The 144,179-nt window shown below is 40.0% G+C and overlaps 3 long non-coding RNA genes and 1 pseudogene across 7 annotated transcripts; 2 read left to right on the forward strand and 2 right to left on the reverse strand.

Moving 5' to 3' along the window:
• Window positions 1-41,835: 41,835 nt before the first annotated feature.
• LOC100685044 lies at window positions 41,836-42,576 on the reverse strand (annotated as a pseudogene).
• An 8,675-nt stretch (window positions 42,577-51,251) lies between these two features.
• On the reverse strand, window positions 51,252-62,150 carry LOC102151245. 4 transcript variants are annotated; one of them, XR_005380606.1, is made up of 5 exons: window positions 62,034-62,119; window positions 60,931-61,041; window positions 53,838-54,032; window positions 52,641-52,800; window positions 51,252-52,322 (listed from the first exon to the last, which is right to left on the reverse strand). It is a non-coding gene; the product is annotated as an uncharacterized LOC102151245 (long non-coding RNA). The 4 variants fall into 4 exon arrangements; XR_005380608.1 differs by lacking the exon at window positions 60,931-61,041 and having other exon boundaries at window positions 53,838-53,981; window positions 62,034-62,134; XR_005380607.1 differs by lacking the exon at window positions 60,931-61,041 and having other exon boundaries at window positions 53,838-54,053; window positions 62,034-62,114.
• A 2,833-nt stretch (window positions 62,151-64,983) lies between these two features.
• Window positions 64,984-104,812, forward strand: LOC111093040. Of its 2 annotated transcripts, XR_005380610.1 has the most exons (7): window positions 64,984-65,128; window positions 82,574-82,718; window positions 87,949-88,090; window positions 88,465-88,558; window positions 88,641-88,762; window positions 102,808-102,843; window positions 104,312-104,812. It is a non-coding gene; the product is annotated as an uncharacterized LOC111093040 (long non-coding RNA). The 2 variants fall into 2 exon arrangements; XR_005380609.1 differs by lacking the exons at window positions 87,949-88,090; window positions 88,465-88,558.
• A 7,880-nt stretch (window positions 104,813-112,692) lies between these two features.
• Window positions 112,693-117,653, forward strand: LOC111093013. The gene is made up of 5 exons (XR_005380612.1): window positions 112,693-114,787; window positions 115,110-115,203; window positions 115,320-115,408; window positions 116,957-117,090; window positions 117,517-117,653. It is a non-coding gene; the product is annotated as an uncharacterized LOC111093013 (long non-coding RNA).
• The last annotated feature ends 26,526 nt before the right edge of the window (window positions 117,654-144,179 follow it).

Genomic DNA, 144,179 nt, shown 5'->3' on the forward strand with positions numbered 1-144,179 from the left:
ATTCCCAGCCACGTTAATCATTAATGAAGAAAACAATTGGCATACAGATGAAATATTGGAGCACCCACAAAAGTTCATGCATTTCCAAGTTTGCCCTTAATGCTGGGCAAAACAGTAATAGTAAATGTACCTTTTGTGTAGTTTTTGTGAAGCACGGCAAAGAGACAGTGGAGCCTGGGTGAATTTAAGTCCCTGCTATTTACTATCTGAGTGACCTTGGGCAAATTCTTTAGCCTTTCTTGGGCCTGATATATAACAAAAGGATATTAGCAGTGGCTCACATTTATGGGGCACTTTACCAACTGTCAGACTGTGCTTCAAGCTCTTTGTATTTATTAACTTAATAATTCTTCCAATAGCACTGGAAGTAGGTGTTATTGTGTCCACCCCCATTTTATTAAAGGGAAAACTCAGTTACAAAGCAGCTCACTAAAAAAACAAAACAAAACAAAACAAAAACAACAACCCCCCCCAAAAAAAACAAAAACAAAAATAAAAAAAAACAAAAACAAAAAAAAACCCCACAAAGCAGCTCACTGAGTTGTTGAATGTCACAGAGCTGGGGAGTAGTGGGGCAGCCATCTGGGGCTAGGAGGTCTGATGTCATCATGCTGCATTGTGATAATTGTAATAATAACACTCCTCACTGGGTTGTTGAGAAGAGTAAAGGGTGCTTGAATTTGTAAAGCATCTATGACTGACTGGGACAGGATATGAGCTTGATGAATGCTAACTGGTGTCATTAAACCTTAGAGGATTCAAACTCCTGGAAGATCACCAGGTGTTGCCTAAATTTGAACTTGAACTTTTGAACATGAGATTCAGTTCAAATGGTTCTGGTTATTCCAGTGATTTCTATCATTTTGAAAAGAAATTATGGAGCAGAACCAGAGGTACCTACTGTAATCCCAACACCAAGGCAACTGTTATAAATGAGAATAGCATGATTATTTAAGGATTAGCTAGTGAGCAATGGTCAGCTTCTGGTCCACTTTGTGACTTTGAGAAAGTGGACTTGAGTGTCATGTCCCTGATCTTTGAACTGCCCACCCCACTTTGTCCACCTTATCTTGATGACCTTACTTGTTTATTCTTGGAGTTGGCTAAATGTGCATAGAATTCTGAGAATCCCATTTCGTTTCATTTGTCCTCCTCTGGTGCTCTGATTATAGTGGAGCGCTGTGATCCCAGAAGAGAGTGAGAATTTATCTGTTGTTATTAACAAAGTCAAATCATATGTAAATGAATTTTCTAAAGAGCTCTTTAATTGGGAGATATTTGTTTCCCCCCATTAGGTGATTCCCAAATGGAGACCCCAGAAACACGTCAGTCCTTTACAAAGGCCCCAAATGTCAGATTTCAGAAGGTGTCTATTTTGGAATGAGAATGGTAACCTGAGTCCAGCATAATCCTTGTGGGTGAGATTTTTTTGACAGCAATAGAAGGTGAGAGATGAAGGGACCTCTGGGGTCAACTCCCTTATGTGGCAGAAAAGGAAACTGAGGCTTATGTTTTCTAAGAAGATTCCTGAATAATGTTGGCTTCTGACCTGCTTGGCCTCAAGGAAATTATTTAAGGGTTTAGGAGCTTGTAACTTGATGCGGTTTGCTGCCTTCATTTCTTGTGTGTCTGTGTGTGTTGTGGGTATTTCAGTATGGGTCCTTCATGAATTTGTTATTTACCTAACATGGACCCAAAATATTATTGCAGAGCCCCTATTAGGAGACACTTGCTTTCATCTGCTAGTGCTCCTGGCTCTCACTTCCTCTACTATTCCTCTCACCCCTGTACCACTCATTGTTCTGCCATTGAATCTACATCATCCCCACAAGACTTATCATCTTCTGGGCTGGTTGCATCCAAGTTTATTGATCTATTGGTAGACATGACTCAAGTTAAGCCAAAAGGTATTTCCTTGAGATTTTTGGTGTTAAGATCAGAAAGATCAACAAAGAAGTATCTCTGGTAATTGAAGTTATATGGTAAAAAGTCTGGGTGCTGTTGGCTGCCATGTGTTCCATCATGTGTAAGTGGCTAGTCTAGTCTGAGGGAGAGAGAACAAGTGGCAGAGAGAGAAGCAGAACGGAGAGGTGTCATGAGGATTCTGAGCCTGACTTTGAACTGCCTTAGGTTCTGGCAGCATCCCTGTCCTTCCCTCTTCTAGTTCACTCTGTCCTCGAACTCCTTGGGGCCACCAATTCCCCTTTTTTGCTAATTAAATTGAATTCATGTCACTTGTGACCAAAATAATCCTAATATACTCAGAGAAGCAGGGAGAGTGTCTTTTATCCAAGGTACCCCAACTAGGCCAGATCTGGAGGAAGAAGATTGAGAGGACAGGAAACATCTTCCAGAAGGATTGGCATCTGAATCATGTAGGATAGGAATTCAGGCAGCTCAGCATGGAAGGCATCCTAATGCATGCTCAAGGAGAAGAGTTATAGACCTACCAACCCTACTAGTGCAGAGCAGAGGGCCTTCATTCAAAGGCATGTCCAGTAACATGTGATGCCTCTGGATATGTGGGCACAGTTCTTTACAATAAACCTTTATTTAATCTTGTAAAGTTCCAAAGGAAAGCTTTCAGGTATTGTTCACGGGAATTGTCCACACTGGATAGGCCACCTGTTATTTGCAACCACTCTCTGGATGCCTACATTAGGTCAACTGCATAAGTATGCATGCATACCAAAATACTGTGCCTGAATAAGGCTACTGAATGTCTGAAAGAGTACTGCAACATAGCTCTGTACAATGCAAAAATTGATTTTAAGCCCCACATGTTCATCTGCAGGCTTTCAAGACCTATAGATCCAGTGCATAGCACAAGTCATGAAATGAGATGTCAGACTACTGTGGGATTTAAGATTTTTTCCTCTAAAGCAACTTCACTGCAACTCTTCCACTGAATTCTCTCCACCCAAGCTGGCAGTGGACACTTACTTGTTATTTCAGTTCCTGACCCTCCTTATGGATGTATATGGATATAGGAGATCAGAGGAGCCTCTGATCATGGTCAGTTCACTGTTGATTTCCTTATTGCCCCATCTTGCCTGGTTCCCGGAGGCCAAAAGCTTTCAACTTCCACACCAAGACCAGGGCACAGGATGCTATGCTAATGCTGACTATCTAGGTTCCTCAGACAGGTTACATAACCATCTCCCTCAGAGGGCTTACTAAGCCCACTGGGGAGCATTTTTTGGGGGAAGGGCTTGCTGCTCTTTGGATCCCTGTCCTCTGCCTACTTCTCAGTCTCTTGCGGATTTTACAAAAGATGAGACCCACTCTTCTTCAGTGGATTTTACAAAACAGGAACAAATGACTTCCAGCATCTTTTATCCTTTTCTCAGGAAAACAAAACAAAAACAAAAACCCTTCCAGAAAGATTGGAAAAAGACTTAATGACTGGCTTGAAATATGGGGTGGAGCACAGTAAGAGACGTTAGGAGGACCAACAGTAATTCGTATCTTACATAAACTGTCCAACCATACATGTCTGCCACATAAATAAGCGTCAGAGATAGCACATCAGCCCTAAGTTAAAAGCTATTGAGTGTTGGAATTTATTCTGGTAAGTTGGTAAGTTACTTGGTAAGTTATGTGTGGATCAGTTTGATGTTTACAGGTTTTGCTTTTAAGCTTTCTTAAAGTAGGTCCTGAGTAGTCTTTAGGGCTCAGTTAGTCTCAATACTAAAGTTTGATAAAGGATGTCCAATCTGTGCAATCACACATAATAGTCAAAGACTGAATGCTTTCTCTTTGAATTTAACAGTTAAGAAAAGAGTGTGCACTCTCCCCATATGTATTCAGCATTATGTTAGAGGTCCTAGTCAGTAACACAAATTAAGACAGAGGACTGAGGTCATACATATTGGAAAGGAATAAGTAAAACTGCTGCTTTTTTTCTTCCGTGGTTATCTGTATAGAAAATCAAGGGAGTTTGCCAAAAAAGAAAAGAGAAAGAAAGAAAAAAAGAAAGAAAGAAAAGAAAGAAAGAAAGAAAGAAAGAAAAGAAAGAAAGAAAGAAAGAAAGCGAAAAGAAGCACTACCAGACTAGTTTAGCAAAGTCACAGATACAAAGTCAATTTAAAAAAAAAATCAACTCTAGGGCAGCCCCGGTGGTTCAGCCGTTTGGTGCTGCCTTCAGCCCAGGGTGTGATCCTGGAGACCCAGGATCAAGTCCCGCATCAGGCTCCCTGCATGGAGCCTGCTTCTCCCTCTGCCTGTCTCTGTCTCTCTGTCTCTCTCTCTGTGACTCTCATGAATAAATAAATATAAAATCTTTAAAAAAATCAACTCTATATATTCTAACAATGAACAATTGGAAATTAAAATTCAAAAACAGCAAAATTTGCAAATCATCAGAAATACGACATACTTAGAGAAAAATGTTTTAAAATGCATAAAAATAGTTTGCTGACAACTATAAACTATTACTGACAAAAATTTAAGATGACCTAAGAAAATCTGGAGATGTTTGCGTGTGTGCTGGAAATATCAATATTGTTAAGGTGTCATCTTTATTAAATTGATACACAGACTCAACATAGTCACAATCTAAATATCAACAGGTGTTTTTCTATGTGGAAATTAACAGGCTGATTCTAAAATAAATGGAAGCTCAAAGGACTTAGAATAGACAAAATAATTTTTAAATAGAACAAGGTTGCAAGACATACATTACCAGATTGTAGGACTCAAATTAAGCCACAGCAAACAAGTCAGTGGAAAAAGAACAGATAGGTGACATACAGATCAACAGAGGGGAATCCAGTTATTGACCCCCAACAATAAATCAAAGGTGTCAATGATACTCAATAAGCGAAAGACCAGTCTTGCAACAAATAGTGTGGAAATAATTGGATATTCACATGGAAGAAAAGAGTATCAACCCTTATCTCCATCACATACAAATTGAAGACAACTTGTATTATAAATCTCATAGAAAAGGCAGAAATCAGAAAATTTTAAGAAGAAAATTTTCATTGCTTTGGATTAGGCAAATATTTTCTACATATGATATGTAAAGAATGAGCTACAATGATAAATTTGATTTCATCAAAACTAAAAGCTGATGATTTTTTAGAAAACTTTTTAAAAAATGAAAATTCAAGCCATAGACTGAAAATATTTGCAAAACATACCTCAGAGAAAGTGTTTGTATATGGAATATATAAAGAACTTTTACAACTCAATAATAAAAAGAAAAACAATTCGATTACAATGGGAAAAATATTTGAACAGACATTTCCTCCAAAGACTCTATATGAATGTCCAATAAATACATAGAAAGATGTTTAACACCATTAGTCATTGGGGAAAAATAAATTACATCTATGATGAAGTACTACTCCACACTCACCAGGAAGGCTACCATTTTAAAAGACTGATGATACCAAATGTTGGCTATCATTTGGAACAAATGGAACTTTCACATACTAATGGTGCTTTTACAAAATGATACAGCCACCTTGGGAAAGAGATTGGTAGTTTTTATATAGTTAAACATACCCATTTATCATATGATCTGACAATCCCATGCCTTGTATTTACCCAAGAAGTAATAACATATGTTCACACAAAAACTTTCTCAGATGCTCATAGCATAATAAAAAAAAATCTAAGAAAACCAACATATCCATCAACGGATAAATGGATATATAGATTGTGGCATACCCATATAGTAAAATACAATTTAACATTAAAATAGAACAAACTACTTATACATTCAACAACATAAATGTTTCTTAGAAGATAATTATAAGTGAAAAAATCCAGAAACAAAGACTACACATTTCATGATTCTATTTATATGAATGTCTATTAAAGGCAAAACTATGACAGTAAAAAGCTGGTCAGTGGTCTAGGGTGACTGAGAAGATTGGCTGGTTCTGAAAAGAGCTTCTTTTGGTGAAGGAAATGTTCTTGAATTCAATTATGGTGCTGGTTTCACAACTCTAGACAATCCTCCAAATCCATCAAACTGTTGTTTGAAATTGTGAATTTTATTTTAAGTAAAGTATCTCAGCAAACCTGATTAAAAATAATTACTGAAGTGGCCTAAGTGTTATGTGGATTGGGTCCTCTATTGGCACTACTACCTTTTGACCTTTCCTCATCTCAGTTTTGTTCCAATTCTTAGGCTTACGTTCATGGAGACCTCCTTGATATGTAGAATAAAGTATTTAGGAGTGTAAGATTCTGGGGATGGGGGATGGGGGGTTGGGGGCTATGGGAACAAAGCCCAGAGTGAATTTAAGAATGTTCTCATACATTTTAAAATGTTTATTAAAATCAGTGCTAACAACTGTACACCAAAGAGCATATCAATGAAATTTTACATATACCGAATAGCTAATTACTTTCTCTTTATTATCATCACTTGCTTATTAGGAACATTTCAAGATCTTCTTCTCTTATAATTTTGACAAGATACTTATATATTTATTTTACTGTTACAGAAAACATCCATTTTATGCGATTTTTAGGAGTCTGGTTCTGTGTGAAAGTCTAGTGCTTTTGGATTTTATGATTTGGATTCATTAATTCTGGCCTCTTAGAAGCTCTTCCTAGAGTTCATCAAGGGGCTATGAGGACAGAGTGACATGGATTCTTGAGACAAAAAGCTTTGGTTATTTCCCTTTGGTTATTTTTCTAGCTGTTTCCAAACTCAAGGTTATCTTGCCTTGGTTTTTCCCAGTCATGTATTCACCCATCCATTCACTCTTCCTAAAAATATCAAGTGCCTATCATCTGTGAGGCACTGAGCTAGGACTATAATAGTGAGCAAACCCAGTGAGGACCCTGGTTTCATGGAAGTCATGCTGTAACAGGGAAAGCAGACCTGAAACAGCTCCCTTTGAAATTAATGAAATGTAGCAAGAGTGACACAACAGAAGCACAAGGTGCTGTGAGATCACACCACAGGAACCAGATCCGGTCAGGGAGTGCCATGGGAGTCAGACACAGGACATTGGAGTTGGTTGGGATATGAAGTGGAAGAAAGGACATTTGGGAGCATTCCAGGTGGAAGAAGCAGCAAGTTCAAGGGCCTGAAGGCTGATGGGAACCCAGTAGATTGCAAAGACTGAAGGAAGGCTAGTGGAGGGGGAGTGGAGAGCTGGGGGAAGAGGTGGTAGGGGCTGTGTTGGATGTTGCCTTGTAGGCTATCTCATGGCACCCTGCTTTTGCACCAAAGCAGCGGAAGTCCTTGAAGGATTTTATTCAGGAGTGGTTGTGGGTTCGCATTTGCTTTTTAGAAATATCATATTGTTTACTATTTGGGAAAAAGACCAGAGAGAAGAAAGGATGGAAACAGGGAAGTAGTCTTTAGGCAGTTCACTGAACCAACCAAACCTCAGTATTTTCTTTATTTGTTTTGTTTTCAGAATGAAAATGCATCTGATACAATATTCATCTGCTCAGAGTCCCTTGCAGATAAGGATGACCATGTGACACAGATCAGACCGACGAGACATATGCTGAATTCTGCTAACAATTTCTGGTCTAGTTTTGGCTCTCCTGGTGTGGATGCCATCTGTTACTTCCCCATGTCCCTCTTCTTTCTGCCTAAGACACCTTTTGAGGGCACCTAGGCCATTGATAAATTTGTACATGCTGCCCCTCCTACATATCCTACCTCTAGACTCTCTGAGTAGGAGACTGAGAAATAGAGACTATTTGGTTAAGCCCCATAGTTGGGATTCTGTGGCAAGCAGCCACATATAGGTTAAATGTAAGTTAAAGTGGTTTGGGTGAGACAAAATGGTAGCTTAGAGCAAGCAGTATAGCAGCTGTGGTGATGGGGAGAAACAGAGACACTCAAGAGCTATATAGGAAGCAAAATTCATGGGACAGCCACATAGGAAGACCTTCCCCTGGAGAGGTTGCTGGTAAACCCCACTCTCCCCACCCTGTTTCATTTCTTTCAAGTCTTATTGGACAAGCCCCTACACCTGCTGTACTTCATCCACTTTGGCTTTTCCCAGACCCGAAGTTCCTCTTTTTCTAAATATCACCATAGTGGATCCATATCTAAACATCTCCATATTGGATAAATATCTGGGGGTTCAGACAGACTCAGGTTTAAATAATTTTCATGCTACTCACATTGTGGGTGAATAATTTTGGACACATCTCATACTACTGAGATATTAGTTTTTTCCCAGTAAAATGGAGCTCAGGGTACTTAACTTGTTGGGTTTTATGGACTGAAAGAGATGGTAACATTTGTCATGATGCCCAGGCACACCCAGATTGATTCAGTCATGTTCTCTGATGTGAGACCCAGGCATGGGTGTTATTAAAGCTCCTGGGTAATTCCCACATGCAGCCAGATTGAGACACACTGATTCATGAGAGTTTACTTCATGACAGACTGTGTTAAGCATCATTATACATATTATTATCACTCATTTTTGACTGGCAGTTCATGTAGCCTGAAACCAAAATGCTGTGAAATTGTTCACAAGTGAAACCTCATGTGCCTAAACTTCCTTTGCCAGGGAAGAAACTACTAGACCTCTAGGTGAGCAAGGGAGATGTGAAATCCACTGGGTTTGCCCAGGCTGAGAAGATGGCTGCTGGAGTCCTTGGGAGCCCTTCTGGCATCCTTATAACCTCCTTTGCCTCTCCCAGAGCCTGTGGAGACCTTCCACAGAGGTTCCCACAATTACATGGGCCTCCTGGGGACTTCCCTCACTCAAAGCCAAGACCTAAGGGCCGCTCCACCCAGAAGCACACCAACAGTGGGCATTAGCTGACCGCAGCCCTGCCCTTGGGGCTCCTGCTTGGTCTCCCTGTTGGTCATCATGTTCCTAGAGCAAATATTTTCTTAGCTGCAGTCCCAGAGACTGACCTTTCCCATATCACAGGACATCTTCATAAAAGAGATGAGATGAGAGATTTGGATATTTGACATCAATGGAAATGAGTAAAGAAGGGGTATTGACTTGTTTCCTTTTTGCCAGGTCCTCTGTTTTGTTTTATTTTGTTTTATAAGAGAGACACTTCTAAAACTTACCCTAATGATGTTCAGCCTCTTCTCATGGCCTTTCCTGATCATTCTTGGCAGGAGTCCCCTTGCTGGCAGACACACAAGGCAGTGGAAGGCCATAATGTGTGGTCTGGGACCATTAGCATCAGAATTACCGGACCTGGAGGAGGCTTGTTAAAAGTGCAGGCTCTTGAGGTCCACTCCAGACTTACAGATACAGAAGAACTTTTGTGAGTGGCGCTTGAGAGTCTGCATTTTTAACCAGCACCCTGAGTGAGGCTGAAGTGCCATAAAGCTTGAGAACCACTGGTTTAGAACTCAATATTCGTATGTGAATGTGGAATGCTAGCACTTGGTTTTATTTTCTCTCTCATCTTTTTTCCTTTGGAGAAAGTTTTTCCATGCACAAGGTAATATGTATATAAGTTTCTCGAGCACTTGTATACCCCATTGCACCCAGCTCAGCACCAACCCATGGAAGATGCTTACTTGGTGTAAACTGGCCTGGATTGATTATAGTTGCAGACCAGAAAAAGAGCACAGTTAGTGCCAATTTCCATTTGATGCCCTAGTGCTTGGAAAGTGCTGGACTGAGGCCAGGTCAAGAGACTGGCACACTCTAATGATGCCAAGAACAAAGTTTCCTTTTTAAAGGAGATTTTTTAAAAAACAGATTAAGTACAGCAGGTATATTGGACCTGGGGTTTCAGCCAAAGCCAGCTTAGCCCCATTTGAGCTGAAATGGTTGAATTACTTCTCATAATTTCTGATACATTTGAAAAAATGAATTCTAATAAGGGTGCCTCTTTCTTCCTCCACTTTTTATGGTTGCCTTTGAATTCAAATGACTGAATAAAAATAACTTCAGTCACCATGAGATGGAAAATGAAATCTATTTGCTCAGCAGATTTTCTTGGTATTAGTTACTGACCGTGATAAGTTAGTTAATAATCAAGGCAAAGTTCTAGTTCTGGGCTTGTCAGCTAGATCAATATGGGTTGATTTAATGGAACAGAGAACTGTCTTGCATCGCTGTTGTGAACTGCTGCCTGCTTCATTCACCTGATTCTGCTCTGGGATTGCCCAGGGTGCAAGGGGCAAAGGGCCTTGTTTTTCCTGAATCTTCACCTGATTTTTTGCATACTGCCTTTTCTTGTCAGCTGTAAGTAGGCCCTGCAGCTGGGCCCACTGAAGGCTGAGCCCTGATTCTCCAAAGACTGTTTAATATCTGAGCCTCTGTTTTTTCAGATGCAGTACATCTCAAAAGATTTCCATAGTTTTTTTTTTTTTTTTTTGAGTGTGGTTCCTTTGGCTTAGCACAACGAATCTGAGATTCATCTGCGTTGTATGTATCACCACTTCATTCCTTTTTACTGCAGAGTAGTATTCTCTGGTAAGGATGTAATAAGGATTGTTTTTTCCATTTACTAGCTGAGAATACTGGATTGTTTCCATTTTTTCATTGTCAAATATTTGCCAGAAATATTTGTGTGGACTTCATTTTCATTTGAGAGCATGATTCTTGAGGGACGTTTGCAAAGGTGATTTATTTGTGGAGAAGTCTGTGCTGAGTGCTTCTTGCTTTATCCTAAGTCTAAGAGTGGGGCTGCAGCAGGACCATCGGGAGAGCTTGGTATGTGATGTCTCTGCAATTATGGGAATATTCCGAGTTGGTGTTTGGTGTGAACAGATGGCTAAGAAAGGCCATGAAAGGGTTTCTTGCTCATTAGTGTTTTTTAGCAGGCCACCACTCTCTTTCTGTGTTCAGAAGGAGTTCTGGTTCACATGGCAAGTGTGGCTCTGAGGACTGCCAGCACCCTGCCAACTCTATCTTGGCTATAATGTGCTTACCTTAGATTCCCTTCGAAGCTTGCTAAACTCTCATGTATCCTGGGTCCACTTGGATTCTGTGCTCATGGGGCATTGGGACACTATATGCATGGCAAGAAAGGGTGGGCATATATGTGGTGCACATCCTCTGCTCGTTCTCAAGCTCCCTGGTCCCAGTGGATGAAGGAAACTGTGTATTTCCAACTACGGAGATTATAAATGCTGAAATGCGACCAAGTGGCTTCTGTGGTTGTTCGGTTTTGAAGAAATGAATCAGGTGCATGTCCATGCTCAGCCTGTGCTCACTATCATTTTTTCTTTCATCTTCCTTTTATAGTTTTTCTAAAAGATTTGACTTGTTCCTAGAAGGTGTGGAACAGAGCATCCTCTTGGTTTCTTGGGATAGAAATATTTCTGGCTGAGACTTGGTATGGAAAGCCCAAGGCCTTGGTTCAATATTGCTCACGCTGTACCATTTCAGGCAGGTCGCTTCTGTCTGAGTCTCAATTTCTCCTTTTCAAATAGGAGAATTAACTGATATTTACACATAGGGCAATTGGGAGCATTCACACAAATCAGATGAACCTGGCACAGGGGAAACACTGTGACTATTCCAACCCTGAGGAATTGTACATGGTGCATGCCTCACATCTGCTTCCTTCTGCTTTCCCCTGCTGGACTCATTGCTCCTCCTCTCCACGGGGTCCTGCAGACCTGGTACATAGCAGTCCCTCAGTGCCTCTGCCTCTACAGAGAAGGGGCTTTGCAGATGTAATCTGCTCAAAAGCACTAGAGATGGGTGTGTGAAGGTCTTAATGTGGCAGTATGCAGCGCACTTCATCTACATTTAAATCCTTTGTGGGGGATCCCTGGGTGGTGCAGCGGTTTGGCGCCTGCCTTTGGCCCAGGGCGCGATCCTGGAGACCCGGGATCGAATCCCACGTCGGGCTCCCGGTGCATGGAGTCTGCTTCTCCCTCTGCCTATGTCTCTGCCTCTCTCTCTCTCTCTGTGACTATCATAAATAAATAAAAATTAAAAAAAAAATAAATCCTTTGTGTAGGTCAAAGACGTGTTGACAGATATTATTTGGTGAGCCGAAGACCTACTCCCCAGCCCATGCTCCTTTGCTGCTGCTTCTGCTGCCATCTCTGCAAAAGCACTGTGCTAGGAGTCGGGAGACCCAATTCTGCTCTATCTTTGCACTTCTTGTTTTGTGTCTTTGAACCAGTCATGTTGTTTCTTTGAACTTCAGTTTCCTTGTCTGTAAAATGGATAAAGAGTGCATCTTCTATCTACTCCCCTGGGAATTTGGAAGCTATAACATGCTGTGTCAACAAAAAACCATTATTACTATTATTACTACTGTTATTTAACACTTTATATAATCTTAGTTTAATGTTCTGCTTGCCCAAGATTGACAATTTCTCCCCCCAACCCCCACATCTGCCATCTTTTAAAATTGGACTAGAGAATGTATATCCAAAGGAGTGAATTTCTAATTTCTAGTGAAATTTCTATTGCTTTGGTCCTAAGATGGTCCAGCTCTCTGGGATTAGGGAGAACTTCTTAATCTTGGAGAACTTGGATTCCCTAAGAGAGTGTCATTTAGGCAGTTGATTATTTTGCTTGCATCTCAGGCTGCCTCTGAATCATATGCCTGGAGGCTCACTTCAGGCCTGTGGGTGGCTTAGAGATTTGTTTTAGAAACAAGGTTTATGTGTCGATTGCACTTCCTCTGTGGTTCTCTCATTGTCTATTTCTGACAATATTTGCATGAAACCAGAGATTTGATTTCAAGAACATCTGTTCTTACGATTCATTTCCCACCTGAATCAACGCTCTTCCTCCTGGACTGAAAGAGCTTCTCTGCTCAGCAAATTTCGGGGTGCGGGCAGCAGGGAGAGGGGAGAAACGTGGTGTGGATGTTTATGAATACAAACAAGTTTATAGGGCATCCAGCCTCAGAGGAAGATGTGATGAGTGTGGAAGTCTTGTGGGATTCGTGCTGGTCAGCCCAATTTTTCCAACGGGTGCTTATTCTTCTAAATATCAGGACTTAAAATAATTTAGCCGCTTTGGTTAGAAATCTTCCTCAAATGTGAAGCTCTTCCTAACCGCCCAAATTACAGCATGTGAAATTTATTGAGCACCTGTTGCGTGCAGGATTTTTGATCTCAAAATCAAAAGCATGGAGGCTGATACTAAACATGAACACTTGCACTATATTATACTGTTTGAGGAATCTTTGGGTTTACAAAGGTCAAGGACCTCTAGTCTTGTACTAAAATGGCCTCAAGGTCCAGTGCCAGAGGAACAGGTCATGGAGGAGTGGCTGGAAAAGGAGCACTGTGGCTGGGCTAGCAAGGCGGGGGATGTGTGATGTGAGCTGGATGATAGATAGGTAGGGGCCACTCCCCGCCCCCCACCCCAGGGCTCCCTGCCCTGACCTGGACTCCTCAAAGCAAAGGGCAATTACTATGAGTTTTAAGCAAGGGTATGAGTGATCAGACTTCTATATTTGAAAGGCCATTCAGGGGTGCCTGGGCGGCTCAGTTGGTTAAGTATCTGACTCTTGATCTCAGCTCAGGTCTTACTCTCAGGGTCCTGTTGGGCTCCCGCACTGGGTATGGAGTCTACTGAGAAAAAGGAAAGCCCCTCTGACTGCAGTTGAGGAATAGAGGGGACGAGTGCAGAGCAGGCTCCTGCCTGTGGTGGTCCAGGCAGGGGAAATGCTCAAACATTCTTTTTTTTTTTTTTTTTTTTAAGATTTTATTTATTTATTCATGAGAGACACAGAGTTTCCTGCCCTTGGTTCAGCATCCTCAGGGCAGGGCAGCTCACCTCCTACAGGCCTGGTCCGGGTTAGCATTTCCATAATGAAAGAAAGAGAGGCAGAGACACAGGCAGAGGGAGAAGCAGGCTCCATGCAGGGAGCCCAACATGGGACTCGATCCCGGGTCTCCAGGATCACACCCCGGGCCGATGGCGGCACCAAACCACTGAGCCACCTGGGCTGCCCCCAAACATTCTTGTGATCTTGTATCTGCCCTGTCTGTATTTCAGAACTGCTCTTTTTGCTCTCTCCCTCTTGACTGATGCCAGCATCCTGCCCTCTGCTTTCTGCTCAGAGCTTTAAGTCAGATTCTATTCCTACCCTATTTCCACACAGAAACCCTTCTGCTGTGACTAGGCTCTTTCCCTCATCTGCCCTGAGTCAGGGTCAGGTGTTCATAATCCTACCTTCCCAGTGGATTCTCATTTCCTCAGGGGGCAGGGCACAGTCTCACTCAGCTTTGCATTTTCCATGGCAGCCAGCTCAAGTGCATGGACTTGTTAGAGTACATGTTGTTCTGCAGATGTTAAGTCATATTTGAAAATACAGAAGTCACTGGGTAAATTTGTTGTTGAAAAATGAAAGAATGATAAACAAAGCGGTAGAGCAGGTGAGGGAACTGGTGTGAGCTGGTTCTTGAAAAGATCGTAGAAGCCAGATCCTCAAGTTAGTATTGTGTGTAAACTTGGAGTTAATTGTTTAGATGTAAATTCCTTGTGCTCTGGGATACTGGGTTTGTGATTTCCATTTATTTGTCTATCCTGAAGACTTTTTGGTTTATTTCTTGGTTCTGAGCTATGTGCTTGGTGGATGAAACTGTTAGAGAACTGAGTGCATCTATTTTGGAGGTAGAGTGGTGAGATTTTGAAAGACACCTGGTATTAGGTTAGTGCCAGGACTGCTCTTGCATGCTGAGCTAGAGAAAGTAGTCACTTGCATGATGTAGTTTCAGGGACATCTGGAAGGACCCATATCTTTTCCCTAAAATAATTCTTCCATCTATTTCATTAATGCCCTTTTCAGGGTCTACAGTGTTAAAGGTACAAATGACTGGCAGCAAATCCCTTCTTGAGAGAATCAGTGTCCCACGTGAGGGCAGGAGAGCATAAAGGGAAAGAAGAGGAGCTTGAGGAGTGTGTACAAGTTTCTCAGATGCATCATCCCTCTTGGCTTCCCAGTTTGAAAAGTCTAGGTCAGGAGTCAGTGAACGTTTTCTGTAAAGGGCAAAACAGTGAATATTTTAGGCTTTGTGGACCATGTGGTGTCTCTCACAACTACCTAGTGTGTAAAAGCATCCAAGGGCAGTACATAAATGAATGGGTGTGGCTGTGCTCCAATAGAACTATTTACAAAACAGGTTGTTGGCTAAGTTTGGCTTGCCAGAGGTAGTCTGTTGACCCTGGTCGAGAGTATTCTTGATCCCAAGAAAAACTACCCTCAAACAAACAAACGACATATCTCATGCATTAACACATGAAAGGATTATTTCTGGCTTATACTGAATGTCTAGTGTAGGTCAAAATAATAACTCTGCTCTCATGGTCACTCAGGAACTCAGGCTGAAGGCGGCTTCATCTTGATAGAGTTTCTACAATCAATCACTTTGGCAAAGAGAAGAGAGGTAGTTGAACTGCACATGGCTCTTGAGGTTGGCACCTGGAAGAGACACACGTCACTTCTACTCACTGTTCAATGGGCAATGCAAATCACGTGGTCACATCTAATCCCAAGGAATAGGGAAGTTCAATCATAATGAGCACAAAGGGAGAACCAGAATTTTGGGGTGGGTGATTTGTACTAACGAGCACAACAGATGGGGAAACCAGAGTTCAAAAGACACCCTAATCTCTTCAAGCAGGGAAGTTGTTTCCTGCCCTTGGTTCAGCATCCTCAGGGCAGGGCAGCTCACCTCCTACAGGCCTGGTCTGTGTTAGCATTTCCATAACATTCCCACTGCCTTCAGGATGCTTATGGTGGTACCCTGACTTGGACCTCTCCCAGGTAAGGACCTTACCTCCTTCCTATTAGAATTAGAGGATGAATTACCCCACAGCTGAATGGGCTCCCTTGCTCAAGCCTTCACTTTCCAATTTCCTGACGGTTACTCTTAATTCAAGTTCTCAAATTCTAGAATCCCAGGAAGGACTAGGACTGAGCAATTTTTTTGGTTGGGTAGGATGCTCTTTTAGTAGTTCTCCAAGGAAGTATAAAAATAAAAATCATATATAATATACACATAGGGTCTACTTGCTATATATATATGATTCTATATATATATATTCCATCATATTGCCCACTTATGCAATATATATATATATATATGCAATGTTTATAATATAATGTTTATAATAATATATGCAATGTTTAGGCAACTTTTTATTACCTGAGACCAAATTTTCTCTCCTGGTTCATTTCCTACTACTTCCTATCCTTCACTGTGCTCTTGAGCCAAGCCACGCTCTGAAAGCAACAACTAGTTATGTGTCTTTATGTCATTGTCTTCACTCATGCTGTTCCCTACGCCTGAAGAGCTAAGCCTCTGTTGATCACAAGACCTAGGTCAGTTATCTTAGCAATGCTCCAGGTCTTGGGTGGGTGGTGGATTCACTACTGTTCATTATGTTTTTAAAATTTATCAATAATTCAAATACAAGAAACCTATCAGCAACCAACGGTGATAGCATGTCATGAATGATTTTGATTAATCCAAGCCTAGGAACCCAGGGATAGATAGCTAGCTAGATAGCTAACTAACTAGAATCCTATATAGTAGAGGTTGGAAAACTATGGCTCAAGGGCCAAATATGACCCACCACCTGCTTTGTAAATAAAGTTTTATTGGAACACAGCTACATTCATTTGTGTATGGTCCATGGCAGTTTTGCACCTCTATGGCAAGGCTGAGTCAATGTGATAGAGACCAAGTGGCCTAGATAGCCTACAATATTTACTCTCTGGACTTTGGCAGAAAGAGTTTGCCCACTTATGCTATAGTGTATGAGTACAGTGAGCACCGGATCCTAATCATGGGTCAACACAAGAAAACATTAACACTGAATGTATTGGAGTTGAAGAGATGATTCTAGTGGGAAAGGGTTACTTAAAAATTTCCTGAGGAGAGGTCACCTTGAGTTCTGTTTTTCTCTGGTGTTTTATTTACTAGCAACAGAATCCCAAACCACACTAGCTCAAGCCAATAAACTGGGGTGGGCAGGTGGAGATTTATTGGCAAATGCAACCAAATTTCAGAGAAGGCAGAGGTAGAGCTGGTTTGAGGTTGATTTTCTTCCTAAAGTTGGATGCAGTGAGCCTCTAGCTTACTAGTTTTCATGTCTATCCTTCTCTATGGATTGTTTCACCTTCTGTTGCAAATGGACTTGTACTATAAGAAAGGGAAGATGACACTGGGTAGCTATGAACTCACATCTTCCAGATTTGGGCCAAGAGGAAATGAGATGCTTCCAGCTTCCAATTTAAAAAATCATAGGGCAAGATTCTAACTGGCTGAGTTTGGACTCTGCTCACTCCTTGGACCAACTCCTGGGGCCCAGCCTGAGAGATGCTGATTAGCCTAATATTGCTTTTATGTCTACTCAGTAATGTGAGGAATTGCTGTTTTATCAGAAGATGTGACCACTGGGGAAATGGTTAGAAGAGGCTTCTCCACCATGTCTTTACTGCAGCAAGGGATTCGTGGACTTGATGGACAGACCCCAGTGGAGCAAAGCATGGCAGATATAGTGTTTGCAAATTAGCAGATAGTAGAGTCAGAAACTTGAAACAGTATCTATTGATTTTGAGACTTTTTGAAGTGTGTAATCAATTGATTTTTAGTAAGTTTACAGTTATGCAACCATCACCACAGTTCAATTCTTGAACATTTCTGCCACCTGAAAAGATCCCTTTTACCCATTTGTTCCCACCTCTAGCCTTAGCAATCACAATTCTACTCTCTTTTTTCTATGGATTTGCCTTTTCTGGACATTTCTATGAATGGAACCATAAACCATGTGGTCTTTTGCTCCTGGCTTTAATGTGATTGAGGTCCATATTGTAGCATGTGTCAGTATTTTATTTCTTTCCATTACTGAATAATATTCCATCATATTGACATAATACATTTTTTTAAAATTCCTTCATCAATTGGTGGACATTTGAATTATTTCCAGTCCTTGGATATTCTGAATAATGCTGTTGTGAACATTTGCCTGCAAACTGCTGTGTGGACAGTTGTTTTTATTTCTTTTGGGTAGATACCCCTGAGACTTTTTAAATTCTCTTTTTTCCCCCTTTTAGTAGTTTTTTTTTTTTCCTATTTAGTAGTTTTAGAAAACATATAGGTTCAGTTTCAATTTGAGCTGGTTCACTGGTTTTAAAAAACTTTCAATTCAATTAGAAAGTTAATATTTGGATTCGCTGTGGGATTTAGCAAATGAGTATATTCATTCCAGTTTCTGGTTCATGTTCCACTTTAGTTCCTGTCCCTGATGGCAATTTAGAAGTCTATAACAGGTTCTCTGCTAGAAATGAAGACAGATTAGTGTACATGAAATGATAGGCTCATGGAGGAAGAAAACTCATCTCTATATTAAACCCAAGCCTTGCAGTTAAATTACCCTCTTCTGTTCACCCTACACTCCACAGCCCACACATCCTTGGGTACAGGATTTTATTCATTTCATAAACCTCCTGCAGCCATTGCTGTTAGAAGGTCACTGGAGGCCACTAGGGGCAGGCTCTCAGTGTGTGTGAGCCAGGGTATCAAGCTTCAGGAGAGTAATGCTGTCTGGCAATAAGAGCAGGGGTATCTCCTCTAGGAGTGTGGCTGTACCACTGGGAAAAAAGAGCTAGCAAGGTCAGGACTGGTCCTTCCTCTCTTTGACCTGCTGCCTTCAGTCATTGATCTTACTTTGTTGCAAGCTCTAGCATTTAAGGGTAATTTCCTATACTCAGAAAAATGTATGTGCAGGTAAAAGAAGTATGATTATAAAAAATCCCAACTATATCTGGTACTTTTTGGTTTTCAGCCCCAGAGATACCCACTATGACCAGTCTTTCAAGTAATTGCCAACTCTTTTGGGGTTCTGGGATAACTTAAGCTAGAGTTGGCAAATGATGTAAGAAGTGACTATTGCATTAGCTATGAGAGCTCACTGGTGTGCTGGTTCAAGCCTGACACATAAAACACTGAGAGTCACTCTCTCAGCTAATTTTCCCCATTGTCCTAAATTTCTACCACCTCCTTGCATATCACCAGAAGGCAGGATGGGAGAGAGAGGAGAGCAGAGAGAGAATTAATGGGAGAGATGGATCTTTGCATTTGCTTTGCATTTGACCTTTGGCATTTGACCTGGCAGTTCCCTGCCCACCTTCTTCTATGAACTCCTGGCATTGTCAGTATCTGATCATAAACACCAAGGAATTTGGGTTTACCAGACATCTTTGCTTATAAGCTGCTTCTTTTCCATAATTAATATTTCAGCCCGCAGACATCCAAGGTTACCCAACATCTGCCTATCAGCTAGGGGACAGGTGTAGAATAAATCGGTAACAATCCAGGGGTTCTGTTTATTAAATAGGGAAATGCAAGTCACCATGTTATAGGATTGCTTAATCCAGAGCAGGGGTGTGGGGGGAGACAATCCCTGAACCTGAATCCCAGAGCCCTTCCCATTTTCCCTAAAGCCACCCTCATGATAATGTCTTCCTCTTCTTCACCTCCTGTGGGTGAGACAGGACACAGAGCACTTCCCAGATCTTAAGAAGATGAAACTGACATTTAGCCATGCAAAGTGACTGAGACCCATGTGAACTGACTCTTTGGTTCAACATTCTTTCCTCCTTTCTGAACTTTGCTTGTCCATTATCCCAAATGATGTTTTTATTTTTGTTTCTAAAGTTTGGGTGGGGGCAGGGAGATGGACAAAGAGAGCATTCGAATTGATTCCAGCCTGCTACTGGAGCTTTCCCACCGGCCCTAAGGTCCTAAGAAGTGATGGACATTAGTCTATTTGCCTCCAATGCCCCGAGAAGGCCTACTGTTGGTTTTGACACTGTGGGAGAGGGCAGTTGAGGGCTTTTATCTTCCTATTCATTTGCTTCTATCAAGTGTCTACTTATACTACCAGAAAGAGCATCCTCATTTTCCTGTGGGGAATAGGAACATTCCACCCTGACTCTATATCCATGTGATATAGAGTCTGCGTTGATTCTGCTTCTAGCTCTACAAATGATGATATGGCTCAGGGCTGATGATGATTCTGCTTCTAGCTCTACAAATGATGATATGGCTCAGGGCTGGCCAATCAGCTTCTCACTTCCCTCTGGATCAAGTTAATGGCATAGGAAATGGGCATATGACCCAATTTTTACCAGTGAGAATCAGTGCAGAAACTCTGCTTTAACTACGAAAGAAGGAAAGATCTCTGTTTTCTGTTGTATTGCCGGCTAGCATTTCCACAGAATGGGAGAGTCTGTCTGAAAATAGAGCTGAGAAAGCACAGTTGAAAGATGGTAAAACATTAAATCCTCATTCTTTCTCCTTGTTACCATTATTATTGTTTTACTTTTTTATTGAAATTTAACACAAATATAATAGAATGCACTAATCTTAAGAGGCCAACTCAATATATCTGTACTGCATATTGGTAAATATTTATGCATTTGTGTTACCACCACCCGATCAAAACATAGACTATTTCAAGCACCCCAGATGGTTGTCTCATGATCCTTCCCAGTTAATAACTTTCCAGAGGGACTGCTAATCCATGTATTCTCAATGGGATGACACCAACCAAGAGGATGAGAATTGGTTCTTAGGGAAGGGAGGCAAAAACCCCTTTGCTATTACAGTGGTTTGTGTCCCGCCAAATGGCCACAGTATATAAGCAGATATAAAACATCCCTGTGATGCTAAAATTTCATGGGGGAAGTGTTTGGGATAAAAAAGTAAAAGTCTTCTTGCTAGGGTGGGAGGGGGAGGGATGAAGGAAAAGAAAATTCTAAGAAACACTGCACTAAATCTGATGCCATAACTTGATTTAATTTGCCTGTGCTTAGACTTCATGAAATGTAATCATATAGTATGTGGCTAGAGTTTGGGCCCATTTATGGCTGTATTCTTTTGTTCAGCATATTATTGTGAGCTTCATCTCCGTAATTTATGCATCAGTTTTTTTTTTAACTGTTGAATTATTCTATCGCATAGATAGATGGCAGTTTGTTTATTTGTTCATCTCTTGATAGATTTTGGATTGTTTCCAGTTTTTGACTATTGTGGATGTAGCTGCCATAAACATTCTGGTACATGTATTCTGGTGGACATACATTTTCTCTTATGTAAATACCTAGAAACTGAATCAAACAGTAAGCATATGTCAAACTTTTACCATTTTCCACAGGGGTAGTACCAAATTCCAGCAGCAGTATAGGAGAGAATTTCAATTCCAGATATCCCTAACACTTGATATTTCCAGTCTCTTTAATTTGAATCATTTGGTAGGGTGTGTATTGGCAGTCTTGTAGTTTAAATTTGCCTTTTCTTGATGTTGAGCACCATCTCATAGGTCTATCAGCTATTTGGGTATATCCCGTTTATGAAATGTCTTTTCAAGGCTTCCTCCTGTTTCATGTGGGTTGCCTGTCTTTTTTTTTTTATAAGATGGTCAAATACATACATGAGAATATCTTCTTTCAATCTATGGTTTACTTTTAATTCCATTTAGAGTTACTTTTGCTGAATAAAATTCCTTAATTTATTAAAGTCCAATTTTGTCATATTGTTTAAGAACTCTTTGCCTACTCTAAGGTAATAAAGGTTTCTCTTATATCTTTTCTAGAAGTTCTATATATTTGACTTTTCCATTTAGGCCTATTCTTGAACTGATATTTGTATATGGCATGAATAGGGACAAAGGTTAAAGATTTTTCCTAGATGGATACCTAGCTGCTCAAGTACTATCCACTCAATATAAAAGACTAACCATTCCCCCACTAAACTGAAATTACGTCTTTATTGTAAATCAAGTGACTATATATGTATGATCTGTTTCTGGATTCTCTATTCTATTTCATTGATCCATTTGTCTATCCATGCAACGATAGCACATTAATAAAATAGCATTTTTAAGAAGTCTTGCAATTAGGTAGTATAAGTCTCCCAGATTTCTTCTTCTTCAAAGTCTTGTTTAGGTTATTTTAGATTTTATATGTTTTTATATAAACCTCATAATAAGCTTGTCAATTTCCACAAAAAAACTTGGAGATTTTGACTGGAACTAAATAGATGTATTTGGGAAGAATTAACCTCTTAGTAATATTGACTCTTGCGGTTCATAAGAGCAGTATATTTATCTGTTTTTTTAGGTTTTCTTTAATTTTTCTTGGCAATATTTTATTGGTTTCAGTGTAGAGAGCTATACATATTTCTTTATTCTTAGGTATTTGGTATTTTAAATGCTAATATAGATGATATTTTCTTAAAGATTTCATTTTGCAAATATTTCTTATTAATATATGTCCATACAATTGATTTTCATATATTGACCTATGTCATACAATATTACTAAATTTACTTATTAATTCTAATGACATGTGTGTAGATTCTGTGGGTACATTTAAATACCCAGTCATGTCATTTGCGTAAAATGATACTTATACATCTTTCATTCCAATTTTTGTACCTTTTATGTCTTTTTTTTTTTTTTTTGTATTGGTCTAGCTAGGATTTCTAGTACAACCCTGAATACACCAGGTGATGTCCTTATCTTGTTTCTGATATTGGGGGAATTTTTTTCATACTTCATCCTTAAATATGATATTAGATGAAAAATGTAAACTTTAGCTGAGATATAATTTACCCACAATAAACTGCATCCATTTGAAGTATACAATTCAGTGAATCTGACCATTGTGTACACTGTGAAACCACCTCTATAATTGAGATAATGGCCATTTCCATCACTTCCAAAAATTTGTTGGTGAGGAGAATTCTAAGAATGATCTCTAGTGGAACTCATCCTTATAATACCCTGCCTTTGAGTGTGGATGGAACTTGTGAATATTATGTCACTCTGATGGTTATATATGTTATACAGCAAAAGAGAGACTATTCAGCTTGGCCTAACTTAATCACACAAACCCTTTAAAAGAAGAGAGATTTAAAGCATGGAAGGACTCCAGTACCCTTTCCTAGTTTGAAGATGGAGGAGGCCACATGAGAAGGAAATGTAGGTAGTCTTATGAAGCTTAGAGTGATCTCTGGCTGACAGCCAGCAAGGAATCAGATACCTCAGTGCTACAAACATAAGGGCATTCCGACAACCTGAAGGAGCCTGGAAACAGATTCTTCCACAAGATTCCTGGAGAAAAGCCCAATGTGGCCTTAATTTTGGTCTTGGGAAACCCTCAGCAGATGACCTAGTTGAGCCTCCTTGGGCTTTGGACCTAAAGAACTCAGAGGTATTAAGAAGATGTTTTAAATCTGTTTTAAATGGCTATGTTTGTGGAAATCTTTTAGATACAATAACAAACTAATACACATTTTGATACCTGGAAGCAGGTAAGGCCAAGACAAATACCTAAAATGTGGGAGTGGCTTTGGAATCAAGGACATTTTGGAAGACTTCCAAAGAACTAAATAGAAAATGTCCAGGTCACCTTGAAAAGACTTTTAGTAGAAATATTATATATATTGAGAACACCAAGTGCTTTGAACAAAGTGAGGAACATAATTTTGGAAACTAGAGGAAGATAGATCCTGTTATATGGTGGCAGAAGCTTTGCAGACTTACTCTCACAGTTATGTAGAAAGAAAAATATGTAAATGATTATCTATTTTTAAATTCTCTTAATCTGTTAATATGTTGAATTCTATCAGTTGAGTTTTGAATGTTAAATCAAGGTTGCATTCATGAGATTAATTCTACTTCATCGTGATATATTATCCTATTGATATATTACTAGATTCAAATTGCTTAAATTTCATTAAAGACTTTGCATCTATGTTTATGGGGATATTGGTCTGTAGTTTTATTTTCTTGTCATATTTTCATCTGTTTGGTATCAGAAAAGCATGCATAATTGAGTGCTGAATTATTGAATGTTCATAGTGATGTCATAAGGGATTTTTTCTTGTAGTATTGGCATTGTGTTCCAGACAGCATCGTAGAGTAGGTGGCTTCAGTTGAAACTGCATCAGAATAGTCTTCAAAGAGAGTCCTTTGGAAGGACAAGTCCTACCTACTTTCTTTAGCTAAATGGTGATCATGGACTGCAAGTGGATAACCCTGGTGATTGCATTCTTGACTCTTGTATACAACATTCTAATCCCAGAATTTAGCACAGTGCTTGTTTAGAGTGGCAGCTCAATGCACTAGACTAGTGATTCTCAACTAGCAGCGATTTTGCTTCCTAGAGGACATTAGGCTTATTGCAAGTGGGAGTAGAAGAGGGGAAGTGGCTACTGGAATTTAGCAGGGAGGAGCAGGGATGCTGCTAAACCTCTTACAGCGTCCTTGGCAAAACTGGCTATCTACATGTAGCTTTCAGAGTGGTGTATTTCCCTCAAATGTCTTTGGGGCTGCTGTTACAAAACGGATGTGCCAGTTTCTGTGGTGCATCTCAGGGATTTATCAGGGACTAAAACCTGTCCCCAACAAACTGCTGGCCACCTGGAAAAGGCCTCACCAGGATAATAGTGCAGCAAGAACTCAGGGGCAGGAAGGCTGAGCTCTAGGAATATCTCAGGGATGGGCCTCCCTGTGAAAAGACTGCAAAATGCCAGAGGCATCCATGCACGTAGGGCAGCCTTTCAGAAACTCTGCTCCTTGAGTGCTGTTCATCTTTTAGTTTCTTCTTTGATAAAGTTCACTGGCCTCTACTAATATGTCAGATTTCTCACTGTTCTTGTTCTTTGAAGATCAAAGATATAAAAAATTAGGAGAGAAAAAAGCACTTAACAAATTTGAACAAGTGTCAGACCTTGCTTGCATATACTTTATTGATTTATAAAAATGGCAGATGTCAACTATAAAAGATTCAAGCAATGCAGGCAAAGGAAAAAAGGCTACAAATCTCCTCAAACCCCACCACCCAGAGACAACCAATGAGCATCAAGTCAATTGAAGCCTTCTGATTCCATGTGGACAGAGGATATGAGCAAGAGAGAGATGGACTGTAACAGACAGAAGGGTAAGAAAATGGTTGGGTAAGGACAGAGAAATGAAGGAACTGGTCACTCTAGCTCCAGTCACCATGGGATTCAATCCCAAGATAATGGCTAATTGAAAAAAAAAGGAAAATTATGATGACTCCCATTGAGACATAAAATAAACATTTTATTTAAATCTTTGCTAATGAGGAAACTGGTAAGATTTCATAAGACATTCAAAGAAAAATCCCAACAACAGACATCTTGACAGCAGGATGATGTGGGGGCAGAGGAATGAGACTTGTTCCTCTACCAGATAAAAATTCAATTGGCTGTCTATAGAAAAAATTCTTTTGCATTACTTTCAATTATCTACAACTTAGAGAATTGTAAAGTTGCTCAAAGGCAATGAAAGATGAGAATCAGATCCTCCTGAGGGGTATGAGCAAAACAATGCATAATTTTCCTTTGGAGACACCCAGTAATCTATTTGGCTAACTTCAAATTTCCTTATACCCAGATGTTCCTATATGAAGCCCAGGGCCCTTTTCTTCATCATGCTGTCATCTTCTGAGATATCTAGTTCTTACTCTTGCCAGAAGGAGTCTGTGAGCACTACAGGGACAACTTTAAGGGTCAGAAAGGACGAAAAGATATTTTTGAGATTTTATTACATTTTTTAAAATTTTTATTTAAAAAAAATCATATGCCTTCTTCCGAGTGAAAAAATATCCAAAGATATATAAATAAAATATAATCATTTATACTCTCTTGCCCTTGCTCCTCCCATGTCCCTTGCTTCTGGGGCTGAAGCAATATGGTTTATTATATACCTCTCTATACTCTCACATTGCAACAATCATACACAAATATTTACATACATATATAGGAATTTGGGTTGTGAGAGTTGACATGAGTGGAAACATGCTGTGGAAACATCATTGCATCTCATTGAAACAAATACACTGGGGCTCTCTCAGATGCACAGCTACTGATGGAATGCATTCATGCAAGTAGCTCCAGGACATGCTGTGATATGAATATCATTCTCCCAGCCTCTGATACTTGCAACTGAGTGTGGAAGAAATGCAAACAGTTGGGGATTAGGAGTGGGGTCCTCCTTGCAGTAGGCATGGCAAGGAGTGGGGAAGGAGCACAGGCTTTGTCATTTGAATTGGGTCACAGTGAGGGCACAGAGAGACATCTTTGCCCAGATAGCATGCACCTTGGCACTGCCCAATTGTGATGGAATTTCATAGTTAGGGTCTGAGGGGAGAAACGTTGCTCTTTAGTTTTAAAGAAAATATTATTTCCCTAAACATTAAGCCAAGTAATTGTCAATTAAAATGATACATTTACTAGTAAGAAAGGAGTTTCTATATCCTTACCTTCTAAGAAACACTGAAAATCTAACCCAGCAGTCTTAGGACATCAAAGTAGTGCTTGCTACATAGAATAAATTAAACATTCATGTTGTATTGAAAGCTGCCCCTCCCCCCAACCTCATCATTAAAAAAATAAAACCCTGGAAGATGTTTATGTGCTAAAAAGAAGTGATCAGAAAGAAACTTCCTCATTACTAACAGAAATTTATGCTAGCTGGAGCCAAGAAAAATATGTTTCGTGGTAGAGTGGGAAAGAAAGAGTATTAAATTCCTAAAACGGAACACTATGAAATTTACTCTTTTGTAAGATTCTTTCCTTTTTTTTTAAAAAAGATTTTATTTATTATTCATGAGAGACACAGAGAAAAAGAGGCAGAGGCACAGGCAGAAGGAGAAGCAGGCGCCTCAGAGGGAGCCTGATGTGGGACTCGATCCCAAGACCTCGGAATCATGCCCTGAGCTGAAGGCAGATCCTCAACGGGTGAGCCACTCAGGCATCCCGATTCTTTCCTAACTTGATGGGAAAAACCCTTAAAGCAACGTGATCTTGTTAGCCTAAAGAACGCAAAAACCAGGAACCCTGAGAGCAGGGAAACAGTAAGACAGGTTATAAGCCAAAGGGCACCTGAATTTCTTATTCTGACCTGTCCCCAGGCCTCAGAGCCTGTAGTTTTAAAAGGCCAGCTCCTGTTCTGTCTCCCTTTCTGATATTTCCCATACATTTCTTCTCCCTTCCCTTATATTCCCTTTCACAGAACATAAAGACTCCTAACTCTGGGAAACGAACTAGGGGTGGTGGAGGGGGAGGAGGGCGGGGGGTGGGGGTGAATGGGTGACGGGCACTGAGGGGGGCACTTGACGGGATGAGCACTGGGTGTTATTCTGTATGTTGGCAAATTGAACACCAATAAAAAAATAAATTTATTATAAAAAAAAAAGCCAGCTCCTTTAGGGGCACCTGACTAGCTCACTCTGTAGAGCATGCTACTCTTGATCTCAGGGTCATGAGTTCAAGGTAGAGTTTACTCTACCTTGTTCAGGGTAGAGTTTACTTAAAAAGATAAAAACAAAACAAAACAAAACGGGGGATGCCTGGTTGGCTCAGTCGGGTAAGTGTCTGACTCTTGGTTTTGGTTGAGGGTCAGTGAGATCAAGCCCCACCTCCGGCTCTGCACTGGATGTGGAGCCTAACTGGGATTCTCCCTCCCTCTCCCTTGCACCTCCACCCCCATGCATGTGCTCTCTTTTTTTAGAAAAAAATGGGTAGCTCTTTTACACTTGCAATGATATATTTCTGTCCACACTTGCCTTTTGTTTTAATCAATACATGTTTTATTGATCATTTGCTATGTGCCAAGAGTTATGGGGGTTATAACTCCAGGTTATGGTAAGTTCCGTAAAGGCAGAAATCAACTTATTTGAGATAAAAAGGACTATTTAGGCTTTGGGGTTTAGATGGGTACATTTGAGAAGTGTCTAAGGAAGTGCAGTTATTCTCTTGAAGTTATTCTATAATTGATTAATAAATCTTATCTATAAGGAGGGCAGACTAGAGAGGATAAAGTTATAATTGGTACAGAAGCAGCAGTCACTCATTTAGCCAAGGAGAGGGACATTTGGTGTCTGGTGTGTGCAATGACCCATCTAAGTAGACATCCCGTAAGATTATGACCAACAGGAGATCAGAATGTTTTGGCAGCAAGCATCAGATCGGTTTGTAATATCAGTAAGGCTCAGCTGTTAGTTCCCAGATGTTAGGGGCTGCCTCTTTTTTTTTTTCTTCTTAGTGCTTGAGTAGTTTCGGTAAGGAACTGAGACAGTTAACTTCACTTTCCTCACCTGTGCATTAGACCTGTAATGGGGATTCAATGTCACACAAAGGACCTGGCATCTAATTCACAGAAGGCTCTCCATTGCTGGGTTATTTCTGTAGAAAGAAGATCCCAGATGGCGATGAGTGAATTGGATTTCCTATCACTCGGAAGATGGATATTGAGTTGGGGAATAAAGAAGTGGGAGCAGGAATATGGAGAAAATATTGCTTCCCTTAAAATTTCCACTAAATGGCTAGACTCACATTTTGACTTCTTTTGAAGCTTAGAAGCTATGTTTAGTAGTGGTCTTTTTTTTTTTTCCTCCCAGAAAAAAGCAAGCACATCCTCATGATTTCCCCAGCAACATCCCCTTTATTATTTTGGACATAGAGAGTTCACTGTTAGCCCCTGGAGATGAACTGTTTTTCAAGAAAAGGTGTTTTTATTTTCTTTCTGTAGCAGATATTGGTTGAATAAAGCTGAGCTCATCATATAATCTTTTCCTTTTATTATAGTTATAGACAACATTTATGTCTTAGGGTTGTAGAAAGCCCTGATGCAGCAAAATCTTTACTGCATAATTAATTTCCAGCACATCAGGTGATGAGTGAAGCTCAGCTCTATTTGCAAGGAAATAATTTTTTTTCAAACCTGAAGATAAGTACAAACAGCTGTTCAATTTCTAAGTGGATCTTACATGTTTTTAATGAGTAAATCCAATAAACAGCACTGTTATATGATTCCTTTGGATATTTCTAGTATCTTTAGGATATTTCATAGTGAGCCCATGGTATTAAATACCCTCCAGGAGAATCTCTGGAAGCTGGGGGAGGATCTCCTGCCATTGTTAGGAGGTGGGCACATTTCATTAGAGCTGCTGTTATTGTGTCTGGAAAAAATAGGGCATTTTGCCATTTTAGAGGCAATTACTGTTCTTATGAATAATATCGTTAAAGGAAATGACGGTGCTTAGCAAGGTCAGCAAAATGAGATCTGCAAAACACTGCAGCATGCCTTTGGATGACAAATTTTGCCTTTCTAAAAAGAAGACTGAGAATTCTAAACACGAAAATACCTGCACAGGAGAAGAGAAAACCCTGGTAAAATGTCAGTGTTCCCTCAGCACTGATTTCACACACATGATATCTAGACCAATCCAGATGAGTAAAGAAATGAGAAAGGGGGGAACTTTCTGGAGGTTTTAGGTTCTGTTACACAGTGGAACTCAGGAATTATTTAATATATGACTTGTGTTCTTTTAGAGAGACCAACTTAGCAGAGAAACTTGCCCAAGGTCAGATTTCTCATTCAAGAAATGGTGGTTATAGGTTTCTTATCAAGTTCTTGCCATTTTCAAGGGAATCTGAGATTTGGGGTCTGTTTATAGAAAAATTTTAATTTGTGACTTTTGATTGCACCCAGCACTTGTTTTGTTTGAGTGTAGTCAAGACACAATGCTACCTAAGTTTCAGGTGCACCACTTAGTGATTTGACAAGTTTATACATTATGCCATGTTCACCACATGTGTAGCCACCATCTATCCCATTACATCACTATCACAGTATCATTGGCTGAATTACTTATGCCCCACTTTTTATTCCCGTGACTCACTCATTCCACAACTGGAGGCCTGTATCTCCTTCTTCCCTTCACCCATTTTGCTCATCCCCCTACCCCTCTCCCCTCTGGCAATTGTCAGTTTGTTTTTTGAATTTATAGTTCTGATTCTGCTTTCTTGTTTTCTTATTCATTTTTCATGGGTAGAATCATATGATATTTGTTTTTCTCAATCTGACTTATTTCACTTAGCATAATACCCTCTAGCTCCATTTAGGTTGTCTCAAATGGGACAATATCATCCTTTTATATGGCTGTGTAATACACCATTGTATATACATCCCATATTTTACTTATCCATTTGTCTATTGATGGGCACTTAGGTTGCTTCCATGTCTTGACTATTGTAAATCATTCTGCAATAAACATAGGGATGCATATATCTTTTGGAGTTAATGTTTTTGTTTTACCTGGGTAAATACCCAAGAGTGGAATTATTGGATCATATGGTATTTCTATTTTTAATTTTTTGAGGAGACTCCATACTGTTTTCCACAATGGCTGCACCAATTTACATCCCCACCAACAGGGCACAAGGGTTCCTTTTTCTCCACATCCTTGCCAACACTCGTTGTTTCTTGTCTTCTTGATTTTAGCCATTCTAACAGTTGTGAGATGATACTTCATTGTGGTTTTGATTTGCATTTCCCTGATTAGTGACTAGCATCTTTTCATGTGTGTGTTGGCCATCTGTATGTCTTCTTTGGAAAAATGAGTGTTCAGCATCTTGCCCATTTTAAAACTGGAGTGTTGTTTTTTTGGTGTTGAGTTGTACAATTTTTTTTTTTAAGATTTTATTTACTTATTTGACAGAGAGAAGCACAGGCACGGGGAGCAGCAGGCAAATGGAGAGAGAGAAGCAGACTCCCTGCTGACCAGAGAGCATATGTGGGGCCCTATCCTAGAACCCTGGGATCCTGACCTGAGCCAAAGGCAGATGCTCAACTGACTGAGCCACCCAGGTGCCCAAATTGTATGAGTTCTTTATATATTTTAGATATTAGCCCCTTGTTAGATCAATCATTTGCAAATATCTTTTCCCATTCAGTAGGTTGTCTTTTCATTTTGTTGATGATTTCCTTTGCTGTGAAAAAGCTTTTTATTTTGGTGTAGTCACGATAGTTTATTTGCTTTGTTTCCTTTGCCTTAGGAGGCATATCTAGAAAAATGTTGCTATGGCTGTCAGAGAAATTACCACCTGTGTTCTCGTCTAGGATTTTTATGGTTTCAGGTCTCACATTTAGGTCTTTAATCCATTTTGACTTTATTTTTTTTTATGGTGTAAGAAAGTGGTTCAATTTCATTCTTTTTTATATAGTTGTCCAGTTTTGCCAGCACCATTTGTTGAATAGACTATCTTTTCTCCATTGTATGGTATTGCTTCCTTTGTTATATATTAATTGACTATATAAATGTAGGTTTATTTCAACAATCTCTATCTTGTTTTATTGATCTATGTGTCTATTTTGTGCCAGTAACATACTTTTTTTAAATTGGAGTTCAATTTGCCAACATATAGCATAACACCAGTGCTCATCCCGTCAAGTGCCCCCCTGAGTGCCCGTCACCCAGTCACCCCGTCCCCCTGCCCACCTCCCTTTCCATTACCCCTTGTTTGTTTCCCAGAGTTAGGTGTTTCTCATGTTCTGTAGCCCTCTCTGATATTTCCCACTCATTTTCTCCCCTTTCCCCTTTATTCCCTTTCACTATTTTTTATATTCCCCAAATGAATGAAACCATATACTGTTTATCCTCCTCCGACTGACTTACTTCACTCAGCATAATACCCTCCAGTTCCATCCACGTTGAAGCAAATGGTGGGTATTTGTCATTTCTAATGGCTGAGTAATATTCCATTGTATACATAGACCACAGATTCTTTATCCCTTCATCTGTCGATGGACACCGAGGCTCCTTCCACAGTTTGGCTATTGTGGACATTGCTGCTAGAAACAATGGGGTGCAGGTGTCCTGCCATTTCACTGCATCTATACTTTTGGGGTAAATCCCCAGCAGTGCAATTGCTGGGTCGTAGGGCAGGTCTATTTTTAACTCTTTGAGGAACCTCCACACAGTTTTCCAGAGTGCCTGTACTAGTTCACATTCCCACCAACAGTGCAATACTGTTGTGATTACTACAACTTTGTAGTGTGTTTTGAAATTTGGTATTGTCATACCTTCAGCTGTGTTCTTCTTTCTCAGGATTGCTTTGGCTATTCAGGATCTTCTGTGGTTCCATATAAATTTTACTATTATTTGTTCTAGTTTTGCAAGAAATGCTATTGGTATTTTGATAGGGATTGCATTGAAACTGTAGATTGCTTTGGGTAATATGGGCATTTTGATTATATTAATTCTTCTAAACCATAAACGTGGGAATATCTTTCCATTTGTTTGTGTCATCCTCAATTTCTTTCATCAGCATTTTATCATTTTCAGAGGACAGGTCTTTTATCTCTTTGGTTAAACTTATTCTGAGGTATTTTATTCTTTTTGATGCAATTATAAATGGTATTTTTTTAAAAATTTCTCTCCTGTGATTTTGTTGTTATGCTACCAATTTATGGATATTAATTTTGTATCCTGCCACTTTACTGAACTCATTTATTACTTCTAGTAGTTTTTCGGTGGAATCTTTAGGATTTTCTGTGTATAGTAGTATCATGTTGTCTGTCAACAATGACAGTTTAATTTCTTCCTTACCAATATTGATACCTCTTTTCTTTTCTTTCTTTCTTTTATTTATTTTTTTTTTGTCTTCTTGCTATGACTAGGACTTCTGGTACTATGTTGAATAAAAGTGATGAGAGAGTAGACATCCTTGTCATGTTCCTGACCTTAGAGGGAAAGCTCTCAGTTTTTCACTGGTTTCACCACCTTTAAGGAAATGCTAGCTGTGGGTTTCGCATACATGGATTCTATTATGTTGAGGTACATTCCTTCTAATCCTATTTTGTTGACAGTTTTTATCATGAATGGATGTTGAATCTTGTCAAATGCTTTCTCTGCTTTGGGACAATCATATGATTTTTATCCTTCATTTTGTTGTTGTGGTATATGACATTAATTGATTTGCAAATATTGAACCATCCTTGCATCCTCAGTAATAAATCCCATCTGATTGTGGTGAATGATCTTTTTAATGTATTGCTGTATGCAGTTTGCTAATATTTTGCTGAAAAATTTGACATCTACATTCATCAGGGATATTGGCCTTTATTTTTTATTTTTTTATTTTTTTATTTTGGATGTCTTTGTTTTTGGTGTCAGGGTAATGCTAACTTCATAGAATGTATTTGGAACATTTCCTTCCTCTGTTTTTTTGGAATAGTTTGAGAATAGGTATTAACTCCTATTTTAATATCTAGTAGAATTCCCTTCTAAATCCATCTGGTCCTGGGCTTTTATTTTTGGGTAGTTTTTTGATTACCAATTTAATTTTATTCTTGTAATCAGTCCACTCAGATTTTCTATTTCTTCCTGGTTCAGTTTTGGAAGATTATTATGTATCTAGGAATTTATTCATTTTTTTCTAGGTTGTTTATTTTATTGGCATATAATTTTTCATAGCATTCTCTTATATTCCTTTGTATTTCTGTGGTATCAATTGTATATCTCCTCTCTAATTTTATTTATTTGGTTCCTTTCTCTCTCTCTTCCTCTCTCATGATAAATCTGGCTAATGGTTTATCAATTTTGTTTATCTTTTCAAAGAATCAGCTTTTGGTTTTATTGATTTTCTTTTCTTTCTTTCTTTTTTTTTTTTTTTTTTTTTTAGTTTTTAGTTTTTACGTCATTTATTTCCACTCCCATCTTTATTATATCCTTTCTTTTTCTCACCTTGGGCTTTGTTCTTTTTCTAGTTCCCATAGGAGTAAGGTTAGATTGATTATTAGAGTTTTCTTATTTCTTGAGGTAGGCCTATATTGCTTTATACTGCCCTCTAAGAACTGCTTTTGCTGTGTCCCAAAGATTTTGGACCATTGTGTTTTCATTTTCATTTGTCTTCATGTGTTTTTTTTTTTATTTCTTCTTTGATTGCTCCACTGACCTATTAATTGTTTAGTATCATGTTGTTCAGTCTCCACATGTTTGTTTTTTCCATTTTTTTTCTTGTGATTTATTTCTAGTTTCATACTGGTGTAGTTGGAAAAGGTGCATGGTATGATTTTAATCTTCTTAAACTTACTGAGGCTTGTTTTATGGCCTAATATGTGAACTATACTGGAGAATGTTCCATGTGTACTTGAAAAAAATGTGTATTCTGTTGTTTTGGGGTGGAATGTTCTGTTTATATTGTTATGTCCATCTTATACAATGTGTCATTCAAAGGTGTGGTTTCCTTATTGATTTTCTGTATGGATAATCCATCCGTTGATGTAAGTGGAGTATTAAGTTCCCTATTATTATTGTATTACCATCCAGTTCTCTCTTTATGTCTATTGATATTTGCTTTATGTATTTAGGTGTTTCAATTAGGTGTTGAGTGCATAGATATTTACAATTTTTGTATCCACTTGTTGGATTGATCCCTTTATCATTATGTAGTGGTTTGTCTCTTATTACAGTCTTTGTTTTAAAGTCTATTTTGTCTAATATATGTATTACTACTCTAGCTTTTTCCTTTTTCTCTTCCATTTGCATGGTGAATGTTTTTCCATCCCTTCACTTTCAGTCTATATGAGTCTTTAGGTCTGAAGTGAGTATCTTGTAGGCAGTGTATTCATGGGTCTTATTTTTCTAATTCATCCCACCTCACTCTACATTTTTTGATTGGAGCATTTAGGCCATTTACATTTAAAGTAATTATTGATAGGTATGTACTTACTGCCATTTTGAAATTTTGTTTTCTGTCTGTTATTATAGTTCTTTTTTCCTTTTTTTCTTCTTCTCTTGATTTATTTATCTTTATTTTTGTATATATATCACGAGTTTGTGGTTACCATGAGGTTCATGCATAATATCCTAAGCAAATAGCAGTCCATATTAATTTGATGATCATTTAAGTTCAAACACATTTTCAAGAAAAAAAAGAAAAAAAACAGAAGAAGAAGAAATCTTTTCTTTCCCCTTTCTCTTGCCTTTTTACTACCTTCTCCACATTTTATGTCTATGTTGTCATATTTCACAGGCTTTTAAAAATTTTCTTATGTCTATGGCCATTTCTTTTCCACTTAAAGAAGTCCCTTTAACATTTCTTATAAGGCTAGTTTAGTGGTGATAAACTCCTTTATCTTTTATTTTTCTGGGGACCCCTATCTCTACTTAAAATCTGAATTATAATTTTCCTGGGTGAAGTATTCTGGGTTGTAGGCTTTTTCCTTTAAGCATTGTATATATCATGTCACTTTTGGCTTGCAAAGTTTCTTCTGAAAGATCAGTTAATAGTCTTATAGGTTTTCCCTTCTAGGTAACTTTTTGTTTCTCCCTTGTTGCTTTTAGGATTTTCTCTTAATCTTTAACTTTTGATATTTTAATTATTATGTGCTGTGGTGTGGGCCTGCTTGGCTTTATCTTGTTTTAATTCTCTGGGCTTCTTGGACTTGGATGTCCATTTCCCTCCTTAGTTTAGGGCAGTTTTTAGCTATTATTTCTTTTTTTTTTTATTTTTATTTTTATTTTTTTAGCTATTATTTCTTCAGGTAAATTTTCTACACCTTTTTTCTCTCTTCTTTCTCTTCTGGGAACTCATATAATGTGAATGTTTACTTGATGTTGTCCATGAGATCTCTTAATCTATCCTCATTAAAAAAAATCCTTTTCTCTTTTTATTATTCAACTTGTGTGCTTTCTTTTTTCTTAAGATTTTATTTATTCATGAGAGAGAGAGAGAGAGAGAGAGATGCAGAAAGACAGAGACACAGGCAGAGGAGAAGTAAGCTCTATGCAAGGTACTGACATGGGACTTGATCCTGGGTCTCCAGAATCATGCCCTGGCTGAAGGCAGCGCTAAACCGCTGAGCCACTCAGGCTGCCCACTTGTGTGCTTTCTATTACCCATCTTCCAGATTGCTGGTACATTCTTCTGCATCTTCTGATCTATTGTTGATTCCCTCTAGTATATTTTTTATTTCAGCTATTGTATTTTTCAACTCTGGTTTTTAAAAATATTTTCTATCTCTTTATTGAAGGTCTCACTGAGTTCTTCCACTTTTTTCTCCAGCTGAGTATCTTTACAATCATTTAAGTTCTTTATCGTGCATATTGGTTATCCTTGTTTAATTTAAATCTTTACTAAGTTTATTTTTTATTGTTCTTTCTTTTGGAGCATATTCCTTTGTCTCCCCATTTTGCTTGATTTTCTATGTTTGATTTATTCTGTGGATTAGGTGAAGTGGCTACTTCTCCTAAAGTTGAAGGAGTGGTCTTATGTATGGTAACCCTTATGCAGACTATGTGTGCTTGCTGACTTTTGCTGGCTGGCTGGAGATGTGGCTGTATATGCCTGCTACTCTTAAACCATGGCTTTTTTCAAAGAGAATAATAACAATTAATACTACTACTACTACTAATGATAATAATGAAAAAAGAAAATAACAAAAGAAAAAAGGAAAAAAGGGAAGAAAAAAGAAAAGAAAAAAGAGAACAAGAAAGAAAAGAACAAAACCAAAAAAAAGAGAAACAAAACAAAACAAATTTTAAAAAGTAAATCTAGGGCTCTTGTGTGGCTTAGTTAAGTGCCTGACTCCTGATTTTGGCTTGGGTCGTGATTTCAGCACCCTGGGGTCAAGCCCTTTTAGGCTCCACACTCAGTGGGGAGTCCATTTGAGAATTCTCTCTCTCCCTCTCTCTCTCTGCCCCTCCCCCCCCGCTCTTGCATGTATGCTCTCCCTCTAAAATAAACAGATAAATATTTTTTAAAAAATAAAATAAAACAATAAGAGTTAAAACACACACATACAAAAAACCACGACAGGTTTTCTGTGCCCCAGCAGTACAGGGCAGCTGGTATGGGTTAGTGGGCCCTGGGCTTGTTGAGGTTCGCAAGCTTCTTGTAACAACTGAACCCACCTGTTACAGTGTCTGGACTCTGCTCCAGTATAGATTTTTAAAGTGTGGTTGGGAACATAAACTGTGTCATTCTCTAGTTCCTCTGACCTAGAGAACTATCCAGTAGCTCCTCTGCCACTTGGCAGACTTCGAGTGTTGTCTCCTTTATATGCTAGTTGCTCTTTTAAACTGCAGCTTTTTTTTCTGTGCCCAAGGACAAAGGGTGTTCCAGGTCCCTCAGTACTATCCCTCCCACTGCCATTGGCAGTGTCAGGGGTAGGGGTTCCCTTTGTTTCTATGTCTCCATCTCTCTTTTTTAAAATTTTTTATTTTATTTACATTCAATTAATTAACATATAGTGTATTGTTAGTTTCAGAGGTAGAGTTCAGTGATTCACCAGTTGTATATAACACTCAGTACTCATTACATCATGTGCCAAAACAGTAGGGAGATTCCATCTCTCTTGCTGTTCTACTGTTCTGCTGTTCTATCTTTGTTGTTCAGTAGCTGTTTAGTCAGCCTTCAGTTCTTCAGGAGGGGTTGTTCTATTAATAGGTATAATTTGGTGTGTTCTTTGAAGGAGGTGAATTCAGGGTCTTCTTATATCACTGTATTGAACCAGAGCCCTTTGCATCCAGCACTTCTTAATTGTCAAGGATTCACATACATTTTATACTATGTTAGCCCAGTGATTAAGATTACAGCTGTGGAAATTAAAAACCAAAAATATAGCCAAATTAGCCAGGATCAACCATATAGTACCTGTGTAGAATGCTAAGATTCAGCCCTTTTAGCTTACTATTTATGTCCATATACATATTATTTTTATTAATTTTTAATTATGTTGTCCATTTTAAGTTAGTTTTGCTATGATTTATAGTTAGAGCCCAGAATCAATCTAACGATGACAGAGTTACTTGAACTTGATCATCTGGGTTGCTTTTTTTGTGGGAACCTTGTGCTAGGCAGGGTCTACCGAGAAAGCGCAGTGCATTAAAGGAATTTATAATCATAGAGTTGGGCAAATACAAATTAGCTGCTTTATTAGTTGGGCTTGTTTTGGTTGCAAGTTATAGAAACTTAACTGCCACTTAGTGTCTTATGTCCCCAACTCTGTGGGAGGCAGACTACGTAGGACTTTAAAAATCACTGGAGCTCAGACCCTAAATATGCTGATGATAGACTGTAGAGGCTGATAGCTGTGTGTTCAAGTCCTAGATCTACACCACTGACTACCCATGTGAGCTCAGCTTGGCTAAGAAACCTCACTTTCAGTTTCCTTTGCAAGATGGAGATCACAATGTGTCCTCCTAAGGTATGCATTCAAGAAGATGAAATAGATTTCTAGAATTAAAAGAATTGATTACTGGAGGCCTGGGAATGTAGGGGAGGCAAGCAATGCCTAGTCTTTTTCTTATACTGTGAGTAAACAGTAAGAGGTCATAGCTCAAGGTCACGCCTCACCATACACTTCTCTTTTTTTTGATTCAGCTTTTCAACAGCCACCTGATTTTAGTCTGACATTGTAGGGGGAATGATTCTTCAAACCAGAGGTTTTGGCAATTAGTAGGAGAGGTAGGAAAAGCCATTTTCACAGAGAACTAGAAACACTACTTGACAAAGGTGATCAGTAGAGGGAAATATATGGACTTCTCCAAACAGTTGCAGAGCCTCTGGGCTTTGTGACTATTTCACCCCCAAATGGGAAAAGACATAATAACCAGACATGCCCTACGAGAGGTAGAAAACTAAAGTAAAATAGTATCTAGAGTTGAAAATTGAGGTATTTGTCAAAGGATTATTTTCCCTGCAAATACTCTGAACCTTCAGGGGACACATCTACCTAGCCTTTTAAGCCTAAAGATAGAACAAAATATTTCCAATTATTTTTTATGAAAAATAGCATTAACTCTAATATAAGTGCAAGGAGCACACAAAAAGAATATGCAATATATTTATATAATCCTTTTGTGTGTACTTCTTGTGCTTGTATTATATACATTAGTTGTATATGTGTGTGTGTATGTGTATATGTGTGTGTATATATATGTATATATGTGTGTGTGTGTGTATATATATATGTATATACAAAAAAGATACTATCTTATTTGGGATTTGGGCATCTGTAACCACCATAGTAAATAGAATCCAGCAGTATATTAAGAGAAAAATCATCATGATAAGGTAAGTAAGGTTTGTTTTAGGACATTAATTATGTTATATTAGGAAATCAATATAATTCAAGTTATTAATAGCAAAAAAAGTATAACTGATCATCCTGATACATGCCAAACAAGCATTTGGTAAAAATTAATATCTATTACTGATTTAAACATCTCAATAAAATATCAATATATGGAAAAGCTTATACCATTGAATATGTATTTATGATCCATGGCTAGCTTCACGTTTGGTGGTAAGACTCCCATTAAAATCAGAAGTGTGAAAAGAATTTGGATTGTCACAACTGTTATCTGGTAGTTTTTTTTCCACATGTGCCAACTCTATTAGAAAAAGAAATAGAGGAAAAGAGACAATTTGCAGACTGAACTACTGGGAAGCCATTAAAAAGACAGTAGGGTTCTCTGTGCACAGACTCATAAAGATGTCTACTCCACATTGGGGAGAAAAGTCAGATATGAACAGTTGAGTAGAACATGTCATTTTGTAAAAGCAGAGTACATAAATATGTATAGGGAAGTGAATTGTATAGAAAATATTCAGGAATTATATTTAGCAAAATGTTAACTGTTTTAATTCTGGGTGATGGGCTGACTCTCATTTCCTTCTCTCTGCCTGTAAGGAATTGCTTGCCTCTTTTTTTTAGCAAATAAGTAACTTGCCCAAGGCCAAAGGCAGCTTGACTTTAAATCCGGTAGCCTTCACTACTCCTTTATTACTTATATTATTAGAAAAAATGCCATTGTCCTTTTCAAAACAAAAATGTTTTATATATATGAAGATATATAGATGCATCTATTTTTATAATATATATAATAAATAATATATTCATATATAGAAATGATATATATGTTCATATATGTAAAAAATTTGAATAAATATATAAGTACATATATTAATATATATGTTTGTATACTTATATGTGTGAAAGATTTAAAATTATAGTATAATAAGATGCCTAGCACTTGGTCAGTAAATTACATTTATTAGCCTCCCTAAAAAACTGTACTTGGAATATGAGCAGGGACTATGCTTATTTAACTTTCCATCCCCTAGTAGCAAGCAGGTGTCCTTCACACAGTGTTAATATTAAGCAAAAATATCTTATACATGCAAATAGAATAAAGGATAGAGAATTGGATTATGTTGCGTGACCAGCAGTGAACTCTCCTGCAATACCCCATGGATCTCCTCTGTGATGACTGCCCTGACCTTCAGCCTTCATGTGGACAGAATTATAGCCATTGGCAGGGGTCAAAAGAGTCATGGAATTGGGGGCTGGCATTGACTATAAGAAGCCTCTTGAAAGGTTAACTTTCAGATGTAGAAGGATTTACATTTCCTCTTTACAGAAATCTGGTTCCTGCAAAGGCCTGAACAACGACCTCATCCTTTCTGCTCAATGATGTCCTTCACTGAGCCTGTGAGGAGAAGGATGAGCATATGGCAAGGCTGTGGGGTGGGGGGATGCCACTTACATGACCCAGCTGGTACCCACCAGCCTCAAGGCCCTAGCTGAATTTTCTGGAAGATACCACAATTCACTTTTCTTCAGCTAGAACACAGCCTCTGCATTTTTCCACATGCTGGTTTCTGAGCTCAGAGAACATGAAGAAAGGCTCATGCTGATGTGAGCACTGACCACAGAGGGAACTAGATGTCCCAATGAATAACTCCTCTTATGTGATGCTAGGATGGAAGCTTCCAAATTTTTATGCAGATACCTTTTTTTTTTTTTGCCTTGGGCAGGAGGAGGCACCATGGAATACCTATATGGAGCTGCCACTCAGAGTCTGTGAGGAGCCGGAGCCACCTGAGTGGCTGTTAGGGAAATGGGCAAATGGAAGAGTGTCTCTGCAGGATAGTGGGTTTCCTATAGCCTCTCCCCTCTCCTTCCTACTACACCCACCACTCACCCATTACCCCCATCTCTTCTCAGGACTCTGTGTTGTCCTGGGCTGGCCACAGAGATTGCATTACTCTCTCTCTCAAGTTGACTCTCAGCTACCCAACCCCCCTTACAACTTAACCTTCCCTTCACTGGGCCCAGGCCTTGACCTCTAACCTTCCCTTCCCTTCACTGGGCCCAGGCCTTGACCTCTTCCACTTTTTATATTTTTATTTTTTTTATGATTTATTTTTATTTATTTATGATAGACACACACACACACACACACACACACACACACACACACACACAGAGGCAGAGACACAGGCAGAGGAAGAAGCAGGCTCCATGCCGGGAGTCCAATGCCGGACTCGATCCCGGGACTCCAGGATTGTGCCCTGGGCCAAAGGCAGGCGCGAAACCGCTGAGCCACCCAGGGATCCCCTCTTCCGTTTTTCAAATCTATGCATTTCATCTCTTGTTCCCTCCTGCCTCCTCAAGACTTGCTTGATCTGGACCTCTAGCTTCTTGAGGGAGAACTCAGCAACTAAGGATCAAAGATCCCTTCATTAAGAGAAAATATTGTGAATGACCTCCTTCCCACCCTTGGGTATTTTCCCATTTGCACTGATATCTGGCTTAACCCAAGGAACTAATTGGTAATGGAGGGATTTTAGGCAGGCTGCTGGGGCAGATAGATGGGCAATTTTTACTAGTATTTTCATGATCAATGAGTTAAGTGACCATAATATGCATTCTATCATACGGAGGACACACATAAATCATATTTGTGCCTTTAAGGGGGTGGCAACTCAGAGACATAGATCATAAACCTATGGATTAAAAATACAATGACACAAGGCTTACAAAAATGATAGAATGACATAAGATATAGCATATGGTATGCCTAGCCAATTAGGAAAAAAAGAATGGGCTGGAAATAGTACTCTGAGCATTTGTTGTGGGCCAGACACGATACCAAGCTCTTTCATTTATTCTATTTAGTCTTTCCCAAGTTCTTTGAGTTAGGTTTTGTTATTTTTATTATGAAGATCGCAAAACTAAGATTCAGAGATGCAAAGCAAATTGGGTTGAAGCTTCTTTTTTTTAATTTTTAATTTTTATTTTTAATGTCTGAAACAAAAGAAATCTAAAACCGCAGCTTCTGGAAGAACCACTTGTTCTGGCCGGTCTTATACCTCTCCTCGAACTTAATCTTGGCCTCTCATCGGGCCTTGCATTTAAGAGCAGGGTCTCTGAAGATATCCTTGTTGACGACGCTTTTGTCCAAGGGGATATCCACAGAGTACCTTGTGGGCATAAGGTGAATGTAGTTATAAACTTTCACAAAAGACTTGATCTTTGACCTCTTGGTGATTTTATTCTTGCCATGGCAGCTGTCACTTTTTGGGGTTAGCGGTCAATTCCGGCCACCAGAGCATAGCTGTAGGGACGGTCTGAGGTGCCATCATCAATGTTCTTCATGATGACCGCTTTGTGTCCGGAGTAGCCTCCGGCCAGGACCAGCATCACCTTCCCGGGTTTCATGAACTTGCCCATCTCGACACCAGCTCTGTGTTGAAGCTTTTGATTAGGGGGCAGATGGGCTTATCTATCTTTGAGAAACAAGACTAAGGAATGGAAACATGTTCTGGGGCCCATCTACATGAGAACTACCTGCAGATTTCACTAAATAAGGATTTCTGTGCCTCACCAAATCAGAATCTCTGGGAGTGAATTATAAAATCTGAATTTTGAAGAAATTTTTTATTATGTTTGTCAGTTTTTTTTTTCTATTTGTTGTGCATTTTATGTCTACTTTAAGAAATCTGCTTAACTTGGGACAGCCCAGGTGGCTCAGTGGTTTAGCGCTGCCTGCAGCCCAGGGCCTGATCCTGAAGAGCTGGGATCGAGTCCCACGGCAGGCTCCCTGCATGGAGCCTGCTTCTCCCTCTGCCTGTGTCTCTGCCTCTCTCTCTCTCTCTCTCTCTCATGAATAAATAAATAAAATCTTAAAAAAAAAAAGAAATCTGCTTACCTCAAGGTCACAAAGATTTTTTCTTACCTTTTCTTTAGTAGATTTTCTGCTATAGTTTTAGGTTTCCTATATGATGCATTTTGAGTTGATTTTGTATTCAATGTCTTCCCTTACCCTGATAGATACCTTTGTAAATTACTCCTTAAAAAACCTCAGTAGCCCTATTTGTGTGACCTATCTGATTTCTGTTGTACTCTGACTAATATATCCTTCACCAGGATATCCTTCATATCCTGTTGTTGGGACTTACAGACATCTTCTGGTTTAATTGAAAATTAAGTTTCTGTTTCTTATTACCTTTGTTTTCATTTTTTTTTTCTTAAGAGGAGAACAAAAAAGTACTTACTTGAAGAGAAGCTTTTGAGAGCATATATTGACTGAATTACTCTTTCACACCAAAGTGTAAAAGGTACTATTAATGTTTGATTTAAAAATAGATGAAGGGTATTAAAAGGTACAAACCCTCAGTTATGAAATAAATAAATCATTGGGTTGGAATGGACCACACTGGGAATATATTCAATTACATTGTAATCATTTTGTATGGTGACAAATGGTAGCTAGACTTACGAGAATTACTTCATAATGTATAAAAATGTTGAACCACTATGATGTATACCTGAAACTAATAGGATATTATATTGTATGTTGTTTACAATTTAAAAAAAGATAGCAGAGTCATGTAATCCCTGACCTATCTCTATCCCACACCCCAGGAAGGATAAATTATATGCCTCTTCAGAGTTCCCAGACTACTTTAAACATAGCTCTGTTATAAGTGTCGCCTATGTCTTGAAGCCATGGCATGTCTCCTTTGCCTTTGTGTCTCCAGAGAATAGCACAGAAATGAGAAATCAAGCTGGTTCCCTGGTTGCAAAAGCCCACTCTCAAAGCATGGCTAACAATTCCAAGAGATGAAGATGGCAAAGGCTGTGCTTCTGTGTGTAGGACTATGCACGTGCATAGTCCCTGAGATTTTGGCATGGGCCTTGTAGAGCTTGCACCAAAGTCACATAGAACTGAGGCCTTGAAACTCTTTCTAAGGACCTGTGGATCTACAGTAACTGATGTCTGTTGAGCATATGACTCTTCCTAATCTTCAACTGAGAAGGGGCCGTAGAACATAGAGAAATATCCAACAAGGTTCTGTAGTGTGGAGCTATTTAAGAAATATGATTATCATATTCTTTCATAAATTTAGATCATCTTAAGTCTTTTTTTTATTACAGTTTTAAAAGAAACTTCTCTATTGCTTTTCTTCTCCCCATTTTTCTTCCTTATTTCTACTTAGATCATATTAAACTTTTTAGGTCATTAAAATAAAAATGTTACTTACTCATGTGTGTGTGTGTGTGTGTGTGTAGTAAAGTCCCAGTTATCCCTAAATAAATTGGCCAACTTTAGAATTCTAGAAAATTCATTTAGCACACATTTAACATGTTTCAGATGTTTTGCATTTTTGTTAATGACATTCATTTTGATTTTGAGAGTTATTTTCTAAGCTTTTTAAAGATGAGGCTGACCATAGATAATTTTGATTTAATCAGAAAGAGCTTATCCATATTTGTCCTGATGATGTTGTGTAGGGTGCTTCATCAAAATTAGGATGCTCATAAATTATAGTACTGTCTGATAATGAAGTTGTGTGTGTATATATCTATATCTATATATCTATATCTATACCTATATCTATATCTATCTATATCATCTATATCTATATCTATATATGCCTCTTTGTGTGTTCATTGCTTTTTCTTTTCATCCTCTTGTTCTTTTTCTCTTGTTACTAATACTGATTGCCTGTTGTAGATTTTCTTTCAAATTTGCACATTTAGTCTCTGTGGCTGGGTAACAAACCAGTTAGCACAGTGTGCTGCACAAGAGTGAGTAAGCTTTTGAGACAGAACAATTAGATATTTGACACAAGATGGTCTCTGTTCTAGTTGGGTGCTTCTCAGACTTAATGTGCATCAGAATCCCTTGAGGATCTTGTAAAAATGCAGATTCTAATTCAGCTGGCTTCTGGTAGACCTGAGATTCTGCATTTCTAACAAGCACTCAGTGACGCTAATGATGCTAATTTAAGGATCACACTTCAAGTACAAAGTTAGACAATTGGGGATTAGCACAAATTTGGTCATTAGTTATAGGGGACATTACTGTTAAGTTTTAATATATATTTTTTTCCAGTGCTGTGGTGCATGGCCTCTCTAAAATGTGTTGGCTTCCTGACAGATGAATTGGTTAGAAGGATCTAAGCAAAATGTGACTCAGCCACCATTTAAAAATCAGAACTTTCTAAATGAGATTAATGTGGTTAAGAGAAAAATGTTGGGCCAAGGGAGAGTCTTTTGGTCAAGAAAGGGACTAGGCTTGTCATCAGTCTAACTTGGGTGATTTAGAAACTGTTTTAGGAGAATGTAGACATTATGATAATTCTCTCTGCTTTATTCTCAAAATTTCAAGTGGTTTAGGACATACTCTTTTTTTTTTTTAAGATTTTATTTATTTATTTACGATAGACAGAGAGAGAGAGAGAGAGAGAGAGAGAGAGAGAGAGAGAGGCAGAGACACAGGCAGAGGGAGAAGCAGGCTCCATGCAGGGAGCCCAATGCGGGACGCGATCCCGGGTCTCCAGGACCACACCGTGGGCCGAAGGTGGCGCCAAACCGCCGAGCCACCCAGGGATCCCTGAGGACATACTCTTGATATCATTTATCTTCTGGACAGTCTTGGGGGAGAACCCTGTGGCTGTCTTTTTGGATTTTGCTTAGGGGCTTGAAATTATGGCAATTGCCCAGCAACTCTTGACCAATCTGTATGAGGATGGCTTTTCCTTTCCCTTGTACTTTCTCAGGCTCCTCTGTTCCTTAGGGCTGTTCTGGCTCCCTTTAATAAAGAGAAGTTGATTTAGGCAAAAGGTGACAATTAGATTTTTTGGTCATTGCAGATTGATTGTTAGTGATTGAGGGATTAATATGTTGAAAGGATTCTAAAGTGTTTAAGATTCATAAATTATGTTCAAGAGTGTAGGAGTGAAGCACATGTGTCAGATATTTATCATCTCGAATCCAGCCTTAGAAGGCAAAGGACTCCTTCATAGACTAGTGGGGCATTGGTTCATTTGCCCTAAGTCCCGTAACCAGTAGAATTGGCTCCACATGTTGTTTCCCTCTTCCTTATTTTCAGCACCATTACACCTGCATATGAAGATAATAAGCAAATTTTGGCATTAAGAGTTATTTCTAATTACCCAGGCAGATGTGATTTTGTTTCTTGTCTTCTCATTCTTATCAGCTATCCTGTGCCACGGGAATTTCTGAAAAGACAATAGTTTCCTAAGTAAGAACAGAACAAGATTTGTTAGTCTGGTTGGCTTTCTTTTTAAATATTCAGACTGCCTGCTTCCTGAAGGGTGTCCACTCCCCCCGCCCCAACTGGGAAGCTGCCACCTGTCACTCTTGGGTTGATTACTAAAGAACATCTTGTCTTGCTTGTGCTCTGCACTGTGATGTGTTCCCAAAGTCCCCTGGTCTAAAACGTCTGATGACTGTGAGGAGGGTTTATGTGATATCTCCATCCTTTCCATAAAATCTCCTCTATGAATTTGAAGTGAAGGTCTCTTATTATACTCTTCTTGGGCCATTTTTGCAAGGTATTTTTTTGTCTTTAGACTTAAAAAAAAGGTGACAAGTCACTGTTATGCACATCAACTAAGATATGAGTTCTGGGTTTGCTGGCCTTTCAGGGAGTGGTTTTGTTCCGTGGGAACTGAGCTGGTTTGTTCATTTGGATAGTTCTGGGTCTGCCTTCTGCTGGGTCTAATTAGTGACCTTGGGAAATTTATCAGCCTTTCTGATAAATTTCCCACCTGCAAGTTGGAGACAATAATAGCCATCTCCTCAGGACAGTGTGAATGTTCTGGGTACTCAGCATTTATCCTGATGTTTATCATATTCTTAATGCAACAGGTGCCCAATAAATGTTCTTTTCTCTTTTTCCTCTTGTGTTTGATGTGTTTTTGTGTTTTGTATTGATTTTTTTTGATGCTAGTAATTAAAGTGTTCCCTGGAGTTCTATTATCTTAGGATTTTCTAGGCAAAGTCAAGTGTCAATAGAGCCAAGAAGGGAGTGAAGTTTGGTGATACCAGGGTGTCTGGACCAGTAGAACAGAGAGTGGTCAGAGTCCAGAAACCTCCAGAATGAGTGAATCTTTAAGGGATTGCCAGATTATTAGATTCAGGGCCTCATTCATTCAGAAGCAACTGAAGCATAGTAAGGGAAAAGGTATCATAGAAGTGTTTAGAACTATGTCCTCCAAACAAGACTTGAGGGATATGAGTGGTATTTCATCAATTCATTAATTCATTCAATTGTTCATGGCCCAATATTTCCTCAGGACTTTTGTGTTCCAGGCACTATGTCCATCTTTGCCTCAAAGAGCTCATAGTAGAGTGGTATAATGCTAACTATGAACCAAGTGATATGTGTCTCTATGTAACAGAAATGATGGAGATAAGGCTACTTTTATGAAATATCTTAAGACCTGCCCTCTTTTTTTTTTTTTTTTTTTTTTTTTTTAGTATTTGTTCTCTACCCTACTTCATCCACCCTTCTTCCTGGACATAGGGAAGTATATATCCTTGGAGAGAGATGGCATGTCCCAGTCTCCCTTGCAACTTGGTGACACTGACTTCTCCCCACTGGAATTTGAGCAAAAATGATGGCTGTGACTTCTTTGTTCCTTGTTTAAAAGGAAACCCTTCGGATCCCTGGGTGGCGCAGCAGTTTGGCGCCTGCCTTTGGCCCAGGGCACGATCCTGGAGACCCGGGATCGAATCCCACGTCGGGCTCCCGGTGCGTGGAGCCTGCTTCTCCCTCTGCCTGTGTCTCTGCCTCTCTCTCTCTCTCTCTGTGTGACTATCATGAATAAATAAAAAAAATTGTTTAAAAAAAAAAAAAAAAAAGGAAACCCTTCACTATGAATTTCCACTCTTTCTTCCTCTCTTCCTGGAAAGGCAATGCCAAACAACCTTGGAAGGCATTGTTGAGTATAACAGAAGCTCCCTGCTTGTCTGCTTCCCCAGATGACTGCATGGAGTATGACTGGCTACCTGCCCTGGATTGACAAATGGGAAAATGATGAACTAAGTACTTTCAGCCAATGAATTTGGGGATCTGTTTATTGTAGTTTCTGTTGTAACAAATTAAGTAGTCATGGCTTTTTAGAGGTTCTAAGGGAGCTCAGAATAATGAAAGTGTCACTCCACTGGCAGAAACTTAGATGATTTTGTTGGTCACATAGATTCCTGAAGAAATAAGAGTCAGAAAAATTCTGGGTCCAAATTTACCTCTTCTATATCGAAGATTTTATATACCCCAAATTAAAATAACTTTTCAAATCTTCAGGTATTGAAGAGTCAAGATCTAACCTTTTTCCAGGGCATTACCTTCTTTGCTAGTCTAAGATTTGCAAAATCGATGAAACAGCAAGTATTTATATTTGACATATGAGTGTTTTCATGTTTCCCTTAACGGTGGGGAGTGTTAGAGATATAATTTGGGGGCAACAATGAAAGCCAGTGTCTGACCATTCCAAGTCATGCTGGAGTAGATGGCACCAGAAAAAGAAGGAGGAGGCTCTCTTCCGGGACATCTTGTTCATTTAACACAAGCAACCTGGGAGCTACCACCTCTAGACAAGCACCTCATCCTGGCCCCATTCAGTTGAAATCTCCTTGTCTGCATGTTGTATCCTCAAAGTCCGCCTTTGGGTGGCTCTCAAATGGTCAATGGCTGCTGTAATCTATACAAATGGAAGAAAACCCCTCCAACTTACCATTCATTTACTCGTTCACTAATCAAATGGTAACTGAGCACCTCCTTTATGCCAGGAAGATTATAGATATGTATTTTAATGAGGACATAATTGAGAAACTCTGCCCCACAAAGGCAGGACTTGAATATGCAAGAGGCACAAGACAGGTGCGAGGAAGGAAAGAAGCACAGCAGGAATTGACACAGGAGTGCAGACGCACAGCACAAGGCAGGTGTCTCCTGTCACTCAGCAGCCTGTGTCTACTGTGATAAAGGCGTGGGATTAATTACACATAGAGACTCTACGTATGTTCTCTCACTTGCTAATTGCAATTAGTTGCGGGAGCACTGAACATATTGCTCTGCATGAATGTCAGGACATTTCAGTGGATTCCCCTTGGTTTTCTGAGAAGCCGCAATTAACTTCACTAACTATTCCCTTCACCACATGTGCTTCACTTAATGTAGAACCAAACTAATGAATGTTGATCTTTTAAAAACTTTTTTTTTTCACAAAGGCCATCTTGGCTGCCATCCAATTAACACTGACAATGGCTCCTTACACAAAACCAAGAATGTAATCAAGTTCATCCAAGGCTAGCTGGGGAGAGGAAGCAAACTTCAGTTTCAAGAATTCTTTCATTTCTTCTTCAGGGAGGGAGAAACTCTCTGAACTGACAAAAGCCATGTGGTGCTTTGGGTTAAATATACTTTGAAAGATTTTGTAATTGGCATCTCTGTAGTGACCCATCCACAGCACCTGGTGGTAGGGAGTTGGCAAACCAGAGATGTGTGTGCCATGGCCTAGCTAGGAATGCACGATAGCTTTAAAAATGCACAGAAATCCTACTCTAATGCCACACCTAGAGTTGAGCAGGGTGCTTTTCTGCCCCTACTGTCATCTGGGAATCCTTAATTCAATGTCTTCCTCAAATTCCTATGACTTCTGTCAAGATTTCTATGACTGTGTGTGTGTGTGTGTGTGTGTGTAGGGAATGACTTACATGCTTATGGCTTTTCCTATATCCATGTATCCTGCCTTTACATTGTGTTGATTCTTTCATCACTTGATTCTCTCTCTGTCTCTGTCTCTGTCTCTGTCTCTCTCTCTCTCTCACACACACACTTTCTCAAAGCATTCATGAGAATTTGAGGACAGGTTAGTGGGTGGATTTACATTATATCACCCTAACAAATGCAAATAGAAAAGTTGGCATCACTGTCTTAAGATACCCTGTAGGCATCTCCCTCCACGGAGTTCTTTGCCCCATCTAGTCCAGCTGAGTCTGCCTGGTAAGGAACAACATCTTGATCCTTGGTCCTCTGCAGAGCAGTTTCACTGTTCTCCTCTGAAAGTTTTATGATTTTTCTGCTTCAAGTATACTCATCAATTATGTGTGTGTGTGTGTGTGTGTGTGTGTGCTAGCACACATATGTTTCAAAGGACTAGGAGGAAGAGGGAGAAGAAGTAAGAATTCTCCAACAGGAGAGCTTGTTCTTGTGCCAGCTGCTGACAATACTCGCCTTCATCTCATTATCACCACCATGCATTCTCCTAACTACCACTTAAAATGCTTGGGGCTCCAGTGAATGTTTTAATACACCCCCTCTCATGAGTGCTGCAATAACCTTGTGAGCCACTCAGGGCGGCTTCATGGTCACATTGTGCAGATAAAGGAAACTGAGCCTCTAGGGGATAAATGCTCAAATGTGCAGAGTTTGTTTTTGGTAAAATGTTCTTTCTGCCTAATCATGCTCTCAGATCACTGCTTCTTGGAGGTATAAGAGAGATCAGGAAGCAGTGAGCCCTCTAACTTGGGCCTGGCTCTCATTCCTCTCTAAATGCCATCTTGCTTTGAGGCAAGGCTCAGGTACATGAAGCAGAATGTGAGAGAAGCCAACCCACATTGGGTTATTTGCAGTGTTTCTCCATCCCAACACTAAGGACATGTGGTGGAAGACAATTCTTTATTGTAGGTGGAGAGAAGTATCCTGTGCATTGCAGGATGTTTAGCAGCATCTCTGGCCCCTACCCACGAGATGCCAATAGAACTCCTACTTCTAAGCTTGTAACAGTCAAAGGTTTCTCCAGACATTGCCAAATGCTCCCTGGGGAGTCAAAATCATCCCTGACTGAGAGCCACTGGGTTATTGCTACACACCCCTTGTGATGATGGTTTCTTATCTTCATGACTTGAACCATGGAGAATCGGTCATGTTGAGTAGCTTAGAAAGGAGGTACATGCAAACCATGAGGTAAAAAAGAAAAATTTGGTAACTCATGTTTTCTTTTCACTGGAAAGAGGATGTATGCCTTCACTTTGGTGGGACAAGGAAAGATAAACACACTGATCCTCTCTAAGCAATGAGCACCTCTGATGGGGCATTGCTGCCTATAGCTCTGGCTTTTACAGCAAATGGTACAAACAGTGCCAAGAGCCACGAGTCAGTCCGTTTAGGGAAAACACAGGGTATTTGAACAGCTTGACACCGTGAAGGCATAAATTGTTGGGAGAGACAAATGTGAGCTGGAGGGATTTGCGAATGTGGCAGACGGTAATCCTGGTATTTCGTGTTAATTGTTTTTCTCAGGCAGGAGACCTCCTGTGATTTACATTCTGGAGCAGTGGGATGACGGACTGCACCAGACAGCTCGTCACCTCTGGAGAAGATGAGCAGGGTCGTGACAGCTGCCCTGGAAATGAAAGAGGAGGTAGGATGCTTTGCTGCCTTGGAAGCTCTCATTTGTTTCAGAGCATCAGGGGTGCTGTCACATGCCCTCCAAGAGGCCATGTGGGAAGAGCAGAGCCTGTGCCCAATAGCTGAAGGGAACTAATGAATAGGATAGCAAAATCCCTTCCATCCAAGGGCTCTGGAGTGATATACAAACGAGGAGGGGAAGGCATCAGACAGATGTTAAGGTTTGGTTTATCTGGCTTTTTGTGAGAGTTGGGGAACCTGCCCTGCCTTGTGAGGGTAGGGTTGGGAGGGTCAGTTTGACTTTAGAAGAAACCAAGGGTATTCAAACAGACCACAAAAACCTTTGATTAGTGCAGAAGTGTGGGTTTCATCCTTACTTACCTGGTACAGTTAAGGGGCAGTTCTGATAAGGAAATAGGAAAAGATCATGTTTCCCCTAGGTTAATATGTTCTTTTACTTCATTCTTTCCAGAAGCACTCTACCAAAAAGACATACCTCCTTTCTTCAAACCACATGGATGAGTTATATTCACCACAAATGTAGCTATCTGTTGCGGTATAATGCTATCAAAAATATCATTGACTGGATTCCCTGTGACTTTTATACTTGTGACTTATTTATTCCATACCTGGGAGCCTAGACATCCCACTTGTCTTTGCCCATTTTGCCCATCTCCCAGCCTCCTCCCCTCTGGCAGTTTCATAACTTTATTTAACAATGAGGTTCTCATTATTCACGTTGAGTTTCTGTAGACTTTTGAAATTGGTGACTAGTACAAACATAGGTAACCAATGTGTAAAGATTGTTTGGTGAATCTTTATCCTGATTACGTTTTCTGGACAACTGCACAAGGATTTAATATGGGACATTTCTTACTCCCTGGCCCAGACAGCTTTGTTAAGCTTTGTATCAATGCACACATCTGGAGCCTTTCTCTCTTTCATGGCATATTCCTGGGTCTCTTTGGGTGTCCAAGGGCATGCTTCTTGAAGCCTGTTCTGTGGATGCATTTGTGAACGTTGATGGTGTATTCTCTGGTCATTCTTTGTTGGTGTCAGAGTGGTCCTCTTCATCAGCCATTCTGTGAGGGTGTTTGAAAGTCAGCTGGAACTTCTGATATTGTTACTATTGTTACTGGTCATCTCAATTAATTTCTTTTGTTATTTCAAAGGCTTTTGGGGGCACTATTTGCCAAAAATGTGAAACAACAACAAGATACACCCACCCCCCACCCCGGCCACTCCCATAAGATCTTAGTGGTAGACATATAGACAAGTTACATGGCTGTGAATCTCAGATTGGGGCAAACTGTCAGTTTCTATAGTGGTGAAGGAGGTAAAAGTGGGAGGCTAACATTTATTGAAATTTTACTATATAGCAATTTCTGTTAGACACTTACCTGCATTCATCATTTAACCCACATAACTGTGAGGCAGGTACTTCCAGCTCCATTCTACACAGGAAGCCTCTGAAGCTCAGTTACATTAGCTAACTTGCCCACAGTCTCAGTAAGTAAGTGCTAGAATGGCATATGGTTCCAGGTCTGTCTTATCAGAAGCCTGTGTGAGGGAAGTAAAAGCAGATGCCTTTGGAGTTGCTGTAAGTAAAGCATTTGGCAATAGACTCAGGTGGGGGTGGGCCTTTGACATTGCTAGATTCCTATAGTCACTGTGTCAATGAGGTATCTGCATTTCTCTGGGGTGAGTAATCCTGCATTGGAAATGTGCAGATCAATGTACTATAATTGACAACTGATTGGCTAGAAGAGAGGAATTTTTGGCTAACAGCTGCCCTTTGTTTGCTCGCCCAGAGATCAATCTAACTGTTCACTGTCAGGTGTCTCTGATGTGCTCTGAGGACATTGGTGCCTGTCAGGGAGGAGAGCCATGTAGGAATCCTAGTGTCACCTTGGGAAAGATCCCTGGGGCTGTGTGATATATTTATTACCAATTGATGTTGAACCTAGGCCTGTGACTGGATTCAACTTCTTGGCTTTCTTAATGAGAAGAAAAAGGAGGCCATGTCTCTGAGTAGAATGTACATCCTTGAGCTGTAAAGACCCCAGCACTGCTCAGATACCACCTTCTAGATTATCAAGCAGAGAAAGGATACCTGCCTTTTGTGTGCAGGTGCTAAACCATCCAAAGCAATGTCCCCCTCCCTGAGCTGGCCTCTGAGCTGGTTTTTTGACTTTATGTTGATTTTGGTTGCTTTCTTAGTCATGACAGAGTTCCTAGGGAAGAAATTTGAAACTAGGGTTTACTTGCTTCCAAGCACACAATCTCAAGTCTAAGAAGTAAAAATGTCATTTTGTGATTGTGATTGTGGGTATGTATGTGTGTCTGTGAAGATGCTATGTACACACAAGAGATATCTACCCATCTATCTTTGATACAAAAGAAACCTGGGCTAGATACAAATCAAACATCCATATGCTTCTTGTCTTTCATAATAGCTCCTATCCAGATGTCAGCAGCTTTAAAAAGCTGCCTAAGTGGTGAAGTGTTGTGCTCTATTTGCCAACAGCTATGTATGGGTGAGGCCAAGCATTCTCACTTTTATTTGTCCTTCCCTGAGGTTTTAAAAAAATACCCACTTGTTGAGTGCCAGCTCCTTGGGGAATTCTTAAGTTAGAAGTAAGCACTCAGGCATGAGGACAGCTTCATATTCATTTTGCTGCTCACTCAGACAAACTTTATGACTCAGGGAGAGTGTTAGGTCAGTTGCTCCTTTTTGGTGACTTGAAAACATGACAGTAGAGAAGGAATGATTAACCCAAGTTATAGCAGATCTGCAGGTATAGGGAATAGATCTTGAATTAGAAGATGAAACAAAAATTAATTTTATCTTAACTGTAACTACTTTTAGACATAATAAAACTTTTACGTGGTACATGATCAGTGTTAGGGGCCTTCTTCTACTTTCTCCAAACTCTTAAGTCACCAGGGACCTTCCCTTGCTACTACCTAAGGTAATGTAGTCCCCTCCCTATTCTCTTTTCTTAGCTCCCTGAACACCACCCTCTGAACAGTATTTGTCACAGTGATAGAACACAACTCAACCTAAACTACTCAGTAAAGGGAATTGACTCACATGACCAAGTAGTTCAGGGATTACTGGATTTAGGATACTAAATCTAACCATTGGAATCTGTCTTCTCTAACTCTAGCTCTGCTTTGTTTCACATTGATTCATTCCCTGAAAGTTCTCCCCACTGGCTGGTGTCATGGTTATTTCACATTTACATCCCACCAGCTCAGCAGTTCTACTGGAAAGAGAATCACCATTTCCAAGATTATAGTAGTCACACCTGATACCCTTGCCTCTGAAGAGCCTTGCTTGGGTAACATATACCTTGACTAGAACAAATCAGTGAAGCCAAATGATATCCTCATTGACCAAGTACAGGTTCCCACCCTACTCCTAGAATGTTAGGATGGGAGCTCCCCAAATGACAGATACTATGCATAGGGGAGGAGGTACATACAGTTATCAAAAGAGAAAAATGGAGGGGTTCTTGGGTGGTATAGTTGGTTAAGCATTTGACTCTTGGTTTTGGCTCAGGTCATGATCTTAGGGCTGTGAGATTGAGGGCCTCCTTGGGCTCCACACTCAGTATGGTCTGCTTGAGATTCTCTCTCCCTCTGCTTGTGCTCACTCTCTCTGTCTCTCACAAATAAATTAATTAATTAAAAAAAGGGAAAATGGATGCCAGTCAGACAAAACCAGTAAGTATTTACTATCATGCCATTTTTTACTATCATGTCATTTTCCACAATTTATCATTTTATATTTCAAAAAGATTAAAATGTCTGTGATTCCCAACAAGTTTGGAAGCTCTGGGAAGGCAGAGTGTATGTTATTTTTTTTTATTGTATGCTATTTTATTAACCAATGTATTGCTAATGCCTATCATGGTGTTTGGCACATGAAAGACATTCAGTAAATGTTAGCCAAATACAAGAAGGAATGAATGAGTAAATGCTTGGGTATTTGGTATCCCACTTTGGGTCTCTGATGAGCGCAATGTTGAACTCCGGACAAAGAGAAAGAAGAGAAGGGTCATTGAATTTGCTACTTCTTTCAAAGTTCCTTCCTAATTTTTTGTATCCAATCTGAATTTTAGTTTGTAATCTTTTATGTTTACAGGACTGGAAAGGGTTCTTAAAGAGACTCTTCAATAGAAGATTCTGGCTAAAAACTTGGGGACAGCTACCTATCTTTGTATTCATCTCTAGGTATCTCTGAATAAGAAGATTACCAGAATTTCTTATTGTTGGTCCTCAGCCTGTTCTCTCCCTTCTTACATGAGCTCTAGCCACCAATGGGATGTCATAGCCATTGCCAAATTGTGTCTAACAGGGAGAGAACTGAGGGAAGAAATATCCCAACCTTCTTTCTCTTTAACTTTTTAATTCTTGCCAATGCTTTCCTTTAGTCAACCCAACCAGAAATCAGAAGGCAAGGGAATATGAGTAATGTTGTCTATACACGTCAGGCTCTGGAGGTTGAGTGGTGGGCAGTGAAGAGTAGATTGGAGGAATAGAGAACAGAGAATATCTAACACATGACTTGCACAAGCTAGCTCTATCTAGGTAGAGATGTTCAATTGTTCTGAGGTCTGAGAATATCTGGAGAATTTGAGAAACTGCAAGGAGGATAACGTGGCTGGAGGGGAGTGAGTGGAGGAGAAATTATTTTTGAAGATTTGCAGACATTCTTGCCTTTGAAAGTGACTTAAAACTACTGTACAGCATGATGACTCTATTGCTACCTATAATGTTATGATTTATAGTGATTTTGATTTGTTAGCATAGTGTATTTTACTATAACACCCTTTGTTTTCAGATGACTGACTGCTGAAGGTGTGTGTATGTGGCAGGATGGAAAGGGGAGGGAGGATCATTGTTCTAGCTAGGATCACCTCCCTTTGTTCAGCACCAACTGATCAGGAGGGCAGAGGACCAGTGAGTGATATGTGGGTCACATCAACTGTCTGGACAACCGTTTCCTAACAAGTGGGCTGAGATTCTCATGGAACAGAGAGCAGGAAGGAAGTTATGTAGAGAGGCAGGACTTGGGACCTAAACTTCATTTTTTCCTGGCCTCTAACAACTCAGCATCCTTGATTACTCTTGCCTCTTTATTTCTGGTCCAGGGATGCCAGGAACAGTCATTTCCATAAGAGGTGGTGGATTCCTTCCTCTTATTCTAACCAGATATTTCTGCTCCTTCTGAAGAAACACAGACACTTGACACAATTTCATATCAGTGACTAATTGACACCTTTCCTTTTTTGTATACACACCAATGTCATCTGCACACCTGTGTTTCTTATCTCTTGGCAGACAGTGAGCTTCTCAAGAAAGAGATAATGATTGCCACAGACTACAGTCTACACAGTGTTTTCAGTGCTAGGTTTAGAAGCCATTGGCTTCTTAACAGAAAGTGACCAGGTGGACTAAAGGTTAGGATCAGAGTCACGACTAGGCTAGGACTAAATTGGTCTTGGTCCATGATGGCAGCCTACTGCTGAGGGGCAATCCAAGATGGTGTCTTGTGAGGAAGAAAAACAGAGAACCAAAAAACATGGTCTGGCAGGTGGTAGGGAGAGTCTGGACAGTACAGGGTCAGATGGACATGTAAGAAGAGGAAGACACTTGTTCACTGAGTCTAGCCCTCAGGGCAGGGTTCAGAGGGTGTAGCAGTGGATCAGACAAGGCCCTCATCCTGGAGGAGCCCAGAGAAAGAAGAAGGTGGAGCTGCAGCCATGGCTGGTCTTCTTCTTGCCTGTTCAGCCATTCTGTGAGAAGAAGGGAAAAGGCCAGGAGGTCACAGGGTCATTGCAGCAAATCTTTGCATTCGAGAACATGTGAAAGTGAACAACCGAGAAGGGCCTCTGAACTTGGGAATGAGCAGTCCTCTAGGAATGCTGCCAAAGAAGGAAGAAAAACGGAAGAAAGAAAGATATGTAGCTTCTGGCAGTAGGATAAAACTGAACACCCCGTAGACATTCTGGAAGGCAAAGTCTAAATATGACTTATGGCTTTAAGGAGAATGCAGATATCTGCCAAGCACCTCCTCCTTGTGATTTTTGTTTTTTAAACATTTAAAGAGCACTTTGTCATTCCAGATCGTCATTTCCAAATTGGCAATGGGAGTGATTATGATAATAAAGTATTTTGATCTGAGGCAATTTGCAAAGGGTTTTAAAAATCCTCATTACTCTGGATTCTGCCTCTTTCTTGGCGGGTCCCAGTGCCAACCAACAAGAGAGCTCAGTGGACCTTTTAATCACAACAGTCTTTGTAGTTATTCGTTTCATTGCTTTTTAATGAACTTTTTCTTACAGTTAGTGCTGGTGGAGGGGGCTGGTCGTATCAGCCCAGTTATTTAGAATAGAAAATGGGCATTGCTGAGGCTAAGCCTCACATGGCTCAGTCTCTACAAAGTTTGGCACAAATCTCCACGTTATAATGTGCTACTTAATAGGTTGGACGTACCTCTATAGTGACACTGCCTAGGTGGTCACTATTTTTCATGTCTGACTCCCCCAGTATTCACTGTATGTGTCGTGAGCCCAAGTCAATCAGCTGCTTTAAGACATTTGTCGTTGCCCCCCACCATAGCCGTTTGCCATTACAGTAGTTGACCTTTTATGAGGTTTCAGACAAATAGGGATGCTGGCAGCATTAACATCCTGCTTCTTCCTCGCTTCCATTTTCCATGCTTCGGAGGACAAGACCTATAACTCAGATGTCAGCTGAGGTCTCTTGCCCCTTTGAGATCTGGTGAAATTCCACAGCCTCTGGGGCATCTGGCACTTCCTGCCCTCTCATGCTTCTCTCTATCTCCACCTATGGGCTGTTTCTGTGCCAACCTCTGTTGCCAGAAAACTGAACTCAACTCCTCCAAGGAATCTGCTCTGATCTCAGGATTATTCTTTTACTTTTTTGGAACACTGTATTGACGGGCAACAGGGAGAGATCTCCTTACAGAGCACCTGGCTGTCTATATTCCACTGGTTCTTTCTTATGCTTTCTTCCTCTTTCTTCTATAGTGCAAAAGGCTCCCCATTCTCTGGAACCTCAATGTCTCCACTCACTGAGCTCTTTGGGATTTTAGTTTCAACTAAAATCAATTTGCCAAGGAATTTCTTCTGGACAGCTGCACTGCTGTCCCTCAACAGGATCCTGGTAAATTTTATTTTCTCAATTTTGTTACATGTATTTATGGGTAAAATGATTGGGCATGCAAGCAGAAGACTTATTAGAATTCCAGTAAGGAAGGTTAAATCATACCTATCGATTATGAAGTGCCCATCACAAGTTGGTCCAATTTAGTTCCCATCCACATCCCTTTCCAAGAGGGGAAAATAAATAGCAGCCAAGATAAAACTATTTTTCCCCTCTATCCTTTCATCCCTTCTTGCTTCTGTACATACTGTTTCTTTCTCTCAGTGTGTTCATCCTTCCTCTTCATCTGGAAAATTCCTATGATTATTTAAGACCCAGTTCAATGGGTCTTAGGACCTCTTTCTCTGTGAAACCTTCCCTGGCTCTCCTCATCAGATCAGAGTAGTTTGTCTTCTCCTCACTGTTCTAACAGGGACAGACTCCACCAGAGCATTTACCTTATTGAATTTGGTTTACTGCTTGCTACCTGCCTTCTCACAAGATGTGTCTCTCTCATGAAAAGAGACTGTCAATATCCACCTTTGTGTCCTTAGTTCCTTGACCGATATTGGGCAACCATAGGAGTTCAATATATGTGTGCTGAATGAATTAAAGCCTGTATCATGTCTACAGTGGGATATAGAAATTCAATCCATTTGCTTTTGGCTTAAGGGGGCCAAATCTTTGAGTTGCTATAACCCAAAAATATTTCAACAGTAGACTGTAAAAATCATGTCACAGTTTTGTGTATTACACTTGGAAAACATTTCTCTTCTTCCTCACTGCTCCAGATTGTTATCTGCTTTGCAAGTAACTTTCTAGAAATTCAGCTAGAGGAAAGAATTAAGCATTGCTCTGTGTGAAATTCCTGAAAAACTTGCTGAAAAGCCAGAGAGGGGGAGACTGATCTAAGCCATGAGGCCAATGAATTATGTATTGAGAAATGGGACAGTGTTTAGCAGAAGAGCTGCCTTTCTGAATAAAGGAGGGAATTGCCTTTCTTACCATTCCAATAGTATCTAAAGGGTTTTTTCTTGTTCTTTTTTTTTATTTTTATTTATTCATGATAGTCACACACAGAGAGAGAGGCAGAGACACAGGCAGAGGGAGAAGCAGGCTCCATGCACCGGGAGCCCGACGTGGGACTCGATCCCGGGTCTCCAGGATCGCTCCCTGGGCCAAAGGCAGGTGCCAAACCGCTGCGCCACCCAGGGATCCCTTTCTTGTTCTTTTTAAGGTAATTTATATTTTCAAGTTTTATTGAGATAGAATTGACATATAGTGTTGTATTTGTTTCAGGTACACTGCAACTTTCAAATATGTAATACAGTTCCTGTATTGACTACAATATGACTACATTAACTGTAGTCACCATACTGTAAATTATAACCCTAGAAATTATCTTATAGGTGGAAGCATCAAGGTCTTTTTAGGAACATAATATAGCTTTAATTCCTGGAGATGGCAAATAGATGATATACTTGGTTCTAGTGTCTCCCCCTTGGCCTGTTTGTCAAAGAAGACATCAATAAATGATCACAAAACTCTTTTCTGAGCCATTCAGGGGCCCCAGAATCCTTCTCAAGACAGGCAGCCTTTGCCAATTAATCTTTTCTGACACATGATGCATGTGCCTAGACTCTGTGTTGGCCATTGTGAGGGACGCCAAAATGGATGGCTCATTTTTAACCTTCTGGCCTTCTAGAGCATTTTCTTTTTCTCATCCAGCCTGGCTACTGGCTTTGAAGAAGCTCTTGCTTTATTACACTCAGATGTAAAAGTCCTATGACTTGGATTATGCAGTTTGGGACAATGTTCTTGTTCTTTTCCTATTCTTACATGGGAATCCATCTTCTGTTGGTTGAGAGAAGAAGGCCATAGAAATGAATTCTGAGTCTGGCTCTTCTAGTCTATGTCCTTTGGTGAGTTACTTGAACCTCACTACTACCTTGGGAGGTAGATACTATTGTTCTAAACATACTTGGGAAAGAAGCAGTTGGAGAATAAACATAAGCAAGTGCCTGACCCAGGGCCCAAAACACTGGTGCTCAAGTTGTGTTAGGAGAAAGGCAGGTGGGAGGGTGACTAATTGAGGCAGACACTGTACTTACATATAGGCAAAAATAAAACAAATAAAAAGTCAAAACCAAGCTCTATCAATCTAAACCGAATTAGATGAAACCCAAACAATGACAACAAAAACCCTTGCAGCTGAGTCCCTTTGCAGCCATCTATTATTCAGTGAGACTGAAGGGGGACTTTTCTTGCTATTATCCTCCTGTGCCCTCTGCCACTGAGTAGAAGACCTTCTGTTCTCTGTAGCTAATCATTAATCAGCACGCAACTCCAAGTTTCTTCTCTCTAATTCTCTGACTCCCAATTATCCAAAGAAATAATTTGCCCAAGCGATGAAGGCAGGCATGTTTGCTAACAAAGGGATACTTCTGCCTCTGTGGAATAGAAATGAATATTCTGTGAAATATCATGTAAACAGTCACTGTGGCAATTTGTGACCTGGAGCTCCTCTGGTTCTCAGTGAATCTCTGGTGTTTAATTATGCCAAGGGTTTCCAGAATCAGCTTCTAGCAGTTTCCTTTGAAAACACCTTCAACCACTTTCTGGAGCCTATGTAGAAGGATCAGGGTAATAACAGTTCAAAGAGTCAGTTGGAGTCTGAGATAATGAGCCAAGATACGGTCTAGGAGTCAGGGCTCTGTTTAAGTACCAAAAGCCACATAGATTAATTTTCCATTAGCACCAATAAATGTTTGTTGTATGAAAGAGGGCACTAACTCAGCCCCAGAAAATATGCCCCAGAGCAGTGCTTCAGTGTCTAAGGAGGCCTGAGTTCCTCAGAGGTAGTTCCCTGAAAAGAGAAGGCAGGCCATTTCTAACTGACTGAAAGAGTTTGTTGGGTAAGCGGACAGACAAGTCACCTCTGAGTTGTCCACTTGTCACTCTCCTTTTTATGGTTCTGAGGAATATCTTCTAGTTTACTAATTAATGGTAAAGATGACCACCATTGATGACCTTTATGAAACATGTTCCACAGTGCATGGCATATGGCATATGGCAAGAATCTATAAAGTATTATTACCTTGAATGCTTAAAAACACTTCATAAGGAGGTATAACTTTCACCCATTTGTTATAGATATTTGTGACTTGACCTACAGGAACCTGAACTAAGCCTCAGTTGGATGACAACTTTCCCAGGGCCTTACCACTAGGAAGATGCAGAGGTTGGGTTCAAACCTAGGTACATCTGACCCAAGTCTGTATTTTGCTAGGTCTCATTCTTTCCTTTTAGGCAAAAGGGGATTAATCCATCCACTGACTATGTGAAGCCACAGGAAGCAGTGTAACTGGGCTCTGAAGTGACTAAGTACATCTCCTTTTGTATTAACAATTGGTGGAAAGCACAACAATTCGGCATGTTGACCTGGTGGAAAAGTTGCTGGGGTTTTAGAACATGTTTTGCACCTTACTATTCTGTAGTATGACTTTGTGTCATTTAGATATAAGAGGGGAATTATGATCTGTTTTGATGCCTAATGTGGCCCTCTATTTTATATCCATAATCAGTTGGAAGTGGCAAAGTACTGAGAAATCACTTACTCATTTTCCATAGTTGAGGAAAATGTGACACATGCAGAATCCAGGGTCATGCAGCTCAGTAGAGGCAGAGTAAGAACCAGACTATTTAGTTCTTTAGTAAGAACCTGGACTATTTAGATCATTCCAATACTCTGTTTATGATGTCAGATGCACTGCTCCACTGCAGAGGGAGGTAACTCATAATATTCTTTCTTATTGTGGCAGGCTTGGAAAAAATATTTTAGAATTTAAGAGAACAAGAGCAGGATAAGGAAAGCAATGTGCCTAGTGGTAGGAACCTTGGAATGAGAGGCTCATGCTTTTTTTCATTTACTGTTTCATTTATTTATTAACTAGCAAATACTAACTGGAAAAAATGATTCTAGAACCAGTTTTAGTGCTAGTGTGTCATTTATGTTGAGTCTCTCCTCATCTGATAAATGAGACTATCAATATCCATCTAATAATTTAAACATGGAAAACCTTTGACCTCGTTAGTGATCATAGAAATGCAATTGTACATACTACAGAATTGCCAGTTTCATTTTTACATGTTAAAACAACACAAACACATACAAGATAATGCCTAATGCTAATAAGGATAAAAAAGGCAGTCTCAGATATTGGTATACATTTTTGGAAACGATGTAGTGGGTTAATAAGAACTATTAACAGATCCACGCTCCTTGACACAGTGATTTCACTTCTTAGCATCAATTCTAAGCATATTCTAAGCAAGAATATATGTACACAAAGATGTCCAATGATATTTTTAATATTATATGAAACATCAAAACAACCTAGCTGCTACATCAAGTGGATGATAGTTAAATAAGCTATGGTCTGTCTACACAGTGAAATGTTACGTAGCTAATAAAAAAAAAAGTGACTATCATGACGTTTCTATGGTTCCATGGAAAATATTTGATATAATGTTAATTGAAAAAAGGAAAATATTCACTATTATCATATAGGTAAGGAGAGAGCTTCATGAAGAAAATAATCAAATGCTTCAACATGTTGTGTTAAGGTAGATTAATGGGTTGTTTTTATTTCCTATTTTCTGAAGTTTTTGAAATATGTTTATGTTACTGTTCTCCTTGGAGGCAGACCAGTGTAAAAATATCCAGGCTGTGGTGTCAGATGGAGTAGGTTTGAATCCCATTGTTGTCACTTACAAGCAGTGTGATTACCTGAGTTTTCTTCTCTGTTAAATGGGAGTGATAATTGGATATATTTCAGAAGACTGATGTGAAGACTAGATAGGATAATGGAGGTAAAGGTTCATACAGTGCATGATTGGTTTAAATTTGTTAGTGAGTATTAGTTGTTATTTTATGAGGAATCTTTAATATATTACTGGACACCAGTGACTAAAAAAACACAAAGAAAGGCAAATTGAATGATTTGTAATGTTCTTTTTTGTTCTAAGTTTTAATTCTCATTGAAATATGATGCTTAAGTACGTTTTTCATGGAAGAAATGTATTTGTAGATTAAGATGGGGCCTGAAAGTTGTGCCAAAATTGTGGAGTTTTGAAAATACAGTGTCTTTGGGGAATAACATGGGATTATTTCTATTTATAATCTGAGCTGGCTCTTTCTTGGGGATGTGAGGTAACATGCAAAGTTTTATGTTTAAGGGATTTGGGGAAGCCAGTTGGTTAGGAATTGATCAGTACCATCACTGTTGTCTAAAAGCTACCTTTTGTTTTATATAAAAATAAAGAGATGGAGTCATCATTTATGCACTTAGGAGCAGTGGGAGAATTTGTGTGATGTTACATATTGAGAGCAATCGTAAATCTTTCATTTCCTTAAGCTCTAGATGTGTGAGGGATTTGAGTGGTCATTCTCTTGATACAAGAAAATTGACAATATATCTTAAAAAATCTCCAGAAACAGATGTATAAAAGTTTCCTGGGAGTGAAATGGTTCTTTCAAAATGACTTTTGGATGATACATGTGTAAGTGAATCAGACAGATATCGATTAAATGTCCTTCCAAAACAAAACAAATTGACCAGACGTGCAAAAGGTTTTTGCCAAACTCCAGTATTTGATATCCCCCAAAGACATTTGGTTGCTGGTTTCCAGCTAAGGCTTGAAAGGTGGAAATTTTGCTTGGAAATGCTTTAGTGGAGCAAGAAGGAAGGCAGAAAAGTGAAGTGTCATCTCTGAGACAAGTAGAGGCTTCCAGCCCTTTTCTTCACATCTGGTTAGATAATAAACCAAAAAAAAAAAAAAAAAAAGAAAAGAAAAGAAAAGAAAGGTGAAATTGGAAAATTCTGAGTCATATGTGCTAATTTACCCCAATTTTGGTGAGACTGCATGAAGGAGATCCAACTGCTTTAAGTCCAAAGGTAGGGACCAATTTAGATTCTATTCAGAGGAACTTGGGAGGGAACCCTGACCTTCTGTAAATGGAGTGATCTCAACAATGAATTTTATGGGGTTTATATAGTGGAAATCCCTCTCTGCCTGAAACATTGCATCATCTTTGTTTCATTGTAAGGACCATGGGTCTCCCCTTTAAGAGATGCTTCAATTCACCTGAGAGTGATACTTTTTCAAACTCTCTTGCTTACCCATAGCAAGTTGAAGAATTCCAATAAAGTGGAGGTGGCTCCCTTGTACTATACTGCCGGAGCTCTTATTAGCTGTGCCATATGTTTGAGCATCTCATCCAAGCATTCTTAGGCCTTCATGACTAAACCCCAGGCTTGATCAGGTAAAGGTTGAAGAAACAGAAGTGTTTCCCAAAGGTGATGGTGATGATTAGGCATGCCATTTTAAGATTGGTCTTGGGTGGAGATGAAATAGCATTTGATTTTGGAATAAGTAGTTAATGAGTCTTTGATGCTTGGAGTCTTGGATGCTTATAGGGGGAACATGTTGCAAGTGTGAAGCTCAACATCACCTGCTTGGATAAATATTCATCATAATCTTTAAATTGTATTCATTTTCAGCTATACTGTTGAGGCCCTTGTTGGCCAGCAGCCCCAGCTTGGTAATAGATGTCCAAGAACTTCAGGAGTGGCTCCTAAGATTTCTGCACTGATCTGTTTTAGCTTGATCAATGGTGGCACTGAAAAGGTTTGGAATCCACATGTACAAGGTATTTTTTTTCTCTTCTCTTCTTGAACAGAGGCCATGTCAAAATCCTATGGAGACAGAAATAGCTTTTATATAGTCCCTAACAAAGAGTTGTCAACATGATCCTCAGGATTTATGCCACACAAAAGCATTTGGAGAATATGGTATTGTTAATTCTAATGGACTCTTTTTAAAAACATCTTGGATCAGGTATCCCCAGTATTGAGTTGGTCATGGGGCCCTTGATTTCTAGCTATGATACTGGACCAAACATCCTTGATACCTATTAATTTGAAGTATATAAACTTTTGTTATCATGAATTGACTGTTGAGCAATTGACACCTTTTATTCCACCATTCTCAATCTCTGGTAAAAATATTCACGGGTTGACCTAATCTGAACATGACTGAGAAGTAGATGGCTTTTCTCTCAATGTCTCCAACCACCAAAACTGTCATTATACTAAATTAGTGTACTGATTTTTGATGAAATGGAGGGAAACTCCCTGCCTTGGTATGAATGAGTAGATCTGGGCAGTGGCTGGCTACCCAAACCACTATGCAGTGCTGGATTCTCTACAGTTTGAGATTACCAGATCTCAGAAGGTGAGCAAACACTGGAACAGAGTAGAGCACAGTGCATACAGAAAACTCTCCTCTCATTCCAAAGACAACTTTCTTGGCCAGGTTAATGCTTTTTTATTGTTTATCTTGGCAAAGCCCATGCAGTTCTCTGATGAGGGACCCAAAACCTGGAATAAGAACCAAGGAAATGTCTTCTCATCTCCACAGTTATTTTTCAGTGAAGCTTTAATCTGTCCATGATGGGATGATAGCCTATATTGAGTTCTGACGCAGGAAGCAGATTGCACCGAGGATTTGCAGATAGATCAAAGGGTAGGAGATGAATGAATGTTGCCCAGGGAACAAATTTTTAAAAGGAAGGCTCCTTCAGCATTTCTCCTTGTTATCTTCATGTTAATGATGAAGAAACTTACCAGAGAAAGCTGATTTAGAGCTTTTTTTTTCCCCCTCCATATAATATATTAGGGCATGCTTTCGTGGTTGTGGGGTAAGTATATGTAGCAATGCTGTTTACCAAACCTCTATATCCAATCTTCTCTCCTATTTCATCCTCCCCTCCCCTCACTGATCTATTTTCCAGTTTGTAAACTGAATAGCAAACAATCCAAAAGGGCAGAGGGATATGAGAAGCACAAGCCCTCATGTGACATCTAAATAACTGATCAGAAATGACATTTCAAGAACAGTGTAATCCTTTGTAAAGCTGGCTTCAAAGGTCAAATCTAAAACACATTGTACACTGCTCATGTTACATCAGATCGTCATATCTCATGATTGAATGCAATTCACATGCAATCTTCTCCAAATACTCAATGACCAGAATATCAGATGTTATCAAACTCATAAAATACAACGTGGTGCTTAGGATGTCCTGAAACCAGAGAGGCTAGTTTGGAGTCCTGGCTTCATGACTTACCAGCACTGTGATCTGGGCTCAGTTACCTCATTTTGCTCTCTGTAAAGTGAAGGTAATCTTTGCAACTACCTGTGGAATAGGTACTGTTGATGAGTTAAGATAGTGTGGAAAGCACTTAGATAGTGTGTTAGGGACTTAGTGTGCTAAATATGGAGTCACTGTTAATTTATATCATACAAATAATTAGTGAACACCTATTGTATGTAAGATCTTGCATCAGTCACAAAACTAACCTCTCTGAGCTATCAACGTCTGTCTTGAACAAAAAAGTAAGACTTCCGTGTCGTTGTTGGTCTGCTCAGCTAGCGAAGCAGAAAACCAGATAAAAGTCCTTTAATATTTATAGCAGATCCAAGCTAAATGTGTGAAGGAAGAGAGTTCTATGTGAGCAATTTCTCCAACATCTGTGAAAGTTTTGAGTTCATTGAATATTCCTTGGATGCCCTTCTAAATGACTAATTTTGGTGTCAAAATTACCATTTATTTTTGGTGGCGTGAAGTTCCACACCTAACTTCCATCCAAAGGTACATCTGTCTCTCTCTTCTTTGTTCTGTCCATCTGTTCTTTTCTTAGCAATGCTTGCATTAAGATGATGCTTTTGCCAATTTGGACTTATAGATGATGCAGTGAAAGAAGGGGCACAAAACAAAATTAGGCTCATTTTTGGTACATTCGCATGCTAGCTATTGCCCCAAATGGTAAATTACAAAATGATCATGGTACCCTGAAGAGTTGATGGATTTCTTTCCTCAAATTGCTAGATAGTTACATGAGTGAAGATGATTTTTCTAGTGTTAAAACTGTTTCCTGGGGGTAATTTTAGGTGCCTTGGGTAGCTGCACCAAATACTTTTGGCCACTAGGCAGCCATTGCTAAGTGGGCATGTAAGTGTTCACATGATTCTTAAGTGGTGCCCCAGTAAGAATAATTAGCAAAGATTTCTGTGGTGATAAAGGCCTAGGAAGTTTTGCTGGAAGAAATGTTCTGTGTAATCCCCTTGAAAAAGAATCTTTCCTGGAGCGCCTGAGTGTCTGAGTGTTTGAGTGTCTGCCTTTGGCTCAGGTTGTGATCCTGGGATGGAGTCCCACATCGGACCCCCTGCATGGATCCTGCTTCTCCCTCTGCCCGTGTCTCTGCCTCTCTTTCTCTGTGTCTCTCATGAATAAATAAATGGAAGCTTAAAAAAAAAGAACCTTTCCAAAAAGATAAAACTTGCAGGTAAGGAATGACTGGATTTTGCTGCTAATCTTTATAAATCCCTGTAGAAAATCAGGCTTTTTATGGATTTCAATGACATTTCATGAGCATTATCACATTGGCTATTCACAACAATACTGTTAAACAGAGAAGGGGGCTTAGGATATTGCTTCACAAGCAGAAGGCTGCAGGACTGTATGGAAAAAGTGGAAAATTTAGAATTAAGAAAACCTGAGCTCTGATTGGGTTTAGCATGTGGCCTTAAGCAGTTCATTTTCCCTCTTTGGGCCTTTATTCTATTATTTGTAGAACAATGGGGTTAGATTAGATCAAGGATGGCACATTCTTGGCAAATATGCTACTGTCATTCCAACCTATACCCTTAGACACTGCTAATCGTTCAGGGCATGTTTCCAGGCTGAAGCTTCAGGTCATCTTCACCTTTCTCCACAGGTCACACAGTACTGACCTTCACTATGGGCAAGGGGAACAGGCCCAAGGAGGGTTACATGACATGCTGAAATGAGATGCAAAATGTAGTTGTTCATGCTTAGGTAATTATGGACTGAATTTTCCCACCTTTTCAACTGAGTTCCAATATACATTGTGCCAACAGAGGCAGAATGAGTGGTGGATCCACTCAGAGGGTGGATTCTGTGTTCAAATCTCAGCTTTACACCTTATCAACTAGGTCACTTAACCTCTCAGCACCTCTGTTTCAACTTCATAGATTGGTTGTAAGATTTAGCTAAGGTAAAGCATATAAAACATTGAACACAGTGACTAAAATAACTCTTTAAGGGGATCCCTGGGTGGCTCAGCCGTTTAGCGCCTGCCTTTGGCCCAGGGTGTGGTCCTGGAGTCCCAGGATCGAGGTCCTAGTCGGGCTCCCTGCGTGGAGCCTGCTTCTCCCTCTGCCTGTGTCTCTGCCTCTCTCTCTCTCTCTGTGTCTATCATGAATAAATAAATAAAATATTAAAAAAATAAAATAACTCTCTAAGTGCTTAGTGAATGCTAACAATTAAGATCCAACCCTCGTTTTCGGGGGTGGGGTAGTTAAGAGTTAATGAAGAAAACATTAGTTCAGATAATTGCAACCCCTTTCAAAGAACAGGAACACTGCTAGTAACCTTGTATCTCAGAAGCCCCATTTCCAAAGTGGCCCTGACAGCACCCTGAGCTTTCATTAGTGGCTATTAACTGACAGGATCCTTGGAAATGCTTTTGTTTTATTTATTTTTGGAAAGCACAATTTTGGTATAGCCTTATTTGCATAATGCCCTCCCCCAAATCCTGCATCTTAGTCACATTCAAGGCTAGCATCTGTAGATTTTCATTTCATCCTGCAACATAAAATGGTAAAAATTTAAAGCTGCAAGGAGAATGACTTGCATTTTGGAAGCCTATGTGTGGCCTTCTTCCTGGATGATCCTCCATTCTTTTCAAGTAGTTCTTTTTACTTTTTCTTTCAGCTTGAGTTGGGGACCAAAAGTAGAACTCCTTCCTTCTTATGGTTCTAAAAATTATTACGTTAATTTCTTGCCTGTGAAAAAGAGCTTGTACTTCTGCACTTGGCCAAATTACTGGTCAAATATGATACTTGGGAGCTGTCACTGTGGACCTCATTTGATGCACGTCCAAAGAACACCTCCCAGTGACTTTGAGCATTTTCATTCCATAGGCACAGACTTTACTTCTTATGTAGAATGACAAAGACCCAGACACGGAATCAGTTAACAAGACTTCCTTCTCTGCTCACAACCAGCTAGACCCTTGAGGCTCTGGACATTCCCTAATGGAATATCCCAGTTGGGCTGGGCGTTCCCAGCACATCAGATATACACTTGAAATTACAGAGTTGCTACCTGACACGTAGGGAAAGGCTAAACTCTTCTAAGACAAAGGGTTACTTATATTGGGGCTTCAACCATATGTAAGGAAATGCAGAGGGAAAGCTGTGTTGCTGAAACCTGAAGCCCACCAAAGAATCTTCTCCAGAGAAGCTTGACTCTAGACTACTTGTGCTTGAGGAGCCGAGAGGAGCCCCTTCTTTCTGACAAGTTATTTCCAATCAGAGGTATTCTTGGGTTGCAGTCCTGTTTTATAAAATATGGCTACAGAGAAGCAGTGGTTTTAGATTTTTTTGTTTTATTTTTAAAAAAATTTTTAAAGCAATATCCATACTGTGCTCCCCAGAGGGTGGAGTATTTCCAAGGAGACCTATTTGCCGTCTGTTTCAGGTAATGAGAAGTGAAATTCTTGACATTTTTTTTTTTTTTTTACCCCAGTACTTGTGCAATTTTTACTCATTTATCAGCTGGCTTCTTTTTTCATAACTCTGAGTAGATTTATGTTGACATGGATATAGTTTTACTATAGTTGGTACCTCACAAGGTACATGCCTGATTTGAGAATATATATATATATATATATATATATATATATATATATTATTATTATTTTTTTTTTTTTTGGTTTAGAGACACACATTGAGATTTCTACTGACATCCTCTCATCTATCCTTCTACCAATTCAATTTTTTTGGCTTTCTAACCTTGTGGTTACCAAGTAGCAATTTATTCAACACGTATTTGTGGAGAAACTATATGCAAGGCCTTGTTATAATAGCTGAGGATGCAGCAGAAAACCGAAGCAAAATCACTTCCCTCTGTTGTGGTCATTTGTAGAAGGAGGATGAATTTTCCAAGTCAAAATTTGGTTTTGGATATTGAGACTGATAATGCCATACACATATCAAGAGGTTATGAAAAGTTTTATTATTCACATAAAGAGACTTTTTAGGAATAGCAGGAGAGCTCTCAGCAGATTGTCTCTCCTTTAGAGAACCGGGAAAGGAGACTGGCTGGAGTTTCTTATGTGGTTAGGAGGTGGGAATGGATAAGGATCTCCAAGTGTGGGCAAAGCCTTGGGTGGCTTGATTCTCCCTTCAGGGCCAAAGTAGGGAACACCCAAACTTTCTTATCAGCTTGGCCGGGTATAGAGCATGTGGAGCAGAAGGGGAAGATAAAGTGGTGAGGTTTACAAGCTATCAGCGGTCAAATATCGAAAAATGGAGTCAGATTTTGGCTTATATTCTTAATATTTTATTGTATTACAAACATACATGGTAAGTACACAAATATTAAGCATATAGCTTACAAGATTTTAAATATATATAGACCTATGTAGCCATAATCCAGAAAGAGACATAGAATGTTAGCATTCTATGTTAGCATGCAGATGATTCCCTCATCCCTCTTTTCAGCCTTACCTCTCCTCCAAGAAGTAACCACTATTCTGACTTCTATCATCAAAGATTAATTTTTCCTGTTCTTGCAATTTTTTTGTTCTTGTAATTTTTATAAATGGAATCACAGTATGTATATATGCAGTGATGCTTTGTTCTTAAATTAGGTGACCATATATATGTGGATCTAGTTCTGGACTTTCTATTCTTTTCTGTTCTTATACCAGTATGACATTGTCTTAATTACTCTAGCTTTATAGAAGAATGGAATGTTTGGGAATGGAAGTCCTCCAACTTTGTTCTTCAAGATTGTTTTCATTTTCCTTTGCATTTAAACATAAACATTTTATTTTATTTTATTAAAAAAATTTCTTTTATTGGAGTTCAATTTGCCAACATATAGCATAACACCCAGTGCTCATCCCGCCAAGTGCCCCCCCTCAGTGCCCATCACCCAGTCACCCCAACCCCCCACCCACCTCCCTTTCCACTACCCCTTGTTCATTTCCCAGAGTTAGGTGTCTCTCATGTTTTGTCACCCTCACTGATATTTTAATTCATTTTCTCTCCTTTCCCTTTATTCCCTTTCACTAATTTTTATATTCCCCAAATGAATGAGACCATATAATGTTTGTCCTTCTCTGATTGACTTATTTCACTCAGCATAATACCCTTCAGTTCCATCCACGTCGAAGCAAATGGTGGGTATTTGTCGTTTCTAATGGCTGAGTAATATTCCATTGTATACATAGACCACATTTTAGAATCAGCTCTTCAATTTACACACACAAACACACTCACATTCTGATGGGCTTTTGATTGAGATTACATTTTATCTACACATCAACATGGAGAGAATTGACATCTTCCAATCCATATTGAGAATTTAAATCCTCTAATATGGAATATTTTCCCACTTATTTAGATATTTTTAAATTTGTATCAACACTATTTGTTACTTTTCCTCCAGAGGATTTTCCCATTATAATTAGGTCTATTCATATGTATTTGATGTTTTTAACTACTGTTGTAAAGTATACTTTAAAATATTTTCTAATTATTTGGAGCATGTACACACATACACACACACACACACACACACATTCACTTTTGTTACTGACCTTGAATTCAGCAGCCCTGATAAATCTACTTATTAATGATAGCAGTTTTTGATGTGTATAATCATACCGTATGTAAGTAACAGCAATGTTTCTTCTAACTTTCTAATCTTTGTATCTTTATCTTTCCTGTTTCATAGTATTGCTTAGGAACCTTTTGTACAATATCAAGAGATGTAGAAATAGTAGACACCCTTTTCTTGTTCTTGACCTCTAGGAGAGGTACTTCCTTAATTCACTACTGAGTATAGTGACTATAGATATTTGTAGATACCTTTTACCAGATTAATTAACTTTCTTTCTATTTCCAATTTGCTGTATGTAAGCTTTTATCCTTAATCCTGAACAGATGTTGAATTTTATCAAAGGCCATTTCTGCCTCTGTTGAGAAGATCATATAGTTTTCTCCTTTATTATGCAAATGTGGTTATTTATGTTGATTGATTTTCTTTTTTTTTAATTTTTATTTATGATAGTCACACACAGAGAGAGAGAGAGAGAGAGAGAGAGAGAGAGAGAGAGGCAGAGACATAGGCAGAGGGAGAAGCAGGCTCCATGCACTGGGAGCCCGACGTGAGATTCGATCCCGGGTCTCCAGGATCGCGCCCTGGGCCAAAGGCAGGCGCTAAACTGCCGCGCCACCCAGGGATCCCTGTTGATTGATTCTCAAGTATTAAAGCAACCTTGCATTCCTATGATGAGCCCATTTGATCATGATGTATTTGTTGGGGATCAGAATATGACTTCCCAAAATGTGCCACGTTGCAGAAGGATCATTTTAAGCTGAGGACAATTGGAAAAAAGCAAACACAGAGTGAGTCCCCTGCTCTCCCCCATCTGCTTGAAAAGCATGGTATCAATTTCCCTTGGAAAGGTTCCTCCCCCGCCCCCACCTTTCCAGTACCAGGAAGGGAAGAATAGCTTATCATCTGAGATGAGTTGGCATCAAGAATAGTTTACATAGTCTCACTAAATAACTTGATCTACCAGTAGTGTCTTCATAAGTTTACCTTCTCACAATTTACCACCCCTAAAAAGTCCAGAAGCCCCTTTGTCTTGTTACCTCTTTACAAATTTATTGTCCTTTGTTAGAATGGTATAAAAGGCTTCAGCCTAGAGGGTTTTCTTTTCTTTCTGTGAAGGACACCCATCCTATCTTGCTGCCATATAAAATGTTTAACGTTTAAGATTTGTATGCTTTTCTCTTGTTAATATTTTTTGTCAGAAAATTCCCCTCCTATGTATTATATTTTTATAAATTGCTTGAGTCAATTTGTTCATATTTTTGTTTAGAATTTTTATGCCTATATTTATGAGTGATATTTGCCTATGATTTTCCTTTCTTGTTCTGTCTTTGTCAGGTTATCAGGGTTTCTCTGGCCTCAGAAAACAAATTGGGAAGAATTTTTCTACTCAAAAATGTTTGCATTTGATTGTTATGATTTCTTTCTTAAGTGTTTGGATTTATATTCTTTATTACCTAAAGCCCCGTGAGTTTCCATGTTGTAAGAATTACCTGGGTTTATCCTATCTTCAGCTCATCACCTGGGAGTTGCTTTCTCATTGCTGACGAGATTCTTAGATATAGTTGCTCTGGGACTGGTTGACCTATTCCTGACTCTTAAAATGGGAATGTGTTTACATTCTGGTAAATACTATATTAATATTGAAAGAATGATCAGCAAACATTTTATTTTGTGTCTACTGTAAACTTATGATGATACCAGTCTGAAATAAAAGTCTAGAAGACTAGAACTCATTTATTAGGCCATGTTATAGGAAAAGATCAACGTTATAAGCATTAAAAAAGATCTCCAAATGAATATATTAGGAAAAAGTTCTTTGGTGGAAGTGGAAAGGAAAAATGATTTCAAAGAAATAAATCAATGGTATAAGATTTCTGCCTATTATATAAAATGAGATTGTTCAGGTATTTTTGTAAATAGTTGATGATGAGGCCCAAATCTCTGTAGTATTAAATCCCATCAAGTGGATTTTTAAAAGGCATCTGATGGTTTTATTTGAAGATGTCAATATTTGCAACTGCTAGAATATTCATTCTTTGTTGCTATTTAAACATATATTGACAAATTTTAGAAGTCAACTTAAATGTATGAAGTTTTTTGCTTACAGACCCTCTAACAGGGTTTTGAAAAAGTTTTGAATAGTTGCCTAAGCAAAATTAGGATTCTATGAAGGCAGAAGTGAAGATAGGATGCTGAGTATGCCATCAACAGTGTCTACTATGTCTCTCAGAAAGGCTCATAATACATTGCTGTGGAAGCTCTCATATTGCTCCTACCCATTGGGAGTTTTGATTCTTTCTGGTTTTGGTGTATTTACCTAACTCCAAATAGAATACAATTATGTAACAAAAAAGATCTTTAAAGGAGAACACCCTGATCCAATGTACTCAAGAACTTCTAGTGCTGAGAGAAGGGGATCCTATAAAAATCTCAAAGTATAATATTACTGGTCAGTTAAAAATAAAACAAATAAAATATGTGCATGTATTTAAGATTATATGGTGAATGCACATAAAGGATAATATCTAACTATAGCTTTCTCTGACTGGTATTCTTTTTTTTTCAAGTTAACATACTATAAAGTTAACGTTATTTTGGTGTGTAGTTCTATGAATGTTGACACATGTGTGGATCCATCTAACCACCACTATAATTAAGATACAGAAGAGTTCTATCACCCCCCAAACTTCCCTTCTGCTACCCCTTATGTATGTAGTTGCTAACACTAACTCCTGGAAACCACTTTCTTCTCTTTCCCTGTCATTTTGCTATTTACAAAATATTGTATAAGTAGAATCATACAGTATGTCATCTTTTGAAATTAGTTTCTTTCATTTGGCAAAGTGCTTTGAATATTCATCCATATTGTTGTATGTATATTCTTTCTCATTTGAGTAATATTCATTTTATGAATATGCCAGAGTTATTTTATCCATTGACCTATACCAAAGGACATTTAGGTTGTTTCTGGTTTGGCAATTATGAATGCAACTTCTGTAAACATTTATGCACAGGTTTTTGTGTGAATATAACTTTTTACTTCTCTAGGGAGAAAAGTAACAATGGGATTTCTAGTTCATATGGTAAGTGTATGCTTTACTTTATAAGAAACTGCCAAATTATTTATTAGAGTGGCTATGCAATATTTGGTAGAGCAATTTATGAGCATTTCAGCTGCTCCACATCCTCTCCAGAACTTGGCATTGTCAATTTTTTAAAAACACTCCTTATAAGTGAGAAGAGGTATTCTGTGATTTTCATTTCCATTTCCTTAATGGCCAATCATATTGAACATCTTTCCATGTGCTTATTTGCCATCAGTATGTCCTCTTGGTGATGTATCTATTCAAATCTCATGGAAGACTATGTTGCATGAAGCACAGTTTGGGAGCCATTTTCTCATTCAGAGCAAAAGAAATTATGTGCCATAAAGCAGGGCAAAGTATCAGATTTGGTATAAAGATCCTGTCGCATTGGTCCTAAATAAGCTAGAATTTCCACTAGATCTTCCTTTGTGAATTCTTTTTATGAATTTAGCATTTAGATCTAAGGAGAGGAGTGGAAGTAGGGAGAAAATCTAAATAACAAATGAGATTATAAATACTGACATCTGTATGAGGACAAACTCTAATAAGTACATTACTTTGTTTTATCTTCATTTTACTAGTGAAAAATATTGAAGCATAGAGAGCCAATAGTTGGTCCAGAGAAGCCTTACCTTCTTTAGAGATATATAATAAAAAAGAAATAAATCCCCAATCTATGTAAGATACTACAAGGAAACAATAAAAAGGAAAAATTAGGAAAAACTGTGGTAAAAATCAGAAAAATGTTACTTTAGAGCTGGTAAAAATTGTGACTGAAAATTTGTGATTTTCAAGAGAAAGAGAAAAACAGGTGTTGTTAAAACTCAGAAAAGAAGTATACATGTGTATGCGAGGGAGAGAAAACATAACTCATCACAGAAATGAAGAAAAAATTAGAAAATTCGCAAGAGAATAGACTGTCTTGAAAGCATGATAAAGGACATAAGTAGTAGAAATAAGGAAAGTAAACAACATTAAGTTGAAATAGAGAGAGGATGAAAGCAAGTTAGAGAGAGAATGATAGATAGTGGACAGGCAAATTAAATCCAACATATGTACGATTGTTGTTTCTCCAAGGAATAAGAAGGAAATAATTGCCAGAACAAATATTTAAAGATGCAATTCAAGAAACTTCCTTGAAATAAAACTTGAATTTACATAATGATATGACAAACCCGGAGGAAACACAACTTTGGCAAAATTGTAGAAGCAAGAAGAAAACATGACTAAGAGGAACTGACAAAAATATCACAGATGTATGCATGCACAGGTGTGTGTGTGCGTGTGTGTGCACGTGCATGTGTTTCTATTGTTGATTGGAAGATATAGGGAGATATCTGTACTGTGAGGCAGACAGCAGCTAGAGGCAGCAGAGAAGGCTATTGGAAAAAAAAAGCTTTTGAATTCTGTGCTTGATCTTGCCTCTCTCCCAGATTATTTTGAGGCAGCCATAGCCTACTGCTTTCTTAGTCACCTGTTGATAACATTGACAGTCACTGTTGTCAACAGTGGGACAATAGCAAGGCATCACAAAAGGCTTTCTGGGGCGAAGAGATGGAGAAAAGTTGTGAGCTGGCTGTCTTCCATTGATAGTCTCTCTACCTCCTCCTCCTCTTGCCACCCTGGCAAGCGGGCTGACATTGAATGATAAACCTTCTCCCAATTTATCTTTACTGAGTTTACAAATGAACCTATGATCAGAGGAACTGCTTGATGGAAAGGCAGCAAACCAAGGGGCCTGCAATGATTCTCCAGTGCTTGGAGCTGCCTTCTCTGCTCTCTTTCACTTCATAGACTAGGGCTTGAACTTCAGCCATTCCCTTCTACACATTACTGGACAAAGAAGTTGTCCCAGGAGACATGAGCTGTCAGCCAAAAATAGCTAAAAATTCACAGAGTATAATCACTCTAAAACAAAGACAACAAATGGAATGACACACACCAACAAAACTAGAATCATCAGAATGGATGATGCTTTGCAGCCTATTTCTGGAGTAATTGCTCCATGTATTCTGATGAGTATCTATCTGCTGCACCCTACCTACAGCATCTCAGTGTAGCAACCCTGGATATCTTACCTCTGTCCACAATACCCCACCTGATACCCCTAATACATTGTCTTAGATTCACTACCCTTTCTTGTGACTCTGACCAGACTAACATGAAATGTGTCTTTATTCCATGATACCCTCTGGATGAGCATCACTGTCAGTACCTGTTGCCAGGGAAAGCAGATTCTAGTTACTTACCCCACTTTCTTGGGGAGTCTAGGGCAAGGTTGTTCTCCTACTTCTTACCATACTGTCTAGTCTTGTTGCCAACTCTCCATCCCTGTTTTCAGATACAACAGTCTTGTCTGCCAAGAACATGAGCTTCTTTTAAATCGGGTCAATGCCAACTGAGGTAAAGGCTCTGTCATACTAGATAAATCTGAAGCCACACAGAGTCATGGTAAATACAGAGCATTTCTTTTGCATAAAACAAAAACTCCTCCTCAACACATATCAGAACTGAGCATTTTCCTATATACACTTGTGATGATAGTTAAGCAAACCCAAGCAAAGGATGAGGATTCCTCCTCCACCCCAACTTTACTTCTATTTTATGTGGTAGCCCCTGATGCAGAGGCTAGTCTTGTGGGTAGGCACAGGGTATGGGGCCACCCAGTCATGAAAAGAGTGGTGAATCTATGACAAACCGGTATCAGTGGGGCAGTGGGACACCAGGGATGGGTATCTGGAGAGAGCCACACCCAGACATCCAAGAAGGCAGGTGGCATCAGCAAGGGTAGAAGGTAGACGTCCTCTGAGGGCTTTTGTAAAACTTGCCTTGCTAGGAAACAATCTCTGATTCCTCCTTAGCTGTAGGTTTTAGAAATTGGAGTTCACTTGTCGGAGGGGCTTGTTTTTTTCTACAGAAGTTAAACAGAATTCATTTGATCAAATAATGTTTCATGAACTGCTGAGGTCTTTTACATGGAGTAGGGGTTGCTGTGATGGAGAAGAGGCATTTACGGGAGTTATGGAAGAGATATGCTGGTGGGTATGGTGATGAATTACAGGGATGAGTGCTGGGCATTCTTTCAAGCTTGTCATGAATTAATTCTTGGAGCTTGTGTGAGTTTGGTGACATTTCCAGACAGCATAATTTGAAGCTGATTGGACATCTCACATCCTTTGAAGGTAGGCTCATCTCTTAAAATGTTAAAAAATGAAACAGAAGAGCTTACCCAGTGAGAGCAGTAGAACAGCCTGGCTGCTGACAGGTATGTCCATCCAGCATCACTCAGGATGAGCAATACGTCTGTTTGAATTGGTTTTGAGACACAGACAGTGAGATGGCCAAATTGTCAGCTGGCAAATTGGATAAGCTTGTGATTCTGCCTCTTGGGAAGGATGACATACATTTTAGTACATCTAAGACTTTAAAAAAAATTCTTGGTGCATTTACAATATCAAGCTGCACGGTGGCTCAGATTGCTTAAACAGAATTCACTAAGCAGAGAGCTTACCTCCCCACCTGCCAACATCTAAGCTACCCTGTGCTGTGGTCCACCAGGCTGCTGAATTGTCATGAGAGATCATGACACATCCCATCCATGCTGTTCCAGACCACGATCTTCTTTCTTCTCTGAAGGTCTTTGACTCTTCTCTGAGAGTGTCCAGAACCACTGTAAGGGCAGATGCAGTTTTTGGTCTTCCTCGGGCTAGGGAGAAGAGAACAACTGACTTACCATCTCCTACACAGAATGGCATTCTCAACGCCACAGGCCAGAATCAAATCTCAGCATTCATTTGTCCAGTCGAGCAGTGTCATGATGACAACCTTCTGTCACTCTTTGAAGACTTTTAACCAATTTAATGAGAGGATAGAAATTTTTTGAAAATAAACTTCTCTTTTGAAATGATTTCAGATTTGTAGAAAAATTGCAAAGAGAATAGAGAGTTCCTATAAATATCCATCACCTTATTTTTCCTAATGTAATCTCTTAAAAAAAAAAACTGGTTTGATTCACCAAAACCAAGAGATAATTATGGATACACTATTTTTGAACTAAACTCCACAAATTTTATGTGGATTTCATCAGTTGTACTACTAATGCCTTTTTTTTCTATTTCAGGATCCCATCAAGGACACCATGTTGCATTTATTTGCACTTATGTTGCGTATCTCTCTAACTTCCTCTGATCCTTACTAGTTTCTCAGTCTTTTTTGTTTTTTACAACCTGGACATTTTTGAGGAGTAACTGGTTAGGCATTTTGTAGGATATCCCTCCATTTGGTTTTCTCTGATGTTTTACTCATCCATATACTGCGATTATGAAATTTTGGGTAAAATACCACAGAAGTGAAGTGTTCTTATCACATTATACCAGGGGGTACATGCTAACAACATGACTTATTACTGATGATGGCAGTACTTAGTGACTATAGTGGTTTTTCAGGACTCTCCATTGAAAGTTACTATTTTTTCCTTTCCATATTCTGTTCTTTGTAAGTCAGTCACTAAGTTCAGTTAGAGAATTAAACTTCACTTTCTAGATAGGGAAATATCTTCTATAAAAAGATGAAGATATATCTTATTCATTTATTCAGTTATTTTTATTATTTATATTAACATGAATGCGTATATATTTATTTTATACTTTGAGTTATTATTCAATACTATGGTATTCATTTTGTTGCTTAAATTATTCCAGCTTTAGCCATGGGAAGCTCTTCCAGGCTGGTTCCTATGTCCCTTTGATAAGATCCCATCCTTTTTTGATAAGTCCCTATTCTTTTTGTTTTTTTTAAACATTTCCTTGCTCTCTGGCACTATAAGATGCTCCACGTTCATGTTGTATTTTCTCTATCCCAATCTTAGAATAATTCATTTCTCCAAGGAGCCCTGGTTTCTTTTATTGGAGAGTGATATTAGAAACCAAGATCTTGGCACAGATGTACTTGTTGCCATCAGGGTGTCCTGCTCCTAGGGTCTCTCAACAACAAACCTTAGAAACTGATATATGTATAGTAACCTGTGTATATACACATATCTATAATTGTTTCTGTGTATGTCTATCTGTATATATATTAAGCTAGATGTGAGTTCATACTGATGTTTGACTAATCAAGTACCACCAGATGGTTCGTCCTCTTTTCTCCCTTATTTATCTGTAACATCTTTCTCTGACAATGAGAAGTATAGCTCAGAAGATGAAAGATTCTGACATCTCTCATAGTTTAATTATTTGTATATGGAAGGATTTGGATTCTCTTATATATATCTGAGTATTAACTAGGAAATTTAAAAAATCACTGGTTTATCCTAAGTTTCTGGTTCCATGAGAAAGTGGTAATTTATATATATGTTGGTGACTAGAGATACTAACAACGTCCAATGTGTCCTCTGACACATCATTGCAAAGTTTATAATCTGGTCGGTGGAATACTTAGCATATTTTGTTGTTTTCAAATTCTCTGAAAATTAGCAAATCTTAAAGTATGTGTGAAAATCTCAGGCCAGCATGGTTTGTTGTTGTTTATTTCAATGGTTACTTTAGATTTATAGTACCTCTCTTTGACCTGTGTCTACCTTCAAATGATATTTTGCTACTTCATGTTAGTAAAGTGATGAGTGCCTTACAAATGTAATTTATTTGCCCAGAAACTTCATGTCAAGTCAGTATTCATGTCCTCATCTTAACAATGAAGAAATGGAAACTTAGAAGAATTACAGTTTTTTTAAGATCAATCAGCAATTTTGATATATAGCTAGAATTTAAATTGGGGGAAAGAGAATGAGACAGTGTCACTATATTTCATCTAGACAGGTTATAGGCTAATAAAGAGGAAAAGAGCTAAGGGGACTTGGCTTTAAAGCTTCCCATCTGTTTCATAAATCCCCAATGTTCAGGGACCATCTGAAAGAGTTAGTGAAATGTGCTTTTCATCCATTTTTAAAAGTAGAAATTAAGTCTCTTGAATACAAAGATCCAGCTAGATATGAATGTTTTCAAAAATGTAGGGGCAAACTCCATGCTGCCTATGATGTCCTTCCTCTTCTGGAAGTTCTCATTCTTTTTTTTTTTTTTTTTTTTCTGTTAAGTGCCTCTTCATCTAGGAATCGATTTTTTCCTCTATTCTGAAGTTTCTATTAGACTGTGATGTGAAACATATTCCCTCCAGAGTATACCAGGAAGCTCCCATGGTGGCTGGAAGAGCAGCTGAGTGTGGGCAGAGGTGACAGATACCAGTGTGTCATGTTTTTCATGGAGAGAGAGAGGGACATTTTCCAATGTGGCCCACTGAGAGGAAGGAAGAGCTTATCTTTAGCTAATTAATAAGGGACCTCTCAGCAAAATTTTGATAGCTTAAAAAAATTCAATTAGCCTGAATTCAATAAGAATGATTTTCATGTGAGATTTATAGACCTCAGAATAACTATTTTTTACTTGTACCATGTAAGCATCCAGGACCACTCTCTTATGAAGGGCTTAACCATTTGACAATGAACAAAATATAAGCTGGCAGCTATTAACTTGGGGTCCCTGGAATCCTTATGAGCCTGTGGATGCTCTCTGGGTGATGTATACATTTTCCAAGTATGAAGGTCCATGGTTTTCTTTAGCTTCTTAAAGGGGGTTGTGGCCCAAGAGAGCTTAAGAACTTTTATATTAAGAATACTTTTCTCCAATTTTAGAAAAAAATTCAAAATAGCTCAATAAAAGTGACAAGATTTAGTCAATAAATGTAAATCAGGCACCATTTCTAACATATCCATTTGAAACTGTAAAATGGTTGGATATGAACTTGACTGATGGGGGTTTTTATATTAACATCAGATTCACATAAGCCAGTAAAATGTAATAAAAATTTAATTAGTTAGAATCTCTAAGTAGCAAAACTTTTCTGGCATTCAATTTTTCATATGCAGGAGGCAAATGACAAGGAGAAAATTATTATTGATTGGTCACAACGAAGCCTTAGGAGTGTTTTGAGGTCAGGTGACTTTCATGTTGGTTCCTCTTGCAAAGAACTAGATATGGTCAGAAAGACAATCCTGAGGCATCATGTGATCAAAGCCTTCAAAGTTTAAACTTTTGAAAGCAGCAAGTTTGGCTGACGCACACACATTATAAAGATTTTAACAAGTGTGGAAATAAGGAGGCTTCCGGTTAACTCTCAAAGAATGAGAAAGTTTAATCTTTCACTTCCTGAACAACATTAGCTAGTGAAGGTTTCACAATAAAAGGATCTATTTTTATAGTTCTCAATATCTCACAAGATTCTGCATTTACTTTTTCAGTTCTCGTGCTGGCCCTTTGAGGATGGAAGGCATTCGATGAGGAGGGGATGATCTCTAAGATTTTGAGACAAATGATTCATGGTGGCCTCAATGTCAAGAAAGGAGGAGATGGTTCTCAGCAGCAACAGCAGCAGCCAACACAGAAGTGCTTCTTTATTTCTCCTTTTTAAAAAAATTTTTTTAAAATTAATTAATTAATTAATTAATTAATTAATTAATTAATTAATTTGGAGAGAGAGAGAGAATGAATGGGAGAGGAACAGAGGGAGAGAGATAAGCGAACTTTGTGCTGAGCATGGAGGCGATGTGAGGCTCAATCCCATGATCCTAAGATCCTCACCTGAGCCCAAATCAAGAGTTGGATACATAGCTGAGCCACCCAGGTGCCCGACAATATGAGCACTATTTCAGGAGCACTTCATGCCAGACACTATGCAATGCCCTTCCCCTTCAGCCTCTAAGTGAGATTACCCTGGTACTATTTTCTTCTGATAGTGGAGAAGCAGGTGTCATCCCACACTTTTCAGTGCATCCCATGGGGAGCACTGCATGGGAAGCAGTGCATCCCATGGGGAGCACCGAAGTGTGGTGGGCACTTGAGGCCTCCTACTTCAGTTATAAGAGACACACGTACAACACAGTTTTCTGGCTTTTTTTCTTCTGAACATTTCAAAGTATGTTAGCTGACCAGAATTACAGAATTACTGCACAATCACTTTGCTCCTGACAGTCTCCCTGGTCAACTAGAATTGATGTACTTACTCTTCCTATTCTCTCTAGGCATGGAGTTTTCATAATAATAAGGTAATAGGTAATGTTTATTGAGCACTTACTGTGCACGACATTGTCTGAACAGTGATTCACGTTCATTATGCATGTATTTGCTCTAGGAAGTTTTGTTTTTCTACCAGGTCCATTTTAGATGAGAAAGCCAAGACTTGAAAGGATTATTTGACTTGCCTAATTCAGTGGAGCCAGAATTTTTGACTCTAGGACCTTTGCTCTTGTTTTTCCTCTTTCACTCAATCTTTTTTGTGGCTTCCCTCCCCCCATCTTCCCTCCCCCAACTCCCTCCCTCCCTCCCTTTCTTCCTTCCTTCCTTCCTTCCTTCCTTCCTTCCTTCCTTCCTTCCTTCCTTCCTTCCTTCCTCTTTCTTTTCTTTCTCCCCCCCCCCCCCCCATATAACTTTCTGCTATGGCAAATGTCAAACATTTACAAAAAACAGAATAGTTTAACAAATGACCATTTACTCTTTACTCAGCTTAAACAATTATGAATTTCTGGCCACACTCATTTCATCTGTTGCCTCTTGTAGCCCCTCTCCTATTACCTAGAAGCCAATCCCAGGCAGGCATATGGCATTTTATCTATAAGTATTACAACATGAATTTAAAGTGGCTCATGGTGCCCTATGTCTCATCTGCTTGTCCACCTCTGATTCAGCTGCAGCTGTGGTGGAATTTCTGTGGGATCTGAGACTTTCACTGGTAGCATAAGTGCCACTCCTCAGGTGTGTGCCATCTGTATTTCCCCTTTCTGCTCCAGAGTCTTCTCTGAATGTGGGGAGTCATCAAGACTGGAATTATCAGCTCATCCTATGGGAAATGGGAGTGGAGATAATGTCCTGGCCTCATGTATGGTGATGGGGGGCATTGTGTACCCTCCTCAGAGGGCTGCACAAATTCAAATCCCCACTGTCCACTGCTGTGGCCTTGATGACATACCCTTCGATTGGCTTTTGCTTCTTCCCTCTTGTACTTTCCCTGATGCTTCCTGTGATCACTCCTCCTTCCCCTATATAAAAAAAAAAAATCCTGCTGAACCCAGGTCCTTTTCTCTGTCTCTGCTTTCAAGAATAGCTCAATGTTTCTAGTCCTTTCTAAGTCTTTAGTGAAGATAACTAAGAAATATGTTCTGTTTTGTTTGTTTGATTTAAAATAAAATACGTCTTAATTCATACTAGTACTTCTTTAAACCAATACTGTTTTTGTTAAGATTTTTTTCTACCCCAAAATTGTCTGTTTTTCTTCTACTCTGAAAATCCAGTTATCCAAGGACAACTGAAATAAGAGAATTAGAATATCACAAATCACTTATTTGTTTTATCTCATCATACACATAAATATCTCAAAAGAACAGTTTCAACAACATTGTTACAATATGATTACTATAAACAGTTTAACATTTAGATTTTTGTTTTTTAGCATTTCTTTTTGTGTTTAGTGTATGTCTTAGAAGGGATGTACCTTTTTTTTTATGATAGTCACAGAGAGAGAGAGAGAAGCAGAGACATAGGCAGAGGGAGAAGCAGGCTCCATGCACTGGGAGCCCGACGTGGGATTCGATCCCGAGTCTCCAGGATCCCGCCCTGGGCCAAAGGCAGGCGCCAAACCGCTGCGCCACCCAGGGATCCCCGGGATGTACTTTTAAAAAGACACCTGGGTTTTTTGTGTATTAGGGAGCATGTGTTTAAAGGAGTCTCACCAGAAAGTAGGTCTGTTATACACACACACACACACACACACACACACACACACACAGCTGCATCCATTTGGTATTCAGGAACTCCTACAGACATACCAGCAAATCAGAAAAGCTTAGTTGGACCTTGAGCGAGGCTGGAGTCCCAGCCTTCAGCAATAGCTATCTCCTGCATGAGCCTAAGGGATTGCCCATCAGTGATATGGCCCCTCTGTTCCTCTCTTGACACTTGACAGCAGAAGCCCAACTCAAGGAATTAAGGAATTAAGAAATTCCTTCTATCAAAAGGTCAGGGTACATCTTCTCCTTATCTGCTAGTTCAGAGCCAATCTGCCCTCAGAAATAAAGAAACAAGACCATGTGTCCTACATAGCTGATGGCTACCATTATGCCCACAGCCCAGGCCTAACTTCTGGGACCAGGGAATCTAGGAAAAAACCTCTTCCCTCAAGTAGTCAGACAGCTCGAGGCTAAGGTCTTTATTACCATCATCTGTCTCTCTGTCTTGCTTATGACTTCTAAGAAGCAGACAGCTGTGCTAAAGTGGATGAGATCCCAGAGTCCAACAACAGGGCACAGCCACTGGTCATCTGAGCCTCCAGAGATGAGAAAGTCAGAATCACATGTGAACAGAAGAACTTCAAGCATCTTAATAAGACTGTGGGCCTTAGTTACTTCATATGGCAGCTCCATGGACCATGGTCAGGTGCATCTCAACAGCATCCTTATCCCTGCATCCCTTAGTGCTCTGTTACTCTTTCATCACTGCATCACTCTGACAGGCCCTGAAAAGCGATGTAGAGTTTTATTTCACGTGGCTCAGGCATCCAACATCTTTGCAAGTGCTGAGGAAAACATTGGGTGTGATTAATGGAGCCTGATTTGAGTCATGACATCTGTCATCTAGAGCACGTAATGGAGAGCAGGGTCTGAGAGGAAGTATATACAGATTTAGGTGCAAAAAAGAAAGGAAATGAGAGGGTTGGAGTTTGGCTCATTCTGGCCCATGTAACTAGGCCAGCCTCTCCCATGAGTGCATGCCAGTTATCTACAAATGCCCTGTGACATCTCGTTTTCTGATCTGGCCCCATGTGACTATCTCATCCAGATTTTTTATCAGGGATGTTCTTTGCAAGACTGCTTAAATGATGAAACGATGAAACTGCATCCCTAACTCTGAAATAGAACTAGAGGAAAGACTTGGACTTGCTGTCTTTCTCCCTTTCCTCTTTCAGTGTCTTCATCTTGTCCTGTTTCGGCTCAAGAACCCACATGGCTTTCCCACTGCCTAGAGGATAGAGTCCAGACTCCACAGTCAGGCACTACGACTTTCCAAACTTGACTGCCTACGACTCCCCTGTGTGGTACTTCCAGACCAGCCAGATGGCAGATCTGCCACCCAAACATACTCTGTTCACATTGTCTTATGCCACCACACCCTAACCTTGGCAGTGACCCTTCACAGTATAGTCTCAGACCCACCCTTTCCTGATAACCCAATCCATAGTGTTCATTTTTCCTTAGAGCCACAATATGGATGGCATATTTCATGCTTCCAGTATTCCCTAAGAACTCATATGCTATTGATTTGTCTCACTAACATTTGTGTGCATGCATGTGTGCATGCATGTATATACACATGTATGTGTGTCTTGACTTCCAACTGACTTAGAAGCTGTCTGAAGTCAGGAGCCATGTATCGTCTACCTTCTTAAAATTCTTGCAGTCACCAAGAGTATATTCATTGTATATCAGGATGCTAATTGGTACTTTTCCTATTGTCTGGAAACTGACAGTACTTAAAAAAAGGACAAAGTTCTGTTCCCCAAGTTCTATAGTGAGCCTAAAACATTTGGAAGACAAATGCCTCTTGGGGTTTTTAATAGCTCTGCTATTATATCTACCACCTAGTCATCTCCCCCCATTTTGTAAAAATGTATGTAAATCTGACAACTGGTAGTGCAGTGTGGGATGAGGGGAAGGACTCAAGGAAAATTGTTAGAGTAGTAAATTGTCAGCCTTTCTCTCCTCAGTGGGGATGGGGAGGGATGTAGTCATATCCAAAGTCATACCAAGTAAGGGGGAGGCTCTGTTCCAGAGGCATCACTATATGATTGAGGGTATTTCTAAAAGAGAGACAGGTGTTTCACTCCCTTGTTGGAAATCTACTTAGTGCTGTTGATGACCCACCCTTTGTATTTTATTTGAGTAGTGGGACAAGAAAGGTGGGTAAAAGCAAAACTGGAAAGATTAACATCAATACTAAAGCAATGAGCATAACCAAGTGTATGTGCACTTAGCATGAATCAACTGAACATGGATGGAAAGGGGTGTTGTGTGATGCGGGGCCTCACTCCTCACTTAATCAGAGATTCCTAGTATTTACTCTTTTTTTAAAGAAAGAATTTTATGTCTAAAAATAATTAAAAACCATTGGTGTAATTTATGTCTCAATCCTATATTCACACCTACCTGTCCATGCAGCTATCATCACTTAAAAAGACCCTTAATGAAAAACAATCAGCTCCTATAAATCAGACTCTGTGCCAGACTCTGGGATATAGAGAATAAGGCACAATTATCAAGATGGTTCATGTAGAGTTTATCTTCTCCCTGTTTATTTCCTGCAAGTTGCCCAGGCAGTCCAGAGACAGAGATTATAAATACGTTTGGTGCAAATCAGTGATTCCATCTCTGTCCTTGATTTGTAAAATGAATGCTGACAGTGGGGTACAGGGAGGAAAGAGTTTTCCAGATTATTCAGATTCCCCTGGCTTGCTTTCTTAGCTATGCAGTGATAAGCGTTCTTAGAGAAGGGGATAAATTGACAATTTAACACATTGTGTAATATCTGAAGGGGGAAGAATATTAATAGTCATCCTATTTGCCACCAGGTGTAAATTCTTGGAGGCCCTGATTGGCCTGCAATGCTTCCCCAAATTTTTGCGTACTCTCCACACCCTGACAATGCCTGCAATGAAGCTCCTCTGTTTGGTAATGATGGACTTTCTCTTTGGTGCTTGGAATTTATGGCAGGTGAGATTGCAGGACATGAGAGAGTCTATCAATTTAATTTCCCCTGGAAAAGTAGGCCTGTTTGGTTGAGCAACAGCCAGCCTTGAAGAGAATGGATATAGATAGAGAGAAGGGTAAGATCCCCCAGCCACACATTTGGAACTGTAAGACAAATGTGCTGAAAAGAAAATAGAGAGCCTGTACCAGGAACCAGACATATTGACTTAGCGATCTGGTATTAAAAAAAAATAAGACTTTTTTAAAAGTTCCCATTTTCTACTTTGTCACATGCTTGTCCAGGGATAGGCAGAAGAAAATTCAGACTATAGGAAAATACATGATGAACTTGCCAAAATCAGCTTGAATTCTTCCCTTTCCCCTCTGTTATTTTATAGAAATTCAGAAAATGTCCCTTATCTACTTTGCTGTGCTTTTCTTCGATCCTTCCTTGTACCGAAGCCTACATGGTAGTCACACCAACTCCCTGAGGTATTCTCCAGATTGTGCTGCAGCCTCTGCCTGGAGCATCCTTCCCTGCTTCTCACCTGGCTAAAATCTCCTTATCCTTTAGGTCTCTGCTCGGACAACACCACCTCTGAGGAGATTCCCTGTCTGGACTGGATAGGCTGTTCTTCCAGGCTGTGTAGGAGTCACCACCTTCTCAAGACCAAAGGCTCCTAAAGGACAGGCAAGGTCAAGTTTGATGCTTTACACCCCGATGCCAAATCCTGCACTTGGATCATAGGAAGTGTTTATTGAATTCAATTGGTTGAATGAAAGATGAATGATGAGGGAATAACTGTATGTCAGTTGTGTAGGCTTCTCTGAAAACAAATCATGATGACCATGACTTAGCCCTCTTGCTTGAACATCTCTGCCTGTTGTCTTTTATACAGTTCATAAAGCAAATCAATCAAGTAAGATCTTCCAGGCTGGGGCTTAATGTCGCCCAGCAAAGAGATGGTCCAGTCAGACCTTCCCTCCCCTGGATTGGTTGAATTCTATCTCTCTCCAAGAAGCACCCATAATGATCTTTCTAGTGCAATCATCAGGCCATGTCTTGCTCCAGGTTAGCATCCTCCCATCACTTCCAACTGAGTCATGTCTCAATGACTTAATGAAGCATCCAAGTCTCTTTGTAGCTGTAAATCAAGTGGTCTTCCCACCCCCATTTTCTACCTCAGCTTCTCTTTTCTTCCAGAAATGCTGCTTTGACTCTAGTCATGGGCAGTAAGCTGCTTCCTTTGCTAGAAAGCTCTACTCTTTTATGCTTAAGCAATTCCAACTCTCCCTATATGAACCAGTGCAAATATCACTCTCCCTGAGAAGTCTTTGCATATTTCTTCAGAGAGTGCTCTTCAGTTACTTTTTTGTGCAGCCATAAGAGTCTGCATGTTGACCCCAGCCTAACTGGGAAGATAGAAGCTTTAGAAGGGAAACCCTGCACAGTGTAATAAGTGATGCTTTTGTACATTCTGCATTTTAGCCATTGCAGTACTATTCCTTCCTACAAATCATTTATGATAGGTCCTCAGTCAATGTTGTTGAAAAAGAATGGCAGACAAACAGCAGGTTAGAGAGTGTTATTCCACAGGGTCTGTTGTTTCTCTAGGAGAAGTGAGGACTGAAAGTCAGTAAGGTGACAAATCTCCTTGTCATTGCTCTTGTTTCTACTTACAAGGCATCTCCTTAAAGAGGCCTTGGTGGGCAGGCATCTAGAATCATCCATTGCTCTGCCTTGTTTCTTTGTGACACATTGTATCATCTGAAATCATCTCTGTGTGTGATTGTTTACATGGGTGTACATTCTATTTCTTACCAGAATGTAGCTCTATGAAAGCAAGGATTTACTCTCCCTTATTTACCACTGTGTCCCCAGGCATGGAGGCAATGCATGCTGTGTAATTCCCTATTTATCAATTGGTAACTATTTCTTGGACAACAAAACAAAAAGTCAATGAGGAACATACTTCAGGAATTACTAAGGCCAGTTAGATAAGCAGTTTCCTCTCTTAGGGAAACATGTGGGATTGTGGGGCTCCACAGAGGACCCGAAAGTGACTGTGAGTACCCACCTGGGCTAACTTTCTACCAAACCAGTTGCAGCTAGGGTAAAATCTGCAATGCTTAGACTAACATCCAACCATATGACTAACAAGTAATATGTCAGTCATTTGCCATCTAAAAGAGAAGACCACCACAACAACTTGCAGATTTCTGTAACCTGCAAATATTCCCATTTTTTTATGATATTTGTTTCTCACAAAATTTCCCAAACATATTGACCTTAAACTCCTTAAAATTTAAACTAGGAGTAAGATGGAGAGCAAGGGAAGGAGGAAGGGAAAGAAGGATAGCGATTTAAAACAAATATAGCTGCTCCTTTTTATAACTTTATATCTGATGTTACAGGACCATCATGTTAGGTGCCTTTTACCGAGTGCGTTAGCTTAGAGAGACAGAGAAAAAAATATTTTTCTTACCTAACCACCAAATCCCAGTTCAAATGGTACCTCTTTCATGGCCATTTCTGATTATTGAAGTCTTTATTTTTGCCTTTTTTCTTGTCTGAATTCCCATGGAATTGGCACCACTGGCTTGATCCCTTAATTGAAGACTGTCTTTCATTAGTGCCATTTTTTTTTTTTCCATGTCTCTGCAGTGGGGTTTTTGCTCACTATGGATAGCTTCACCTTAGGATCAATATATTTCCACTGCAGTAGCAACAGGCTGGGCCTTCACTTTAACAGTGATGGTTGACTGATGCCAAAGCACACAGATGGCCTTGGCCAGACTACTTTATATAATGTGGTCTCATTTAATTCTTGCAATAATTGTCTACGGGTAGATATTATTTTATAGAAAGGATATTGAGGGTCAAATAGGTTGAACCATCTCACAGTTCAAGGCCTAAAGTCACACCAGTTCATAACAAAGCCAAACAGTTCATAACAGGCAGAACTAGGAGTCTACCAGGGTGCCTTTTCTCCTGTACCTGACTTGGAGAATGTACTTTTCACAGAAAAACACTCAAAGCCAAGCTTAGTGGCCATTAATGATGGAAATGGAATCTTGTCTCTGAAACAATTTCCATTCTGAGTCCTGCACATGCATTACTGCTTGAGGCTGGCTTCCAAGTACCAGCAACAGATGGCGTTCTACCTCAGGGCCCATTAAGGGTCACAAGTAGGGGAACTATGGGTCCTCGTAATTGTGCCAAAATTCACTGGCTAGGATCAGGACAAGGGCTGTTGAGCTCTGCTGTGTTCTGTCTTGGGACTCAGAGCAGCTGGGGGAAGGAACAGGGAGAGAAGGCTGGCAAGGAGTTTGAGGTTCCTGCCAGCAGTAGACCTGATATGCCATCCCTTGAGTTCATCAGATACAGCAGATTAACATACTGGGCAAAAAAAGACATATGTCCTCTTAATTTGAGGAAAGACTCTTTATTTTTAGATACTGACATTCAAAAGTTATTTCGGATTCAGAAAGATGAAGTTTTAAGGTGTTTATCTTTTGCAATGAAGAATTGTAAAGAAGAAAATAAAAGTCGCTTGTACAACAAATGTTACTAATGGCTACCTTTGTGAGAGAGATTATTTTTAAAACATACCCGGGATCATGTTTGATTTATATATAGCTTTTAATCCTCATTTATTTATTTAACACATCTTAAGTTTTCTTCTCCTGTCTTTAAATATTCTTCATGAGCATAATTTTCATTGATAGCATCATAATTACAGACACAAGTAATTTGCTATCACTTTTTTTTTTTTAACATTGGACATTTAAATTCTTTCCAGTGTTGTTTCACTGAATGCTTAGTACTTGTGGTGGCGCTTTTGTTTTTATGTTGGTCACTGGGAGGTCACCAACTTGTTTATCATCCTAAGGCCATCTTGAATAGCCATTCTAAATTTCCATGTATTTGTCATGTAATGATACCTTCTGAGTGCTTGGGAAACTCCCCCAGGAGGTCATTATGACTGAAATGGTCCACAGGGACTTTAACACACATATTTATGCTTTGCACATTTATGCTTCCTAGGAAAGAGTTGCCCACCCCCAACTAAGTTTTCCGAATTAATGCAGTTCTCCAGGGAAGCCTGTGGGGAAACAAGATTCCTTATTTAATGATGTGCCATCAGCTCACTTAATGCTGATTTCTGCATCACCCCACAGAGGTTTGGACACAATATTCTCTTGCTTTTGTGTGTTTTCCTCTGGAATAATGATGTTAACACCTCCAGGAGAGTTGACATCCAAGCCTGAGGTGGGGACTGTCATTATTTAAAGCATAATGATTATGCAAATTGAATCAAACTTTTCTGACAAAGTTGTTACCATCCTTTTTAATTCATTCAGTGCCTCATTCTTACCACCATTGGAATAAAGTCAGCTGGAAAGTCACTACAGACTTTTTAAAAAAATGACATGGAGACAGGGTGGAGAGGCAAGATTTTTAAGGAGACAGCTATGAGATGGGGCAGATTCAGCTGAGGTGGCCATCAGCTTGGTTCTTTGGCTTTGCAATGGCATGATTCTGTTCACTTGTGTTCCTCTGGTCTTCTGGGCTTGCCTTCCATGGAGAAGCACTGCATTCTTTGGGTTTTCTCTCTACCTTACAATTTCAAATGGAAATTATGGAGCATTCTGAGATCTTAGAGCCAAGAAATGACCTGGGGGTGCTTTGGCCTTTCCTTCATCCCCAAAGTCATCTTCAGCAGCAATGATACTCTTGGTAAGAAAGTAACAACACCAACAACATGGACAAATAAATAGTGCTTTCCTAGCTCGATACAATGCATCTTTAGAAAATTCTGTCATTCCTATTGATCTGTGTCAGATGGTGTAAATAAAATGATTGTGCTTGTTGTGGGAACACAGCTTCTAGACAATCATTTGCCAACCAGCATGCTGCCACCAAGCCCCTCCTGTGTACAAATTCTGGATCTGCTTAAAGAAGTGGCTTTTAATCGACTTTTGGATTATGGATCCCTTTGATACTCCGATGAAAGCTGCGGATCCTCTGCAAGAAAAACATGCCCAGACATCCACATCTGTCACACAATTCATAGAGTTTTAACCCTAAACAGGTTAAAGTAAAACAAAATAAAATAAAACAGTAAAATCCTCTGAACAGGCCCAAACTCTCTAGAAAAGAAAACCAAGGTCTAGAGAAGTAAGTAGTTCCTTTGGGTCCATTTTGCAAGTGTGTGACAGAGCTGGGATCAGAGTTTAAGTCAGTAAATATCACTTCTTCCACATTTTAGTGACTTTTTTTTTTTAGTGACATGTAGCTAGGGGTTATATACAAAATATTGGCCAATCACTATAGCTTGTGAACCCAGCTGATTTGATGAATCAGTTGGTTCTCTCTGTCACGTGGGATCTTTGTTCAAAGGGTCATGTTCTCTGAGACAGGAAGAGGCCTGGGAACCAGTGAACGACTTAACCACAACTGGGAATTTCTAAGTATGACAGCAAGCTGGCGGGGTATGCAGGGTCATGAACTGCCCAGGCCGGTGGCTTTGTTCCCTGCCCACAGAAGGAGCTGGCATCCAAGACTGAATGTGAATGAGGCCACACCGCTGATAGCTTTACCATCAATAACTTGCACACAGGGACAATTTAGCAATGTGTAGTTTGAGGTTTGCTGGGAGACAGAGCAATTGATTCTGGTTTCCTGGGCAAGTGCTTCAAATTAACAACTGAGTGTTGAGTGTGGTTAAACCGTAGCATCCAGAAGGAACTATGCAATCTCATCAACTGTGAGTCAGTGATGTGGACAGTGCTGCCAGGGGCCAATCGTGTAGTTTGCATCATCTCTTTCTTTGCAAGATGCTTCCACTCCACCCTAAGCAATATTTCTCATCCTCCTCTTCTTAGGATCTGTGAACATTAACTCTATAATGGGATGCAGAAGTCACCTAATGCAACCCCCATGCCCACTCCAACCCTGCTATCCACCTTCCTGCCTCCACTTTATAGTTACAGAAACAGAGTATCAGGGAAGAAAAGCCATGAAAGTTTCAAAAGTTTTAGATTTACAGGCAGCCTGGGTGGCTCAGTGGTTTAGCGCTGCCGTTAACCCAGGGCGTAGTCCTGGGGACCTGGGATTGAATCCCACATCCTGAGTCGGGCTCCCTGCATGGAGCCTGCTTCTCCTTCTGCCCATGTCTCTGCCTCTCTTTCTCTCTGTGTCTCTCATGAATAAATAAATAAAATCTTTAAAAATTTTCAAATTTAGTTCAGAAACTCAGTTTTATTGCCCCACACCCACTGTCATTCACAATATTACTTGTTTATTGGGCTTTTAAAACAAAATCACATCTTTGTAAAATTTTTTTCTTTAGCAATTTCCTAAAATATATTCTCTTCTTACAGCCTACGTATTTTCTAGAAAACAGATTATCCAAAGTCTCAAGTCAGAGCAGATTCCATGGGGCAGTACTCTTGCAGGGAAGTCAAAACTGCCTCCTGCAAACAAACCTAAAGTGAATTTTCTGGAATCTGTGACAGGCAAGATTGTTTGGGGTGTTGGTGAACAAAGTGCCTGTGCCATGGGGTCTCATCTCAGCAATGTTGCAGAGGATCATTCCACGGCCAGAGCCATAATTTGTCCTGTGATACATGCCACTCTGTGGTATTCCAAAGCATTTAATCGTAGTTTTTCATTACCCTAACCTTTCCAAAATGGCAAAGGAAACATTTCCTGCCCCTTACTGTTTCTCAAAGGAAATATTAGCTTGCAGGGTTTTATTCTCTCTTACCCTCCAAAGAAATCTATTATTGAAACTTTGGAAATGGAGATAAATGAACCCATCCTCCAATCTGTTTACTGCAATTCCCTTAATTGCTAAATTACCCCATGCTGTTTGTCTTTCTACAATATTTTTGTGCTCCAGTTGAGCTCTGAAATAGGTAAGGTTCTCTGGGTTGTGTCAACAGGATTATCACAAATCCTCTTTCTAATAGCTCTGCATGTATTGGCATACATCAAAGTACTAGTTTCAGCTGCCAGATTCTCCATATTCATGAATATCTGGATATAAAAACTAGAGTTTTATTTGCATATGGATTAAAACAGGATGTAGGCTTTCCTACAGTGACAGTTCCCTAAAGTAGAGGTCTAAATGAGCGTGGTTTTCCTTGAGCTTTCATTTTTACCTATATTTCAAAACATAGTTTCTTTTTTAATTACATGTCTTCTGATTATGAAAATAGTATGTGCTTGTTGTGAAAATTGGAAAATGAAAAATAATAAGGATGAAAATATCTTCTACGATCTGACCTCCCGATTGCATTTTGATGTGCCTACATCTCTACACAGCTTCTCCCCCAAAAGTTGTCAGCATATTATTTATATAACTTATCCTTTCCTTTAAATGTAACATAACAATATTTACATTTTACAATGTCTTCAGATGTTTTAAATGGTGTTTATATAACATTTTTATGGACTGCATAATGTTCCATCATGTGGGTTGCCATAGTTATCTAGGGGCTAGTTAGAATGCTTTATTATTTTTATTGTTTTTGCTGCTATCGGTAATAGTGCTTTGAAGATTTTGTGTATTTAGTGTTAAGTAATTACCTTCAATCACTTTTCAGAAGTGGTATGATTAATTAGTTCAAAGGGTTTTTTTTTTAAGGTTCTTGATATAAATGACTGGTTTTCTTTTTTTAGTGTCCCTAGCACACTATAAGAATATTTATTACATTCCATCTTCCCTGGCATATATATATTGTATATATGCATATATATAGTATATATCTTCTCAAATCTTGCAGATTAGAGTGGTTTTTTACTGTTATGTAAACTTAAACATCTTTGATTACAACGAGATCAAACCTTTTCTCTATGGTTGTTAACCTGTATTTCTTCTTATGTGAACTTTCTCCTATCATTTCATGGGTTGTAGTTTAGAACTGAAGCTGAGAGCCAGGAGAACATCATTGTGTGAGGCTTGTATATACAGAACAGAACTAGAAAGCCACAAATCCCTCTCTTCCTGTCAGGCGGACTCTGCCAATCTTCCTCAGAGATGCATGAGCTTGGGGGATTTCCTTGTATTTAAGTTGATATAAATTTTTCTGCATAGAACTGTGGGGAGGAGTCTTCAATGAACCCTTACAGAAAAGCCAAATGTTGGTTACGGTAGTGGGGGTCTCATTCAGGGGGAATGACTGAAATAATGTTCTGTCATTAGCCTGGGGGTCATTCTAAGAGGTGGGCAATCACTGGAGATGAGGTCAGGCACAGTGGAGGTGGTCCTGAGCAGTTTCCATTCGGCAGATGCCTGTAATGAGGCATCAGTGCCTGAGGGTTCAGTTTAATTGGTTATCTTCCTCCTCCTTCTCGGCTCCTGATGTCACAGGGCAAGTCAATTTGGGACATTTAAACGGTGACTTCTCTGAAGTCTCCTGCTTAATGTTATCACCAAGAAATAGAAGCTCTCTCTTGCAGGGCTTAGGTAACTGGAAATATTTGACACTTTGCATTTCCCAGCTTCATGGAATGGAATCAAATAGGGATGAAGGTGAAAAGTGCTGATTGTCCCACAATCATTGTCACCTCAGTGGAGCAACATTCTTCCCAACTATGTGCGTGTTCTTGGTTGAATGAATTAAATCATTCTGCAGAGAACCAAAGAAGGGAAATTATTCAATATTAAAATCTAGAAAGTTGATGTGATCATTTTGTCATCTCATTGCCTTCTAAATTATCTTGAGTTAAAAATGAATGTTCTTTCATTTCTTTTTTTTTCTAAAGGTTTATTTACTTATTAGAGAGAATGCACATGCATGCATGAGTGAAAGGAAGGGCAGAGGGAGAGGGAGAGAGAGATCCCAAGCAGACTCCGTGCTGACGATGTAAACCAATGTAAGGATAGATCCCAGGACCTGAGAACATGACCTGAGACAAAATCAAGAGTTGAGTGCTCAACTTACTGCACACTCAGGCATGCAAAGAATGTGCCTTTCTTGTGTTAATGTTGCCAAGACGTGATCCAGCCATTTGCTGTCTGTGTGGTCAAACCAAGGTCTGAGAGGAAAAGTAACTGGCCTGGCTCAAAAGAGAAGTTGAACTACTGGTCTCTATATTTCTTTGCAATGCATTTTCCAGTGCTTTGACCCACCCTCAGAAGGAGACATCCTTTGAGCGTTTTTTTTTTTTTTCTTCTCTATTTTGGGATCCCATCTGCTTACAGTTGGTTACCTAGTCCCCTTGTGATCTAGAATATTGCATATCTGAGGTGGATGGTCGGGGTAGGGGTAAAATCTGTGACTTGGAATTGTTTTCCTTTTTATGAACCTGACAGTCCTGTGTAGCTCCCAGGTGTTCTTTATTAGTTTCACATACTAACTGTTGTGGTAGCCCAGATACAGTCACATCTCTTTTTTACCTCAACCAACAGCTGTATATTTTGAGGCTCTATAGAGCTTCTATCTGATTCTGGTTTAGATTGGTGCTCCACATAAAAAGAAACTGAGATGGAATTTACCAGCAGGAAGTCCTGGGAAAAGGAGCCCCATAAAGAGCTCAGATCACAGGAGCAGGTAAAAACTATATCTCCATGTGTACTTACAGCTAGAAGCCGCCATGTGTGGGGGTGGTTTCTTATGGGATAGAGGGTAGATTAAAGCAAACAGTACAGCTGAAAAGAAAATACTAAAAACAAAAAACAAAAAAACCCACATCATCCTTTTAAGCATGGAATGAATTTGGAAAGCAACATTCATTCTTTCATTTAACAAATGCTTTTTGAGTGGTTTCATCTGCCAGCCAGCAATTGTGCCAGACTAAGAATATAGAGGCAAGATGGTGGCATGTGTTCTGTTTAGGCTTGGCCTGGGAACCAAGGATTTAAGAGCTAAAAGAACAAGTTAGGCAGAAGAAACACCTGAGTAGTCTGACGACACAGAGAGACCAGAATCCCAGGTAGAAAGTACATATATTAGTTTCCTAAAATGTCGCAAATTGTGGCCACAAATTACTACAAATTCAGTGCTTTAAAACAATACAAGTTTGTTTTCTTACAGTTTGGGAAATCAGAAGTCCTAAAATGGGTCAACAGGGCTGCATTCCTTCTGGATGCTCTAGGGAAGAATCAGTTTCCTTGCTTTTCCCAGCTTTTAGAGGCTGTCTGCATTCCTCGGCACATGGCCCATCCTCCACCTTCAAAGCCAGCAGCATCATATCTTCTAATCTCTCTCTGTGTCCCTTTGCTTCCCTTATATTGCTTTCTGTTTTATAAGGACCATTGTGACTGCATTGATTCAAACTGGATAATCCAGGATAATCTCTCATCTCAGGATCCTTAACTTGATCATGTCTGCAGAGTCCCTTTTAACATATTCTCAGGTTCTGTGGATTAGGATGTAGCCATCTTTAGGGGGCCATCATTCAGCCTATCCTAATATAATGACATGGAAATGGGGTATTTCAGAACATGAAAGATGATCTTTTAGTTATTTGTCTTTGGGGTAGGGACAGGGAGAGGTGGGCAGTGACACCTCTCATGCTTCATCTGGTATCTCTCCGCAGCTCCAAAATAGAGCACACATGGTTATTTCCAATAAGATTGCAGATAGGCGATTGGTATGTGAAGGGATGAAAGACAGGGATGACCACTGATTTACAATTCTTCCCTTTAGAAATATCTCCAGTCAGTGAAAGTACAGTTTTAGGCAGGTCTACAGTAACTTCCAAGTTAGTGACCTTGTAGAGGAAAGTAAAATGCTAACCGAAAAAGAGGCATTTCTTCCACAGGATTGGATTTGGTGTTGCTCTGCCAGGCTTGGGGTACAAGGATGGGGAGTCAATCAGATCCCCTGCCATCAGGTCTGTGAGGTCCCTCCTATCACACACACACACACACACACACACAGATATGCACACATACCCATGTATAAACAGTCACATTTACATGCATACACATGTAGATTTTTTTCTCTATAATTTTTTTAAAGTAGTAGACATTTTAAAAGTACTTTTGGTCTTACAAAAAAAATGAGTGGAAAGTGCAAAGAGTTCTAACATACTCTCTGTTACCCTTCCCTCAACTTCTCCTCTTATTGACATATGTATTAGTATGGTATGTTTGTTATAATTAATAAGCCAATATTCATATTATTAATTAAAGTCCATAATTTACATTAGGATTCACTCTTCCTGTTGGACATTCTATGTAATTTTCACAAGTGTATAATGCCATGTATCCACCATTACAGTATCATGGAGAATCATTTTATTGCTACAAGAATCCCCATAATTATATCTATCATTTAAAATTTCCTTTTCTGTGAATTTTAGTAAAATTTTGAAGGCTTTTGCAGTAATCAATGTGTAGCTTCCCCCAAACCCTATAGCCTGGTGTTCTAGGACGTGCTACAACTTATTATGATCCCGATGGGATTGGCTCACAGTAGAAGCTTTTGCCCTGGAAACAGTGGTATGCCAGAGTTGACCTTTCATGACCTATGAGACTCTATTGTACTCATCTCTTTTTAACACTGAAGTCAGTGAGATTAAACTGTTTTTAAAATCAACTGTGGTGGAAGTATTTGCACTGTGGAAGTCAGCAAATGGTACAAATCAGGTCCCCTCCCCTCCACCATCCCCCACCCTTCATCCCCAAGAGGACCAGTTATTAAACATTGACCAGCACACCACTTCCTATACTTCTCCCTTTGCCCCTTTATCATGGCCGTGGAATGGCAAAACTAGAGCAATTGCCTGGGATCCATAGATAGAAGCCATAGCTTGGGGCATGGCTGGGTCACTTCAGTGGCTTATGTCCTTGATAAATTTTCAGGGCAAGAGCTATCCTGCAAGTCCCAGACTGCCCAACTGTGGACTTACGTAAGAGAGATAAACTCGTATCTTTTTTGAGCTACTTTATTGTGGGATCTTTTTAATATAACAATTTATCTTATATTCAGTTAATACAACCTGCTTACTTTTTGCCACTTTACTCCTGCTCAACAGTTCCTTACCTAACCTCCACCCCAGATTTATTTATTTATTTATTTAATAATAAATTTATTTTTTATTGGTGTTCAATTTGCCAACATACAGAATAACACCCAGTGCTCATCCCATCAAGTGCCCCCCTCAGTGCCCGTCACCCATTCACCCCCACTCCCCGCCCTCCTCCCCTTCCACCACCCCTAGTTCGTTTCCCAGAGTTAGGAGTCTTTATGTTCTGTCTCCCTTTCTGATATTTCCTACCCATTTCTTCTCCCTTCCCTTCTATTCCCTTTCACTATTATTTATATTCCCCAAATGAAAGAAAACATGGTTGTCCTTCTCCGATTGACTCATTTCACTCAGCATAATACCCTCTAGTTCCATCCACACCACCCCAGATTTAGAATGAGAATATACATCTAAGATGCATCCATTCTTACCCATTATAATCCATTTTGCAAATAAGAGCTAGAGTGAACTTTTATCAGATCATGTCACTCTGTCACTTAAAAACCTTCCAATGTCTTCTCACTGGATTTAGAATAGAACCCTTACTGTATACCATGACCTAGTCCCTTGCTATTGCATCAGCCTCCTCTTATATATTTCTCCCTCTCATTTACCAGGTTCTAATTATGCTGGTCTGCCCTCTGTCCTGAGAACATGCTGAGATTGCCCACCCATGGTACCTTTGTACACCATTGCCCCTGCTAGGAGTGATGGCTGAGTCCCTATCATTTGCTTCTCAGCTCTTGGATGTCTTCCCCTTGCATTGCTTTTTATTTCTGTACGTTGTTTTATTTCTTTATAGTACAATGTAGCCTTTGCCACACCCGAAAGGATATTGTTTATTGATTGGGTTACTTGTTTACAATCTGCCTTTCTCCAGTTAGAATGTAAGATCCATGAAGGTAGGCAGCCATCTGTTTTATTCACTTTTAGGTCCCATAGATGTGCTGATGTACAACCACTGTGGATGCCCTATAAATATTTATCAAGTGAACACATATTTATCCAAGAGAGCATCATCAACCTTGTCTTTGTCCTCAGAGAGCTTACAATCAATCTGCTCGTGCCCTTGAAGCCAGGCTGCCAGCCAGATTAGAGCAATTGCACATGGCACATTCTGGGACACAGTCTGCAGGGACAAACTCCACTTTGCAAACCAAGAATTAATTACAACACCAAAGCAACCCAATGCATTTATGTAAATTAATTGAGTTTAACTTAATTTCCAACTAGACTGTAGTCCTTTTCTTCCTCCTTCGGGGATTTTCCACTTCATAAGGTAAAACAGAAAAATTGTTGAGATTTTCATCAAGAAGTTTGTTAGAAACCAGGGCTGATTCTGCAACTATTGATGTCAGAGTGGGGAGGGAAAGGAGGACGATGACTTTTTTGAGCCCATATCTAGTCCAACTCTGTTGCCCTTTTCCAAACATCTTTCTTGGTGATGCTGAGGAGGTCTTCTTGCTTTCATCAGCTAGAAAGGGGAGCTGATCACTCAGAATGTGGAACTGCTGGCAGCTGTTTCACAGAAAAGCCATCTTACATCCCTTACATCTAAAACTTCCACTGAAACTTAGAGGGCTGAACTTTGAAAAGAGTGAAATGTCTTTAGAAATCTTTGCACTGTCTTTATTCCTGAGTTACTGCTGGTCTCTGGCACACCAGGCTCAGATGCACAGGGAAACCTCCCCTTGTTCTGAGTCCATGATGCCTTTTCCAGGAGACTGCGAATCCCCGCAAAATGTGCAAAGAAGTTGTTTCTTGCTGTGTTGACTTCTCTTAAGAATGGGAAGATTGCCCCAGCCCTCTCTCAAGCTGTCACTGAGAACAGTACTGGAGGGGTGGATTTGCCAAATGGCTGTCAGAGCCTATGCTGAGGGCAGTGTCAGCAGGGAGCCTGAGTTGCCTTTGGTGACATGATCCTTTCTCCTGCACATCTCCTCCTGTTTCCTTTGATTGTTCTGAACCAATGACACAGATCTCAAGTCAGGTTCCAGGGAATATATAAATTACTCACCAGCTGATTCTTCCAGTAATTGGTGAGAATGAGCAAGACCTCTCCTTTAAGGGCCCCCTGAACCCACTATGGAAATGGGGGTGGATGTATGAAGTTTGCTTCAAGGCAGTCTTACTCAGGGAGTTGTTTGCCATGAGTGACATTGGCATATAAGTTTTTCTCCTTTATTATTATAAAACAGTTCCTCAACATAGACCTATTCTCTCACTGGCAAACTTGTCAAAATGGCTCTCATTAAAAGGAAACGGGGAAAAAAAAAAGGAAACAGGGAATGGGAAAGCCCACTGATTAGACACTTTGAAGTAGGTGCTCTAACTTTGGGTTTTCAATATTTATGATTTATGTTACTGTTTGCAATGAAAAACAGTAATTGAAAATAATAATGCAACAGAGTTTTATAGATATTTCTATACTTGCATCAGAAATCTATCCTACCCCCACTATTCCAAGTCAAGGATGGCAAGCCCTTAGTACATGGGTTTCACTTCCTCTGCCACAGCAGACATTGCTGAATGATTCTAATATTCTTTCTTGTTGAGCTGAAATGCAGCAGAAAAATCCTTTTGGATGCTGTGTTCTCAGCAGCCACTATAATTGATCAGAAATATTTTGCAAAATGACACTCATTTGCCATCCCTGTTCTAGTATGTTAATGAGATCTACTGTATGTGTGTGAGTGCAGGTGCCACTTGGAATGGTCTCAAGTAAAATACTCTCATGTTTTTAATTCTATTCCAGACTCACCTTTTTTGTGAAATCAGTTTCCTGACCAAGGTAAATCAGCTTTTTTGTTTTCTACTGTTATCAATATTTCTTTCTGTTTGGGTTCACTTGAGTGTGGATCAAAAAGAAATCTTGTTGGGACCACCTCTTCCCATTGCTTTTACAAGTCAAGTCTTTCTTTTTTTTTAAGATTTTATTTATTTATTCATGAGAGACAAAGTAAGAGAGAGAGGCAGAGATATAGGCAGAGGGAGAAGCAGGCTCCCTGCAAGGAGCCTGATGTGGGATTCGATCCCAGATCCTGGGATCAGGACCTGAGCCAAAGGCAGACGCTCAACTGCTGAGCCATCCAGGTGTCCCATAAGTCAAGTCCTGATAAAAAATCAGTCCTCCCAGGGACACCTGGATGGCTCAGTAGATTGAATGTCTAACTCTTGATTTTGGCTCAGGTCATGATCTCAGGCTCCTGAGATAATGCCCTGCATTGGGCTCTGTGGTCAGCAGGGAGTCTGCTTGAGAGTCTCTCTCTCCCTCTCCCTCCACCCTTCCCCCACTTGCACTCTCTCTCTCTCTCTCACTCAATATAAATAAACAAATCTTAAAAAAAATAAAAAGAAAGAAATTAGTCCTCCCAAAGACAAGTACATTGAGATTGGGTCTGGTCCTAGCTTCCTAATGAATCTGTAGTGTGCAGATCTGTCCTTGAGCTATTTTCTATAATGTTCTCACTGCAGTGTCCCATGACTGATCTTCTTATTTCAGAGAATTGTATGAGTTTTGCAGCAAATTACAAGGAAGGTCTGGTTCCTAAAATCAGCCAAAGGCCAATTAAGGTTTCTTGGGGCCTTTTCCTTCAGCTACAATGTCATCATAAATGACTCTCCAGTGTAGTTGAGGGCTGACATTTTGTAAGCTAATACTATATTTTGGGAGTGATTAAAATCTTCATCTCAGTCACCTGCCTGACCAACTGCCAGTAGCCACAAAACAAAAGGATCTGTTCAATTCATATCCATTAGGAAAATGACTTGAAACACTATTGGTTTAGGCTCAGTGGGACTTAATCTGATTTCAGGAAGAAAGAAGACTTGTACAATTAAAGGGGAGAGGAAAGGCAGAAAAGAAAATCAGATGAGAATTTTCCCCAATGCCTAAGGCCTTTTTGGTTTGTTCATTTCCATAAAGATTTATTAAATACCTATCTAGTTCTTCCTACTATGGTTGACCCTGAAAGGGAGGAAAGAGAAAATATTAGCAGTGCCTGTCTTTGGAATTTACAGTGTGGTAGGTGAGAAATACTGCATACTGAGAAAGTAGCCAGAGAATTAGCGGATTCATGTTAGTAGGCATTTAAATATATTTTTTAGGTGCCTGGCACTGTTGGAGAATGAAAAGAAGAAAATTGAGAAGTGATAGTTGACATCTATATGGCTCTTACTATGTATACTTTACATTAAGTTTTGCACATATTAGCTCAGCCTTTACAACAATCCTACATACCATTATTCCCATTCTACAGATGAGGAAACTGAGGCCCATAGAAGTGAAGAAACTCACCTGAGATTTTGCAATCTGCAAGAGGAGAAGCTGGAATTTGCATATAGGTTGTTTGGTCCTGGAATCCAAGGTTTTAATCATTATTCTATGTTGCCTCCCAAGGTGATGGAGTATTCTTAACCCTTGAGGCTTTTCATTCCCCTGGAAAGATGAGGTATGAGTGTGGGAAAGATTCAGCTAGAGGCAGGGGGTGAAACAATGGAGGTAGAGAATAGAGTGATGACTTCAGAAAACTGGGTGTTCTAAGTCAACTCTGTATATGTGGGGGGACGCTCTGCACAGAGAGGTAGAGAGGGTTCTAACCCAGGAAAAAAGCAGGAGTATGGGCAGCCTGGATGGTGTGGCGGTTTAGCACCGCCTTCAGCCCGGGTTGTGATCCTGGGGACCAGGGATCAAGTCCCACGTTGGGCTCCCTGCATGGGGCCTGCTTCTCCCTCTGCCTGTGTCTCTACCTCTCTCTCTGTGTGTGTCTCTCATTTATAAATAAATAAAATCTTAAAAAAAAAAAAGCAGGATTACAGGGGACTCCATGAATGGCTCCAATTTGTAATTAAGTATTTGCAGCCACCCAAGAAGAGAAATCATTAAACCAAAGGCTGTCTTCTTATAGGGACAAGGGTTTTATAGCACTGGAGACAGAGCAAGGATGAGGAATCTGACAGGCTAGGCTTAAAGTTTGGTTGTGTCACATGCTCCTCAAGTGACCTTGAGAAACTTACCTAACCTCTATCAGCCAGTTTCCCCAAATGCAAGATAAGAAGAATAGCTAGAGCTATAGAAGCATTGGGAGAATCTTGAGCCTTGTAAAGGAGTTCATTTATTTATTTCTTCAAAAATATTCATTGAGTACTAATTATGTGCCATGTGCGATGCTGGGTATTGGGATAATGAACAAGACAAACATTAATGCTGCACTCCTAGAGCTTGTATTCTAACTGGGGAGACAAATTAGAATAATAAAGAGGCAGACAAGTAATTTTAGATTATGAGAGGGATTTTAAGAGAACACAAGATTGGGGCCAAGTGGAATTAATGGCTTTTACCGTGCTAAGGGCAGTGTTTGTCAGGTAAGAAACAATCAATACATGGGAGCTTTCAGTTTGCATAATATCAGGTGGTGCCATCTAGAAATTCAACATATGAGAGGAAGCCAAGGTGTCAGATACTCTTCACTGCCCACCAGACAGGCATTTTCTCCTTTCCCCTTACTTACAGATTCCTATTTAATCCAGGATTCATCTTCCAACATAGAGAAGTATCCCAGCTGATCATGGTAATCCTGCTCACTTTGCCAGGGACTGTTGTGGCTGTGATATGATAGGACTTTTGGGTAGGTTCCTTGCTCTAAAAGCAGTCAACCAAACAAAAGCACATAGAGAAAATGAGCTATACTCTCTCCTCTGTACATTTGCATGTATAAGCTGAAAATGCAGTAGCCTTCCAAGGGCATGAAGGAACCAGGCCTGGAGGGCAAACCAGCATGTTGAGTGTGGCAGAGAAGAAAGGGCAAAGAAAATGGCTTCATGATGCCTGTTGGGATATTGAATTGGTCACCTTGGACCCACCCCATCACACATCCCTTCCTAGGTGAGATAATGAATATAGTACTTATGGTTCAAGGTGTTTGGGGTTGGATTTTCTGTTACTGGCAACCAGAACTGACTGAGAGAGGCACAGCATAGCAACAGTGAGATCATAGGATCAAGGTTCTTGTTCTTCCTAAGACTGTTGATAATAATCAAGGAAGAGAGTTTTTGTTACTGATGTGCAGCTTTGGAAGATTCACCCCTAGATTTTGCAGAACAATTCTTAATCCTTAAAGTAGGGAAGTCCTATCTGTTCCCATTGCTTGCCTGAGAACTCTGCCCCTCAAATGTGGGCATGCATGCCCAGAGGAACCCCCACAGGCAAGGTATCATAGCTCAGATTGGATGCACTGCATCTCCAAGGAACTACTGTTTTCTACTAAAATATGAGAAGAAACTCTGGAATGCATCTTCATGAGGATGAGTACTGCCATGTATGTTCACTGCTTTCCCCAGGTGCCCAGACCATTTCCCAGCACAGGCTAGGGGCTCAACAAATACCTGTGGAATTATTAAATAAGTGAATTGAAAGAAACATGGATATATTTTAGAATTACACAAATGTGGCATGAATTTTAGAATCCAAACAGGTAAACATACTGGGAATGCACCTTTATGTTTTCTACTGTTAGTGACATTAGCTGAAAATGTTTAAGCAGCTGCCTCTTAGGAATATCCAACTTGATTTTAATTTGAACCTTATCACATATCATGAAGATCTTTCCTTAGTGCTCTTTCCTGGTACACGTTTCTATGCAGACAGGCCTGGTTCTCCAGGACAGCAGTAGCTCTGAATGAAAGGGAACACCCCAGCATTTGCTTCCAAACTCCTTTTCCATGAGCCAAATCATCATCCTCCGTCCAAGATAATTAGAAGGAAATGGGATCTTGAATGGTACAGTTGGGTGGCCTTTGCTAGTGCTATTTTTCTTACCTAATCGGGTCTTCTCCTGCTTAGAGCATCCCTCTCTATCCTGCAAAGCTTGCCTAGGATTCCGTTCAGCTTTCCCTACTTCTCTAGAACCCAATGAGTAGACTCTCATATTTCATAATATGCATAGTATATTATCTTATCTATCAAAGGCATTAAAATATCAAATGGCAGCACAGGACAAAGCCAGGCAGAGTCCACAACCTGTTTCTCCAAAAGGATGTACACTCTACAAGGCAGAGGTGAAGCCTTCTGCTTTTTTGTATTCCCCATTGTAATATTTCTGGATCAAGTCCTGGTGATGTTCTTAAAGATTTTGGGCCTTGGTGTCTCCAGTTGTAAAATGTATACTGTACTAGTCAATCTTTAATAAGGTTATGGTAAATTTTAAAGAGATAAAAAGTGTAAAGAATCTCTACAATATTGAGTACCATTTCACATTCAAAGGTTCCCCTACTGTTATTAGTACATGGTAAGTGCTCCAACCTTGGTAGAGGATTTATCAAATGATCCACTCTCTGATAGCTGAGAACAGACTTAATCCTCTTGCCTTATCTAGGTGGCAGTGTTCTTGCTATATTTGAAACATGGAGTTTCTCAGATCCTGCTTAGAAACTGCTATGGAGGAGAAACCAGTAGTTTCAAGAAATGGAAATGCTGGGGAGGCTGGGCCAGCCTTTGCTCTCCCAAGGGTGGTCACCAGCCCTGGGATTGACAGGGGCCACAGGACAAGAAGGAGACAAAGTACGGAGTTGCCAGTGGTTGTTGGGGGTGGTGAGGCCGGCACCCTGAGCAGTGTCCTCTGGAAGGTGGGATTACTGGAGCCCAGCACCCCAGGAGCCCTCAGAGGGTCATGTGATGAAGAAGTCTAAGAATCACTAGCCCTTTGCAAGGAAGTGACTGATTCACAGAACCCAATTCCTCCACTTTGACTGGTCATTATTATTGACCTTGCTATAAGAGCACCACAGTAAGGATCAGTCAGGAGGCTCATGATCATTATGATTCCACTGTCCCCGCTGAGACACAGACCTAACTACTGAGATACCAACAACCAAAAAGTCATGACTGCTCACCTCTCTAGCTGGAGTGACCCCAGAGGTATTGCCTGGTGCTGAAGTTGAGCCTACCTAGAGGACTAGGATGGTAAATGGACTGTTGGTGACGCTGGGTGATTCTTTAAAGGCCACTGATACCCCCTCCTCCTTGGACAGATGGAGAAACTGAAGCCACATAGGGGAAGGGACTTGAACAAATCACATGGCTCAGTGACATTAGATTTGGAACTGATTCTCCATCGTATGCTCTTTCCAAACCTAAATATAGTTAGGAGCCCACTTCTGCTCCAAAGACAGAAAATGGCCTCTGACAATAAAAGCTGATTTTAAACAACTAACCCAAGAAAAACAGATTATGTCAGCAAGTCTTTGGCCTGGGTCCAGAGAAATCCTGGGCTGTGAAAGGATGGCTGGATTAACTCTTCCTACCCTCCCATGCTGAGCCCTTCGAGTTTCTTTGTCACCTATGAGGTATGTAAATCTACACATTTGATTTTATCCTGTAATGTGGTCTTCATGGGATCATGGGTCAGAAAGAGGTTCACATGGTGAGTTTCATCAATACTACAAATAATGGTAATATGATAGCACATGTGCTGACTGCACCAGATGCCATTCTAAGTCCTTTGCATGTATTAACTCACTTAATCCTTACGATTCTTCTCTAATCAGTTTATAAATGAAAATTTTGAGGCATAGGAAGTCTAACTAGCCCAAGATCACCTAGTTTGTAAATGGTAGGAATGGGATTTGAGTATAGCAAGTCTGGTTCCAGAGCCATGATGTCTTACTGTCCTGGTGATGAGTGGCACTTTAAATCAGGGTTAATATACAATTAAAAAAAAATTGTTGATTACAAATTCTGTCTCCCTGAGGCTAGATAGAGGTGGAATGGGCTCAGAAAGGCCATATCATTGCCCTCTTCTTTCCACTTCTCCCGCAGTGCTGTGGTCATTAAAACCCTGTCTTCCCTGCCCCCACTTTCTACCCCTCAGGTAATTGCTTCAGCCCTCTCAGAGGCTCTCCTGGAAAGGCAGACAAGGTCACCACTGGATTGAGTTTTTTATATTCCCTTGGGGCAAAATTTATAGATATTTGGTTGTGCAGTGAAAAATAGTCATTTGATCTCTCTCAACTCCATATGAATCTTGTGAACTGGTCTCTGGAAGCCACTTGCATGACAGGAAGGGGAGCCCACTCCTCTTCCCTAGAGAAGGGGTAGAAGGCTGAAGTAATTCATCATGGCCCCCACCCCTGCCACACACACACACACACACACACACACATACACACACCCCAGCACTCCACTCTGCCGATTGAGCATTCGTGTTACTTCTGAATTATGTGCTTTTGATTAATTTCTAAGGAAAAAGATCAGCTTTGCCAGAGCCTATACTGTGTTTTCTCTAAATCAGGGCAAATAACATTACTTCTGCAAATGTTGCCATTAGAATAGATTTATATTTACCTAGAGAGGCTGCTCCTGAGAGAGATGCAGTGAGAAGTTTATGCTACAGACAGAATAATCTGCCCTGCTGAAATGTGATTTGCTGCAGAGGGCTGTTTGGGGTTTGGATAAATGAGAAAGATAAACACGATGGCTGCTGGTGGCTTTCAGTAACACGATTACCCCTGGGGAATAGATCTCTCTCTCTCTCTTTTTCTGTGTCTCTCATCTTCACCGCTTGTGAATGAGCCCTAAACAAACATTTTCCAAAATAGAGGATTGAGCTAGTGAGGCCATGACATATGCCCATGTCCATACCCACATGGCTGCACATGTCCACAGTCATCTGTGCACAGATGTGCACATGTGTGCACAGGCATATGCGCCTAGTGGCTTTTGGACTTCAGCTTGGGCAGCCTGCTGGGCACAGGAACACTTTTTTTTTTTTTTTTTCCAAGGTCATCTTTCCTCCACCACCAGGTGGAGCATATTGGACCCTTGAGAAACCACCGACATACTGGCAGGAAGCAATTTGTCCCACAAGATAAAGCTGTGAAATTCAGACAAAGCAAAAGCAAATTTAGCTATAAAGCCCTGAGGTGCTCCAAGTTTCACTCTCATGGTTTCAGGCGATGGAATAAAAGCAATCCGTGGGTGTAGTTGGCTTTGCATTGCTCCTGTGTATTTTGCAACTTGGAGTCAGAACTGGGAAGCAGACCCAGGAGTCCTAGATTCAGGCTCAGTTCCCTCTAAGGGAAGTGTCACCTCTGGCTGGGGAAGGAGGGAAAGGAGCTGGTTTCACCTTTGAGTGGCTCACAGACAAGATGGAAGATTTGGACGGAAGATGGAGGAGGGAGAGCATTTCTGTCTGAGGGAACAGCATAAAGGGATGTGTGTAGGGATGACGAACAGGCTGCTCTAGGGCATGGGGGCACATGTGTGGGTGTAGAAAAGAGGGGCAAAGTGGGTGGATAATGAAGTATCATTCCTGTGCTGCTTTCCTTCATCTTCAACCACTTCTCTTTGGTCAGTGGAGTCACCCCCAGATTGATTGGAAGCCCTCTCTCCAGGTAACAATCACTCTTGCCAAGTAAGGATCATAAGGGCACTGTGCTCAGGACAGGGCACTGAAGTGGAGGGTTCTGGAGGATTCCTAGGGGAGGAAACATGTCTTCTAACAAACTCTCTGCTGCCTTTGCTGAAACTCTCCTTCCTTTCCATCTCCATCTATTCAAGTCGTACTCATTCTTCAAGATGCAACTCGAATGCAAATTTCATGGCAAATTCCTCTTTAATGTTCCCAGCCAGAAACAACTATTCTTTCTCTGGAACCTTGCACTCTTCTGGGATGTTTATGGGATTCTCCTGTAAACAGTGGAAACCCCCAAATGATTAGCTGTCCCCCAGCTCCCAGTTTGGTATGACCTCTGTGTGTCTATTCCTGTAAAAAGTTCTTATTATGGATCTTAAGTCAACTGCCAAACTGGGGCTTAATAAAGCATAAAATGTGCAAAACAGAAGATTTTAAGTGTCAAACACTGTAGCTCTGAACTTTGAGTCAGCTTATTGAAAATGTGGCCAGCTGAGTGAGAGTGTGACAGCATTGTCCCAGCTCTTCTGATCAGGGGTCTGGGAAGGGACCCATCCATCTTCAGTCCCCAGGCCCTCCGGGAAGGCATCAAGAACAGGATGTACTACCACCCAGGAAATGGGAAGTGAGAAGTCCTCAAGTCTCCTTATTAATGAACCAGAAGGCCCAGCATCTGTAGCCCCATCTGGGCTTTTCCAACTTGCTCAAAACCTAACTAATTATCTTCCCTCTCCCCAAACCTGGCTGCTTCTCTCCTCCACTATTTTAGCTGACACCAACACCATCCACACAATTGTGCAATTTGAAACTAGAAGACACCCTTGGCCCCTTCTCTCCCAAACTCTCCATTCCCAGTTGACTTTGTGATTTCATGTATATCATTCAAAGCCATCTCCTTCTTTCCACCTTTCTCTCCAGCCCCCTAACCAAACAGTTGTCACCCCTCCCTAGATCAGTGCAGTAGCTTCTAACTACCCTCATGCTGTCTGACCTCATTCATGTCCACACATCAGTTGGTTGGATGTCAAATCTATGACTTGTCCAGGGGCTCCCTGCGGCACTCAGTGGGGCTGATCATGGGGGCTGGTAGGTCATGGCAAGGAATTGGAAACCATTTACCTCTTCAGGCTCATCTTCCCCAACTCTCTTTGTCTCTTTGAGCTGCAAATGTCCTGGCCCCTCCTCCTGGGATCTGCAGACTGCATTTTCCTCTGCCTGGAATGTGCTCCTAGTTTACCTTTTAGCTTAGTCCTTGGTTTTCAGCTTGCCATTTCTTCTTGGAGGTCTTCCTTCATCCAATGAACGAGACCATGGCCTTGCCTTAAGGGCTCCAAAGTGCCCTGTGCTTCCTGCTCAGCACAGTCGTCATGGCTTATAATTATATGATAAGCAATGACAAAAATAAATCTTTTCAACTATGAAGTGATCTTTAAGGCCCTTCCCATCTGCGTCATGCTCTCATTCTAACCTCAGAGTGTGGCACTGAGAACTCTTTCTGGCTTCTTCCTACATCCCCAATCCAATTGCAGCCAACACACACCCACTGCTGGGGGTGGGGAGCTCTTCTCTTCTTTGGCCCTCCACCTTCCCATGTTCACCTATTCCATGCAGAACTTCCGAGGCATAATTAAAATTCCAACTTTTCTTTGGTATGTTCTCCTTTTAAAAGCTATCAGGCCTCTGCATTAGTTAGGATCAGCTAAGTTGTGCTGCAGTAACAAATTTACCTCAAATTGCAGTGGCTAACACATAATAGAGTGATTTCTCCTCCATAATACATATCAGTGCAGTTCAGCAGGAGGCTTTTCTCCTCAAAGGAACTCAGGATCATGGGCTGACAAAGGCTTCATAGCCTGGACTGTTTCCAGGAAAAAAAGAGCATGTAGAAAGTTCATGTGCTTTTCTTGGTTCATTCTAGAAGTGTTACATATCACCTCTGCTCACAATCTCTTGTCCAAAATGAATCTCATGGCTCTGCCTGAATGCAAAGGGGCAAAGAAGTGTGTGTAGCATCTAGGTTATTTCATGAGCAGTAGATACTTCGACCAAGGAAAGTAAAATATTAGTTCCTACTAAATTCTCAATAAAGGGCTGCTCATGGTAGATTGCAGTACTGATTGATTTTCTTTCTATTCTGAACACAAACAGTATTTCATGCCTGGAGATCTTATTAATTGATTAGAGGCCAGACTTTGGCCTTGCCTTGATATTAGCTCTGTATTATGTTTGTCTTGTTTCCCTTACCAGATGACAAATGCCTTTGAAGCAGCAGGGATAAAGGAAAGAGCTCTGGTATGAGTGGATGGAGCTGTACCTCTGGTCATTTGCATGATATTAGGCTAATTATTTAACCTCCAAATACAGAACAGCCTTGAATTTCAGAGCAAGGGTACAGGACTTCCGTTGCTTAAATACAACCTCCACTGCCAACCCTATGTGCAACTTTGGGAAACTTAACATAATATGTCAAAGCCTCAGTTTTCTCATCTGTGCAGTGGAGAAAATAAACTATCTACCTTGTAGAGTTATTGTAAAAATAATGTGTGCAGACGTCTTTGCCTGGTGCCTGGCACAGATTGAGCACCCAGTACATGTTAGCCTCTTAGTGGCTCTTCTCTGAACCCTGGTATCCTCAACTATAAAACAGGCATAATGAACTCTGCCATTCTTATTGCACGACATTGTTTGGGAGCCAAATCAAAATAAGTGGAAGTTAGCAGTACATTATAAATTGTGAAGTGTCACACACTATTAGGTATTCCTATTATTATTAGATAACTCAGGTAAAAGAAACAAATTTCTAATGCAGTCATGGACACAGAGTAGAAGACTAGCAGATATTTGTTGAAATAAATTAAATATAATCTTTAAGAACAGGAGGCTTTTATAATTGCTTGGCACCCAGATATTACCCCCCCACCTCCACCCCAGGTACATTTCTGTTTGCTTTATAAGTGGAAAGTGCTCAGCACACTTCTTGGCACATACAGCGATATCCCTCCTGGCAGTATGGGCATTCTCCAGATCTGGGAAAGCTGTGTAGCCCTCACCCTCTTGTCCCCCTGTCATCATGCTTCTTGTCTCACTGTCTCAGTGGTAGTTGAACCAGTGATCCTGCTGTTTTCTTGGTCATATCAGTATCACTGAAGAGAAACTACAGAGAGTGTCTTTGAAAGGGGAAGTGATCTGTTATGTCCCTGGCCCAACTCATTTTTCACTTAAAGGCAGGGCAGAGTGAATCATATTTTTCTCTGAAGTCTTTATTTTCCTGTCAATAAAAATCTTGTTAGCTGCCTGGCTAGGCAGGGTTTAACACTGGCATGCTTATCTGGTCGATCCTGTCTCTTTTCCTTATTAACCCTGGTTTGGTGTTGGACAGCTGACATGCAGGTACAGGTATAGTCAACAGTCCAGGGCCATTAATTTGGTTTAGAGTCTTGTCCTCTCATTTATTTGACATCTACCACTTATCCTACAAGGAACTGTGAGGAACATAGAAAAGCATTAGAGGTGGCTGGAGATATTCATAATGGGGAAGGATGAGGGTAAGAGTGTGTTCTTTGGAGTCAGATCAGTAAGAGGTGTGTCTCCATCAATTAGGACATTTCTGGTCCAGGTTTCCAGTTCTCCTTTTGTTAAAATAATGAATATAAAATATTTGGCACAGTTCCTGGAAATAAGTAGGCAGAAAATTCTAGCCTTGATAATAATTATTCAACTCACTGAGAATTAAAAAGCACCTGTTATGTGCAGGGAACTGTTTTGAATACTTGGAATGCATCAGAGAACAAAGCAAAAAACCCTGTCCTCGTGGAGCTTACACAGTAAGGATGAAGATGAAGATGATATTGAAGATGAAGATGAGGATGACTCCTACCCTCTGGGAGCTTAAAATCTGTTAGAGGAAATAAAATGACTTCCCATGACGCCACGGCCTTTCCCTGGAATCCTTGCAGCCCAATAAATTTCCCCTGTTGCACAGTGAGATCATCAAGAGTCCAAAGAAGTCTCTATTCATTTCTGGGCCTCTACTTTCTGGTTTTCTGAGTATATTAATGAGTTTCTTGTATGAACTTTTCAACTTCATGATAAGATGTGGCCTATCATGGGTGAGAAGGATGGCTCATGGAGGCTCCATTAAAATATGCTGGGCATTGTAGGACAGAGTTCATTTATTTATTCATCCATTTATTCAGAAATATTCCTTGAGCACCTGGGAGGTAGCAGGGACTGTGCCAAACATTGAAGAACACAGGGATGAATCAAGCATGGTGCCTGTTCACACTTCACCAGAGCCAGTGACACATGAATAACTATTTCCCTAAGGTCAGTGTGCAGCACCTGGGGCTCATTTCTAGCCTGCATCCCCTTCCTTTACAGTGGGGTCCTTTACAGGGGGTTGCTGCTCTTGATGGAAGGGTGTTGGTCAGAGAACAACCCACTGGAACACAGGCCAGGGAAAACTGTTCTGTTCTCTGCATCTGACAGCAACAGTTTTAGCAATGTCAGTCTCTCTAGAGAAGAAAATCAATTACCTGAATAACTGACCTATAATTCAATCAGAAAGACCCCACCCCTAAGTCAATACTATTTATAATCAATGCTTTGAGAGTTTGTTGTGAATGACAAGAGAATGTTGCTATTACAGCAATTCCGAGAGAACTCTTCAGTCTGAGATGGCATATCTGTATCACAACCAACTCCTGGTGTCATCTGGTCAAAGTCCTGATGTTAAAGACAAGGTGAGGTCTCTGGGATGGAGATGACCTCCTGAGTGATGAGCATGTGAGAAATGAGGAGGAGGAAGAGAAGAGGAAGTAGAGATGATGGAACTTTAATTATGCTGTTTATTCTGTAGCAACTCTGTGTGGTCCTCCAAACAACCCAGTAGAGTGGACAAGAAAGGGATGTATCTCTGAGTTTCAGTTTCCTCAATTGTAAAATGAGGTAAGACACATTCAAGGTCTCAAAACTGGCAAGTGTCAGAGAGATCTCCAGACCCCGAGCTTAGCGCTTTCTTACCAAACTAACCAGCTCATGCCTGTGACTTGGGTTTGAATAAGGAAACTTCTGGATGATTAGATGGTTTCTCTAGAACACTAGTTTCTCAAAAATATTAACCACACACACACACACACACACACACACACACACACACACACACACAGGCATTTCTGTCAAATATGTCAGAGAGCTACTAGAATGAGGAAAGTTAAATGAGTTTATTTATTGCAGAACTTCTTAGTGCCTTTATAGCCTCACATAGCAGATAACTTCCTGAGATGATTCAAGATGGGAAGAAAGGATATGGTGCCTTCCTCAATAATGGAATTCCTTTCTTCATGGATTACCTTTCTAAAGTTTTCTAAAAAATGTCTGCCAAAGCCCTGCTTCAATTTGCAATTTTCTTCTTAGTTTCCTCTTAAAACCTCAGAGAGGCACCTCTGTGAACCAAGGAATACTGGGGTGATGGTAGCCCAATGATTAGGGAATATTTGTGGCCTGGGCAACCATCACATCCAGCACTCTGTTTTTACACAGGTCTGTCAGAAGGCCTAATTTCCCCTTAGAGAAGGACTGACCTGAAGGCCAGGAGGCTCTGTACTACCCAGTGGTGTGACTTTAAGCAAGTCAAGTTCCCACTTTGGTCCTCAGATCCCTCCTCTGTAAAGGGTGTAAAAGACTCACCAGGACACTCTGTTAAGATGCAGAATCTGGAGGCCCATTTCAGCGATTGCAATTCAGTGGGTTTGGGCTGAGGCCTTGGAAACTGTATTTATAATTATTGTGCCTGATGATTTTGGTGTGAAAGCCTGTCTACACCTGGGCCCCAGGGGGATTTATTCAGACCAGTGAGGACCTCAGAGAAGCCTCTGAACATATGAGAGATGAGATGAGCCTTACATGTCAGGTGTACGCATCCATCCACTGCATAACTCACTGAGAAGATGGACATCTCCCAGGCCACATGTTCTTTACTGGGCTTTCTTCTTTTTTTATTCCCTCTAGTTGGTAATTATTCACTAATAGTCTTCTTAGGGGAGAGAGGAAGAATCCTTTTGTTTATCTAGAATTCACTACCTACTACAAGGCATTAAAAACAACCCATAAATTGTAACACACTTCCAAGTATACGTGCTGGAAATAACACCATGGTGGTAAAATCCATTTACAATCTACTTAAAAGCTGTTTTAAAATGATGGTTTCTAGAAGAGAAGTTGGCCCTTTTAGAAAGTTTTTCTACTAAACTGAGAGTTACGTAACTCCAAGCTCTGTTTGGAGGCAAACTGCCAAAAAGTTTTGGTTGCTGAAAGAACAATCATTTTCCAATTTCACTTCAAACCAGACATGGTTAAGGCACTTTAAAATTAGGGTGACTTTTGAGTGAACATAAATTACTTTAGTAATCAAACATAAGTTATTAAAAAAAAAAAAACTTCAGAGGAATGAAGTAAGGCTGGGAATATGAGACTATTGAAATCCTTTCCCCACAGGGCAAACTGGCAGAGGAAGTCTGCCGACGAAAAGTTCTTTTTGGAGGTTTCCACTGCTGAAAACAAGATGGTTCTCCTCCACCGTTTTCACAGCTGGCAAAGGGAGAGGCATAGACATAGCCAAAGGGATGCAGGTACACTTCACCATTTCTTGAGCTTATTTTCTAGATACTTGTGCTCCTAGTGTTCACAAGCTCTTTACCTTGCTTTTCCACATAAAATTGTAACACAAGTGCTTATTCACCTTACTACAAATCCTTGGAACAGAATACATAATGGCTGCAGTGTTTCCATGGCACAAATATGCTGTAACTCATTTAACCACTGCCCTCTTGTTGGATGTTTTGGTTGTTTTTCTCTCTCTCTCTCTCTTTCTTTTTTTTTTTTTCCCCGCTTGTAGGAAAAAATATTGTGATGAACTCCCTGTGCCTAGAGTCTTCCATACTTGGAATTACTCTCTTCAGAGAGATTCTAACATAGAGTCAGTTCTAGTACCACAGCACTGTGTTAGCCTCTATTTTTCTTTCTTTGTTTATTGTCTTTATTTCTCAAAATATTAGGAAGGGGTTTGAAGACAAGCTGGTCTGAATTCACAGCGTGGGAGAAGTCTAATTTCAAAATAAATATATATGTCAAGAAAAAAAATCTAAGCAAGCCTATATATAAAATCAGGATGCTACTGACAACTAATGGATAATATTCATGGTTTAATAAGAAAACTGTAAGTTGAGTTCTGTTTAGTTCTTTAAATGTCCTTCTGCATACAAAGCATTTTTTAGTCACTTTTTACAAGGTATCTGAGATAAGTCACCTGCATGTTTAGCCAGAAAGTCAATTTTAGGTAACATTGATATATTCATCATATTGAATTTATACATTACATACTGATGGACACTTAATTTCTCATGTTGCCATTACTACCCATTAGGAAAATTGCTTAGTTATTATTTGACCATTGTTCAGGCTGAAGAACCAAAACGGAGCCTGGAGGAGGGACTTGTCTCAGTTCACTAGGCTAAGTAGAGACAGCACCAGGGCCTGGGGCTGTGTTTCCTGATTCCCAGACCTGCAGTTAATGGGAACACTTTATCACACTAAAGTAAATCAGTCTTCATTCTTCCATTTATCTCCGCGTGCAATAAGTGGCACAGTGATTGTACCTAAGAGGGGGTCGATATCTAGATGCTGGAAATAAAGAGATGAAAAAAATGATTCTGTTCTCAAGAAGCTACCATTAATAACAGAAGAATCATAAATGCCAATGGATTACCAACAATTTGAATATGCCCAACTGTTACAGCAGTTAATGCTGATGGCACGCAGAAGGCATGTAACTAACATGCAAGAAAGTCAAGGAAAGCTTTCCCAGGGCAGGGACATCTGAGATCATCCTTAAAGGCAAAATATGTTTATAAGCCAAGGAGGAGGTGTGTGTGTTGGGCAAGGACACTCAAAGTGGAAGGCACAGGAAGGTCCTAAACAGAGGAGTGTTAAAGGGCATGGGCTTCTCTGGGAATGGTGATGTAAATTCAGTGACATTGTATCCTAAGACTTGGAACATGGATAAATGGGTGACAAGGCAGGGGGATCAGATGCTGGAGGACTTGTGGGTCATTCTGCAAAGCCTGGATTCAGAGCATGAGTCTCATGAAGAGACTCAAGAGTATCTTGCAAGTTATAAATTGTGTGTGCGTGTGTGCGTGAGAGAGAGAGACAGAGAGAGAGAGAGAGACGACGTTAACTGTGGATGAGAGTGGGTAATATACTGGAGAGGCTGATACTTGTAGCTGGTTAATCACTGACAAGTCCATTGAAAGGCAGCAGGTACAAGACCAAGATCTAGTCTAAGCCAGTGACAGCCAGCATGGTGAGAAGCAGCTAGAAGTAAGACACTGAACAGAGTATCTGTCAAATGCAGGCTATAAGAGAGAATTGGCAACCATGGATAATTTTAAGATGTTTATTTAGGGAAAGTGAGTGGAAAACTAGAGCTGGAGAATGCAAGAAAGAGAAGTAGTTTGAGGGACAGAAGGTAAGAGAGTGAGTGAGGTACCTTTGTGGTGTTGGAAGGGAAGCCAGGTGGAGGCACTGCAGCTGGAGATGTGAGCCAAGGAATGAGGGCAGGAGATGGATTTGGAAGATGGCTCAAATGCAGTTTGTGTGGTTGCAGACGTGGAGTGGAGGGAACATTCAGAGATGACAAGAGGAAGGAAAGAAGAAAAGAGAAAGAAGCACATCCGGGAAATGCTAACCTTAATTGAAAAGAATTCAGCAAAGGAGACCGGGAAGAGAAAAGAGGCAAGAAAAAGCAATTTGGCAACAAAGTGAGGCAGATTTGTTGTTTCTCTGCCTAAAAAAACTTTCTGCTATAAAGAGGGTGGCCGGATAAGTGTCACCTAGCTAGGCTTCTGTTGTCCAGCAAACACTCAACTGGACGTGACTGGAAACCGTGGCTGTAAGCCCGGCGAGCCTGGTGAAGCCAGAGTGTGTGCTGGTTCCAGCTTGACATCAAAGACCAAGGTAGATGATGTGGCCCTTGAGAAAGTGTCTTGGGAAGCTACTTTAGAACTTGCCTTTCTCACTTTCTAAAGCAGGCTGGGGGAGAGAGAAGAAAGAAGAATCACCAATGCTTGCTCATTGGCTCTCTGGTGCTCCATTTTCTTAATCCCATTTATTTCACCAATTCCACAAGGCAGATGAGGGAGAGAATGGTATCTGATTGAGGACCCTTTACTCTGTCCTCATGTTTCCAGGCTTTAATCACAAACCTTTCCAGCCTCTTTTACTCTCTTACCCCTGGAGAAAGCTGCTTCCTTCTTCTAGTTGGTGGGCTGCCAAGGGTCTGCACAGCCCCTGACCCACTGTTCTTTCCCAGGTGCCTTAAAATTATAGAGTCCCTGATCCTTTTCTTATTTTAGAGGTGACCTGGTCTTCTGTCTGATGCCCATTATCCTCTTCTTTGTTGCCAAGAGCAACCTTTGGGGAAGGTAAATGGTTATGACTGGCTGTTTTTCCCGAATTTGGTTCAGTATTTGGAAAGGGCAAAATATTAGAAATCATAGGAATTGCTGGCTGTGAATCCAGGCTGTGTTCCCAAATCCTGACATGCCAGTTATTAAATTGATGTTGACCCCTGAATTCAACTCACGTCTATTTTTATTTTATTCAGATTCTTATTTGGAGGAGAAGAAAGGCCTTATTTATTGACCTGTTCAAATCCCAACTTATTCCCATTTTATACATGAGGAAATTGAATTCATTTGGTTTGTAAATGACAGAGCAGGGATCAAACCAGAGTCCACACCTAGAGATTCAACCCAGGCTCCTTGTTGTATTTCTGTTTTCCACGTTGCTTCCTCAGGTTAATATTACATTGACAAAAAGAAAAAAAGTATGCTAGTCATATTACGTGATTCCAGTTATGATGAGTTATGAATTTACTTAAGCCAGTTTTGATGTCCTGCTTGCTCCCAGGCCATCAGTTCAGGAAACACTCTCTGGTGTATTCCCACGAGGTATATTCTAAGATGGTCTCCTCATCGTCTCTTCTGGGAAAGAACTGAATGTTAACACAGCAAACACTCTTCCTTTTCCCAAAGATTCCACTTCTTTTGATGATGCCAATTTTCCTAATGGGGAGCAGGGAAAGGGTCCAGTTTCCTCACAGGGCCATTCAAACTGTTTCCCAGGGCAGGATGATCCTTGGGAAAGTTATGGGAATTTCCCTGCAGGTTATACCATGCTCTGGACTGTAGAGAATTCTTGACAGTTTCCTCTGATGCCAACCACTACCCCAGCACCTCCCTCCTGCCCCCTACCCCAGCAAGGGCATGCATGTGAGAATGCTTTGCATTTACTCCCCAATTTAAGACCGTATTACTTCATTTGCTCTTGCAAGATCTCTGCCACTCCATTTTCCCAAATGAGGAAACCAAGTCATAAAGAGGCAATGGAGCAGTATCCCAGGTTAATGGGGCATAGATAGGGACTAGGGTAAGGCTAAACGTAGGTTTGCATCTCCTGACTTTTGGTCCACTTTATGCTTTAAGAGTGAGTGTATTTAAAAATTGGACCCCAACATATAGAACAGAAAATAGTAGAAGCAAAGAGTGGGAACTGGAAGATCCTCATAATTCAGCTTCCCCTTTACTTCCTGTGGCGTCTCCCAAAACCCACCCCTACCCTATAGCAAGCACCGACTCAGATTAGATTCTGATGATATATTTTCTGATTTTAGAGTCTGGATGTTTGGGCCAAGAAAAACATCTCAAGACTGAGAATTGTGGTGTCCTGGAAATATATTTGGACCAGTCTCAGCAGTTCTAGGTTCAAAACTCTATCTCCCAACCTTACTTGAGGTGAAGTGGCATAGTGTCAAAAGTATGAGATTTGGAATCAAAAGACCTGAGTGTAAATCATAACTACCATTTATTCAATGGTTGCCCTTCACACATCACTTTATCTCTGAGTCTCAGTTTTCTCATTGATGAAATGGGCTTACTCCTCTCCATGTCATAGAGCCACAGGGAAGGTTCAAGATGATATATGTGAAAAGTCTTACAAAATGCTAATTATTCACATGGAAGTGTTATTTGTTACTGTTTTGGCCACTTCTGTCCTTTGAAGTGGCCGACTTGAAGACATTTACAGATTCCACCTTTCATTCATCTACATACTTAAACAACTATGTACATCTGTGTGCTAGGTACTGCTCTAGTTGGCCTTTGCATGATCCAAAGACAATTTGGAAAATAGTCAAAGCAATCAAAAGCAGATGGAGCTGGATGACAGGTATAAAGTTTCTGTCACTGACCAAAGGAAGGAACCCGCTGGGTTTCCATTACTATTGTTTTTTTCAGATATTCAGAGGTTAGGACTACTTTCAACATATTGAGGGGACAATGAGGCTTACAATGGCAGTGAGATGACCAATCTGTGATTACCCCAAACACCCTAAGTATAATGAATATCTAACTTCACCTGTGATTTGTTGTCTGTGAAAGGTACTTTGAGAACTGTGAGACAGGTTGAGTTGGGGACCATAATGACTCACAGTTGGTGACTTGTTGATGAAAGAATGCTGGGACCAGCTTAGCTGCTTAGGGACCTGGTTGGTGGTTTCTGTACCTCTCGGACACAGATGTTACTTTCCTGCTTAATTTGGGGTGAGAGTTCTAGCGGTGGGAATAGGGAGGGGGGCATAGAGTGAGCTGCTTAAGAGATGCCAGCCAGGGAAAGTCCTATTCGTTCTGATGCCTTTTGCACTTTGATAAGTCTTTAAGAAATAAACACAAGCAAACAACCTCCAGACAATATGATGTTATATTTGCATATCTTCATAACACAATTTGCATATACCTAGGCCAAAGGCTAGTGATAACCCTGCTAACTCTGTGTACTACCTTGAGAAATAGATGTCACATAAAAAATATTTTTATTATTTAAAAATAAGATAATATTTAAAATAATACAAATTTAAAATATAAAAACAATAACCTTTAAAATAATAAAAGTAAAATAAATCATATGTGAAATCCCCTATTCCTCCCATGGAACTAGAGTGTAGGAGAAAGGTATTGACGTGGAATTCTATATGGGATGATCAATACAACTTTTTCATTTTATTTTTAATGACTATATTCTTTGCTCACTTCCAATTTGGAAAGGCTTGAAACACAGAACGTTTGATGTGGAGATAAGGGATAAGGATTTAGTTTGGTTTGAAATCTAAACTGTGGATTCCTTGGATTGGCATTTGTTCAAGTGAAAATGTATGGAAAAAAAACATGTTGTTTCTCAAACTAAACTTTTGAGGAAACAGAGATCTAAAATATAGATTATCTTGTGGAGAATATATGATTTAACAAACTTGCAAATTAATGAAATAAATTTGTTTCTTGATTATTAGGGATTTCTTCATTAGGATGATTAAAAAAAATAAAAAGTCAAAGAAAGGAAACAGAAATCTCAAATCATCTACACATGTAGGCAGACAAGTAAACTTTGGACTCTCCAAACCTAGTTTAGTATCTTATTATTCAAAGCATGCTATGAAGACCAGCCCCACCTACCACCCTCAACTCACCCAGGATTTTGTTATAAATCCTGACTCGTAGGCCCCATCCCAGAGCTTCTGAACCAGAATCTGCCATTAGCAAGATACCCAGGTGATTCCTATGTACATTACAGTTTCTATGGCTTTGGTACTTTGAGTTCTCAGGGCTGAAATCTGGGAACAATCTTAAATTAGACCTCTAGAGCCACAAGGAGAGTGACTGCTGATGTTTTGAATGATAGTTTAGTTCCCAAACACAAGGGAAATGTACTTCTGTAAGTGACCAACTATTCTTTGTATAAGTGGCTGCCTCAGGCCCAGGGCTGTGGGTGAATCAGAGCATGTGATTTAGTGGACAAAGGACATATATTTAGAAAGAAAATGATTGCCAAAAGAAAGGAGGGTAGGAAGAAATAATATTACTCATATCTGTTTTTCATTATAAAATAATATTGCTGTTTTGCATGCTTTCTAGATTCCTTAGGGTATTCTATTGCCACTTGGAGGTTTTTTTTTTCTTTTTACATATTTAGAAGCTATTTAATAGAAACGTTACTGCATGGGAACAAAAATATTTTTCTCACAAAATGTTCCCATTCAATAAGTTGCCACATATTTTTGTTCCATATGGTGCTTCATAAACTAACAGTGTCTGTAGGCAATGCAGTTGGCATAGCAGCAGAGGGGTAGATTTATGTTTCAAGTAGCTATATCAATCCATGTCCAAAGAAATTTTTTTGCTTTAAGACAAAAGATAACGGATGCTTAATTAAAACAAAACAAAATAAAACATGTACTGCTAAAGAAGAGTTCAAGCTAAGTCCCTAAAAAAGGACTGCAGAGAAAGTAAATTCATTCATTTATTTCATTCATTCATCAAACATATACTGATCTTTAACCAGGGATATGAAGATGAATGAAGCATTATCCCTGGCGCTAGGAAATGTATCCTTTAGTGGAAGATGTAGAAAAAAGACACCACAGGGTGACCAGAGCTTTCAGAGAGTAGTTATGGGCTCCCTGGGAGCTTACATAGAGGTTCTTAGAGAACCTGATAGGTGGGGCAGGAGCTGAGGAGAGTCTTCCCAGAAAATGTGACCCCTAGGTGAAAACCTTCAAAAAGCAAGCCATAAAGCTTTTCCCTCATCTCCTTCAGGTCTCTGCTGTGTATCACGAAAGTCCTTCCTGACCATCTGTATCAAGAGCAATTAATAGTCATCCAAACCCCAGCCTTTCCTATCCTTTCACTCTGCTTTGTTTGCTCCATTGCATCTAATACCACCCAGGAGGTAGCCAGCCTCCAAGACAGCCCTGAAGGTCTCTGCATCTCTGGTATTCTTCCCCTTGTGTAGTCTCCTCCCACTTTTTATCAGGGTTAGGGACAATAGAATATGACATAATCGGTGATGTGTCACTTCCAGGATTAGATTATAAAAGATACCATGGCTTCCATCTTAATCACTCTCTCTTTCTCTTGGATCACTCACTCTGGAGAAGCTAGCTCCCAAGCTGTAAGCAGCAGCTCTCTGCAGAGGTCCACATGATGAGGAACATGGTAGGAAGGTAAGGAAGCAGATCTCCCCGAGTCAGGCAAATCTTCAGATGAGACCACAACCCTCCTTACAATTGACTACAACCTCAACACAGACCCTAAACTAGAACTGTGCAACTACTCTGCTCCCAGACTTCTGATGCTCAGAAGCTGTGAGGTAATAAATCTTTGCTATTTTAAGGTCCTAAATTTGAGGTAATTTGCTATACAGTAATTCATAACTAATATGCCATCTGGTACATTAGAGGTTTACTTTTTTATTTACTTATTGTCTCTCTTCCCATGTAGGATGTGACCTCCATGAGGACACCTTTGCTTTTTTCAAAACTCTGATAACTCTGGTGCCTAGAACACTACCTAGATCACAGTAGGTGCTGAATATATATTTGTTCAATGAATGACTGAAGCCTGCTGACGCTTAATCTAATGATTTGAACAAGGATTTATAGTGGTTTCATGTATATGGGAGGTCCTCAGGAATAGAAGGATTAGCTTTATTTCTCTTATGATCTAACCTGTTGGCTGTTCTGTAAGTGATGAGCTCCACCTATAATAGAAAGAACCCAATCAGGCTCAGCAGAGAACAAAAGCAGAGGCATGAAAGCTGACATTTTCATTTAGCCACACCTCACAGGATAACAGATTTTTCCTATTTAGGTTCTCATCAAAGCCCATGGCAGCACACCACTGTTGGGACTGGCCATCAGCACAAAGAGTGGCTACTTCCAGGGATCTATGGTCCCTGAAATCCTGAGCCCAAACAAACTCCATGGAAATCAAAGTCCAGCCCTCTCCTCTTATTGCCTTACCTTGGGTCCCATAGGGCCAATGAGGCCTAAGTTTTTCAAAGCTGGGAGAATGTATGGACCAAATCTAAGCCATAACCGTGGGAACTTAAAGGTCAAGAGCCCACAGGCATACATGGAGACTGAAGGAGCAGGCTGATTATGGTCAGGCTGAAATGACTGGGGACTGAGGCAAAACAGAAGCAAATCAGGAGTGCCTGAGCAGAGTCCTAAGTCATAGCTTGCCATGGTCCATGGTTCTCAACCCTGCTTGATCCATAGAATCACCTAGGGGACCAAGCCGTGTTGGTTTTTAATTTTTATTTCTTACTTCCAACCTACTCTTCCACGTTCCACTCTGAGATGCAGGGGCTGGGATGCTGCCAACAGCATTTTTCCTTTACCAGATCTGCCAATAGGAGGCACTACAGGAGATTGAGAGAATAGAATAGAGAGGGGAGTTTGCTCCCTCCTATTTGCTCTCTATTCCTACGGAGTCACCCTGGCTGAAGCAGTTGGTTCTAGTAGTAACAGCTGGTTTAGATTCCAGTTTTTGGCAATCTCAGAACCATTTGTATTTGAGATACAAGCTCCAGCACGCCAGTGTCTTCTCCTTCAAGGTCTGTTCCATTCTTCTCCACGGGATCCTTCCTCTGAGCTCAGATACCAGTAGTAGCTGACAGCTCGCCCCAACCCCCCAGATCAGGGTCTCTGCTCTGCCAGGCCCCCCTCCACTCTCCATTTTAATACCAGTGATTTGATTCCTTTGTTTGCCCCACCCTTACTGATAGTAGCTGCTTCCTGCATTCCTCAATGACTAGTTAATTTGTTAAAAATTATTTTAATTAAATTCTTTGTTTCTGGTTTTTCATCCTGACAAGACCCTGCATATAAAAAATATGCAGATGTCTGGATTCTTCCATAACCAATGTTAATTACTTGGTCTACTTTCACCAGAAACAGGGCTTTATAAATGTCCATAGGTGATTTTTAATGTAGAGTCAGGATAGAGAACCAGTATATAAGAATGTTCCTGTTTATCTCCATGGAATGGTCCAACTGACTTAGAGAGGATGAGATATATCCAAAGAGGACCCTCAACTATCCCTATTTTAGACAATTCCTTCAGTTGCATGTAGTTGCGTTTAGCAGAAACCACCTTCTTTTGAATGTGAATGAACTCACTCATCCACTGCAGTGTAAGGACTCTTTTGGCCATTCACACTTTCAGCTCTTTTGCAGATGGTACCGACCATTTGGGCTGGTTCCACCCTTCTGCTTCCATATTTAGAATGTCCCTGGACTTTTAAAATCCCTCTGGATATCCCATTCTGGGTGGTAACAATTGAGTCAGGAAATTACTAAATGGATGTTTCCCTGCCACCAAAAGCAAAATAAGGGACATCATCTCTTGGGTATTTGTAAGCATCTTTGGGGCGGAGGGGGGAAGCTTGCATCTGCATTCAGAGAACATCCATCTTACATAAGTTCTTTGTGTGCAAATTCAACTCCCCAGCTCCTGGTTTCCATTAAATATTTCATGTGTGTGGAGAATATTGTCAACATTACTAATGGGATTTCTGTTTAAATTCTTGATATAATTTATCATCAAATAAACCCTGGGAAAGAAATCTGACCAACTGGATGAGACTTCACAAAGAAGGATAGGTTGTTTCTGTAAAGGGAATGATTTCAATTTCCAACAAGCAAGGGGCTGAGAATGTATGAACCTGGTAACTTGGCAGGAAACATTATGGAATGCAGTTAAACGGATGTTCTCAGCACAAAGGCTTGCTGTTTCAGGTTTCTGCATAATATAACTCCTTAAATCAGTCAGGGAGAGGCATGTCATGAAAATTGCCACCTTCCCTTTGACTGGACTTTGTCTGCTTGGCTGTCTAGCATTAGACCATGGAATTATGCTGATGTCAGATGGTGTACATCTCAACAGATAGGATGTGTAGATCCCCATTTACTCCCCCTCTCAAAATAAACCAAATACCAGTTCAGAATAAAAGGCAATGAAAGGGAATAAGCAGATTCACAGGAAATTGGTAAAATGACAAAAGATAAGTGCACACACATAGACTCTGAATCATGCCACACAACAATTTATTTGCCTACTTCTGTTCTCATCTCTCAGAGGAAAGCCTAGATCCAGCACTTCTACCTGTTATTTCTCTAAGGAAATGAGATTTGAGGCATGATAAACTATAAAAGAAGTGTGTTTAAGCAAACTATAGCCTTCCAAGGATTTCTAGTTTCTGCTTTAGAGAAAAACATGGGAAAAATTATAAGAAATGAAGAGAAAAAAATGCAGAAGTGGATTTGGGGTAGAAGAACATTTTTTTTTTTTTATCTTCAAAATGCCCTCTTTGCTTTGTTTATTGTTTGAGAGAGGTAGCCATAAGCGGGGGTGAGGCTGCAGATTTCTAGAGATACGAAGAGTGAATGGACAAACTGTTAATTCGAATCAATTCTTTGATGTCTTCAATATGAAGTTAATCAGGAAAGTTTCCATCATATTCTACTACTTAGAAACTATCAATGACTCTCCAGTACCTACAGGAAAACTCCTTGAATTAGGATCCCACCACAATTTTGTACTGACTGCCTTTTGTTATTGTTTTGCTGTTGTTGTTTTAAGCTAAGGGTTCATGTCTTGCCTAGTAATTCAGAGCACTCTGTTTTGTATCTCAGTCCCCCACGAATAAGCAACTGTGCCATCTTGGATAAGTTCCCCTGCCTTCTGACCTTCCATTCCTGCAAACTGAGGGTTGATCTCATAAGGTCATTGTAAGGAATGTATATAGGATGACCAGTAGTCCCAGTTTTTCCAGGACCAAGAGTCACCCCAGTATGCAGGGTTTTTAGTGCCAGAGCAGGAAAATCCCACACAAACTGGGATGAATTGGTCACTCTATATGACATATAGCAAATAAAACTTTTAGCATAGTGGTTGGCACATAATAAATATGATAACAATCATTATGTACAGTTAATTTCTTCTTTCCTACACATGCCTTGCATTTCCTCCCACTCCATTGTCCATATGTCTCTGACCAAACTGGATACCAGTGAAGGTGATCTCCATCTTACTCAGACTTGGAAGAATTCTGCAGCTTTTGGAGGAGTGCCTGTCATATGGTCAGGGGATACCTTATGCAAGTTTGTTGGAATATTAACTAATGTTCATTTTTTAGGAAAAAATTCACATCTGTAAGTATATCAAATGTGCAGAAAAGAACACTTGCCCTAAAGGTATTTGCTGCCAAAGAAGCATTATAGCAGGATCTAATGCTAAAGTGTCAAATAATGTAATTGTTGTATGTTCACTTTCATAACTGCTACTGAATTGTTTAATATTTCCTCAATAATCACACCTAAAAGCTGTTATCATTTAGAAGAATTAGACTTTCTCTTTAGTTCCTTGTAAAATTGCCCAAGGATTTCTGTTGGCATCACCAGAAGAAATTCTGACACTGCAGGGTCATGCTTTTGCATTCAATGGAATGTTTTAGAATGTTCTTTTTGGAAGAGTTTGTATTTCACTATTTCCTTTGTGTAAATATAACACTTAATTACCAACACAAAGAAGCCATTCTCTGAGAACTAAATTGCTTATTAACAAAAGATTTGAAATGGACTTGAGTTTCAAAAGGGAATAGAAGAAATTGAAGACATGTATCTTTAAACAATAATTACACAGTTGAAAATAATATACTGAACATAATTTTACAGATTCAATTTACTTGTTATTGGAGGAAAGACAGAAGATTAATTCTATAAATTTAAAAGTGTCTGGATTTTTTTTTTCAAAATTTGACTTAAAATGTGGGATTTGAACTATGGAAGTTGTGTTGTCTCTCCCACAGTACAGTGGGCTGTTTGAAGAGATAAGTCCACCTTCAGAAAAGCTGAAGAGCAAACAACCCTTTTGCTTATGTTTTTCCATTCATTATAATTGGAACCACATGGAATGCTGATTATTCAATTTTCAGAATCATGCTTATTATATTTTCCATCTCATTCCAGAGTTCATTGAATCTGAGATCCAACCATAATATAGAGAAGCAATTGCTATTGTTTTTTCCCATTAATGCAAACATATGTTATTCTCTTGTTCCAATTCTTAAAATAACATTTTCGTTAATAGGATCTTTAAATCTGAATCCAGAGTGACTGACAGGCTCTGAATGTAATTTAGAGAGATGGCAATACACTCTAACAGGACCAAGGAAAGAAGAGCATAAGATAGAGAGTGGCTCCTGACCCACCAGGGCAAGACAACGGAGTCAAACGGGCTACCCTTCCTCAAGGGAGTTAGAGAGCCACCGCCTCTCTGGCTCTTAGAATCTTGATTAAAGAGTCTGCAGTAATCATCAGGCACAGAAAGTCTGAGTAATGAGGGCTTTCTGTGATCTGAAAGGATCCCTCCATGCCATCCTCATCTTTGTACCCATGCTCTATTTCAGAATAAAGAGGTCAAAGAGCAACAAATTAAGTAAGAAGCCAAAAGAAAAACCAAAAATTTCACATATGAAAGAAATTGTCTTATATACCCTGGATTCAATGGACATTTAGTAATGTAATATATGGTAGAATTGATTTTTTGACTGATGTCATAAAGGTGCTATGAAATAGTGGTTAAGAATGTAGGCTTTACAGTTGGACAGATCTGGTCTTAAAACAGGTCCTGTCACTAATCAGTTTGGTGATCTTGAGCATGTCCCGTCAACATGCTGGGCACTAGCCTTGGAGACCTCTTCTCTGATGTGGGGATAGCCATCGTTGTCAGGGAGCTGCTTGGTGCTAAGTGTCCCATGACCCAAGATTCTGTGATGCTCATGTCCTTAGGTTGCACAGCGCTCCACACTTGACAAAGTAGATTCAACTCTAGAAGTTACTTGACAGCCACAATTATTAAATGTGGTGGTGAAGACAGGTGTTAAAATTCTCATTTTGTGGACAAGGAGATTAGGATAAATAAAATAGCTAACTCATAGCAAATATTTACTATATGCCAGACACTGTCCCACAATTTTATAAGTATTCTCTCATCAAATTCTCACAGTGATCTAACAGTGGGGGATGGTGGGGGCTCCCATCATTATCCATTATTTTTTACAGATAAGAAAGCTGAGATTTAGAAGTTAGGTAACTTGTCTAAGTTACAGAGCAGATAGGGAGCACTGTTGCCTCTTCTTGTGTTAGCAATGATAAAAAGCTTTCATTTATCCTGAACTTCCACTTTCTACATATCAAGTTGAGCAGTTCTGTTACACTCCAGAATCAGGAGTATGAGGAGCTCAAAGCACAAGGTATTCCAGGAAGGACATTTTTATTTTTTTATTATTTTTATTTAATTTATTTATTTTTAAAATATTTATTTATATACTCATGAGAGACAGAGAGAGAGAGAGAGAGAGAGAGAGAGGCAGAGACACAAGGCAGAGGGAGAAGCAGGCTCCATGCAGGGAGCCTGACATGGGACTGGATCCTGGGTCTCCAGGATCATGCCTTGGGCTGAAGGTGGCGCTAAACCGCTGAGCCAGCCAGGCTATCCTGGAAGGACATTTTTAATCCAGAGCTGGGCTGAAAGGTAAATGGGCACCAGGTCTTCGGAATGCCAATGTTCTACGCCTTGGCTTAGGACCAGGTGCCAGCAATGACATCTAGTATGTCAGGACCACTCTGTTCTCAGGGCTCTATCCATGGGAGACCCACTGAGGCCTTAGGGCTCAAGTTAGAATTTCATGATGATAAAGAGTGGCCGTCCCCAAGAAAAGTCCCTTCCCATTCTGCCAGAGGCCAGGAGCTGGGAGGACCGCACTCTGTCAAACAAGAGGGAAAGCCTCCTAGGGCCTGAGCAGATTGCTGATTCTTAGGACTTAGCCATGGGTCAAGGGCAGAGCAGAGAAAAGGTTACAGACAGGCAATCTTGCCTTGAGCAGGGGAGAGAAGGGACCACTCCACAGATGTAGGTAAGGCAAGGGAACACTGTCCGGCCTCCTCCTGCCCAGGCAGGATGGCCAAAGATAGCAGTGCCATTAGTGTGTGTGCTGGCTGGGAGGGCTTTAGGGGCTGAACTCGAGCCTCTTGTCTGGTCCTGTCCATTGGCTGTAGGAATCATATTGTAATCCTCTACCAGAGGAAGGCCTTTGTAACTCATGTACCGAGTCTGTCTTGCACTAGGACCTGCCCCGGCCAATTGTAGGCCTGCTACCTGCTATAAGGAGCATATCCTTGGTGATTTCCGAGAACTTCTCATCCTAAAATAGGATGCCTTTTCCCCACTTTTTGGAAGTCTCTCTCTGAATAGTATCAACTTCATGCTTATAAATATTTGAAGAGGGATCCCTGGGTGGCGCAGCAGTTTGGCGCCTGCCTTTGGCCCAGGGCGCGATCCTGGAGATCCGGGATCAAATCCCACGTCAGGCTCCCGGTGCATGGAGCCTGCTTCTCCCTCTGCCTGTGTCTCTGCCTCTCTCTCTCTCACTGTGTGCCTATCATGAATAAATAAAAATTAAAAAAATAAAAAATAAAAAAATAAATATTTGAAGAATTTAAATGATTCTACAAACGGAATTTTACCTTAATAACAAGCTCCAGGATGAACAAAGGAGTTGGCTCTAGATTAAAAGCTTTAAACTGATGGCACATTTCTGCCGTTGCTTTTTAAAAAAACATTATTTTAAAAAGAACTTTTGGCTTTAAAAACAATTTCAAATAAAAGTAATTAATTATTTCTCTCTGATTTTGTCTTTTTGTCTTATTTTTTCTTTTCTTCCCCTATGATCCTCTGTTTTATGTCTTAAATTTCACATATAAATGAGAGCATATAATTGTTTTTCTCTGATTGACTTATTTCACTTAACATAATATCCTCTAGTTCCATCCATGTCATTGCAAATGGCGAGGTTTTTTTAATTTTTATTTTTTTATTTTTATGGCTGAGTAGTATAGATGGAGGCAAACCATAAGAGATTCTTAATAGGAAACAAACTGATGGTCACGGGCAGGGGGGGTGAGATGGAGTAACTGGGTAATGGGCATTAAGGAGGGCATGTGATATAATGAGCACTGGATATTATATAAGACTGATGAATCACTGACCTCTACCTTTGAAACCAATGATACATTATATGTTAATTAATTGAATTTAAATTAAAAGAATAAAAGTTTGTGTTGAGCAATCACAGGCAATGTGCAGGATCATCAAAATGGCTGCAAGCTGAAACCATGCAAAACAAGCTTAGTAATCAGTGGGGAAACTTACAATAGTCCTATGGCCTTTCAAAGTATTATAAACAATTAAAAATCCTCTATGGTCAATTGTAAATATTTAGCACATTTTTAAAACAGCATAATTGATATATTTTAGGTCACTAATTTAAAATATTAGCGACATTGAGATATAAAGTGTTGTATTTTTAAATAAAAGTTATGGAAGGAACTTTGATCATTTCTTACCTTCTAATTCTCATTCTATAACTTATGATGTGAGGGAATATTTTTTTCTATACTTTGGCAGATTGTTATACTCATTTGTTAAGTTTGTACACCTTCTGACACCTCATCCTTTGCATTTTCAATGTGTGGAATATTTCTGAGAGTTCTGACACAATGAAGTTTTCTATGGCATCACTTCTTCTAAGACGTCTTTGTATTTTTTTGTCAGGAGATCACTTTCTTCATTTATGTAGATTAATTTAATCTTCATTAAATTCCTGGGCCTGTATATCTAGTCTCTAGAATTGTGACAGTATCAATATTCCCATGGTCAGTGATTTCTATTAGAACAACTCCATTTACATTCAATTCAAATGTCGCTTTTAGCACGATCATTTTCTATGTTTTTGCTGCACCTCTACGTATTAACTTCCTCACTTGATTGTTTTGTAAAATGTCATTTGGGTTTATAACTGAGGGCCAAGAAGGCAACACAACTACATGCTTTGCTGTCTGTTTGAGAAATGAATAAATGTATACAGTTACCAATCACTGACAGTCTTGGGAAAAAAGTGATGATTGATTACAAATAACAATATTCATCTGTTGTTTATGGAGGGATATGTAACTTGAAGAGTGAGCAGCAAAGTTCGTACTTTATACCATTACTCAAAGTTAATATAATATAATTGAAATTTAAGGGGATCCCTGGGTGGCTCAGCAGTTTGGTGCCTGCCTTTGGCCCGGGGTGTGATCCTGGAGACCTGGGATCAAGTCCCGCATCAGGCTCCCGTCATGGAGCCTGTTTCTCCCTCTGCCTGTGTCTCTGTCTCTGTCTCTCTCTATGTGTGTGTCTTTCATGAATAAATAAATAAAATCTAAAAAAATTATATATATATATATATTTGAAATTTAAAATTTAAACTATGTGAACTGACGTTATATAACTAAACTCTGGTAAATAAAATTTATGCATATCAGAAGCATGCAAAAAGAGTAATTAATTATCTTCAATCCAACTAATTCCGTATAACTATTATTTTCATTTTTGCCTAGTCTTCCAGTTTGTATTCATCTAACTGGTTATGCTGATACAGTTGCAATCACAATGTTCATATAATTCAGTAATTTTTCTCTCATTTGATACTTTCACTTAAACATTTTCCATGTATCCAAGTCTTTCTAATTATCATTTCAATGAATGCATTATCTTTCATCATAGTCCACACACCATAATTTACTTAACAATTTCCAGAATGCTGCACATACAGCTTGCTTCCAATTTATTCTTGCTAGTATTGATAATGATTTTAATTAACACTGTATGCGTATAGCTTTTTTTCCCTGATGAATTATTGACTAGTAAAAAGAGAAAAAAAAGCCTTTGTGTATTTTAAAAGTAACTGCTAGATTCTGTAAAGCCATATTTACATCATCAAAAGATGGTTGTGTGTAAGCTGCAGATCCTCTCCTGTTGCCAGTGAGAGAGGAAGGCCTGGGATGCAGTTCTTACCATCTGTCCCTTTTGAAGCAGCTGCAAAAACTGCCCGATGGTTCATGAGCAAGCTCATTTATGTGGTTGTCCCTCTCTTTCTTTTTCTTCTCTGAAAATTATGTTACAGAAGCAGAAGATCTAAGTACTTTTATGTAGATAATTAGGTTCTCCCAATACCCAATGCAGGAAGTAAGGCAGTGGGACCTTCCTTCGCTCGTCATCAATCCTTGCAAACCAGTGCTTTCGTACAACACATGACACTGCTGGTTGACCTACTACCCATTCGATTTAAAACTCAATTCCAAAGCAAAGAAAGAGCCATTTCTGTTTAAATGTGGTACATCAGACACAGCAAATATGGCACTTTGAATGAGAAAGGGCTATATGGGTGCCTGGGTGGCTCAGTGGTTGAGCATCTGCCTTCAACTCAGGTCCTGATTCTCAGGGTCCTGGGATGGAGTCCTGCATCAGGCACCTCGCAAGGAGCCTGCTTCTCCCTCTGCCTATGTCTCTGCCTCTCTCTCTCTCTCTCTCTCTATGCTCTCATGAATAAAAAAATAAAATAAAATAATAAAATTAAAAAAAAAGAAAGGGCTATGAACAATTTCAACTACACTTAGAAACACAATTTTTAATACTGTGGCAAACATTGTCAATTTCAGGCACAGGGTAGACATTCTGGTGCCTAAGTCCCTAAAATCTATATTGTCTTAAACTAGAAGTCAAAAAGAGTTGAGTGATTTTCATTTTATGGGAAACCAGAGTTATTATTAGATGCAAAAAAATAAAATTAAATGAAATTAAAGCCACACCTGCACTATTGCTCTAGAAGAAAAGATTTGGAGTCCGAAGCTATTTACCAAAGGCGGTGTCAGGCTTGGGTGGCTGAACAAGTGTAGCCTGAATACGTCTCATGAGACAAAATTTAGGTCATTTTTATTCATTGTGTTCTGCAGAGTCAGAGACCTCAGAAAAACACGCTAATAAAACATCACGCTCAGCTTAATGGTCTCCCCTCATTCGGCACCATAATGATAAATGAAATGCCATTAGCATAAGGCAAGTCCATTTCTTGTAGTCTGTGGAGCCCAAGATGGTGACAGAATTAGAATGCAGGGAATTGATTGCTCACAGTTCAAAGGAAAATATAACATGTCTCCTAACCCCATGCTGAAGCCTGGATCGAAGTCTAAGTTCCGAGAAGGATCAGGGTCCCCAGACTGCAAACAAAGTGCTCAGACCTAGGTATGAGGATGGGAATGCCACTTGGAAAGATTTCTTAAAGTAGCATTTGAGGAAGATCCAAAAAGTGGGAAGTTGGATGCTTCCAAGGGCCTCTCCTTTGTACTACAAGGTTCTCCTTGCTTAGTCATACAAACATCTTTGTGTTAAGTTCCTGCCATGCTGCCAATCCCTGGGAATACAGATAGAAATAACACAAGACAAGATCCTGCTGTCATGGAGTGTACATAGGGAGGAAGATATTATGAGAAGTAACACAAAAAGGACGTTGACATAGTACTTTTCACTGCTTGGAATTATCTAACAGGGTAACAGTTGGGAGGGTTGTTAGATTGAGCGAATAAAAATGCAGGACACTCTGTGAAATTTGAATTTCAGAAAGACAACAAATACATTTTTTCAGGATACATATGTCCCAAATGTTGCATGGGGTATACTTGTACAAAAAATGATTCATTATTTGTCTGAAATTCATATTTCACTGAGCATCCTGTATTTTATCTGACAACCCAAGGAGTGAGTAGTGAGTGCGGCATCAAATAGAATAGTTAAGGAAGAAGACTTCTCTTCCAAGACCTTTTCAAGCTGGGAGCAACCTGCCTTTTAAATGTCTATATGATAATAAATAGAAAAAAACACACAAGCAGAACTTGCCTGTGGCAGGCACTGTTCTAGGTACTTTACATATATTAACTTATTGAATCTTCACAAAACTGTTTGACAGGCTCAGGCAAAGTAAGTGACTCACTCAGTAAGTTGTGGTGAAGTAATCAAAGTGGCCCCAAGGTTGGTGATCGTATTCACCATTGCCTGTCACATAGCCCACCAAGCATTTCATTTTACTGAAATCAAGGAGGTTCCTCAAGACACGCTGTCATTCCAACTGGCAGAGGGAGACACTATCTTTTCCCCTTTCAATATACACAGCCTGCTCCCGCTGCTGACATCTAGGGGGCTATTTCACAGCTTAGTACCTTTATTTACAATCACTTTGATATGCATTTTAATTGAAACGCCATCTAAATCCCAGAAGTTAAATTTTATTACTTTTCCTAATTTTAGGGGTGAAGAAATTGAGGCCTGTAGAAGTGAAGTCACCCATGTGATCATGATCCTGGGTAATTGCTAATAAACAACAGAGCCAAGACTTGGCCTTAGAGCTGTAAGAACATCCTTCTGGCATCTAGCCACATCTAGCAGGTGCTCAATAAATATGAGTTGAATTGAACTGAGTACAGTGTGCTGGTAGTGTGAGCGCCTGACAATTAGCATTTTTGATTGTAATGTAAGTGCCTGACATCAAGCTTTTGATTGCCTGAAGCATCCATTTCAAAAGCATCTATCTTAAATAAATACTTTGCCAGCTACTCAAGTGAATAGAATGCTAGCCTGCCCCACCCATGAAGTTCCCCTTTTAGAAGGGCCTGGGTGCCCAACATAAAGAACCAGTAGATGGCTTGCTTTTCCCTTCTGATGCTTTAATTCCTGCTTTTATGTTTTAAAGTCACTAATAAAGAGTGATCCCATGCAACCCTAGAAACCTTACCCATTACCCCAGTAAAGGCAGAACTTTTGGTTTGAGCTTTCTCTCTCTTCAACCATGCTGTGTAGCCCCAAGTGTTTATGTGTACCCTCTAGGACTTGTGAGTAATAAACCTATCTTTTCAAAGTTCCCTGATGGTTATTGCTGTGGTATGTCTTGCAGTCATACTAAGATCCACAAGGGTCATCCAGCCATAAACAACATTGACTTTGGTTGGGAAAATGTCTGTGGAGGCTCACTCTGGGTTCAGGTGAGTTCCCACAGCATTTGTAGTTGATAACATCACTATCGGTGGGCTGAGATCCACACAAAACAGTGCTTCCACAGCCCTTTAGGGGCTACCCCTTGCAGAGAGACTTTTTATTTCTCCTGAATATAGTTTTGGTCCCCTCAGAGACCAATTGTTCAAATGGCTTCACAAGCTCATATGCATGTGGGCCAGAGCTATGAACTCTCAGAACTCCCCTAGAAGTTCAAATATGTTAAGGCAGAAGAGGCACTGTTATTAGTTTCATATCAATGTGAATAACATAATTCCTTGCCCTTTCTTAACCAAATGACTTTAAGTCCATGAAATATGGTCCCAAGAAAATCACCCAAATGTGAGGCTGGATTTATGTCCATCATAAGCCTAAATCCTATGGTGATGAGATCCGTCATCCCCATGGCCCTTTCTCATTTGCCTGCAGAGATGTCAGCCTTGGTCTTGTGGAATGGGTTAACTTTGTGGCCACTGAGGAAGATGCATTTGATTTGGTGTCATTTTAGGGTAAACCTTCTTCTGCAGCAGAGCCTCTTTCAATGCTTCCATATTGAAATGAGGCAGGGGCAGGATTTTTTTCCCCTCAGGGACCATAGGGTATGATTTCAAGAGCCAGATTTTGGATGAGTGCAGAGGCTGAGGGATGTTGGCAGAATGGATGGGGAAGAACATGGATCATGGGGGCTTTTAGTACTAAGGAATAGAGGGGGTAAACTGAGTGATGAAAAGGCATAGATGAGAATATGGAGGTGAAAACCCCAACGTCCCCATCTCTGCCTGCCCTGCCCCCAACAGTCTATCCTGTGAGTTGAATTGCAGAGTGGGATCCATTAGTATAAGAACCACAATATTTATTATTTTCTCTTGCACAGGTCCTATTCCATTGATCATCTGGAATGGTCTCCACGAAAGGTCTGAGGTAAACAGGGTGGGGGTGCTGGATCCTCAGATGAGGATTCTGAGAGAGGAAGTCATGAGACTTGCTCAAAGCCCTTCAGCAAGCAAATCAAACAGTGCTTAAAAGGTAAGTGTTCTGACTCCTAGTCAAATGCTGTTCATTTCTACTTTAAAAGGTGAATGTATATATAGACATGTGCTAATTGTCTTTAGTCACATACTCATTCCTGTTCTATAGAACTACTGGGTACTCCTCCAGGTATGCCCTTTCTCCCTTTATGAATTCTCTGTGCAAACTCCACCACTATCCCACCCTAACTCTCTGCCCCTCTATTGCCCATAGCCCTATCTTGAATTTTGAAATTGTCTGGTGCCTCTGTTCCAGAAAGCTTGGCCAATCAGCCCCAGGGTGGCAATCTTGGTTGATTCTTCCTCAAGAAGAAAAACTTCCTGCCCATGTTCTGATCTGCAAAGTGGTAGATACCTTTTTTCTGCAGGCATAATGAACAGAAATGCCAGATGCTTAATGAATGGTGGGCATTTCTTGATAAAAGATAAAGGATCTTGGCAGGGTCTTCTTTGAATGAATGTTTTCTCTATTGATTCAGAAGAGTAGTGAGGTCTGAAAATAAAAAGCATCTGTGTGGGAGCCATAAACCAGCAAAGAAAAAAGAGGCAGAGGCTTATGTTCAGGCATGTATTATGAACCCAAAAAGTCATTAGCTGCTGGGGGCAGAGATAGGGAAAGAGAAATAAAACAGAAGATAGTGTGGAAAAGCACCAACTTTAGAGAAGCAAAGGCTTGGGTTTGAATTGAGGCTCTGTGGCACACTGGCTGCGTCACATAAATCACTTAACCTCTCTCAGGTGGGTTTATCCTCATTTTACAGGTAACTGTTAGGAAAATCCACTCACTCAACAAATATACTGAATGTCTACTTTGTGCAAGACTCTATTCCATGAGACAGGATACAAAAAGAAAGAAATTTCTTCGGGGAGCTTACATTCTAGGCAAGAGAGAGAGAGACAGTATAAGGAAATAAACAGGAGATTATCAGACATTGATAGGGTACAATTTAAAAGGCTGATGTTATAGAGAATGGTTGGAAGGAAACTAATAAGAAAGCTTCTCTGAGGAGTCAGTATTCAAGATATTTTCATCCATGTGAAGATCTGTGGAGGAGGTTCTTAGGCAAGTCAGCAGCTAAGGCAAAAACCCTGGGGTTGCAGAAGCCATGAGGAGTAGGGGTAGAGGAGTGGGGTGCTGGGGCATGAGGTCAGAGCACAGGGTTTGGGCTTGATTCTAAGTGTTATGGGAGACATTGAGGATCTTGACTGGGGCTGTAACCTGATCTGGTTTGTGTTTTTAAAAAGATCATTGTGGCTACTCTGTAGAAAACAAATTAAAAGGAATAGAAACAGGGCCTAAATAAGAGGTGACTTGGACAGATGTGGTTGTGAAGAAGGAAAGAAAGGAATGGATCGGGGATCATATTTTGAAGGTCATGCTGATGGATTAGATATGATGATTATGGACAGAGAAACCAAGGATGGAATCTGAGTTGGGAGTTGCTGGTGCCATATGTTGAGGAAGACATGAAATACAGAGTATAAAGCAGCCCTGAGAGTGTCTAATGTGTAGGTGCCTCAGTAAATACTCAGGAATGCACTGACTAAGCAACTACATACTGGGCACAGAAAGGGGATCATACACACTCAAGGAAAATTCTGCCCAGGGGCCACAAGAATAAAGGTTGAGTTGCTTCCTCAGGCTGGTTGAATGAATTACTGTAGCCAGACTTGTTTCCATTATGCACTGGACATTGAGTGAAATTCTTTTTTTCATTCAGTTAATTAGTTAATTAATTAATTTAGGTAATCTCAATACCCAACATGGGGCTTAAAATTCATGACCCAGAATCAAGAGTCACATGAGCTTCTGACTGAGCCAGCCAGGCACCCTGAATAGACAAAATTCCGTGGAGAACTAGAAAATGCCCTGATCAATGAGAAGCAGGAGAAGGGAGGAAGCTTCTGGAGCAATCGGTCCAGCAGGAAATAACCATACACATAAATAATGTCAGGGGAGGTATTCCCTCTATAAAGCAGACAGTCTCTGCATATACATGGCCAACTCCAATCCACTGGCTATAGATCCCATCTAGTGGCTCTAGAAAAAGTCATGAGCTCCGAATGGGGAGAGCAGTCACATGATCTTGACCCACACAGTTCCAGGTCCTCCTCTTATCTGAGCCCTGCTTTGACATGCAGCAGAATAGCCAGTGGGGACAGATTGGAATCAGAGGGCCAGACTCATCTGGGGAGAGTGACTTTCTAGTCCCAGCTCTGCTTTGTGCTAGGCAAAGTACTAGATGATTGTATCTTTTCTCATGTTCAGTCTTCACAACACTGCGAGATGAATGCTATTATCCCCATTTATTGATAAACAAACAGCCTCACAGGGGTCACCTCGTTTACCCAAGGTTACACAGCTTGAGTGCACAGTTTCTCTCTCATGCAGCTTCTAGCAGATTATCTTGTCTTATTCTTTACTGAATCCCCACTGTCCTGCACTCAGCAAGAGCTCAGTAAACATTTGTCAAATGGATAAAAAAATGGCCCCAAGCTTGAATTTAATCATGAAGCCACACTATACCCTTTGAAGTGTTGACTGAGGAAGTTGCTTTCACCTTAAATTTCTCTACGTGGTGATGGGACAAAAACCTGCTTCCTGGAAGTCCATCTCCCAGGGCTTAGAAATGTTTGGAAAGACAGACTGCTTTGGGGCAGTGGCTGGAGCCGGTGTCTGCCTCACCAGCTGAGTCACTGGGGGGTGACAGTGAGGAGGTCTTATGAGAAAGACAGGTAGGGCTCACTAGCTCCCAGAACTCACCAGGGATTGGCACCTGCAGCCTTGGTGTTTATATTTGGATTACATTTGATGGCATGCTGAATTGGTGACTAATTACAGCATGCCCAAATAAGGTACTTTAATTATAGCTTTTTTAATTCCAAGGAGAGCTCTGCTCGGAAAACAGAGGGATGAGTGGGATACAGATATGCTTGCTGTGATCCATCAGCATGGCTTGGAAAACGAATCACCAGGAAAGCCAGTGGCTTACTCATGAGCTCCAGACAGGGCACTGCTTTGTTATCACTGGCAAAGCTTCCCAAGGAAAGGGCCACTTGCAATCCTTGCAGCCTGGTTACTAAAGCTAGTGGCCTGGCCAGCTCTGGGGACACAAGGGGGTGTGCTGAGAGGCTGACCCTGGCTTAAGTTCACCTCCCTACTTCTTCTTTCAGGAAGCAGCTCTCCAGCTGTGATGAGCATTGCTGGAGGTTTTGCTCAGGCGGCTTGAAAAGGCCGACTCACAGATTGTGCTGTTTTCTGTCAGAAATAATTTACTGATCTCTACCCCCTCTTGAGCTGCCCAAATCCAATTCAGAGCTTTTTGAATGGGCTTCTGATGGGGCCTTCTGAGTTTTTACACATCCTTTTAGACAGGTTGTCTATGTAATGGGACTCCTCCTGTTCCCTGCTGCTAGGCCACAGATGTTCCCAGGAAAACTGGGTCAGTTTGGGGAGTAAAGTTTAAATGTTGGTAAATATCTTATTTAAATCACTTTTTAACACTTTCTACAAGATAGTTTTGGAAAGGCCATGAATTTTAGCCACCCTCTCCACCCTCCACCCCTCCATTGTGGCTTTAAGTTTAAGAATTCAGACTTCCATTGAAGACATGATTTTTTCCATGGTCCTGGTTCCTTCTTGTCCTCTGTCTCTCCAAATGCAACTTTTCTCCAAAGCAGAATTGTTTTGAGGTTCCCTTGGGACTTTTCTACCTGTCACTATAACTACAATACCGATGACAGTGAAAACTGTACTTACTATGTCAAACAATTTCATTTAAGTGATCTCACTGACTCCTTATGGCCAGCTCTGAAAGGTAGACAAGGCAGCTATTGATACTTTTATATTATAGCTGAACTCAGAGTGGTGAAATCATGGCCATGTTATCCAGTCAAAACAAGGGTCTGCATTTTCTGTTGCCATCTTCAGATTCTTTTCTATGATGTCTGTCAACAAGTCTTGTTTTGACAAGAGCACACTGTTTCTCAGTAGAGCCTGTATATACCTCCAGCCAATGTGCAAAGATTGCCTCCAGCTGATTCATCGTGCTTTGTTTCCAACCATATATATTGAGGTAGGACTTAGACCCATTTAAGTGAACACCTATCTATCAAACACCTATATGTGCATGGTTCTATGGTGGCATTGAACACATACAGAGATCATTGAGAGAATGAAAAGTTGCCCGCCCATGGGGTTGGATTCTAGACAAACCCAATTCAAGCCACGAGGATGTTGAATAAGGAATACAACATTCAAGATCTCAGGATGAAAGGAGATGATATGAAGTAGCCAGCACCTAGAAAGTACTGAATTAATGGTAGCCATACTTTCTGTACATCATCATCTCTTTAATCCCTATAAGACCCTTAGGAGGTAGATGCTGGGGCACCTGGCTGGCTCAGTGGTTGAGCACCTTCCTTTGACTCAGGTCTTGATCCTGGAGTCCTGGGATTGAGTCTCACATCAGGCTCCCAGAAGGGGAGGGAGGCTTCTCCCTCTGACTATGTCTCTGCCTCTCTTTCTGTGTCTCTCATGAATAAATAAATAAAATCTTTTTTTAAAAAAAGGAGGTAGGTGCTATTCTTATCCGCATTCAATAGACGGGTAAACTGAGGAGATTGTCCAATGGTTACACAACAGTATTTTGCATGCTGGTCTGTCTGGTTCCAAGCATAGGTGGTGCTCTTAATCACTATCAGAAGCTGCCTTTTGTGAATGAGACAAAGAGGTCTGCAGCTGCTTGTTGTAGGCATATGATAGCAGGGCATGAGCTCTGATTAGGGGTAGGGATCTTTATCATTTAGACTCAGGCCCGTCACATCCCAGGTGAGAAAAAAGGGAGAAGGAAAGAAACAATATTTGCCGCATCCACTTACTCTTATTTACCAAGTGCCCGTAGATGCTTGTATAATGATTAAAGCACAAATTCACTTGACATAAGGCCTGAATTGAGTTCCTTTTGTCACCATGTGTTTTCTCAGGTAATAATTCTGATATCCCAACTATCTTTTGAGGAAATGGTTGGGGAATTTGACATTAAAAGGCTGGGCCTCTCACCAAGAAAAACTGAGAACCACTGCTCAGGATGATTCTTTTCCAGTTGCAACATCGAGCCAGAGAGTGCTTACCTTTTGAGGGAATCACAGGTGCCTTTGAAAATCTGATGAACTATCTAGTTCTCTGCACACACGAAAGCCTATTTGCATGCACCCGCACACATACAACTTTGCATACAATTTCTGGAGTTAACAGGTATCCCTTAACCACCCCTAATAGTCCATTTTCAGACTGGAAGTTGGGAGTCCAGAAACCTGGGGTTGAATCTGAGTCATCAAGTCCTGGTCTAAGGTTCAGCATCCTTCTCTATCAGTCTGAGAAGGAGCGAGGATAAAATGAGATGACCCATAAAAAGCTCGATGCCCCTTACCTGCTCAGCATCTGGATAGCTGGAGACAGGAAAACAACCAAATAACTAAGCAAAAAGGCCACCACCAAGCAGAGGGAGACTCCTATCCCAAAATAAATTACCACTCCCAGAGGAAGTACAATTTAACTGCATATTTTAGAGGCTTTTTCATTAGGCTCAACAACATGCACTTTGTGGTGCCCTCAAGTGAGTGTGAGGAGGATTATTGGGGCGACTTGTAAATGTTAATGGCTCCTCAGACCAGTTTCCTTCTGGCTAATTGCTGATTGGGAATTTACAGCCAGCAGGCTCTCCTCTCAGAGCTGAAGCTGTGTGAAGGGCTGTGATTCTAGCCCTTCTTGGTTCTGTTCATTTCCCACTGAGGCAGGGAGACTGCCCA

Source organism: Canis lupus, chromosome 28 (genome assembly GCF_011100685.1).
Source record: "Canis lupus familiaris isolate Mischka breed German Shepherd chromosome 28, alternate assembly UU_Cfam_GSD_1.0, whole genome shotgun sequence".
Taxonomy (NCBI): Eukaryota; Metazoa; Chordata; class Mammalia; order Carnivora; family Canidae; genus Canis; species Canis lupus.